Genomic DNA, 137,792 nt, shown 5'->3' with positions numbered 1-137,792 from the left:
TGTTGATTGGCATGTGGGTAGGAAGCATGGAAATCTGGTTTAGTATGTATCACTGGGTCACGAACGGTTGCAGTCATTATTTTGAAAGTGGACTTAGGATAGTGGCTGTCACTTGAGATCAGTAATCTCCAAGAAACTGCCAACTATCAATGAGCTTTGGAGAGAACCATCTCCAACCAATGTCTCTGAGTCACCTTTGCAACAGACAAGTTTCCTGACAGTCGTTCAGCTTCCTTATGGATTATTTTCACTGTATTTGTCATCAGTTTCTGTCTGCCTTAGACTCTAAGCTTGATGCACTTATTTTGGGTGAATGCATTCTTATGGTTAGCCACAGAACACAGCAAGCATACCAGTGCTGGTTACTAACATGGGAAAACATTCCAAGAGGACAAGAGCTGATGCTGAGCTGAGATATTAATGCAAATGCTACTATTGCAACATTTTCCAAGGGCCTCCTGTTACTTAGCCTATACAACAACTGTTCCATTAAACTAGATTAATAGAATGGGAAGGGTAGATTTAAGATGGTGCTGGTGAAGCACAGCAACAATTTGCTGGTAGTAAGCAAAGCTATAAATTACTATTTTAATCACACTTTTTCTCAGATACAATCAATAGCCTGGAACTTCCCTTTTGGAATATGTCCTGGCTTTCTTGCGGTGCAGACTGAAGTCTTGAAGCCATAGGACAGTTGTGGCGAGGCGGTTACGAGTCGAATCGCGACAGTGGAGTGTAGATCCATGAGTGGAGAATGAGCCAATGTTTGAGCATTGCTGGAGTGGACGGAGGCGATTCGATGTGGCAGAACCGAGGCAAAATTGAGGCAGTGCGGCTTGGGAAGACCCAAGATATGATCAATTTAAGCACCAGGTTGAAGTGGAAAGACTGGGTACAGGCCCGAGACCTATTGACCTGAGGTTTGGCTGATTCGAGTGCCAGACCAGATTGAAAAGGACAGTTTGTTTGGGCCAGAGGCGAGGAACAGGCCAGAGTTCAGCTTGCTGCTCCGTGAGGTTTACTTGTCTCTGCGCCAAACTGAACTGCGATTTAATGGCTCCTGAATCAGCTGTGGACTCACTTCCTTGAACTTCAGTTCTGAATGTTATTTGCTGGTTTGCACGATTTGTTTTTTTTTTGCACATTAGGTGTTTTCTTTTTTAAAAAAGTGGGTTCTGTTGGCTTTCTTTGTTTTGTGGCTGCCTGTAAGGAGATGAATCTCAGGGGTTGTTTATAGTATACATACTTTGATAATAATTGTAATTTGAAATTGATTCATGTATGTGTCCTGTCGAAGATGGTGCACTTTGCATACATGCTGTTGGCTCTTCTCCCCAATGGTCACTCAGGAGCTTCGTCATGATGACAGTCATCTGTGAGAAGAGTTATAGGTATGGTTTGGAAACTTTGCACTGGAATGAATGTGGCTGTTTCCTGTGGGGACACAGTGGAAAAAATAAACAAAGCGCTCAACTGTTTCTACACCAAATAATCAGGATGGAATTGAGATGTTCTATCAACTACTCTGTAGATGCAGTGTTACACATTCCACTCTTCCACAATTCGAGGGTAGACACTGCACATCACAAGAATTCGCCAGTATTAACCTCTGAGTGCAACGAAATATAATTTGGGTACAGAGATATACAAGAAAGCAACTGTTTGCTTGACTGTCCAGTTTCCTAAGAATGGCTTCTTGTCTACCAAGATATTTTCATGACCCATTTCTATTTCTTTCTGTAATGTTTCATTATGCTTAGCTTGCATTTTCAGCCCCAGAAGATTTTTAAATCTGCTGCCAGCCTACATACCTCTGCATTTGGAGTGCTAAGTCAATAAATTTGTTACTTAATTATTAACAGTAAAATGCATGAACAAGCTGCATCTTACAATGAAATGCTTTCAAGGTAAGATGGCTCACCTTGGCTTTCTTGCTTCCTGTTTTGGATCTTTGTCTCTTAACTGTATCATCAATAACTTGAAAAGAATATGTAGCAGAAATTTGCAGTGTTTAAAGGGAAAGAGAATTGGAGAGTTTGTTCAATACACGAGTGCACACATATAGTACAGCAGTGTCTGTCTTCCTTCTGTGCTTTGGAATGCTATTGTTTGCGAGTGTTGTAAGTTTTTATTTAAGCAAAGGAACATTGATATTTTTTGATGCTGAATAACGTTAGCAATTAGATGGGAGACAGTGAAGTGGTGCAGAACTTCCTTACTGCTCTGTAATACACACTGTAATATGGCAAGCCACGTGTGAAATCCTGCTTGTATGTATATTTCCTCTTGTTTCCAGGGTTACTACATCTATGCATGTAATGTCATTTTTCTTTCATCAACGGGATGATGGTGTTACTAATGTGAGTAGCTTTTATTTTCCATTTGGCATCCTGTGCCTGTAAATCCTTTTAGTTGGGTCATGTCTGTCCCGTTTTTCAGGGGCTGGTTCCAGCAGACAGCATGTTGTCGACATGTGGAAAGAACCAGCATGGAAAGTTTTCGCTCCATAATGGAGAATTGAACTTAGATTGATTTGTAGAGATACAACACAGAATAGACCCTCCTGGCCCTTCAAGTCACGCTGTCCAGCACACTCCTGATTTAATCTGAGCCTAATCATAATACAATTTACAATGACCAATTAAACTACCAACTGGTACATCTTTGGACTGAAAGAGGAAACTGGAGTGCCCGGAGGAAACCCACGCAGTCACAGGGAGAACGTACAAACTTCTAGGCGGTGGCAGGATTTGAATTGTACTGTAAAGCATTGTGCCTACTGCTATGCTACCACACCACCCCACTGGTGGTTTGTACAAAAGCTGGCATTTAGACAGCAACTTTCACGCCTAAGTAAACCCAAACATCTATCCAATTAAATTGTGTTGAAATCTGTGAACCATTAAATGCAGAGTATACACAAGAGATTTTACTGGTGCTGCAGATCCACAACAACACACACAAAATGCTGGAGGAACTCAGCGGGTCTGACAGCATCCATGGAAATGAATAAGCAGTTGACGTTTTTGTCTGAGACCCTTCATCAGAACTGGAAAGGGAAGAAGCCAAAAGAGGGGGGAGGAGGGAGGAGGACAAACTAGGCTAGGTGTTAAGTGAAGCTGAAGCATAAGATGAAAGATGTGGAAGGTAGTCTGATAGGCGAGGGGCGTGGACTATGGGAGAAAGGGAAGGAGGAAGAACACAAGTGGATACAGTAGGATGGCGTCAGCAGATTTGCAGGTTAAGTGTTGCTTCACCTGCTTGGGGCTTGAATGGAAGCAAGGAAGAAGATGAATGGGCAGATGTAGCACTTCTTCCACTTGCAGGGATAGGTGCCATAAGGGAGATTAGTGGGGTTTGATGAAAGGACAAGGATCTTTTCAGAGGGCGTGATCCTATGAATAATGGGGGGGGGGAGGTAAAGATGTGTTTGTTGCTGGGGTCTCATTGGCAGAAGTTGCGGAGAATGATGTGCTGGATGCAGAGGCTCGGGTGGTAGGCAAGGACAAAAGAAATTCCATCCCTGTTAATGGGGTGACGGTGGATGTCTGAGAAATAGAGGAGATGTGTGAGAGGGCAGCATCAATGGTGGAGGAGGAGAAATCTTGTTCTTTGAGGAAGGACATTGCTATTGTCCAGGAAAGGAAAGCCTCATCCAGGGAACAGAAATGGTGGAGACAAAGGAATGGCATTTTTATAGGAGACAGGGTGGGAAGTATAGTTAAGATAGCTGTGGGAGTCAGAGACATGAAGAAAGAGAAGTCCAAAATAGCTGAAGTAAATTTAAGGCCAAGGTGGAAGTTGGAGGCAAAGATGATGAAATAAATGAAAGTGTTTAAATTCTCTTTTAGAACCATGTGTCCCAAGCCAGCAGAGGGGCATGTTGCTGAACCAGTTGTTTGTATTGTATGATGTATTTTTGTACGTAAAGATTGGCTGAAACTAACTAAAAGTATTTCAAACTTTTAAACTCTGATTACATTGCTGATTTGGGTTTGACAAAAAAAGATAGCATGCTATTAAAGAATGTCGGCTCAGGTGTAATGTACTGTGCTTAGTTAGTTATACTAAGTCCCACCAACTAGCATAACTGAGGGGTGTGGGAGAAAGCGGAGGACCTGAGGGAAAGCCATGCTATCACAGGGAAAATGAGCCAAGGTCAGGACTGAGGTCGTCCCTATAGCTGTGACAATGCCATCCGTATTTTTTTTGCATCTTGGTAGAGATTTAATTTAGCACGGGTAAACAAATCATGTCCTTAAAAACACAAAACATTCCAAGGTACTTCAAGAGAGCCCTGCAAGCAAACCTTAACGAATTAATCTCAGTGACCATCAGGGAGCTGATAAAAGGCAGATTTTATGAGTGAATCTAGAAGAAATTTACAGATGCTGGAAATCTGAAACAAGCAGATTTTTGACTCATTTAATCAGACATACTTTCCCACACCATCAGGCCCACCTTCCCTCCATCTAAAAACATTGCTTCTCTCCCATTTTCCATGAAGGATCACAGACCTGAAACATTGACTATTTCTCTGAATTTTTCTAACACTTAAGGCTTTAAGGAAGTTCTTAACTGGGGGAATAGGAGCAATGAGGGGATTCCTAATGGCTTTGATGTCTGAAGGTATGACAGCCAACTGCTACAATCACACCAAACAAAGGCTGGCACTGCAGAGTACAGAAATCCTGAGTATAGAGATTTGTTGATACCATCCCAAATGTTTCTTCACCACTGTGAATGTTCAGAGGCCAGAAATTCCCAGGAGTGAGAAGAGATGTTTAAAAATTTCACTAACACTAAAGCAAGTGGGGGAGGTGGGACATTTTTGCTTTGATACATCCTCACTCTGCTTCTCTCCTGTTAAAATATGACTGACACATTTACAGAGGAAAGCTGTCGCAAGAGCACACAGAAGTTGTGTTGTTCACTGACCAACCCCTGTGACTGAAATGCCAGCTTGTGACCAATTACAGAAAAGAAAGGAGGTTGTGGCATCATCAGGTGGATGTACAGTGATGGGAAACCAAAAGAGACATTTGGGTGAATCCCCACTGGAAGTCTAAATTCACAATTGATGTGACTTCAATGGGAAGTGGGTACAGTCCTCTCCAGATGTACAAATGATATTTAGATGCCATTCAGGCACAAACAACACCAATTAACATGCCCATTTGATAGCTTCATTAAATCATGCAGCACAGAAAGAGGCCCTTCTGACCAAGATAACCCTGCCTTGTGCATCAGTCCCAGATGGTAGACGTATGACTCCCTGTCTTGATGTGGATGGACTTGCAGTCACTGTATTCTCCAGCAGGTGGCAGTGAGCTGCATCAGCATGATGGCTCATTCAGCTCCGACAAGCTCTGCTCCCCAGTAAAGCTGACTTAAAGGTAAAACCCATCCCTCCTGCAGGTCACTGACTTTTCTTGAAATAAATAAAGGCCACAACTGGTGTAACCTGATTGTTTTAATCTATTCTTAAATTTGTCTATTTATACACTCAGTGGCACTTTATTAGGTATGCCTATACATATCATACTGGCAAATATCTAAGCAGCCAATCACTTGGCAACAACTCAATGCATAAAAGCATGCAGGGATGGTCAAGAGGTTCAGCTGTTGTTCTGACCAAGCATCCAAATGGAGAAGAAATGTGATCTAAGTGACTTTGACCATGGAGTGATTGTTAGTGTCAGACTGGGTGGTTTGTATAACCAAGAAACTCCTGGGATTTCCATACATAACAGTCTGTAGAGTTTACAGAGAATGGTGTGGGGAAAGAAACAGTGAACAACAGTTCTGTGGGCAAAAAATGCCTTGTTAATGAGAGAAGTGAGAGGAGGATGGCCAGATTGGTTCAAGTTGACAGGAAGGTGACAGTAACTCAAATAACCATGTGTTACAACAGTGGTGTGCAGGAAAGTTTCTTTAAATGCACAACATATTGAATCTTGAAGAGGATGGGTACAGCAGCAGAAGGCTACAAAGATACTCTCAATGACCACTGAAGTATGTAATAAAGTGACTACTGAGTGTAGATAAAGGATGTTCACAAGTTAGACTAGTGGGCAAACCTTGGACTGTAAAATGGAGCTGTGGCTTTAATTCAGTTCAGGGGAGAGCAGAATACACTTTTGACATCTCCCTCTACCCTACCATTTCATCAGTTTCCAGTTCCCTGATTCTAAGTGGCTCAGCTTTAACATGGACATTCCATTTCACGACAGCTCCACCCTACATTTTTCCCTTGAACAAGATTCCCTCCTCCAGCATACCCTTTCCCCTGGCTGAATTCATCTTCACTTTGAGCAACTTCTGCCTCAATTCCCTTTACTTTCTACAGATTAAAAGTGTGGCACTGGGAACTCACGTGGGAAGTGATCTGTCTCAGTCTCACTTAAGCCTTCTCTTCATCTCCTCTGGTACATCGGCAACTGTGCTGGTGTTGTTTCTTGCATTTGTGCAGAACTTTATCACTGCTGCCAATTTCTGCCCTGCTCTCACTCTCCTCTGGTCTGTCTCTGGCTCTTCCCTTTCTGAATCTCTCCATCTCCTGGACAGCACAGTAGTGCAGTGGTTAGCACAATGCTTTACAGTACAGATGACTCACTACTGCCTGTAAGGAGCTTGTACCATTTCCATGTAACAGCATGGGTTTCCTCCCGCAATCCAGCAACATACCAGTTGGTAGGTTAATTGGTCATTGTAAATTGCCCCGTGATTAGGCTAGGATTGACTCAGGAGTTGCTGAACAGTGCAGCGTGAAGGGCCAGCAGGCCTGTTCTGCGCTGTGTCAATAATTCAATGTCTCCTTTCTTAAATGGTGGTTTCCCTTTTACCATCGTCGATCTATTTCTCACCCTTGACTCTCATCCCGTCACCCAGAGGGAACAAAGAGAAGGTTTCCCTGGCATTCAGCTTCCGCCCCACTATCATCGGAATTTGGCGATCATCCCTACATCTGCAAGTTTGGTGTGGGCCCCCAGATCCTAAGAACTTTCTACAGGGGCACAATTGAGAGCATCCTGACTAGCTGCATCACTGCCTGGTATGGGAACTGCATCTCCCTCAATCGTAGGACTCTGCAGAGAGTGGTGCGGACAACCCAGTGCATCTGTAGTTGTGAACTTCCCATGATTCAGGACATTTACAGAGACAGGTATGCAAAAAAGATCACTGGGACCCGAGACACCCCAATCACAAACTATTCCAGCTGCTACCATCCAGGAAATGGTACTACAGCATAAAAGCCAGGACCAACAGGCTCCAGGACAGCTTCTTCCATCAGGCCATCAGACTGATTAAATCACACCGATTTGAGTGTACTTCTATGTTACATTGACTGTTCTATTATAAATTACTATGATCACACATTGCACACTTAGATGGAGACGTAAAGATTTTTACTCCTCATGTATGTGAAGAATATGAGAAATAAAGTCAATTCACTCATTCATTCATCTTCAACAAGATTCTACACCAGATGTAGCTTCCTCCTCCCTTCCTTTTCGGTATTTTGGAGGGGTCATGTTCCTCTGTCCCCACCAGATGCTTGCTTTACAGAAGACATGGGAGATGCAATATTTGCTGTTTTACCTTGTCTTTTCCCAATGCACAGTCCTACCAGGTGAAGCAGTGATTCATTAGCACTTCTTCCAGTCTGTGTTCTGCACTCGTGATTCACGCTGTGTTCTGCTCTACAGTGGCGAAACCAAATGCAGATCAAGTGGCTGTTTGCAGAGTATCTGAGTCTGATTCATGGGATGACTTGTTTCTCCCACTCTGACCCTTGCCTCCTACCCTGTTACAACAAGATCCAAACGTAAACTTGACGAACATTCCCTCATCTTCCTTTGGGGTACTTTACAGCTTTCTAGGTTGACAATTGAATTCTACCACCTCGGGTGATACATTTTTACTGCCTGTATCAGAAATGGCTGCTGTAAGTCATCTATCGGAGATGTCAGCTCAGTTTGACTCTCCTTGAGCATAGCCAACCTTGAATCTCAAGATAGTATATATGTATATACTTTGATAATGCGTTTATTATCTTTGACTTACCTGGTGGAGTGTACTACAAGCCTGCATTTTGTAACATTTTGTGTTCATGGCTTGCATTCCTTCTTGTTAACTGCCTCCATTTCCTAGCTTTACTTCATTTTTCTTTCTCTAGCAGCCCCCAACAGCCCATCACTAAACGATCTCTACACCTTATCCCAATGGGCACCATGGCTTCAACTTCTCAGAGGTTCTCTCTTCAACCCCTCCATCCCTCCTTCATCTTCCCTGCAACTTCAAACTAACTTGCCATCTTTTTCCCAGTTCAAAACTGAAATAGTAACTCTGTGTCCTCTCTCCACAGATGCTGCCTGACCAGCCGGGTGTTCCCGATATTTCCTGTTTTTATCATGGAATACAGACCACTGGTTTGTCCTCTTATCCTTCCAGCTCGTTTAGTGGTTATAAGAGAACGTGGTTCTTGATCTCTGTCATCTCACTCTGATGTCCATGATTCTGCATGTTGTCTTTGATCAGCATCCATCTTGCTCTGCTGATGGGACTGAATACTTCTGAGGCTAGTTCACAGAGAGGTTAAGAATGTGGGTCTCTGAGATTCAAGTCTGATATAAACCCTGACACAGACAAGGGCAAGGGGTCGCAAGTAACCCAGGCTGGTTGTGGCTCACTGTACCTGCCGCAGGAGTTTCTGTAACTCACCCAGGACTTGGGAGAAGTTTTGTGAAGGATGAATGTGCCGAAGTGGCTGTGTAACTCAGCAAAACTTTTGTTGCATCTAAAGCAGAGTCCAAGTGTGCCAACATTGTGTCAGCTTTTGAGCCTGTAACTGCCTCAGGGTGAAGCAGTTTGTCAATTTCACCACTCACCATTTAATTAAAGAGAAATTATTGTGGGTTGTGGAGCATAAATTTAGAGCTTGGTTTTGCCAAAATTCCTCAGTGACGTCAAAGTGTGAAGGCAGCGGCATGTCAGGGGATGCTAGTGATGATGGGAACAGGGAAACGCATAGGTGCTGGAAAGGACTCAGTGGGTCAGGCAGGAAGGAAATGGACAATCAACGCTTCAGGTTAAGCCACCTCATATTGGGCTGTTTGCTTCCTTCCATAGACGCAGTCTGGCTTGGTGTGTGTTGCTACAGATTCCAGCATTGGGAGGCTTGTGTGTACAGGCCTCTGGGTGCTGCTGCTTTCATGGCATTTTTGTGGAGCAGTGAGATTGAAGTGGGATGCATTTTGGCATAGAACTTCCACTGTGAATGGTAGCACATTAGGGAGAGTGATGGAACAAGAGGACTTAATGATACAAGCACATACTGTAGTTTTTTGAAAGTGGCATCACGATAGACACAGGCATAAAGGACATTTAGCATGCTGACATTCATTAGTCAGGGGATAGAATGTAGGAGCTGGGACATTATGATGCAGTTGTAAAGGTCATCGATGAGGTCACACAGAGTACTGTGTACAGTTTCAGTCACCCTGTTTAATGAAAGATGTGGTTGAACTGGAAAGTGTGCAGAAAAGATCTATGAGGACTACTAGCCTTGGACTATAGGGAGAGGTCTTTATTCCTTGGAATGTAGGAGAATGAGGGGCAACAATACAGAAATGTTTAAAATTATGAGGGGCATAAGTAAGCTGGATGGTTGCAGTTTTTTCCCCCAGGGTAGAGGAGACCAAAACTAGAAGCCATAGGTTTAGGGTGAGAGGGGCAAGATTTACAAGGGGCCTGAGAGGCAAAGTCTCCTCATAGAGGCTGGTGAGTGTATGGAATAAACTGCCAAAGGAAGTGTTGTATTGTAGGTAGGCACTGTAGTATAATTTAAGAAACACTTGGATAGGTATATGGACAAGCGGGGTTTGTAAGGATATGGGCACAATGTGGGAAATTGGGATGGCTGGGGCCAGCATGGAATGTCGGGCTGAAGGGTGGCACTGGTGCTATAATGCTCTATGATTCAAAGGTCATTGGCACTGTGGAGCTCTGACCTGGCACAGCAGAAAAGCTGTCATTTATGTGCGTTGTCTTGGAGCTCACGTGGTAACCACGGCAGCGGGCGACCGTGGGACCTGCGGTAGCAACAGCTCATGGACCGCAGGAAAGAAGGCCACATTCGGTAATCTGTGGGGACTGTGCTGTCGGCTCTGGGACCGACGCCCAGGCTGGGACTGCCAAGTGGGAGGCGTTCAAATCCCACCACATAGCAGCTGGGGAGTTTACATTCAGTGATCAAGTAAATTTGAATGAAAACCGAGTGGAAGTACCGTAATCCTGAAGTGAGCAGCCTGGCCACTAAGATCCATCAGGAAGGCAGAGCTGCCATCCTTCCAATAAGTGCCTTCTCCATCGGTGACACCTAGACTTGCGAATGGATAAGTAAGGGGAGGCCTCTGGACCAGTGTGTGGGGTTGGGAGGAGGGCCAACACTGGCAGTGTGTGGGAGCAGAAGATGCTGAAGTTACTGAGGATTCTCCTTTCTGAGAATTCTTCCTGAGGAATCTGAGGATTCTTCCTCGAGGATTCCACCACTCCATCCCTCAGTACACATACAGCAAACCGGATTTCTGCTGAGCTTGTGGGCTGCCTCCTGTGTTGGTTGTTAACTCACACAGCGCATTTCACACTGTTTCAATGTATTTGTGGTTAGTAAATAAACCTCATCTTATTGAGTTTTCTCCTGCAATGCCAACTGTCAAGAGAACCTGCGGCTCAGGTGTATGGCTCTGCCCAGCAGCTCACAGGTAAGGGACCTCAGCTCCAGAACATCCCCCCCCCCCCCCCCACAACAGGGTTCCACTCCATTTAGATATACCCACAGTGTTCCTCCAGCAGTCTGTTGCTTTCTGAATACAGGGGCACCTTGATGCAGATGAGCTGATGTTTCCTGAAGATCCAGCCAGGCTTTCTGCAGCAACTCTGGTGTGCACCTTAACCAGGAGTAACGTGCACGACACAGGGCTCCAAGGAAGGATAGGGAGGAGGAGACGGAGGCAGACATCTGAACACTTCTCACTTAGAACACCTCCCATTTCCCCCAACGCCTCCCCATACCTCTCACTAAGTACTCCTCCCCAATACCTGCAATATCTTCCTGACCCCTCCCCACCACTTCCCCCCCAGTAAATGCCCCACCCAACCACTCTCCAGCACTCCTCCTCAATACCCCCAACACCACCTTAATTTCTCCCATCTCCTCCCTAATAGCTCACAGCCAGAACATACTGCTAACACAACCCCTAACAACCCCCACCCAGAACCCTCCCTTAACACACCTCCCCACCCTCCCAACAACACCTAACCCCTTCGCAAACAGCCCTCACCCAGAACATTCCCCCAAACCCCTCCCTTAATACACCTTCACACCCTCCCAACATCACTGCCCACACTTAACCCCTTCACCGCAACCCCCACCCGGAACACCTTTCCAACACTCCCAACAGCTCGAAATCTTCCTAATCCAGAACACCTCACCCAACCCCTCTCCACAGCTTCCAGCCAGAAGATCTTTCTGTCACCCTGAGCATCTCCCTCACCCTTCCCTAGCCGCTCCCTCCCAGTTTCTAGTCTCGGGGATATCAATGGGACTCCAGAATTCCATTCAGTAACCAGACCAGGAACCTGGCAGAGTGCCTTGCGGTTCCTTGCAACTCAGACAAAAACCCTTGCACTTCCTTACCACAGTGCAAGCTAATCCACCCATGGTATCCAGGCCAACCTTTAGGGAAGTTACGTCAAATCCCCTGTGACCTTCTCTTTCCAATATGCCCATCAACCTCCTACCACTCACCCAGGGGGAGCTGACCACACTCCACGTTGGCCGTTGGATTTGTGGGGAAACCAGAGCACTTGGTGAGACCCACACCATTGCACAGTGCAAGCTGCACCCGGACAAGACCAGAGATCAGGATTGAACTTGAGTCTGAGAGGAAGGACTACTGCTCTGACACTGTGCCCCCAGTGTGTGTGTTGGTACCACAAACTTTCATAGAGATGTTGAGTCCCAATTTTTTTTGAGTCATTCAGCCTGTACGGTCAGTTCCATCCTTCCTTGCTGAGATTTCACAGGCACGGTTTTGAAGCACCCTGGAGTGGGGATGAGTGTGTCAGTGCTGGGTTCAGCAGTCCATTCAGGCAGTCCTGACACATGCACTGACCTCTCAATCACTGGGCGTTGCTGAAAGAAGGCACGGCAGGAAGCTGTCAGCGACAGCTGGGCAATAGCACTGGGAGCCGTTTTCTCGCACGAAGTGGGACGAACCCTTCCTCCTGCGGCCCCCCCTCGACATCCGAACACTCACTGAGGGACAAGGGTGGGAATGGATGGATGGGGAGAGGGCACAGCGTACCTGATCATCAAGGGGTTGAGATTTAGACAGCAGATGGAGCTTAACATCATTCCTTGTGTGACCTGGCTGCGGAAGAGATGATCCTGTGCACAGATGGAGTGGGGGAGGAGGGACTCAGCACGAAGGCAGTAATCCAGTGTGGCAGGCACTGCAGTAACTCGGCATTACTCACAGCTGACTGACTTTACCAAAGGCTCTCTGACTTTTCAGGAATGGTTGAGCTGCTTCCTGCAGGACCCTTCCAGAGGCTCCAGGTTCCCTGACACGGTCCTCAGGACACTGTGCAATCTGCTTATTGGACAGGCTGATGCACCAGCTCAGAGTATGAACTTACTCTCTCCATAGTTATATACTCCTCATGGTATTCCACACACTGACACACTTACTTCAGCCCTTGAACGCAACGACAAATTCACCGGAACCCTGCTACACATTGAAACATTCCAAAGATCCTGCACACTGACACATAACCCAGACACACTGACACTCTCCCGAGAACCCTGACACTCTCCCCAAAACCCAGACACATCGACAGTCTCCCCACAACCCTGACACACCGACAGTCTCCCAAGAACCCTGACAAACCGACAGTCTCCCAAGAACCCTGACACACCGACAATCTCCCCAGAACCCAGACACAGTGACACTCTCCCCAGAACCCAGACACAGTGACACTCTCCCCAGAACCCTGACACACCGACAGTCTCCCCAGAACCCTGACACACCGACTCTCCCCAGAACCCAGACACAGTGACACTCTCCCCAAAACCCAGACACACCGACACTCTCCCCAGAACCCAGACACAGTGACTCTCTCCCCAAAACCCAGACACACCGCCACTCTCCCCAGAACCCTGACACACTGACACTTTCCCCAGAACCCAGCCACACTGACACTCTCCGCAAAACCCCGACACACTGACACTTCCCCCAAAACCCAGCATACACTCCCTTGGACATTTGTACACACTGACATACTCCCTCAGATGCTTGTACATTCTGACACACTTGCTTGGATACTTTTACACACTGAAACACTCTCTCGGATTCTTTTTACATATTGACACACTCCGTCAGATACTTGTACTCACTGACACACTCACTTGGATTCTTTTACGCACTGACACACTCTGTCGGATACTTTTCCACACTGACACACTCCCTCGGATATTCATACACACTGATACATTCTCTCGGATACTCATACACACTGACACTCTACTTCAGATACTTTTACACACTGACACATTCCCTCAGATGCTCTTACACACTCCCTTGGATACTTTCACACATTGATACACTCCCTCAGATACTTTTACACACTGACACACTCCCTCAGATACTTTTACTCACTGAAACACTCCCTAGGTGTTTGTACAGTGATGGTTGTCATTTTGCATTGGGGTAGTGAGTCCTCCTCCATGGACAGGCCATGATTCACTCAGGTGAGGCATGTGAAATGGGCAGATTTGTCCTTGTTCTAGAACCTGAGCATTAACATTTATTAAAAACTTGCCTCCCCTTAATGCCTGTTGCCTAGTGTCTTGGTTGTAATGGCAGCAAGAAGAATCCTGGGAGGCCAGAGCCAGTCTGCCTGGTACTAAACAGGTGTTTGGTTGCTTTGATTTCTAGCTCTCCCATTGTTGCCATCCCTCATTCTGCACTGCAGTGCAAGCAGACTGGTCATGGGGCTTGGATAAACAGGAACCACCTTCTGCTGTAAAAGCCATTTCCACAGCAGATGATGGGACAGAAGCTTCTGCCTCTTTGGGTGGTGTCAGCTGGTAATCTATACAAAAAAAGGAAGGAGTGCTTTTATCAACCCTGCGGTTCTGATCCGTTGCAGGTTCTGATGTAACAGTCGGAAATTATTCTTGCATGCAGTTGACAGGAAGTTGCAGGAGGCAAGAGGACAGAGCTACAGTGTTGTACAAGCCCAAACCAGGTTCTTTGGCCCATCTTGTCCATACTGGCCCTTTCCCCCAATCTATACTAATACCATTTACTCACATTAGACGTGTGTCCTTCTCTGCCTAGCTTGTTTACGTACCTGCCTAAATGCTTCTTAAACATAGTGACTGCACCTAAATCCACCATCCAGTCTGGCAGTGAGTTCTAGGTCCCAACCACACTCTGTGTAAAAATGTTTCTCCTCTGGTCTCCTTTATCAGTCTCCTCTGTTTCACCTTGAACCTGTGCCCTCAAGGAAAAAGAGTTTGACTATCTCCTTTATCTGTGTCTCTCCTAATCTTACATACTTACGTTGGGTCACTCTCAGCCTCCGTTGTCGAAGGGAAAGCAAGCACGGCCTGAAGAGGGGTCTCAGCCCCAACCATCAATTCTTTGTTCATTTCCATGGATGATGCGCTGAGTTCCTCCAGAACTTTTTGTGTGTTGCTTTGCATTCCACCATCCGCAGAATTTCTTGTGTTTATGACGGCTTCTCCAATCTCTCCCCATAGCTAAGATCTTCTTAAAGAACATCTGGAGAATCCACACTCTTTCCTTCTTTTTGAACCTATCATGAATTAGAGAGCTCCAGCTTTGCGCCGAAACAGTTTGAATTTCGCCACTTTGCCGGCCTGTAAGTTGCATTGATGGGATTCCCTCTGAAACTCAGCACCAACAGACGAGTGGACCACCAGCTCCATTGACCAGTGAGATGTGCCAGGCAGCCTCATCATTGGTAACTGCAACTGCACGTGCTGAAGGAGAAGCCTCAAATGGGAAATGACTCAGATGTTGCAATATCCAAAAGTTAGAATCGAAAACTCCAAGGGATGGGATGCTCCTGGCGATGGGTCAGATGAACTACTTGTTGGAACCTAACAGAACGGATTTCAGAGCTGAGAAGGTGCCAATGAATTAAGCAGTTTACTATAACGCAAGCCCTCACTGTGGCCTGGCTGCTAAATCTCTCCTCACCCTCCACTCAGCAGCCAGCCTAACTGTGGCTACAAGACATGAGAAGAGGTTATGGTCTGTGCTTTAGGCTGGGTCATTGAATGAAGCAAAAAGTGCATTTACATAGCACCTTTCCTAACCTCAGAAAGTTGCAAAGAGGAACATGGTTGTGGTACTGCTGGAATTCTAAGTACAACAAGCTTTCTAAAGCAATAATAATTAAAGGAGCAGGTTAATTGCTTTCAGAATTTGATTGAGGGTGAGGTACTGACCAAGAAATTCAGAGAGACATTCCCTCTCTCTATGAAAAGTACCAGTGATCTTCCATGTTTCCCCTGAAACTCTGGAACCTCATCCAGCAGACAGAAGCCAGGGTAGTGCAGTACTCCTAGGCTCAGTTTTGGAGCATAGATTATCCGAGAACGAAGCTGAACCCGCAGGCTCTGACTGAGTCATGTGAATGCTTCCAGTGAGTCATGAGTGTAGAAACTTTGCATTTAACCACAAGTTTGCCATCTTGAAAACACTTAAAAGCTCCTGAATGAATAAGATGCACTAAAAAGCTGGAACCATTTGGCAGATAATACAGCATCTCCTGAGAGGAAAACCAAGCCAGTATTGCAGGCAGATAACGTTTCATCAGAGCCGGCCACTTGTCAAGCTCTGTGTCTCCCTGAGACGCCACCTGAGATGCTGAGTGTTTCCAGCTTTCTCTTTCACTTCAGGTCAAAGAGGAAGTTGAGTTTACTGTCATATGCACAAGCAGAATTAAAAACTTACTCGCCACACCATCATGGGAATATAGCAAGTAAGCTTTTACAGAGCATGTAAGATGTCCACTAGCTACAGTGTTCTGCATCACACAGATCAAACATTAGTTTCATTTGCTCACCTGACCCCCTCTTTTAAACCTCCTCCAGAAAGATCAGATGTGATTAACAAGCCTTAGCCATCCCTTTCAGCCAGCACCTCTGTAATTTACATCATCTTCTGGTCTCTGCCCTATCACAAGCCTCCCATTTAATTCTCTCCGACAACTCTACAATTTAATACATGATCATTGTCTCCATTTTTTCCAATTTTGATGAAAGATCATTGAACTGAAACATTAATGCCTGTCTACCGATGCTGACTGGCCTGCTTTAGATTTCCAGCATCTGTAGTTGTTTTTTGCTTGGGGATTCTTCTGGAATGATCTCACTGTTAACTCTCACAGTCTGAGTTAAAGACGAGGCACCTAAGTCAAGTGCAGAATTTGGGGATTTTTTTTGTGCTAGCAAGATGTTGAGATGTTTTAACAAATGGTAAAATCATGAACAAGGAGTCATAGCAACAAAATAGAGGTGTGGTCATTTAAAACGGAGATGTGTAAAATCCTCTCTCGGAGGCTAGAGAATCTCTGCCCTGAGGCTGGTGGATCATTAAACTGGAGGTAGGAACATCTTTGGAAAGAGTGAGGAATTGTGGGATGCAGGGAACTGGCATAGGTATGCTGGACTCCAGGCCAGCATTGATCAGCTAGGACCATACTGGTTTTTTTTTTTGCATTTTTTTTGTTCCTTTAGGTCATTTGTTCAAAGTAAAGACACTGGTGTTGGGAATGGCACGTCAGTGAGATCTGGGACATTGGATGGCCGTGGCTGGAGTGGGTCCCTCACACTCCCAGCACCTGCGGCAAAGTGCATATTCTCAACCAGAATGGTGGTCAAGCCTTAACCATTGATAGTTGAAAGCTAATGAATCTTAACCCAATCTAATACAAAATAACAGGCTGACTTCCCAGCAGGGATCAAGCCAAAATAAGATCTCATTCACAATCATCACTCTGACTCCCTCCACTCCAGATTCCAACCACACCTTTCCTAGGTCCCTCTCCCCTTGCCTTTGGTCAGTCACAGGTATTGTACCAATGACCCTTCAAACCTTTGCCTGGAAGAACCAATGGCTATGCATGGGGTTCAGTCTACCACTGGAAGAGCAGTCTGCCACCTAATCAAATCCTAGCTTGTGTTCAGTGATTGCTGTACTCACCATGGTTACCCTGCCTAGTAACACCTGGGTTTAATGATATTGGAACTCCCCTCCCCCACTCTAAAGTAGTGCTGTGTCCACCTGGCAAAGCAAACGGGACTTGGAATTAGTGTATAATGTCCCTTGAATTTCTTCAATCAAACCACTATGACAGTTCGTTCAGAGGCATTTCATAGTTTGTTATGGTCAAAAGCTCTGAAAGGGGTTATATAAATGCAGTTTTTTTTCACTCTGCTTTATTCCACCTGCTCACTTGAATCTTTCACTTGCTGAGCCTTAGGGAGAGTTGGGGCAGTGGAGGGATACAGCAATCTTCCTTTGGATTAGGTTTAAAATTCATTAGTTTTAAATTAATAAAACAATACATAATTGGAATTTATCACTAATGATGTGCAAATACTTCATATAAAGATAAATGACCTCGTGCTGGGGCTATATGGCGTTGAGGTGCGTCCCCTGGGTGGTGGATGGGAGATTCCTCATGTGAGGGGTGCACTGGATGATATGGAAGAAGGTGCTGTGAACCAACATAGCCTAGGAGAAGGAACTCCGATTCCAAACCCAGGTAGATAGGACTCGTTAGCCTTGGATGGCAGCCTATCTTGGAGAGGGTAAACTCTGATTTCAAACTCGGGTAGGTGGAGCTCGTTAGCATGGAAATGCCATTGTTAGCATGGAAATGCCATCGCCTAGGGGAAGGTGACCCCGACAGAAAACCCCTGGTCCTCCAGGTTGGGGGTTGTGCAATGGGCTAACAACTCGTTCACGTAAAACAAGCAATTGTTACAGAAACCGTCAACAGATTGTCAACCACTAACCCAGATCTTGGGAAAAGCAAGGCCCCATTCAGGAGGCTGAAGACGCGCTGCAACCAAACCCATCAGGAAGTTGCAGGGCTGACAACCCTCCTTCGCCTGAGGAAAACCATAATGGAGGTTCCAAAGCTGCTCTCACAGAAGAAATCTACCCTAATCGGAACATGGAATGTGAGATCGCTTTGGGAGACAGGCAGGTGTGCCCAGGCAGTGAAGGAAATGAACTGATACCACCTCACACTCCTGGGCATGTGCAAAGCAAGGTGGAATACTTTTGGTGAGACCAAACTGCAGATGGGAGAAACTCTGTTCTATTCGGGCAAAGAAAAAGAGGAAGACCCGCATGAGGCTGGTGCGGCCCTGATGTTGTCCAAAGAAGCAGCCAGAAGTTTGATAGAATGGGAACCAGTGTCCGACCGTATCATCACAGCCAGGTTCGAGTCCAGATTCCAGAAGGTATCCATTACCCTGTGCTACGCCTCAATTAACAACGCAGAGGAAGAAGAAAGAGATCTCTTCTACACCCAGTTTCAAGCAGTAGTTGGAAAGGTACCTAAGCAAGGTATGTTGACCGTCATGTGGGAGATCTGAATGCCAAAGTAGGCAGCGATAACACTGGCAGGGAGAGAGAGATGGGCCAGAATGGTTTGGGGAATATTAATGAAAATGAAGAACTCCTTACTCACTTCTGTGCCTTCAACGAACTGACCATTGGAGGTACCCTCTTTCCCCACCGACGCTGCCACAAGATAACCTGGGTCTCACCTGACCATCAAACAGAGAACCAGATTAATCATGTCATAGTCTGCCGGTGCTGGAGAAGTTCATTGCAAGATGTGAGAGCCAAAAGAGGAGCAGATATTGGATCTGACCACCATTTGGTTGTTGCAAAGCTGAAGATGAAGCTGTCAGCCAAGAAAAAGCAACAGAACACGCAAATAAAGTTTGATGTTAGAAAACTACAGACGGAAGAGAACAAGAAAGATTTCCATATCACCTTGCAAAACTGCTTTGGGGCTCTTCAAATAGAGGAACAAGATGAGAGAACAGTGGAACACGCCCGGATTACCTTCAAGCAGGCCACTGTAGGAGCCTGCGAAGAAGTACTGGGAAGACCACCAGTCAACAGTAAACCTTGGATCAGGGACGAGATCAGGGAAGGTGGAGGAGAGGAAAAAGCTCAAACAGGAGTTGAATCAGGCCAGAAACCAGCAACAGAAACAAATCACTGCCAACAGGTACAGCGTGATGGCCAAGGAGGTGAAGAAACAGCTCAGAAAGTACAAGAGGTCATACTTCAATGAAATAGCAGAGCAAGCAGAAACAGTAGCCAGTAAAGGGGACCTCAAGGCACTCTACACGACAACTAAACTTTTGAGAGGGAAGAAAAGCAATTTTAACAGACCTGTTAAGAGACAAGACAGGCCATCTGCTCACTTCGGTTGAAGATCAGCTGGCGAGATGGAAGGAACACTTCCAGAAAGTATTGAATAGACCACCACCACAGAACCCACCTGACCTGGAGCCTGGAGACCCATTCAACATCAATGTAGGTGAAATCACCAAGCAAGAAATTCGAAAAGCCCTGAAAAGCCTGAAGGACGGCAATGCTGCTGGAGAAGACAACATTCCTGCAGAAGCATTGAAAGAGGGTGGAGAGGTTATGGTGGACTATTTGCATATACTGTTGAATTTGATATGGAGAACAGGAGAGATCCCATCAGATTGGAAGAAGGGAAACTGCCAAAATCTGGAGATCTTTCACTGTGTGGCAAGTGGAGGGGGATCACCTTGTTGTTCATTCCTAGCAAAGTTCTCACCAGGGTCATCTTGGAGTAGATGAAAGACGCCATTGACCAGAGACTTAGAGATGAGCAGGCAGGGTTCAGGAAAGAGAGATCATGCATTGACCAGATAGCTACACTTAGAGTCATTGTGGAGCAGACAGTAGAATGGCAAACTCCACTATATGTGTGTTTTATTGATTTTGAGAAGGCATTTGACAGCCTGGACAGAAAGTTAATGTAGAGCATCTTACGACACTATGGTGTACCGGAAGAGATGGTGAATATCATCAAGCAGCTTTATGATGGCTTCTCATGCAGGGTCATCCACAATGGGAGACTGTCCGAAGAATTCCTGGTCACTACTGGAGTCAGACAGGGATGCCTGCTGTCGACTCTACTTTTTCTTGTGGTACTCGACTGGGCTACAAGAACAGCCTATGCTGGCTCAGAGAGAGGAATCCAGTGGACGTTAACAGGGATATTGGAAGACCTGGCATTTGCAGATGATCTCGCTCTTCTCTCACACAGGCTTCAAGATATGCAGAAGAAAGTAGATTCCTTGGGAGAGACCTCACAGCGAGTAGGCCTTAAGATCAGTCAGGAGAAGACCAAAGTTCTATGCATTAATAACAAACAAGAGGAGCCATTACGGACTGAAGGACGAACAGTTGAAGATGTAGACAAATTCATCTACCTTGGAAGCAAAATCAGTAAATCAGGAGGTACAGATGTGGACATCGGAGCAAGGATCGGAAAAGCCCAACATGCCTTCACAACCCTGCGACCTGTATGGAGATCTACGGCCATCTCTGTCAAAACTAAGCTCCATATATTCAGCTCCAATGTGAAACCCATGCTGCTATATGGTTCCGAAACATGGAGAATCACTAACACCAACTGCAACAAGATCCAGACCTTTCTCAACAAATGCCTCCGGCAGATCCTCCGCCTCAAGTGGTACAACAGAGTGACAAACCTAGACCTATGGAAGAGAGCAAACCAAGAGCCCATTGTATTCCAGATAAGGAGGAGGAAGTGGAGATGGGTCGGCCACACCTCGAATGGAATCCACAAGGGAAGAGAAGAAGAGGTCGCCCAAAGCAAACCTGGAGGCGTAGGCTTTTGGATGAACTGAAAGCCGCCGGCCAAACTTGGGAGACTGCAAAAACATCTACTAGAGATCGTAGGAAGTGGAGGACTTTTGTTGAGGCCCTATGCTCCATAAGGAGCGAAAAAGATTAAAGAAGAAAAAGATAAATGAAGGTCAGTGCTAAAGTTTAGTTAAAGGTTGGAAATGCCTTTGGAATTACCTGATTCTTTTCTGATGTAATTTCAACTTGAAAACGTGCAGAATCTGGTTTACACTCTAATGAAAGTGCCAGGACATTTCAATTAAATTGCTGCCTTCCCCATATGCTCAGCCCCGCTCAGCCAGTTCCAGTTCTGAAGAACCTAATTAGAGGCCCTTCTACTGTGACTGCTTCGGTTGTTGACTCTTACCTTCTGGCCTAGCAGATGTTGGTGAGTGGGTATGAGGTTTATTAGGCCTGCACATTAGCCATACTGCTTTCTCTGGGTCTTCTGCTCTCAGGTGTTTATTGCTCTGTGACAAATCTTTGAGAAATACAACTGATTTCTAAGTATTAATCCAAAAAGAACAGGTCCTGCAAATTAAGCACTATATTCTTCAATTACTATTTCAGAAATAAATTGAGACAAATGAAAATAAATACTGGATAAATTTACCAAACTTATCAAATTGGAACTAATTTATATATTGTGCTCTATATGCACATGCTTATATATCAGAGTAGGATTTTGTGCATCAATACTTGCAAATTTGCTCCATTTTCAGATGTTTGATTGCAAGTGATATCTGCTTAGGTTGAGAACATTAGACGGGATCCAACAGTACCACGTAACTGGGCTATATCCTTAACTCTGAGTCCATCACACTTCTTCAGAAAGCTATTACAATTACTGCTATCATTTTCACTGCCAGCACAGAATCCTGATGATGCCTCTTCAGCTGACTTCATGTTAAAACAAATAAAATTATCACAGAGTGATGCTAGTATCAGCTCTCTATTTGAGGATGACCCAGAGACTCATAATTTGAGAATGTTTCATGTACAGGCTCCAAAACCACTCACTACCCTTGATCTCTAAGTTGTACCATGTGCCTCCATTTAAGGATCTAGATTTGGACAGCAGGATGGATGCTGAATTCCTTGCAGTTCCCCCTCCATCATCAGCAGAACAAGGGAATCATGCCAGAAACCAGTGACCACACTCGTAGAAGTAATTGTCAGATTGCCTCAGACAGCAGATTTCCCACTCTCCAAATCCTAGTGGAAATGTAACTGGAAACAATAATAATTTCACTGATATGGCACCTTGAAAGTAATTAGATCTTGCAAGGTTCCAGAGGACTTGAAAACTGCAAATGTCATTCTCCTTTTCAAGAAGGGAGAGAGGCAGAAGGAAGAGTATTATAGGCTAGTTAGTCTGATCTTATCATCTCAGCCATGATAAAATGGTGGAGTGGATTCAATGGGCCAAATGGCCTAATTCTGCTCCTATATCATATGGTCTTATAATGATATCAGTCAACAGTGCAAGGGTTTGTGTTGTCCCCGAAAGGAGTGACTTGAACAACCCATGAGACAAGGATAAACCACCCCCATTCCGCATGTCCCAGAGATCATTTAACCTTCTGCTGAAATACTGCTAATTCAGATCTATAGTTAGCTTCTCCTGCTAACATTCCTGTGGGCTTGGGGGTCTGTTGATCCTAGACTCTGCTGGTCATCACAGACATTTCCCCATCCTTGCCCTCATACCCCACAATCCAAAGGACTTTTGGGATTGAGCTCTGGGCCTACTGCCTACTAGCACCTTCCTTGATGGGATACTGAGCCAGCAGCCCTTTCACCTATACTAAAAACAGTGGAGAGATGAATGTCTATAGAGTGCTGGCTTGGACCTGCTGACATCACAACAATCACTTGGTGGCATTGCTAATCTTACTCAATACATACTGGTAAACGTACTCAGGATTACGAAACTTACTCATATACTCAAGTGCATTCAGAACTTCCAGCTTTATTCAGTACTACTAAACGGAACTGCTAAGTCTACTCAGTAACCAACAAACTCACTCTGTACAGTCACTCTAACTTAATTGATAAATGCACTCAACAAAACTAAGTTAGTACTGCTAAATATACTACTTACTTACTACCTGTTGGACTGCTGGCATTTAGGGCAGCAATGAAGTTCCTCCATCTCTGGCGGTGTTCAGGGCTTCCTTCATTATGTCAGTTTTCCTCTCAGCTTTCATTAGTGTCAGTCATGCAAGTCCCGGGTGGAGACTTAGGAATACTGTCACACTCTGATGTAGAAGGATTCTTCATTGCTGACCACAGTTCTATCTCCTTCACCATAGTGCTGGAGAGGGATAGGAGCAGACAATTTTGGAAGACATTTATTAGGGGTAGGGGAAGTATGATGCTATTAGGCAGGAACTTGGGAGCATAAATTGGGAGCAGATGTTCTCAGAGAAATGCACAGCAGAAATGTGGCAAATGTTCAGGGAACCTTTGCATAGAGTTCTGCATAGGTATGTTCCATTGAGGCAGGGAAAGGGCAGTAGGGTTAAAGAACCATGGTGTACCAAGGATGTAGCAAATCTAGTTAAGAAGAAAAGAAAAGCTTATGAAAGGTTCAAGAAACTAGGTTCTGTTAGAGCTCTAGAAAATTACAAGGTTGCTAGGAAGGAGCTTTGGAATTAGGAGAACCAGAAGGGATCATAAGAAGGCTTTGGTGAGCAGGATAAGAAAAACCCCAAGGCATTCTACAAATATGTGAAGACCAAGAGGATGAGTGGTATGAGAATAGGACCAATCAGGTGTGATAGTGGAAACGTGTGCATGGAGTCGGAGGAGGTAGTGGAGGTACTTTGCCTTAGTATTCACCAGGGAAAAAGATCTTGGCAATTGTGGGGATGACTTACAGTGGACTGAAATGCTTGAGCATATAAACATTAAGAAAGAGGATGTGCTGGAGCTTTTGAAAAGCATTAAGTTAGATAATCACTTGGACTGGATGAGGTATACAGCTACTGTGGGAAGCGAGGGAGGATATTGCTGAACCTCTTGAGAGGATTTTTGCATCATCAATAGGCATGGGAGAAGTACTGGAGGATTGGAGGGTTGAAAATGTTGTTCCCTTGATCAAGAAAGGGAGTAGAGATAACCCAGGAAACCCAGGAAGTCAGACCAGTGTGTCTGACTTCAGTGGTGGGCAAGTTGTCGGAGAAGATCACGAGAGGCAGGATTTATGAGCATTTGGAGAGACATAATCTGATTAGGAATAGTCACCGTAGCTTTGTCAAAGGCAGGTCACGCTTATGACCCTGATTGAATGCTTTGAGGATATAACAAAACAGATTGATAAAGGTAGAGCAGTAGATGTAGTGTATATGGATTTCAGTAAGGCATTTGATAGGTTTCCCATGCAAGGCTTCTTCAGAAAGTAAGGAGGCATGGGATCCAAGGAGACCTTGCTTTGTGGATCCAGAATTGGCTTGCCTACAGAAGGCAAAGGGTGGTTGTAGATGGTTTGTATTCTGCATGGAGGTCAGTGACCGCTGGTGTTCCTCTTTGTGATTTTTATAAATGACCTGGATGAAGAAGTAGAAGGGTGGGTTAGTAAGTTTGCTGATGACACAAAGATTGGGGGTGTCGTGGATATTCTGGAGGGTTGTCAGAGGTTATAGCGAGACATCAATAGGATAGAGAACTGGGCTGAGAAGTAGCAGATGGCGTTCAACCCAGATAAGTGTGCTGGTTCATTTCAGTTGGTCAAATTTGAAGACAGAATATAATATTAATGGTAAGACTCTTGGCAGTGTGGAGAATCTGAGAGATCTTGGGGTCCATGTCCATAGGACACTCAAAGCCACTCTGCAGTTTGACAGTGTTGTTAAGAAGGCATATGATGTGTTGACATTCATCAACCATGGGGCTGAGTTCAAGAGCCATGAGGTAATGTTATGGCTATATAAGACCTTGGTCAGACCCCACTTGGAGTACTGTGTTCAGTTCTGGTCACCTCACTACAGGAAGGATGTGGCTACTATAGAGAGGGTGCAGAGGAGATTTACAAGGATGTTGCCTGGATTGGGAGCATTCCTTATGAGTATAGGTTGAGTGAACTTGGCCTTTTCTCCTTGGAGTGACGGAGGATGAGAGGTGACCTGATAGAAGTGTATAAGATGATGAGGGGCATTGATTGTGTGGATAGCCAGGGGCTTTTCCCCAGGGCTGAAATGGCTAACACGAGGGGGCATAGTTTTAAGGTGCTTGGAAATAGGTACTGAGGGGATGTAGGGGTAAGTTTTTCACACAGAGAGTGGTGGGCGCATGGAATGCTCTGCCGGTGGTGATAGTGGAAGCGGATAGAGTCTTTTAAGAGCCTCTTAGATAGGTACATGGAGCTTAGAAAAATAGAGGGCAATGCGGTAGGGAAATTCTAGGCAGTTACCAGAGTAGTTTACATGGTCGGCACAACATGGTAGGCCCAAGGGCCTGTAATGTACTGTAGATTTCTATGTTCAGTGTAGTTCTATGTTCTATGATTGGTAGGGAGACTCCTATGATCCTCTCAGCTGTTCTCACTGTACTTTGTAGGGGCCTCTGGTCCAATCTTCGACTGCTCCCATACCAGATGGAGATGCAACTTATCAGGACGCTCTCAATGCTCCTGTAAAGAGCAGTTAGATGGGGAGTGAGGGGGAGCCTTGCTTGTCTCAACCTTCTTAAGAGGTGGAGGTGCTGCTGTGCCTTCTTGTTCAGGGAGGTGATATTAAGGGAGCAGGTGAGGTCAACTTCAATGTGAGCTCCCAGGAAATTGATGCACTTAACCCTCTTTAGGGAGAGTTACAATGTTCATGTATTCGCAGAGTGGGGTGGTTTGTCTGCAACTTCCTGAAGTCCACAATGACTTCCTTTGTCTTCTCCACATTCAGGCTTAGGTAGTTCTTCACACTCTAATCCACCAGCTGCTCCACTCTGTCTCAAAGTCGTTTTTGATAAGGGCAGCCACTGTTATGTCATCCACGAACTTCATGACTAAATGGACTTGGTGTTGCCAAAAACTACTATGTACCACTACTAAACATATTCAATGCCTGTATACTTACTCAGAGACATTGCTAATTAACTGGACTGCACTGGGTCTGGTTTCAGGAAGTGGGGAGGCAATATATTGTTCCTTCCCTAGAAGGAGCCATTGTGTAGCATCACCATCATGGGCATAGGGGACATCAATGGACGTAGTCTTCTAGCTTGAATAGGTAAGTCTAAAGCAAGGGGCATATATATAGAGAACAGGAAGATTTAACAGGGACCTAAGGGGCAACATTCTCCACACAAGAGAATGGTGGGTATATGGAATGAGCTGCCAGAGGAAGCTGTAGAGGCAGGTACAGTTACAAAGTTTGGACAGATACATTAATAGAAAATGTTTCTGGAGGATATATACTGAATCAATCCGAAGGAACTAGCTTAGATGTACAATTTGTTCAGTGTGAATGAGCTGGGCTGAAGGGCCAGATCTGGAGTTGTCTGTGTTATTGCTCTTTGCCCCTGGTTCAGTGGTGTGCATGGGAACTGGCAGTCAGGTATGTGGATTTGTGTGCAGTTTGTAAATGCCCCTGCAGCAATAGCACAGTCAGGACATGTAGAAACTATCCTGTGCTCTCACTGTGATGCTTCTTATCATCGCTACTTCCCTTGTGAGCTCTGAATTGGTCTGTGGGTGGTTTAGAAGGAGGCACAGGCTTACACTCTTTAAACCCAGCAGCCACCTATCACTGCAGTGAGAAGAGCTTTCAGCTGGGATTCCAACTGATTCCAAAATCAGGAGTGCCTAATCTCCAAATAGTTTAGGCATTCCACTGCCTGCCCAATAGAACTGTCATGAAACCACGCCATAGAACATAGAACAGTACAGCACAGGAACAGCCCCTTTGGCCCACAACTGCCAACTCAAACTAATCCCTTCTGCCTGCACATGGTCTATTTAATCCCCTGTCTGCTCATGTGCCTCTCTAAATGCCCCTAAACATGGCTGTTGTATCTGCTTCCACCACTTCCCCTGGCAGCACATTTATCCTTGTGGGGCACAGAAAGGAGGAGGAGTGCTGGAACTATTTAAAACCATCTTAAGGAGAAGCTTACACGCAAGAATTCCTATTCATAGAATTCAGACCGTACCTTCCTGAAAGCCAGAATACCATCGGCGAAGATTCGCTTGGGAAATGAGAACAGCAAAACGAGGACATCTCAACTACAGTCATTTCCAGTGAATTTAGAGCAAGGTTACACCAATAACTTACACTTAAACAGCACCTTGATGCAATAAGCTATCTCAAGGTCCTTCATGGGAGCATTAGATGGCAATACTGTCACTGGGTTTCTGTTAAATCTGTAAGCAAAGAACCCAGTAAAAGCAGTAGTTTGAGATACAAGAGCACAAGTAAGCTGTTGTTCAGGGAAAGAGAAACAGGGAGTGCAAGGCAGAGAGATTTAAGGCGAATTGCCCAGATTAGGTGGTGAACTTGAGGGATCTTCTTCATTGATTCACAGAATGTGAGTACAGTTGACAGGCCAGCACTTATCCACATACTCATTGCCATTGAGACACCTCTGAGAAAGCGGGGTTGGTTTACATTGACCTGCTGGGGTTTGGCAGTGCTGTGGGACCAGAGAAGTTGAACACTTCCGCCCAGAAATGATAAAAGACCAGAGATCTATTTCCAAGAAGAGATGGTGCATTGCCCAGGAATAGTATTAAACTGAATTGACTTTATTCCTTACATCTTTCATATACATGAGGAGTAAAAATCTTTATGTTACACCTGCATCTGAATGTGCAATGTGCAATTTATAATAAATAGTATGTTCAACAGGACAGTCAAGATAACATAGAAATACAATTGTATCAGCATGAATTAATCGGTCTGATGGCCTGATGGAAGAAGCTGTCCCAGAGCCTGTTGGTACTGGCTTTTATGTTGTGGTATTGTTTCCCAGATGGTAGCAGCTGGAACAGTTTGTGGTTGGGGTGACTCGGGTCCCCAATGATCCTTTGGGCCCTTTTTACACACCTGTCTTTGTAAATGTCCTGAATAGTGGGAAGTTCACATCTACAGATCCACTGGGCTGTCCGCACCACTCTCTGCAGAGCCCTGCAATTGAGGAAAGTACAGTTCCCATACCAGACAGTGATGCAGCCAGTCAGGACGCTCTCATTTGTGCCTCTGTAGAAAATTCTTAGGATTTCGGGCCCATACCAAACTTCTTCAACCGACTAAGGTGAAAGAGGTACTGTTATGCCTTTTTCACCACACAACCAGTATGTACAGACCACGTGAGATCCTCAGTGATGTGTATGCCGAGGCACTTAAAGCTGTTCACCCTTTCAACCCCAGATCCATTGATGTCAATAGGGGTTGGCCTGACCCATTCCTCCTGTAGGCCACAACCAGTTCTTTTGTTTTTGTAACATTGAGGGAAAGGTTGTTTTCTTGACACAACTGTGTCAGTGTGACGGCTTCTTTGTAGGCAGCCTCATTACTATTTGAGATTAGGCCAATTAGTGTAGTATCATCAACAAATTTAATTAGCAGATTGGAGCTATGGGTGGCAACACAGTCATGGGTATTCAGATAGTAAAGGAGGGGGCTTAGGACACAGCCCAAGGGGCACCTGTGTTGCGGGTCAGAGGTAAGGGAGCCTACTCTTAATGCCCTCCTGCAATCTGACAGGAAGTTCAGGATCCAGCGACATAAAGCAGGGTAAAGGCTGAGTGTCTCAGCTTCTTGTCAAACCTAGAGCGAATTATGGTGTTGAATGCTGAACTGTAGTCCAAGAACAGCATGAGAGAGAGAGCTGGATGGTTCTGTTACACTTGTGTTTCTAGATGGTAGATGTTATTTCAGTAACTCCAAAACTTATCAATAGAAAAACACAGGGAGCCCAGGAATAAGTGCCTGTTCTTCATTTTTCTGTACTTTAGTGAGGTGCGCACATATGTTGTGGTGGCGTGATGACGTATACCATTCACATACTTTTACAGATAGCCCGTAATTAATTATTTAAACAAAGAAAGCTTAATCAAACAATATATTAACAATATTACCCAAATATTACTGAAATATTAAATGCAAAACACTGTATGCGGCTTAGTTATAAACCCTAATTCGGTACAGAATGCATCTCAAAAACATTTTGAGTTGTCCCATACAGGCCTAAAGATTTAATCACTATGGAAGATTTTTTACTCTTGTGGAATCACACATTTCCTGACAAGGAAGGGGTGGTGGGTCACTCTGCTTGGCAGGAGAGACTTGCAGCTGTGAACCATTCTCAGATTTTGGGGCCTCTTCTGTGGTGGTTGTAGGAGTTGACTCTGGGACTGCAAGAAATGGTTCTGACTGCTCTGAACACCTTTCTTTTTTTGCAATTGACTCTGCTCCTTTCAGTTGATCGATGTGTCATCTCCAGATGACATCAGACGTAATCTCCATTGAATAGGAGGGTGGTCCAGTTCTGTCCTTAATCTTTCTAAGTACCCACTTTTGATCACTTTCACTGTCCCTGACTGGCACTGCTTGTCCATGACCGAAATATTGAACCTCCTTGTTTGGGGAGCCCTTAATTTGACTCAGCTATTTGTCCTGCATAGTACTTCTGAGACTGGGTGTGAGGAAATCCAAGTGTGAACACAATGGATGAGCGTAGCTGGTGAGTTGTGGAGTGTGCTGGATTGCGACATGCAAGGAGGAAGTTAGTGAGCTTCTGTTTCAGTGTTAGTGAGTTGTATTTTGCTGTCATTGTTTGCAGTGCATTCTTCAAATTCCGCCCAAACTGTTCTGCTAAGCCATCTGTAGCTGGGTAGCAAAGAGCAGATGTATGTCTTATTCCATTCATTTTCAGGAATGACTGAAACTGTTCTGCAACAAACCCTTGTCACTGACTAAGTGTTCTGGAACACCAGTCCTTAAGAAGAAGCTTCTCAACACATCAACAGTGTGCAAAGCTATCGTGGAGGGTATTGGTAACACTTCTCACCACTTTGTAGTTGCATCCTCTATTACCTAGAAAACTGAGCCCATGGAAGGTCTGGCAAAATTCATATGAATCCTCTGATAGGGCAATGTAGGCCATTCCCAAGGATTCCCAATGATGCTCTTGGCATCTTCTGCTGCAGTTTTTGGCATCTTGAACAGTGCATGGCAAGCTCCTCAATCTGCTGATCTATCCCAGGCCATCAAAGCCTTGAGCCAATGCTTTCATTTGTATTGGGGAGAATACATCAAGAGGAGTGTCCTCTTTTGTAAATTTTTCAAGTATTTCCTTTTTCCAAGGGTAAATGGGGCATTTCAGCATTTCCATGATTATTTGTCCTTTTAAATTTGATCTTATAATTGTGTCCTCCAAGAAACAGATCCCATCTCTGTATTTATGCTACTGTTCTTAGTGGAACACCCTTCTGCAGATTGTAAATGGACTCCAGTGGTTGATACTCGGTAATGCGGGTAAACTCTCTCCCATGCAGATATTGGTTGACACCCCAAACCAGATTCAAGGCCTCTCTGTCAACCTGTTCATAATTTTTCTCTGCTGTGGTAAGGAAACATAATACAAAGTCTATGGGGCATTCATTTCCACGACTCATAGTATGTTACATGACTGCACCATCTCATAAGGCGGGGCATCAGACAAGGTTTACTGAACGATGTGGATCATAAGTGTGAATAGAGCGCAGGTGCAGGTGTGGAGGCTGCTCCAAACAAAAAGCCTGTTATAGTGATAAGCCCCTTTGTGAATGTTTAAGGTGAGAAACGTTTTGGACTCTTCTTCCATCGCCATCTTTAAGTAGGTCTCAGCTAAGTCCACTTTGCTGAAGTGTTTTCCTCAAGAAAGGCTTGCAAAGATATCCTCAATCCTGGGCAGAGGTTGTTGATCTACTTTCAGTACTGGGTTGATTGTGATCTTAAAATTACTGCAGATCCTTACAGGCCCCTCCTTCTTAATTATTGGGACCACTGGCTCCATGGGCTCCACTCAACCTTGGAAAGAATTCCTTCAGCCTCCATGTGATCTCTCTCACTGCCTACTTTATCACAGATGGTATAAGGAACTAGACTAGTTTTGTAAAACTTGGGTGTGACATTTTAATTTAACACTATTTTTACCCTTGATACATTTTGAGTTTTACAATGCCATCTTCGTCGCCACTGCTGCTTTGTAACTCCAAAAAGCATTGAAAGAAAAACACGCAGAACCCAGGGATAAGCGTGTACTTTGTTAACTTTAGTGAGGCGCGCACATGACGTGGTGGCATAAGATGAATGTCATTCACGTACTTTAACAGATAACCTAAACAAAGAAAGCTTTTTCAAACATTATACTCACGACATTACTCAAATATTACTGAAATGTTAAATACAGAACAGTAGATGCCATAGGTCTGGAGGCACAATCCAAGAAGCCTTGAGAAGTTGTAGTGACGCAGTCTAGAGAGGTTAAATCGGTGGTCAATCGAGACAGGGGGAGTGGGGAGGAAAAGGGTAAATTCGGAGAATATGTGTGAGGGTGAAGAAGGCGGCAGCATGAAGTTGAGGGAAGTGAGCGGTCGGGGACGAGCTCCAGCGAAGGCGGGAGCGGGGCGTATCCAGTCACTCTCGCGGTTCCGCGCACGCCGCCGGCCGGAGCTACGCGCCGTTGTGGGGGGGGGGGGCTCATGAATAATTCATCAGCCGCTCTGCTCCTGCGCGTCTGATGTGATCGCGGGCCGGAGCGCATCGTCGGCTCGCTCGCTCTCTCCCTTCCTCGGCTCGCAGACAGACAGACCGCCCGCCCCGCCGTGTCCAGCGCAGCCCCGCCGGCGCGGATGTGGGGCCGGCTGCGGGCGGCCCTGCGCCCAGCGGGAGGGGAGCCCGAGGCGCCTGGAGCCGATGCAGCCTTGCTGGAAGATGAAACTGCAGGTACCGTGTTCCCTTTGTTTGCGTAGCCGGGAAGCAAGACCTGGGCTGCGTTCCCCGGGATACCCGGCTTCGGGGGTAGAGGGATGAGCGGGGACGGGGCTGAAGGGGAGTGGGTGAGTGGAGGCGAAGGAAATACCTATACACATTTTCATGGGGCTGTTAGTAACCTGTGTAGAGACAGGTCTTCTCTGCAAATGGCCCGCTCTGCTCCTGTTTGACTGGGCACTGGGTTTTGGTTTCTGCGCCCTCCGGATGGAGGGTTCTTGCCGAACATCTAGCTACTGGTGTCTGGGCCAGTTGGTTTGTCAGGGCTGCGGCTCAGCCCCGGCCGTGTCCCTGCTGGGATCCGCTGCTGTGAATATAGGATCTTTACCTCCTGCCAGGGGCGGCAGTGGGTCACCCTGGCCCCATCAGAGGGTAGGGTGTCGGGCAGTTCTGTGGCAGTAGTGTTGGAGAGGGAGAGCTCTCCGTCACTTCTGGCTGGGAATGTTGTGGGGGGAGTCAGTAAGCCTGCACTTAAGGTGTGTTTGTGTGGACCTGAGTTGAGAGTTGGGAGTCGGGTGTACCTGTGCTCTTTTGGCGAGAGAAGAGAAGTGGCTGTACACCCTTCTGAAACGTCGTATCAGCTTTCGGTGCTCGGTCTCACCATTCAGTGTGTATTGCTTCGTCTGTGTAGTGCGTGGAACGTTCCTTTCAAGTGAAAGATTGAACTGGTTCGGAGTGTATGTGGCCTGAGTTCTGAGCTCAGCCTTCTCCGTCCCGGAAAAGGACTGTGCAGTCCTTCGGATTGGAGCCGAATTCAGTTCAGAAGGAACGAAAGAGGATCAGCTTTAGCTAAAAGCACCTTTGACCTGCAGGGCATCTCCAGCGTTTTTGTTTTAGATTTCTTTACAGTTCTAATTTTCTTTATTCTATTGTTCAAAGCACTTAATAGGAGTGCTTTCTGTTATATTAGAAAATAGAGTTTACTTATGCAAAGATCATATGATCACGGGCAGGATAATTTTTGGTTATTTACTTCCTGCTGTGGATTCACCCTGGATGTCAGTCTGGGTGAGCTGGTGCTATTGAAGAAAAACAGAGTCGTTTTATTTTGGGATGATGTAGGTTGAACTCCTAACCACTATGTTGGTCTGCTGGTGTCTCGCTGTCCCAGTCAACAGCTTCTAAGCTCTTGTGTTGACACAGAGGTGGGACTGGGTAATGTTGGCATCAAAGGAACGAGGGTAGCGGCTTGATTCCAATTCTTGGGATCTTGCTTGTTCAGAGTTTTCTTGGAATGGCAGGCTGAGACTTGTGGGATGCTAATGGAATTGTCATTCATAAATCAGCTAGTACTCATCAATCACTTTACTGCTGACGTAAGTAGGTGGAATCCTTTATGGAAATAATAGGGATGATAGATGAAGGAGAGTCAGTGCATGTTGTTTACGTGGATTTTCAGAAGGCCTTTGACAAGGTGCCACACGAGACAGCTAAGCAAGAACAAGAATGGTATTAAAGAAAAAGCACTGGCTTGGATGGAAGATTTGCTGATTGGCAGGAGGCTTAGAGTGGGAATTAAGGGGGACCTTTTCTGTTTAGCTGCTAGTGACCAGTGGTGTTCTGCAAGGGGCCTCTTCTTTTTACACAGTACATACATCAGGGATTTGGATGATGAAATTGAAGGCTTTGTGGTCACGTTTGTGGACAACGCAGAGATGAAGGGGAAGGTCCTATTGAGGAAGCAGGGAGTGTGCAGAAGGACTTGGACAGATTAGGAGAATGGGTAAAGAAGTGGCAGATGGAATACAGTGTAGGGAAGTGTGCGGTCATGCACTTTGGTAGGAGGAATTATTTACTAGATGGGGAGCAAATTTAAAAATCAGAGGTGCAAATGTACTTGGGAGTCCTCATGCAGGATTCACTACAGGTTAACTTGCAGCTTGAGTTGGTAGTGAGGAAGGTAAAAGTGATGTTAGCATTCATTTTGAAAGGACTAGAGTATAGAGCATCAACATATGTAATGTTGATGCTCTATAAAGCACTGGTGAGACCTCACTTGGAGTACTGAGCGTTTTTGGGTTCTTAACTAGAAAGGATGTGCTGGCACAGAAGAGGGTTCAAAGGATGCAGATGAAAATGTTTCTGGCATTGAAAGGCTTATTATTAGAGGAGCATTTGATGGCTATGGGCCTATACTCACTGGAACTCAGAAGAATAAGGGGGAGATTTTATTGAAACTTATCAAATGTTGAAAGGGTGTTTCCTATAGTGGGGGAGTCTAGGATCAGAGGGCACAGAAGCTGAATAGAAGGATGTCCGTTTGGAACGGAGATGAGGAATTTCTTTAGCCAGAAGGTGGTGAATCTGTGGAATTCATTGCCACAAATGGCTAAGTCATTAGGTATATTTAAAACAGAGTTTTGTAGCGGTGTGCTACACGCAGCGCTAAAATTACGACACGGAGTCGGTAACTGCAGTCGAAGGAAAAAACTTTATTCGAAATCTTCAGCCTCACTTTTAAGCCTCCCTCAACCTGCCCCCTGTGGCGCAGAGGCTCCAAAGCTCTGTGCTCGCAAACCCCCGTAGGCTATCTAATTGTGAGCTGGTTCGGATGTGCCAGGAAATGGGTCGCCACAGTTTGATAGATTCTTAATTAGTAAGGAGATCAAAGTTTACAGGGAGAAGGCAGGAAAATGGGGTTGAAGGGGATAATATATCAACTGTGATGGTATGGCAGGGATGAGTCGATGGACGAAATGGCTTAATTCTGTTCCTATGCCTTTTGGTCACATGGTTTCAGCAGAATGAATAAGAACGTGACAGATATAACGGAATGTAGCAAGTGAGTTATCCACTTTGCTGTACGCTATACAAAGGAGAGGAGGAGTATTTATTCAAAGCTGAGATGCAGTCGGGGACAATGCTTTAGTTTGCCTGGGTGTCTTTTTAAACCTGTCATTGAAAGCCAGCCAGTTGCCTTTTATTGTGAGAGGATTAGAATATACAAATAAAGGTGGATTGCTGCTGCAGTTATCCAGGGCCTCAGTGAGACTGGATTATTTTGCAGGCAAGCATTCCACCTTCCTAGAAAATTGTCTATCACAATTCTCTGTAATGCAAGCCTGTTATCTTTATTGTATCAAGTTGGAAAAAAAAGTTCTTCACATAAATTTGGTGAAGGAGAATCTTATTCAGTATCTCGCATGTTTTGATAATGATTCATGACTTCTGGAAGGACAAATTTCTGTTGCCCAGATGTCTATGGATGGTGCCTGCATACAGTTTTGGTCTCCTTGCCTACAGAAAGATATACTTGCAATAAAGTTTTATTGACTTTGGTCCTGGGATGATGGGTGTGCTCTATAAAGAGAGATTGAATCAACTGAGCCTGTTCCTTCTGAAGTTTAGAAGGAAGAAAGATTTCGTTGAAACGAAGATTTTGAGCAATCAATGAACGGAGAATGTGTCCCTGGCTGTGAATTCTGGAACAAGGGGTAAAAGGGAGATTAACTTTATCTGTCAGGAATAAGTCAAAACGTAGTAAAGTGCATCGTTTATGTCAAATCATACCAGCGAGGATTGTGCTGGGCAGCCTGTAAGAGTCGCCATATTTCCAGTGCCAGTGTAGCATTCCCACAATTCACTAATCCTAACCGTATGTCTGAGGAATTTGTCCTGGAGTTGAATCTTCAGAATTCTCCACTGTGAAGGGCTGTTCAGACTTTGTCTTTGAGTTCATTCAAAGCAGATGTTGGTAGATTTTTAGATATTAAGGGAATTGAGAGATACGGGAATGGTGTTGGAAAATGGCATTGGGGTAGAAGATTGGCTAAGTTGATGAATTGTAGAGCGGGCTTGCACAGTGAAATGGCAGACCCAATTCCAAATAAACCATATTCCAGACCATGGAGTCTCTTGGGGATGATGGAGTCAGTCAGCTGGTATTTTGGGGTGCATCACCGGTTAACTTGGATTTTCTTTTAGTCCTGATCTTGCCAGAGCTGCACTAATTTAAGCCATAGCCAGTAAGTGGGAGACTTGGATTCTTATAATATTATGATAGTTCTCTGTTTTATATCTGGACTTAAGTTTTTTTTTAGAAATAGCAATGTATAGTCACAACGCCTTACAGGTCCTGCCCCAGGTTACAGCTGTTTATAATCTGAACAAGTCAGAAATGTGGCTGTGGACCGAGTTCTGACATGGCAGAAGATTCTTGCAGCAGCTGGCAAATCCGTCTTGCCAGACTCCCAAACACTGCTTCATGTATATGGGTTGTATCCAGGTTAGGTGTTTGTAAGCTGGGGAGGAACTGTATTCCCCAATAAACATTGAAAATCAACCCTCAGATATTTGTAGATATCCTAGGATGTAGATCTCATTGCTGTTGCTTGTAATTGCTGTTATGTTACTTTGATTCTAGTGTATTACTAACTGGTAGTTCTGACCATCTCTCAATTTATTGACAGTTGTGTTACAAGCACGGTGATAATTAACCTGTTTTTGCTAATATAACATTAATCAACTGTTGGTTCACCACTGATAAAGCAATATCAAGTTTTATTGTGTAGTTGCTAATATAACTCTAAACAATTTGTAGTAAAATTAGTACATTCGTTAACCTGTAGCTTGATACTCCCACTGATGAGCTATTTTAGTGAGTGCTGAGTTTGTTCCTCTGGATGGTCAGTTGTTGGGCAGTTTATCATTTCCTTCAGTTTGAAATGTTTGTGTTATTGAAGAGTGGGAGCTTGTAGTATGGAGTTGCAATTCAAATACAGATCATAATGTGGAGAAAGCCCAGTGCTACTGGATTTCTGGCACACCTTACAATGTAGTTTTTGACCAAGCTTGGCCCTCGTACTGTTTTCCCTGACTCTGGTGAATTTTGTTTGATATCCCTTCATTAATGTTTTGGGCATTTTCTCTGTGCTTCTGGTGAAATAGATAGGATTGTGCAGCACATAAACAGGCCATTCGATCCAATGGCCATTCTGATGATGAGTGGGCATATTTTTGTCTTATCTCTCTAGTCTTAAAATCTCTAGCACTTCTAGTCCACAGGTTGTAAATGCATTTCCTCACACATGAAGGCTATTAGAATTCGTGAGCTGGTGATTAATAAGGATAATAATAGGCATGCATATTCTTATGTTACCTAAAAACAATGTGGGCAGGCAATTTATGTATTTAAAAAAACTAAAAATACAGGCCAGGCAGCACCTGAGAGGAGAGAAACAAATTGATAAATCTCTACCCCTCTCCACAAATGTTGCCTGACCTCCTGGGTATTCCAAATATTACTTGTGTTTATTTCAGGTTTCTACCATTTGCAGTTTTTGTTTTTAGCCAGCTGCTTGTTGCTGAAGTTGATTTTCCTTCCCCTATCACCCATCTTCACATTTTGCCTTGCTTCTTTTTGTCTCCATCACCTTCCTCTTTTGTCCCACAAAAGTGCATCCCACTTTTGCCTTTCAGAAGTCTGATCATTTCAAAAATAAAATCTGTACATCCTTAAAATCTGGAGTAGGACAGAAGATCCTCGAAGCACTCTGCTGGTCAGACAGCATCTTGCAAAGAGGGGAACAGTTGACATGGTTCTCATTTACCACACCAGATTTACAGAAAATTTCCCAAAGCAACTTGTGGAAGGAATCACAAACAACTCCATTTGCAGTCAGGAAAGATGATAAGGAACAACACACAAACATCTCTAATCTCTTTCATTTCTAAGAAGAAATGCAAGGACAAGGAATGTATCTGATGGGGGGGGAGGCCACTGTTGCCATGGGGAGTATGTAGTGCTTGGTATTTAATGGCAGCACTTAGCAATACAGATAACATTTTACAAATGTAGGGTGCAGGGCATAGCCAACGGGCCAGGTTTAGTATTGGAGTAAGAAAAAAAAATAGAGCTGGCTGTCAGAGGTGGGTGAGATTCAGCCAAAATGGCTAATTCTGATCAGTGAAAATGCACTGCCTTATATTGTAGATTTTCATGAATACCCCACTGCCACTGCAGCTTTGTTTGAAGTGCAATCACTGTTGTAGGAAATGCAGCAGTGCACTTTTACACTGTGGGCTTCTGCACACAACAATGCAGTAGTGTCTACTGACACCACTTAAGCGGGGAAGATCTGTCAACAAGCCACACAGCAAATAGTTTATTTTCTCTTTTTAACTAGTCTACACTGAATTGAAGTTGATACAGTGGTTTCCCCAGGAAATGCAGCAACAGAGGAGAGTTATTTGGACAAAATGAATTCCCGTGGTTACAGCATGCCGTTTGACAAGATTGTCAGGGCTGTCACCATTCATCACGATTGTTGATTTGTATAGTCGTGTTCTGAGTACAGGCATGAAATCAACAGTTGGCTTGTTCTGGTTAGAGGTGTTGGGTGAGTGGTAGACCTGGGCAGGGAGTGTCTGTGCTGCTTGAAATCTTTGGCACACAGAACCTTCTGCATCCCTCTGAGAGGATATGGGCTATTTCTCATGCAAAACATGATGCCCTGAACACTTAGAAATGTTGAACCCAAGGGATTCTGCAGACGCTGGAAGTCCTCAGATCCCCCCCCCCCCCCCCCCCCCCACCAGCAAGTCGGGCAGCATCTATGGAGGGCAGTAAATGGTTAACATTTTGTTCTGAGAGCTGTCATCAGGACTGGAAAGGAAGGGGATAGAAACTAGATTAAGAAGGTGGGGGGGGAGGAGGAGGAGGAGTGTAAACTGGCAGGTGTGAGAGAGGAGATAGGTGGTGTGGTGGGGGAGGGGGGATGAAAAGAAGCTCGGAGGTGATGGGTAGAAGAGGTAGAGGGTTGAAGAGGGAGGAATCTAATTGTTGACGGTAGATCAGACCTGATGCAGGTTGGGGACTGCTTCATTGAGGACCATTGCTCTTTCTGCTACAAGGCAGGATCTCCTGGTAGCCACCCATTTCAGTTCAACTTCCCATTCTGACATGTTCGTCCATGGCCTCCTCCACTGCAATGATGATGCCCAACTCAGGTTGGAGGAGCAACACCTCATCTTCTGCCTGACTGGCCTCCAACCTGATGGCAAGAACGTTTGATGTCTCTGACTTCCAGTAGTTTCTCCCTCCCTTTGTTTTTCATTCTGGCTACCCTCTCATCCTTTCTCTTCTCAATTGCTAATCACCACCTTATGGTTTCCCTCATCCTCTTTCCACAGTCCACTGTAGTCTCCTGTTAGGTTCCTTCTTCAGCCCTTTACCTCTTCCACCTGTCCCCTTTCAACTTGTTACTTCACCTTCACCCTCCTACCCACCCATTTTACCCCTCACCTGTCCCCACTTATCACCTGCCAGCTTGTCCTCCTTTCTTTCCCCCTCCACCATCCTCTTAGTCTGGCTTCTACTCCCTTCCAGTCCTGATGAAGGGTCTTGGCTGATGATGATGATCTAGACTCTGTTTCTGTAGTGGACTCTGAATGCAGAATCCTCTGACTGGGACGTGAGAGTGTTAGTCTTATTCGGAGTAGGTGGGAGCTTGTGATCTTTCGTCTGCAGCCTTTAACCTGGCCCTTGATCTTGAGCGTTGGAGGTGAAACTTGTCAAATTGCCAAGTGCACGACTCATCTGTCATGGCTGAACTTTAGGAGTTTGCTGTTGCTCAAAGGGTACCAGTTGCACTTTCATGTCAGGGGAGGTTTGAACTCGTCTCACTGCAGGATGTCATGTCAGTGTGGTTCTGAGGTGAGCTGGGGAGGCCTCTTCAAATGCAACTTTCACTTGTAGTTCTGTCCAGATAAGAAAAAACAAAACAACCACAGTAGGTTAGAGAAGACCGGGAGTCTCTTTCCCAGTGTGCCGGGACTGATTTTTATTCATAAATCAATATATTAAAAAAACCTGATTTATATCATTTTGCTACTATATCATCTTGCTGTGCAGAAATTGAAGCTTCCCCGCTCTACACCAGACATTGTGCTTCAGTTCATTGGCTTGAAAGATCTTTGGAATGAGCACAAGTACATTAAAGGCAGGATGTTAATGGAATTGTGTCTTGCAAACTGCTGCATATATTGAATGTTGTGGGAGGGTGCCATGGTTCAGATGGAATTGATGTGCTTGTGTCAGTCAGTGCTCCTCAGCAACAATAGGCAAATCTCTGCAGGGATCCCATCTAGTCTTAAACCTACTGCTCTGTTGCCTGGAAACCATTGCTAATAACCATGGTTATGGCACCTCATCCAAATTATTATTTGCTGCCATTTCACCTGTGAGAACTTGGCCTGTAATGGTGTCAGTGTTCTGTAATCCCTTTGTGATTTCATCCACAGCCTTGCACCCTGTTTTGAATCTGTCATGGGATATTGACATCCCTGCCAGCCTGTCCCTAACAGAGCAATATGTTGGGCCACCTCAATGGCTGGTTAAGAGCCAACCATATTGGTTTAGGAGTTCACCCCACACTCAAGACAACAGATGCTCTTTCCTAGTGTAGCAGATGGCTTTACAACAATCTGGTAGTTTTGCAGTCAGCAGTCCTGGTATTAAAGTTTATTCCATTTTATTTAATTAACTTGATTACTCCACTGCCATAGTGGGATTTGAACTTGTTGTCAGGATTCTGGATTAATTGTCCAGTAATGTGACCACTGTACTAACAGGAATCAGCCTGTTATGTTGACTCTTGCCTGCAATGTGTTCCCAGAATTTTCTACTTGTATGTTAGATTCCCAATGTCTCTGGTAGTTTTGCTTCACAACCTCTTCTGCTGTGGTTTAGATTTAATCAGAACCTTAATTTACCTCGAGAATGCCTCTTGTGCACCTCCTCCTGCACTGACAGGGAGTGTGGAGGGTTGTAAAGCCGCGGGGGGTGGGGGGAATGGTTGTGGAGGGATGATGCCATAAACAATCTTGAAAGCTATGAATATTTTCACGGCATGAAAGTGATCTTCAGAGAGGGCAGCACTGTCCCAAGTTCAGTTATGATCCTGGGACTGTCTCTGAAGAGTCTTCAGATTCTCTTTGTGACTAGGTGAGCTCCCCACCCCAGACGCTCTGATTTTCACTCAGGTCCCAAAGATGTGTGGGTTGAGCAATAGAGGTGAGAGGTCCTGAGCCTGTGAGAGAATTGGTTACAAGGAGGTGAATGGGAAATGGTAGAGAATGGGGTTGCTTTGAGGGCTTGATGAACTGAATGGCTTCCTACACAGAAAGGAAGACATGTCTTTTCTTTTTCTGTTTTGAGATAACCACAATGATGAAACCCTGAATGCTTCAGTAGGTTTGTTTTGTCTATAGATGCACTAGTAGGTGAATGACTAGGTAACTTTAGGGAGGGTGAACCCAGAATAATACAAATGTGGGTGGCGACACTAATTTTGTGCTTGTTGTTATCAGTCAGTTGTGTTGTATTACCAATACTGAAAGTTAATGCACTTGCCTAGGGAACTTTGTAAAAAAAAGCTAAATTACCTGGGTTTTGCTACACATTAATAACTGAAGACAAGCAATAAAATATAACCCAGATGGTTTAAGCTTGTGTGATTCAGTTGGTCATGAAAAGGGGCGTCACATCACGGCCTTCGGCATGATCGCTTCTGGAAGTCCACAAGGAAATAAAGTAAAATGTAAACAACATTTTGGGAAATAAAACAGCATAAATAAAATGCTTCCATTAATGTATTACTCAAGAGCTGTATAAAGTGGAAAGCTTCATAAAAAGAGACAAATATGGCAAAACCATCGAACCAGTAAACAGTATTTCCTGACACTGCATCTGTTCTATGAGCTAACATGCTCACTTGAAACTGAAAACTTGTTAAGACCCCAAATAATTCATGCTGATCTATTTTGAGTTCTGCCTTGACTGGCCAGAATGTTTTGCCACTGGAGGCCTAGAGTTTGCAGCCCTGGTTAGCTCTGAGGCTCGGTTGATTCCGTGTCACCACCCTATCAACAACAGAAGGTGAGGCAACAGAGAGGGCCGTAGGGAGTTGGTGGCAGGTGGCCTCCTGATGAAATTTGCTGGCAACCAGAGTCCCCCTACTCCTGTTTTCTGCTCTTGTGCGTTGAACAACTGAGCAGCAGAGAGCCGCACGGAGAAATCAGTTGTTAGCTGAGTAAGTGCTCAAAGATTTGATGCCGAAAAGCAGAAGTAATGGAAGTGAAGTCTGATTGCCAGTATGTGATGAATGTACAAAAATGTCAAAATTTGAGTTTATTATCATATGCACAGGTGCAATGAAGAATGTCCTTGCAACAGTGTCACAGGCACATATCATCAGATACACAACATTCACAAGAAAAGTAAAAGTAAAACACATACAAAATTATATGAGAAAGAGCACAATTAGAACAAAAATGGTGCTTCTTCAAAGCTACACCACCTGCAGATACTACCGATTGTAGGGAGGAATGTGCCCATAATGTATTGGGCTGAGTCTGCCCGCCACCATCTGCCCTGCCCCCTGCCCCAATTGGTTGCTTGACCTGCTCATCTTCTTGCCTACTAGCATTCATTTAAATCTAAGCAGCCCGTAGTTCAGTTCTCCCCTTTCAGGTTAACTGCTTCTCATCTGTCTCTTTCTCTCTCCTTTTCTACTCTGGTTCTCTCACATGAGCTCTTCTTTCCAACAACTCCCTTCTCCTTTACATCTCTGTCATTATTTCCACCCTTCTTTTCCCCACCTGACTATCTGCCAATCATCTGGAGCAGCCTATCAACTCTTGTCCCACTCCTCCCTTCACCTCTTTATACTGGTTCCTCCTTAAGCCCATCACCCCTAGTGGGGCACCGGCCACCAGCAGCAGCTCGCCAGAGTCCTCTGTCCTGGGTCAGTAGAAGGACGATTGGCCCTGTGGCTGTGACTTTCACCACATGACTTCATACATCTTCCAGCTGAAGACCCTTCCTCTGCCAGGAGTGAGGTCTTTGGAGCTTCTGTTGCTGTTTCTGTAGAACTGGGTTTTTATGGCATGGGGTTCTTACCCCATGTCCAACCCTCCTCCTTTTGCAGCTGGGCTTGGGGTTGTCCATGGCAGAGTTTTTTTTTTACATTGGTTATCTTCCCTCTATTCTTTGTCCACATGAAGAGTGTTGACCCGAGACATATACTATACATTTCCCTCTGTGGATGATGCCCAACTCACTGAGTTCTTTTCATTTCATAATTCATAATTAATTTTTTTGCTCTGGATCCCAGACTTTGGTGTCTCCTGGTTCAATGACTCAGCTGTCTAACGGCTTTTGTCTCATTGACAATTTTGTGCCAGTGTGCAAAAAGAGACTGTTGTAATCTCTCTTTTTAAAATGTCTAATGATTTTCATCCTTAAGTGGTTGCTCTTTAATTCTTAGACACTCTGGGACAGCCCACGATGTTTTGAAAGGGATTGCACTAATTGCTAGAATACTTTGGATACTGAACTTTAAGATCCCCTGGTTCTTCAGAAACCCTGGTTGCACACAGGAAAAGCTAGAATTAGGCACCTGAACTGTGCAGCATTGAGACACAAATGACTGTAGCTGCTGGAATCTGGAGCAAAAAAAAACTGCTGGAGGAACTTGGCAGGTTGAGCAGTTTCAGTGTGTGAGGTGGGGATGGTGTGGAGGGTAGTCTGTTTCAAGTCAAGACTCTCAGGGATTTGTATCACCTTTGTTTGATATCTGTCTCTGATTTTATGGAACCATCTGCTGCTGGTAGATCTACTGTGGCCACTCTGATGTCTTGATATTTTCTGATATTCACAGTGGCTAGGGCTGTGTGCTGTTTCAGGAACTCTGCAGGCTGTTCTTAACATTGTTGAGATTTACCTGTTGTTTCAGCTGGGTCAGTGGTCAGGTACTAAATCTGCTCTTGGGAATTCCTGCATCCAGGCCCATTTTAAAGAGAATGTGAGGAAGCTGACTGAGAGCGATTGTATGAAAGGCCCATGGCCCCTCCTTCCCAGAACTGAGGCTTTGTGGTGGGCATGCTGATCAATAAGAAGCAGATGGGAATTCTGCTGTGTCTCACTGCTGCTTTTGGATGATTAATGGTTGCAGCTCGTTCATCCAGAATATATGGGCAAGAAGTAGAATGACAAAAGGAAAAAGCTTGCCTTCATAAAATGACCTATGGATGTCTCAAAGGGAATGGCAGCTAATGAGATGATTTTTGAAGTGCCGCATTTTGGGAGATGCAACACATCCCTGGAATGGGACATTGGCCAATTATCTGTGATAGAAGGCAACAGTTCAGTGAACAGCAAGCCAGCTTTCACTTGGTGACCATCAAGTAGTTTGCCCTGCTATGTACACACTGGGATGGGAGTTATGGAGGGTGTGTCCCAAAGACCAGAGGAATATTGTGGGACTGGACTGACTGGTGGAAGTACCTGGGCATTACTACTATGTATTTCTATCAGTGATCTTAGGTTAGAGTTTTTATTTACAACATGTAAAACTATTATACTTTATTCTATTTTAGTTCTGATATGAGTAACTTATTTAAAAAAATCTGGTCTGGTTGTCATATGGCCCAAGTTAATGGTTCCTGGAACTGTGGTAGGAGAGGTAAACCAGAACTCTCAGAGAGATCTGTGAAACAGCAACAGATATTCCCACTTCAAATGGTTGGTCAACCAAAGTCCAGATGGAAGAGTGCCAAGTTATGGCAACGATTCTCAAACGGAAGCATTTGTTGTGTATAGATGTTACTTCCAGTATTTCTTTAGCTATGTTGGCTGTGATTGCTGTGCTTACCAAGCCAAGGATAGAATACCTTTGGGTATTAGGCAAGTCACTCATTGCTCGCCACCCTTGCAGCCAGCATCCTGTGTGAAAGATTAGGTCCAGAGTAAAGCTCTCACACTATGCAATAGGAAATGGGGGAAGATTTTCCACATCACCACTTCCCTCCCCACCCATTCTTCATTAGGGACTTTCTAAGTGAAATGTCTAACTCACTGGCAGTGATGGGGCTAAAATTGTGTTGTGGTTTCACAGGGACCTGCTTTTTGTTCTTTTTGGCATCTGATTCTCATTGCAAAACACCCCCACATGTCTAAAGTAAAACCAATGATGCCTTTACAGGTTTAGGTGCAGTATGCTATAAATTCTTGGCAAAGAAGCTGCCTCTTGATGACAGCTGATAAAAGCAGCCAGGTAATTGGAGAATCCTATGGCTAGTACCACATGAGACACCCCTACCTTTGCTGTTTGATTGCAGTGAGATGTTTGCTGTTGCTTGGATTATTATCTAACTTCAAATCCAGAAGTTTGTGGTGACAACTGTTGTATTTTTGTCTGTAAGGGTAATAGCAACAGGGTTATATCTGCATCAGAAGCATTTGTAAATGGGCAGCTGTTCTGACTAGACTGATGAAAACTCGCATCCTATCTCAAATTACACCAACCACCAGCATGGAGATTGTGGAGATATTCCTCTCCTCATTCCAAGAGAGTAAGTTGTATTTTGTGGGCTTCTTCAGCGTGCAGCTGTGAAGTTCTTGCAGAGGTGTAGTCTATTTTTAAGAACGGGAAATGAGGCCACCAACAGAGGAAGAAGATGTTTTCTAGGAAAACAGAAAATTTGCTCATACTTTTCTTTGAATGAGTGCTGGGGGCTGGAGAGAGCAGCTTAACATCCCAGCTCCTAACTTGGATTATCAGCTTGCTCTCTGGAGTACAATGTGAACTTGTGACTTACTGTCCTATGGAGAAGAATGTCTTCTGTGAACCAAAGCTAAGCTAAAGCTCACACTGTCTGGTTATGATTTATGAGAATGTTGTCGGGACTCGAGAACTGAGTTATGGAGAGTGATTGGGTGGGTTAGGACTTTATTCCTTGGAGACTGAAGAGGTGGCATGGAAGGGTATGAGATCATGAGGAGCATAGCCAGGTTGAGCAAACTAGAGGGCCTAGGTTTAAGTGAGAGATAAAAGATTTGTAAGGGACCTAAGGGGTATATTCACACAAAAGTTGGTGAGTACAGTGGCTACTGGATAATTGGGCTATTGAATAATCAGGGCAGCTGCTTATGTGGGACAACTCCTAAAGAACAAAAGCTGAATGAGAAAATAGCTGGGCTTCCCTTCGTTTATTTGGGACACTATGTCACTTGATTGGGGCAGGACTATTGCTGAACAGGTTCTAACTAGTGCCAGTCATGCACACTAGTGTGCCGTTACACGCTACACTATGATTAGACTGAACTGTTAAATAGTGTCATTTGCATGATTTGTGTTTTTTTTTAAAACATGATGTTTGTAGTTGGCAAGAAATAAGGTGGTGAGCCAAGTGAGGTAAGTTGAACCTTCTCATGAGTATCTGTCAGCATAGAACAGCTGGGATGAACGTATTAGCTCCGTGTTCTGACTCTTTGCACTCAAACTGTCATAGAGTCCTTACTTCTAGTGACAGATCTACCATTCCAGGTTCTAATGCTAGCTTGTGATTATATCTGTCAGGAATGGGTTTGGCACACTGTGCACGATGTACTAGATTTGATTCTAATTTTCAGTCTGCAGGCAGCTCGGATCAAAGGTTGTGGCTTCATCAAAGGAAGTCATTGAGCAACAAGGCTGGGCTTTGAGCCCTTGTGATGGCCCTACAGTAATGGTCAGCACAGCCAACAGGACAACCACCCCCCCACCCCATGAAACATCAAGACTATTAACCCCGCCATTCTCAAGGGTTGCACACCCTGAACAGTGATCCTTCCATACAGTACTTTGTTAATGAGACATTATTGCCTCTAGTCTAGGCCTTCATGTCTGTGTTCCTCCTAGTGGCTTGTGGTAACTTTTGTCAGCTTTTCTAGAGGCAGCTGTTGCAATGGTACATCGGGTGTACTAGATCCCTTCCCACTGGATATCTGTAAGATGCCGGGTCTGTGTGGGTGATAGTGCATTGCTGATGTTGTCAGTAGTTTTGTTTCAATCTCTCATGCAGCCAGTGTATTTAAACTGTTAGTTTGATGATCAGTAAGCAGGAAATCAGTGGTGACCACAGAATGGCCAGTTATTGTAATGAGACAGCTGATTCATTACTTCCCTTTAGGAAAGGAAATCTATTGTCTATAGTACATGACTCAAGGACTACCGTTTATGGTCCTATTCTGTAAGTCCATGTCACTCAGTTAAGGGGTAGTGAGATGAGGGCTGGTGTTGTCACTGGTGTCCTTGAAATAAATTTTAAAAAGCTAACACATTGTCTAGAACTGATGCCAGATCTTTCAGCAGTGTGAGACGAAGGTCTCACTTAATGAGAAACTGAACTGGAGAGCCAGTGAGAAGGATATGCTTCCAGAGCAGATCAAAGGCTTATCAGTCTGTGACAGACATCTTCAAAGCATGTCAACTCTTAGACTGGGATACCTACGACTTGTGTGTTTTCAATTTCTAATGAACTAAACCCTTAAGAAACATGGCAGTGATTCAAGCATAATCTACACACAGGTTTCTCCTGCTATCTGAAGGTAGAGCGTTCCTATGAAACGGTTCGTAAGCCAGAATATCATAAAGTGAATAAGCAATTACCATTTATTTATATGGGAAAAATTTTTGAGCGTTCCCAGACCCAAAAAAAACCTACAAAATCATGCCAAATAACACACAAAACCTAAAATAACAGTAACATATAGTAAAAGCAGGAATGATATAATAAATACACAACCTATATAAAGTAGAAATACTTTGCTGCAATCATTGCATCACTGTCTAGCGTGGCGAAAATTTCACTATGTAGCAAAAATCTCACTACATAGCGCTACTAGCATAGTGGAAGCAGTCTCTCCAGTAACCTTTAAGCTATGAAGCTGCCAAATCATACCAAATAACACATAAAAATGCACAGCCTATATAAAGTAGAAATAATGTATGTACAATGTAGTTTCACTTACCGGAATTGGGAAGACAGTGAACAAACTGATGATCGTGTGTTAGACTGAGTCGTCGGAGGTTGGGGTGGTGGGAGATACAGGAGACTGGGGTGCCATCTCATCGTCATCTGTTTCCATCAGGGCAAGCAGGTCACTAATGTCTTCTGTGTCTGCCTGCCTCGATGTCGAAGGTCGAAGTTTGTTGTCTGATGTGGAAGGCTTGAAAAATAACAGTATTCTTGACTGCTCAGGCTTGTGCATTTTTCTATCATACAGTTCTTTGTAAGCACTCAAACCATCCTGCAACTATGCCCTAAACCTATGTACCTTTTCAAAATTAAAATCATACTTTTCTGCAATCATTGCAGCATTGTCAATCGTAGCGAAAATCTCACACAATTGCTTCACGTTCAGTTCCTGGATGACTTCACTTTGTGTTTGGTTTCAATTGTTATCCTTTCCTCTTGCAATTGCATCAGCTCTTCATCTGTCAGTTTCTTCTATTGAAATAAATGTCTTGCTCAGCAATTTTTTCTGATAAGTTGCAGTTTTGTCACAGTTAAACACTTATATATTTATATATTAATAAATATATTAAATATGTTCAATATTCAAATTTTTAATAATATATAAATAATAATATTTAATATATTTTATATTCAATATATTAAATGTTTTATAGACAATAGACAATAGGTGCAGAAGTAGACCATTCAGCCCCTCGAGTCTGCACCGCCATTCTGAGATCATGGCTGATCATTCACTATCAATACCCAGTCCCTGACTTGTCCCCATATCCCTTGATTCCCCTATCCATCAGATATCTATCTAGCTCCTTCTTGAAAGCATCTAGAGAATTGGCCTCCACCGTCTTCCGAGGCAGTGCATTCCACACCTCCACAACTCTCTGGGAGAAGAAGTTTTTCCTCAACTCTGTTTTAAATAACTGACCTCTTATTCTCAATCCATGCCCTCTGGTACTGGACTCTCCCAACATCTGGAACATATTTCCTGCCTCAATCCTATCAAATCCTTTAATTATCTTAAACGTTTCAATCAGATCCCCTCTCAATCTCCTCAATTCCAGTATGTACAAGCCCAATCTCTCCAATCTCTCTGCGTAAGACAGCACTGCCATCCCAGGAATCAACCTAGTGAATCTATGCTGCACTTCCTCAATTGCCAGAATGTCCTTCCTTAAACCTGGAGACCAAAACTGTACACAATATTCCAGGTGTGGTCTCACCAGGGCCCTGTACAAATGCAAAAGGACATCCTTGCTCTTGTACTCAATTCCCCTTGTAATAAAGGCCAACATTCCATTTGCCCTCTTCACTGCCTGTTGCACTTGCTCATTCACCTTCATTGACTGATGAACTAGGACTCCTAGGTCTCTTTGCATTTCTCCCTTACCTAACTCTACACCGTTCAGACAATACTCTGCCCTCTTGTTCCTGCTTCCAAAGTGGATAACTTCACATTTATTCACATTGAATGACATCTGCCAAGTATCTGCCCACTCACCCAGCCTATCCAAGTCTCCCTGTATTCTCCTAATGTCCTCTTCGCATGTCACATTGCCACCCAGTTTAGTATTGTCAGCAAACTTGCTGATATAGTTTTCAATGCCCTCATCTAAATTGTTGACATAAATCGTAAAGAGCTGTGGTCCCAATACAGAGCCCTGTGGTACCCCACTAGTCACCTCCAGCCAGTCGGAGAAACACCCATTCACTGCTACCCTTTGCTTTCTATCCGCCAACCTGTTTTCTATCCATGTTGAAATATTAAAATATATTTTAAACATATATGTTTATATGTTAATTACCTTCTGTAATTATTTTCTTAAGTTCTGCTGGGAACTTTTCGGTAAATGTTAAACTATGAAGCCCTTGCCTCAGAAACCGTTCAAACCATCCATGACTACCTTTAAATTCCATTTTCACAACACTTCCACTTTCATCTGCATCGTCCAGTGCTTTCTGTTTCAGCTTATTATAAAGACTGACTGATTTCTTCTTAAGTATAAGATAACTTAACTGAACAACGCACTTTGTACACCCATCAATCCACGCAAGCAATAGACTTTCCATTTTATCATTATTCGATGCCGACTAAAAGAGACCACTTTACTACTAGCAGAACCAACAGTAACATCGGCAGCTTTCAAGATTCTTTCTCTCTGCGTGTAAATAGTGCGAATGGTGGATGCAGACAAGTTCAATGCATGGACAGTGTCCTTACTTTGTTCACCACGATTGAAACGCTTAATTATGTCCAGTTTTACGCTAAGTGTAACACCCTTATGAATTCTTTTAGGCATTTCCAATACCTTAGAACTAATCTTGCTAACGAATGCACAAAATAATTCAATATAAAGCACAGATGCTCACAGGCATGTGTTTAAGCAGTGGCGGCTGGAATGCAGTTCCAGGGATGGAGCTTGGCTGCTCGGGGCACGTGCTGCCTTTTTTCATAAAAGTGAAACACTCTTCTGTTAGCGAAATTAGGTAACTAATGTAGGTCTTTCGTAACAGCGAGGTGTCGTAAAGCGAATGTTTGAAAAATGAGGGCCACCTGTATTATAGCAATGCAACATCGTGACATAAAATATGAAAGGTAAAATGTTGATTTTTGTTTTTATCTGCAGTCTGTAAAAAGAAATGTGCAGTAAAATATTGCAATATAATGTAATGTTATCAACATCTTTCTCATAATGAGTTAGACCATCACAGAATTTAAACAGTTACAGTAGTGAAATTAAAAACTAACTTAATTGCAATTTTAGTCACTTTGTTCAACAGTTGTGTAATACCAGCATTCCTGAATAGTGGAAAGGATTTTGCATGGTGGTGGGAGGGGTGATAGTGGGCAGCAGTGGAGAAGGAGGAAAAGGGGGCGGGAGGAGGGTGATCAGGAGGTTATTAGAAAGTGGGAGGTGTAACTCCAGTGGAGTGCTCACAGAGCCATACAGAACAGAATAAGTCCTTCAGCCCATCATTAAATACCTATCCACACTAATCCAGATAAACTTGGTCCATAGCTTTCTATGCTTTTTAATTCAGGATGCTCCTTAAACATTGAGAATACCTGCCATTTTATTCCAGATTGTAACCACCCTCTAGTTGGGGGAAAAAAAAATCATCTTTTGGTCCCCACTAACCCTCTTAAACTTGTGCCTGCTGGTTTAAGATGCCTCTAACATGGGATTATGTTTCTCACTATCTGCCTGGTCTGAGTCCCTCTGCTCCATGGATTGCTATCTGTTGGTGCTATGGCAAACCTTGGTCATGTAATCTGAGTGGGTGTAAAAGATCCCACAGCTCAACATCAGAGAGATCTGCTAGCTCCCTGCCGGATGTCTGCCAGCCACCATAGCTGAAGCTGATTGTCTGGTCCCTGTATTGCTGCTATTCAGAGGAATTGCTGGAATCAAATTATTTTGTTTGTTTTTCCTGTGGCACACAGTGACTAAACTTCAAATACTTCATTGGCTGCAGACTACTGTGGGATAAGCTGTGGTCATGAGAGGGGGCAGCGAAGGAGAAGTTTTTTTTGTCCCTTAATGTGGTTCAATGGACAATGCTCCACATGGGAATGAGTCATAGATCAGTTTACATTCCTGGACTTTGAGTTATGTACCCTTTTTGTACTGGGAAAAATATTGGCTTGCAGGCCTAGCAATCTAGATGGCTAGATTGGTGGTCTGATAATGACTTCAAATCCTACAGCAACTATTGAGGGTATACAAATTCAGTAAGTAAGTCTGGGCTGGGAAGGAGAAGAGTTGTGATGTGCATCCTGTAGTCATATGGCTTATTGCCTCAGTCTGTGAAACACTGCTTCTAGATCTTGATAGTAGTATCTTCAAGGGAGACAGGATATCAGTTTCAGAGGCAGGAAAAAAATGTGTAGGGTAATCAGTTTAGTGCTTTTTCTTTAAACGATATTGTACCCCCTTGGAAACTTCAAAGGAATTACTAAGCCTATTAGCAGGTTGTGGTATTCATATTGTGATCTGTGCTCCTGGGATTTACGGTCTCCTAGCAACTGTTGCATAGAGGATTTCCTTGGTGGTCTGTTCCAGATTCGGATGGTATTCACAATAACACTGTAGTGTTGAGGGTTCCTTTTGTAACTGCGTTGTACGTGCCATCTCAGGGAAAGAATGGGTTCTGATTTTTACAGGTGCCCATAGCTGATTTTGTCCATATGTCAGAAAGTACAGAGAAGTCACTTAATATGGCAACCATGCCTCCACACTTTCGTAATGAATGGCATCAAAATAAGACATAAGAGCAATTACTGAAAGGAGAGAGAGAGAGAGAAAGAATATTGGTTGTCTGCTATGCATCAGAATGAATGTATCGGATTTTTGAATTTAATATTATGGGTTTGTATGTAGGGATGCCTGTAAGTTTGAAGTTTAAAGTACATTTATTATCAAAGTGTGTGCAGTATAGAGCCCTGAAATTCAGCTTCCCACAGATGGCCAGTAAACAAAGAAACACCATGGAACCCATTCAAGGAACCCAACATGCAGAAAAAATACCGAAACGGCAGAAATTGAGTGATAAACACTGAATATAAAACATCAAACCACGGATTGCAGGCAGCTGAGCCTGTCTGCTCCAATCAAAATTGCACTAAATAGCAATATAAAAGGAGTTCCCAGAAACACATATGACATGAACTGCGGAGTCCAAGCTGAGACTCATGGCTCTGGCAGCATCACGAGAGGGAGAGAGAAACTGTCAAATGCAGACACTTTCCTTTGAGGCAGGAGAGGAGGGAGAGAGAGATCGGTCAAACACAGGCAGACGGAGCTGAATACCTGCTTTCCTTCTGCTCTCATTCCCATTGATTTTCATCTTTCTCGATGCCCTTAATTGATGAGATCGGCGAGAAATGGAGTCGATCATGGGTTCATGCCCCATCTCCAAGCTGCACACTTTGCTCCAAACCTCACTGACACCCTTGGAGACAGCAAAGTGCCAGATTGCACAATCGGCCCAAGAACACACCATCAAAATCATAGGCGTTTGTAACACGTGGTTGACCTATTTGTGTTAATTGTTGATAGCAGAAATTGTTATAAGGATTGTGCCTTGTGAATAACTGCAAAAGGGTTAATAGTTCCAGGGGGGCACACGGCAAAGAGATCTTGAATAAAGAGGGGATAACCTCATTTTGAATGTCTTGTATGAAAAGAATCCAGTGCTTTCCCGGAGTATATGAAGAAAAAGCTCTTCTCGGGCTTCTAGCCTGAAATAAGGATCGATTTTAACCTATGTTTCCATGACACACTCTGCCATTTAGTTAAATACCACTGGACTAGATGCGTCCAAGCATCATCCCTGATGAAGATGGCAGAGTTTATCATCAAAATGTCAATTAAAATCAATACCTGTACCGGGCTGGAATCCTGAGAAGAGTTTGTCTTGTGTATTTGCATATTTTGTTAAGAACTTGTACTGTTGAGTTCCTGGTATTAAATGCTAGTATGGCCTATGTAGGCAATGAGTAAAAAGTTAGCTTATTGATGAATACTTGTCTTCATTTTGACAAGTAGGTTGCTGTGTTACGACATTTTAACAGGAATTGAGGCTGTGTATATCCCTAAATGTGACCTCTTGGGAACATTTTTACCAAAATGGGGAACTGTCTGAAGAAGTAACTATCTGTACACTTTCATGACCTCTGAATGTTTCAGTAAATTGTACATTGAGCTGCATTGAAGTGTGGTCACAGATGTAGACTCTGGTATCAAGATTGCACATGACTCATCAATGCAAGGGTTAAAATTCCCAAAGAACTGGATTGAATTGTCACAAGTAGAGCTGAGGTCATGACCAGGCAATCAATATTTGAGTGTTGGTTGCACAATAACTTCTGGCCAATATACTGAGAGAACCACCTTATTCTTCTTGAAACAGTGCAGTGGGATCTTCTGAGTTTGCTTGAGGACCACTTGCGTGCCAGGAAGGCCTTTTCTGATTCCCTTGTCCATTCATCCCTCCCCACTAATCTCCCTCTTGGCACTTATCCCTACAAATGGCCAAAGTGATACATCTGCCCTTTCACCTTTTCCTTCACCTTCATTCAGGGCCCCAAACTGTCCTTCCTGGTGAGGCAGTGCTTCACCTCTGAATCTTCTGGGGTCATCTGTTTTGTCTCATGCTCCCGATGTTTCCTCTCTAGAGTGGTAAGACCCATCATAAATTGGGGAACTAGAGCTGAAAGTGGAACTTCCTGTTAACCCAACATTTTAATTCCCGTTCCAATGCATCAGCCCATGGTCTCCTCTTGTGCCACAATGAGGCCACCCTCAGCGTGGAGGAGCAACAACTTGTATTCCGTTGTTGGGCTCCAACCTGATGTCTGCTCCCCACTCCTTTTTTTTATTCACCTCCCTCGGTGCCCCTCCTTCCTTCCTCCTATGGTCTACACTCCTCTCTTATCAAATCCCTTCATCTCTAGCCCTTACCTTTCCCACCCACCTAGCTTTACCTTCTAGCTATCCTTCTTCCCTTCCCCCAACTTTTTATCCCCTTCCTTTCTAATCCTTAAGAAGGGTCTTGGCCCTAAACATCAACTGTTTGTTCATTTCCATGGATGTTCCCTGACCTGAGTTCCTCCAGCATTTTGAATATGCTGCTTTAGATTTCCAGCATGTGCAGAATTTCTTGTTCTTAGCAATATTCACAACCTTGATAGCGGGCAGTTTGAGGAAACGCCCTGAATCTGAGTGGGCAGTGTGTTAGTGTTTCAGGGTAGAGAATGGCCATTAAACATCTCTAGATAAACTAAGAGGTAGAAAACTGTCTGCTCTGCATGGGTTGTTTCATTTGGGCGATTCTGCTGCAGAAGATGAGACGAGAGTTGGGAAAGAGCCCAGCATTCACAAACCTTGTGTTTACAGCATAATTGAGTGGCATGGCTCCAGGTCAGTTGGAGTAGGGTGTTGGGCAATATGGAAGCAGTTCAAATTTCTGAAGATTTTATACAGGCAGAACTTGTATCAACCCAGTACAGAGAGAGGCAAGAATGAACAGTCATAGCAGATTTAGGAACTTTGGAGGAGGTGCCGAGTGGTGGTCCGAGAAGATTAGTGATTTTGACCATGGCAGCAGGAAAGAGAAGTAACAGAATTTACAAAACATGCAGATGATAAGTGAATTAGTAAGATGTTGAAAGCTAAAGAACTAATGTGGATATATCGTATTAGTTCAGAGATATTGAAAGGACAACATGAATGTGCTGGGTTGTTTCTAAGCTGTATGACTTCATTAGAGTCTATAGGAGTCAAGTAGAATTTAGTGTGTAGAAAATGGAGAACATTAAGAAACAATCAAAGTAGAGGATGTATGGGAGTTCATGCTATTTAATGTACCAAATATGAAAAATTATAATTAAGTGTTACCATTGTGGCAGGGGCTCACATAGACCAGACCAATGAAAATTTAAAGGCAAAGTTTGCAGAAAATGTAACAAGGTAGAAGACATACAAAGACCATGTCAGACATCCAAAAATAAATGGACTGTACAGGGAAGAGAAAAAGATTTTTAAAATATCAGTTTGCAGTTTCAAAGAGCATGCTTCATGCTGTTGATGAAAAACTTGATGATGAGACTGACACAGGACTTAGTAGCTTTGAGATTTACAGTGTGAAAACTAACAATAAACAAGCAATATGGCATGCACCAGAAGTGAATGGTAAATTAAACAAAATGGAATTGGACACTGGCTCAGCTGTTTAAGTTGTTCCACATAATAAGTTTGAGCGGCATTTCAACGATACTGAACTGAGGCCTACAGATATCCACCTTTGAAATTATAGTGGAGAAAAGATAACCCCTGTGGGAATGACGTTCATAACAGTGAAATACAAAATTGACAAGCTATATCGGGCTTGTATGTTGGAAAAACAGGAAGGCCAGCATTGTGGGGACATAATTGGCTGAGACGATTGCAACTTGATTGGAGCACCATCCACAATTTGCATACCACACCCCCTTCAACAGTCAATTGAAAGCAAATTAAGAAAGGTACTGGATGCTGCACAGTAGTATACAAGGATTGCATTGGAAAACTCAAATATATCGATGAAACATGTTAAATGAAAATGCCACAACCAAGTTTTGAAAAGCGTCCATGATGAAGTAACCAGTGAGCTAGATTACAGAGGCTGAAGGAATTCTCTCCAAGGTTGAGTGGAGTCCATGGGCAATGCATGTCTCACTAACCAAAAAGAATGGGTCTGTCAAGGTTTGTTGCAATTTAGTGTCACCGTCAACCCAGAGAAGAAAGTAAATCAATACTCTTTGCCCAGGATATATTTACAAATCTTTTTAGAGGAAAACACTTTAGCAAAGTGGACTTGGCTGAGACTTATCTACAGATGGAGATGGTGGTTTCCCCAAAGCCAAAGGACATGTCAGTTACAGTCATTTTTAGGATTTGTCAATTACTGTAATAGGTTCCTACAACTTGTCTACTGTGCTCCATCCCTTGAACTCTACTACAGAGAGAGAAGAAATAGCAATGGACAAAGTAGTGTGAGGTGATTTTCAAAAAGATAAAAGAAACATCGATGTCAGACACTGTACACTCATGATCCATTACATCCAGTGAAGCTGGCCTGTGATAGTTTGCCTTATGGAATAGGTGTAGTCATGTCACATGGAAGTGACCTCATAGCCCAGGGTTCCCCAATTATTTTTCCACAAGGGCCAAATTATGTCAAGCATGCCAAGCCAAGGGCCAAAATGCCCAGGGTTTTTTTTTCCCATTGCGCCAGTGAGTTGCTTTATGGGCAGATGTTGTTAATTTAGATGTTAATTTAGGCCTGGGATTCTGTGTTGTGGGTCACACAAGAAAAAATATGCACTCTTGAAACAAAATAAGTCCAAAACCAACCATTTAATTATGACTCTAGCTATCACAACTGTCTGCTATCACATTGAGAACTCATTTGGGATTTAAAATACATACACGCACACGCACACGTACACACACAATGGTAGTCTTCACCACTTCTCTTCCACACAGTTTTAGTAGTACTGCCTTTTCCACTGTTTCTGTTCTCTCATTTAATCTATTTGTTCTTTTTAATTAAGCTATGTAACATTTGAAGTGTAGCTGTAAATGAAATTATCAGTATTGTTGCTGTAATATTATTATAACACAATAAGATTGACAAATGGACAAAAATAAATTGATTCACTCACCAGTCAGTGAGAGAGGTGACAGCGACGGGATGAGGCAATCCTTCTGATGTTGGGCCTGTATTCTGTTGTTGCAATCCTAAGGCACTGGCCAAGATTTGCATTGGAGAGTCTGTTCCTGTCCTGGTTCTTGATAGAGTTCATTGAAGAAAGCAGTGACTCACATATGTGTGTGGAGGGGAACAGTGTAAGTAGGAGCATTGCAATAGCTCTCGTGGTTTTGAATTGAGCTTGGGGTACCACATTGATCCAAAAGTCACTCACCCCAACGTCCTTGTGTTGCACTTTGAGCAAATCAGATGTTCCCATTTCCAAGATCTCCATTTGGAGAGTTGCCTCATCTATGGAAGGTACCAGCCTCTACAGTCCACTGGCTATCAGCCGGAATGGAGAATAGCTGTCTCAGGAAGAGGAGGATGCCACCTGAGAGTTTAGGGGAGCTTTCAAGTCGTTCCCTGAAGTTTTCTGCCAGGCTCGTCAGAAAATCTTTCATCACTGGATCCTCCCGCATTTCGTTCTTCTTACAATGCTCTTGCAGACGTGGAAAGTGCAACTTTCTCCCGTGAATGTCGCTTGCTGTACAGGGGCGTAGGTCAAGTGTACGGTGTGGGCTGAGGTTAAAATAAATTAGAGCAGTGCGCGCTTTATTTACACGTTATGACAGGTGCATTCACGTAAGTGCCAATGGGTCGACGCGGTCGAGACATTTGGTTCTCGCGGTCCGGACCTGGCCCGCAGTCCACCTATTGGGGTTGTCTGCCATAGCTTTTGCATCATGCTCCCTTAAAACTGCGGAGAAAAATTATGTGCATATTGCAGAGAGGCCTTGAGTCTGGTTTGGGGTGTCGATTGGTACATGTATGGAAGAGAGAGCTTACCCTCATTTCTAATCATCACTGGATCCTCTGATTTTCAGCATTGAGAATTCCATTAATTCTGATTAGATTGCCAACTCCATTTGCAGAAATGCAGCCCCAAACCTTCAGGGAACCTCTGCCATGATTCACTGTTATCTGCAGACACGTATCCATGTAACACTCTCCAGTACTTCTGTGGACAAACTGCATCCTGTTTGAGCCAAATATTTCAAATTTTGACTTGCTGCCATTGTGCAGCACCCCAGTCTTTGTGTTTGTTGTGCATAGGTGAGTCTCTTGGCTGTGCTTCCACTTTGGAGAAATGGCTTTTTGGCAACAACTCTTCCATGAAGATCACTTTGAACAAGACTTTCCTGGATTGTAGAGGAGTGTTCTTGGGTTCCAGTTCAGAGCTGATTGCAGTGTTGAACTTCTTCCAACTTAGAAGAGAAGTCAGTTGATGTATCTCTCATCTGCAGTTTCTGTGGTCAACCACTGAGTTTCTGGTCCTCAACTTTGCCTGTTTCTTTGTCCTCCTTGAGAAGAGCTTGGACAACACATCTCAACTTCGGAATGTTGTGAAACTTCTGTTTGGGAGAGGCCTTGCTGATGTAGGATGACCACATTGCGTCTTGTTGCTATACTCTCTTGGCCTGGCGTAATTATTAAAACTGTCCTATCTGCCTCATCCTCATCTTTTAGTTTGGTCGTCCTTCACCCAGTTTACTGCTTTCTGTTTCAGTCATTCAATTTAATTCATTCAACTCCTCATGTCATTGATATTTAGCACCCATTTGTTATCTTTGATCATGCACTGGGCTATTTATATGCAAAGTAATCAAGTTTTTATTTGAAAAGTGATTGATTACTTAATATGTTACTTTCTTTAACGTAGTACAAAAAATTTAACATTTAAATTTTTGTAAAATGTATGTTTGGAAATCTAAAATTTTCTTTTTACTGACACACTAATGTCAGAATCAAAAAATAAATCTCTAAAATAAAAATAGTATTAAAAAAATCTAGAATCTGTCTATGTACATAATTTGAGATGCATTCTATACAGTATTAAATTGTAGTTTATAGCAAAGCAGGGAGGAGTACTGTGTATTTAATATTTAAGTAATAATTGTATTATCTTGTAAATGTATTGTTTGATTAAGCATTCCTTGTTTATATAATTCATTATGGTTATATGTACAAAGTAAGTGAATGACGTGCATCATCACGGCACTGCATTATACATGTGTGCCTCGCTTAAAGTAAAAATTAAGCTGCGATAAGTTATTCTCGGCTCTGTTTCTCCTTTCAGTTAGTTTAAGATTTTGGGGCTGCAAAACATAACAGTAACCACCTAGTTTTATATCTAACTTTTGACTTCTGAAGAACCCATAGATCACAGAATCACCAGGATCCAAGAATATTTAGCAAATATAAAATGCAATGTATTTCTTGTAATGTGGAGTTATGGAAATAATTATGTAAGGCTAGCGATGATAGTGCAGGATGCAAGAACAGTTTTGCGTGAAGCCTATCTGTAGAGGTGGAGATGGCAAATAGTGGCTCACAGTGCCAAGGATCAGAGTTTGAAACTGACCTCAGGTTCTGTCTATGAGAAGTTTGCACATTCTCCCTATAATTATGTATTTCCTCCTGCTATCGGAAGATCTGGTTGCTGCATCAATTGTCAACTCTCAATTAATTGGTCTCAGATAAAGATGAGTGGTGAATACAATTTGTGTGGTAACTGTGTAAACAGGTGCCTTTTGGTTAGTGTGGGCCCAAGAGTTTGTTTTCATGTAAGTGACTGACTTTAAGTGGTCAACTGAGTTGCTGATTCTTAGAAAAGAATTCTGCTGTAACAACAACTACTACTCACAGTGAAGAACTTTTAATACAGAAGAATGAATAAATATATATTTGGGGATTGGATTAAAAGCACTTATGAAATTATGAATCAATAAATCATTTACCATACATATCTGATGAGTTGATTGTACCAGTTAACTTATTGGATATGAAATTATACAATTATATATGCAAGCAATGGATAAATTCCCACATTATTTTGGCTTCTGCTTCCATCCTTCGTTTCTAATCCTAAAGGATGTTGGCCAAAATGTTGACTGTTTATTTGCCTCCATAGATGCAGCCTGACTTACTGAGCTCCTCCAATATTTTGTGTGTGTTGCAATTGATATGTTTGTATGAGTTTAGTACTTTACAGAGGGAGTAACATAGTTACTGTATGTTTAAGAATAGTGTGCCTGCTGTTACCTTGCTGTACCAACCACTGCTGATAGCTGAGAGCCAGCTGCTTTTAGTAAAGGAAGTCCAACAAAGAACATTACTTTTACTATGAAATAGTGTTCTGAAGGTTATCTTTTGAATCCTCAAACTTAAATAATGTGAAAAGAAATATTGGAATACCAGAGGATTAGGTCAAATTCCAGTCAAGATGTCGCCAGTGAACAGCGATTCTTCGTGTGACATCTTTCAGATGACAGATCTTTCCAATTATTTCACTTTTTCTACCCCTTCTGCTTGTTTGTTTGTGTTTTGGAAACTTGTAGTCTGTGATGTACATTTTGAATTTGAAGGATCCAAGGATCCAGCACTATGTCCAAAGAGCTGCCTTGTGGAGGTCATAGATGGGTGGGGGGGGGGGGGTGATGTCTTTCATCACCCATGGTCTTTCTGTAATTAGTGGCTATCTGGAGTAGACAAATATCAGAGTTGTATTGTACAAGCATACTTTGACAATAAAATGAAACGTTGAAATTCATTTAATCTCCTGAGCAGTTCCTGCATTTAGTGTTTGATTTCAGATCAAAGCAATTTGCAGTAAGCAGTTCCTGAATGATTCTGCACCGGGAAACAAGATTGCATTTATAAAATAATTCTTTAACACAGACACAACCCAAGGCCAGTTACTAAGTCCACCTAACACTCATTTGAAATGTAGAATAGTTATATTCCATATTCGGTTAGATGAGAGAAGATTTACATGAAGCATAATCATTGGCAGGAACTTGTTGGCCTGTTTCTGTGCTGCCAGTTCTTTGTAATCATTCTTTGTCGGTATGTTGGCCACAGACCATTAGAAGGATACTCAGAAACTGGAAAAACAAATCAAATATATCAGATGGTAGTCAATTCTGGAAACCAAGAACATAGTGGAAGTTTTTTTTACTGGATGCCTACGGCCAGTGGTGTGCCATAGGGATTGCTTCTGGCTTCTCTATAGTCATGTATACTAATGATCTGGATAAGATTGTACAGTAAGCTGCACGAGTAATAAGTTAGTCAATAACACCGAAGTTCCTGTGCTAGTGGACAGTGAAGAAGGTTGTCCAAGGTAATGACAAGTTATTAATCAACTGGGAAAATGGACAAATGAATGGCAGGTGGAATTTAACTTGGACAAATGTGCAGTGATGTATTTTGTGAAGTTAAACCAGGGCAAGCCATACTTAATGAGTATCAAGGTCCTGGGGGGTGTTGGTGAACGGATACAACTAGGGGTACAAGTACATGGCCGCTGGAATGTGCCAAATTAGAATCAGAATCAGGTGTATTATCACTGGCATGTGTCGTAAAATTTGTTAACTTAGCAGCAGCAGTTCAATGCAATACATAATACAGAACAAAATACAAACCTCATTTCCAGAAAAGTTGGGATATTTTCCAAAATGCAATAAAAACAAAAATCTGTGATATGTTAATTCACGTGAACCTTTATTTAACTGACAAAAGTATAAAGAAAAGATTTTCAATAGTTTTACTGACCAACTCAATTGTATTTTGTAAATATACACAAGTTTAGAATTTGATGGCTGCAACACACTCAACAAAAGTTGGGACAGAGGCATGTTTACCATTGGGTTACATCACCTTTCCTTTTAATAATACTTTTTAATCGTTTTGGAACTGAGGATACTAATTGTAGTAGATTTGCAATTGGAAATTTTGTCCATTCTTGCTTGATATAAGACTTCAGCTGCTCAACAGTCAGTGGTCTCCGTTGTCCGATTCTCCTCTTCATGATGCGCCATATATTTTCAATAGGAGATAGATCTGGACTGGCAGCAGGCCAGTCAAGCACACGCACTCTGTGTCTACAAAGCCACGCTGTTGTAGCCCGTGCAGCATGTGGTCTTGCATTGTCCTGCTGAAATAAGCATGGACGTCCCGGGAAGAAATGTCGCCTTGATGGCAACATACATCTCTCTAATATCCAAATATACACCTCGGAGTCAATGGTACCTTCACATACATGCAACTCACCCATGCCATGGGCACTGATGCACCCCCATACCATCACAGATGCTGGCTTTTGAACCTTTTGCTGATAACAATCAGGATGGTTGTTTTCATCTTTGGCACGGAAAACTCGACGCCCATTTTTTCCGAAAACTAGCAGAAATGTGGACTCATCATGTGGACTGGGATGTAATGCTAAAGTTGTACAAGGCATTGGTAAGGCCAAATTTGGAATATTGTGTGCAGTTCTGGTCACCGAATTATAGGAAAGATATCAATAAATTAGAGAGAGTGCAGAGACGATTTACTAGGATGTTACCTGGGTTTCAGCAATTAAGTTACAGAGAAAGGTTGAACAAGTTAGGTCTCTATTCATTGGAGCGTAGAAGGTTGAGGGGGGATTTGATCGAGGTATTTAAAATTTTGAGAGGGATAGATAGAGTTGACGTGAACAGGCTGTTTCCATTGAGAGTAGGGGAGATTCAAACTAGAGGACATGATTTGAGAGTTAGTGGGCAGAAGTTTAAGGGAAACACAAGGGGGTATTTCTTTACTCAAAGCGTGATAGCTGTGTGGAATGAGCTTCCTGTAGAAGTAGTAGAGGCCAGTTCAGTTGTGTCATTTAAGGTAAAATTGGATAGGTATATGGACAGGAAAGGAGTGGAGGGTTATGGGCTGAGTGCGGGTAGGTGGGACTAGGTGAGATTAAGGGTTCGGCACGGACTAGGAGGGCCAAGATGGCCTGTTTCCGTGCTGTGATTGTTATATGGTTATCTGACCCCAGCACATGGTTCCACAGTCTTTCAGTCCATCTGAGATGAGCTCGGGCCCAGAGAATTTGCTGGCATTTCTGCATAGAGTTGATGTATGGCTTCCTCCTTGTGTAATGCAGTTTGAAGTTGCATTTCTGGATGCAGCGACGGACTGTGTTAAGTGACAGTGGTTTTCCGAAGTACTCCCGAGCCCAGGTGGCTATAATTGTCACAGTAGCATGGTGGTTTCTTAGGCAGTGCCACCTGAGGGCTCGAAGATCACGCGCATTCAGCAGTGGTTTCCGACCTTGCTCTTTACACACTGAGATGTCTCTGAATTCTCTGAATCTTTTCACAATATTATGTACTGTAGATGTTGAAAGACCTAAATTCTCTGCAATCTTGCATTGGGAAATGTTCATTTTGAACTAACAATTCTCTCACGAATTTTGGCACAAAGGAGTGAGCCACGATCCATCCTTGCTTCAAAGACTGAGCCTTTGATGGACGCTACTTTCATACCCAGTCATGATACCTCACCTGCTACCAATTAGCCTGCTTAATGTGGAGTCTTCCAAACTGGTGTTACTTGAATATTCTGTGCACTTTTCAATCTTATTTTAACTCTGTCCTAACTATTGTTGAGTGTGTTGAAGCCATCAAGTTCCAAATTTGTGTATACTTACAAAATACAATTAAGTCGGTCGGTAAAACTATTGAAAATCTTTTCTTTGTACTTTTGTCAGTTAAAGTTCACGTAAATTAACATATCACAGATTTTTGTTCTTATTGCATTTTGGAAAATATCCCAACTTTTCTGGAAATGGGGTTTGTAAATAAACAAAAGCAAATGTATAGTGGAGATTAAAATTCTGCAAAACCACGAATGTAATATATTGAAAAAAGTGAGGTAGTGTTCACGGGTTCAATGTCCATTGGATGGCAGAGGGGAAGAAGCTGTTCCTGAATTGCTGAGTGTGTGCCTTCAGGCTTCTGTACCTCCTACCTGATGGTAACAGTGAGAAAAGGGCATGCCCTGGGTGCTGGAGGTCATTCCTTAAAGATGACCTGGGTATTTTGTAGGCTAGTACCCAAGATGGAGCTGACTAAATTTACAACCCCCTGCAGCTTCTTTCAGTGCTGTGCAGTAGCTCCTCCATGCCAAGCAATGATGGAGCCTGTGAGCACATCTCTAGAAGTTGGAGTGTTTTTGTTGAGATACCAAATCTCTTCAAACTCCTAATGAAATATTGTTACAGCTGCATCGATATGTTGGAGCCAGGTTAGGTCTTCAGTGATCTTGACACCCAGTAACTTGAAACTGCTCACTCTCTCCACTTCTGATCCTTCTATGAGAATTGGTATGTGTTCCTTCATCTTACCTTCCTGAAGTCCACAGTCAGCTTTTTCGTCTTACTGACATTGAGTGCAAGGTTGTTGCTACGATACCACTCCACTAATTGGTATATCTCACTCCTGTCTGCCCTCTCATCTCCATCTCAGATCCTACCAACAATGGTTGTATCGTCAGCAAATTTATAAATGGTATTTGAGCTATGTCTAGCCACACAGTTTTTGGTATAGAGAGAGTAGAGCAGTGGGCTACTCTGCTGAGGTACACCATTGTTGATTGTCAGCGAGGAGGAGATATTATCACCAATCTGCACAGATTGTGGTCTTCCAGTAAGGAAGTTGAGGATCCAGTTGCGGAGTGAGGTACAGAGGCCCAGGTTCTGTAATTTATCAATCAGGATTGTGGTGTTAAATGCTGAGCTATAGTTGATGAACAGCATCTGAACATGTTGTCCAGGTGGTCTAAGGCCATGTGAAGAGCCATTGAGATTGCGTCTGCCTATTGTGGTGATAGGCAAATTGCAGTGGATCCAGGTACTTGCTGAGGCAGGAGTTCAGTGTAGTCATGGCTTACCTCTCAAAGTGTTTCATCACTGTGGATATGAGTGCTACTGGGCGATAGTCATTAAGGCAGGTACATATGTTGGTACATACGCAACATCTACCTTCATTGGCTGAGGCATGGAGTAGAAGAGTTGGGGCGCTATGTTAACAGTTGTATACAATGTTGGTTAGGATGCAACTTGGAGTATTGTATGTAGTTCTGGCTGCAACACTATGGGACGGATGTAATTGTTGATTCATGATTAACCCTTCCCCTCCTCTGCAGCCCCTCCCCTATTCAATATCGTCGCGGCTGATGTACCCCAGGCTCACCTCTCCTTCTGAGCCTGTTTCCCACAGCTCTCGATTTTGTGAACTTTCAAAATCATGCCTACTTTCCTCTTGAGCCTGCACAGGCATCCAGGGCTGATAATTTCATGAGAAGAGATTCATACCAGCTCAGTTTTAAATGTCTGCCCCTTAAGTTATAGCTTTATCCCTTCGTTCAAGACTGTCCCACAAGTGGAAACAGTTGAACATTTACTCTTTCATGTTCCTTCAGGATTCTTTGATTCTTAAGTAAGATCACCCCTTATTCCACTAAACTCCAAAGAATACAGATCAAATTTCTGTAGCCACTTGCTCTGGACAACCTTCTCATTGCAATAATTTGCATGGTTAAACTCTTTTGGATTGCAACCAATGTCATTATATACATATTTCAAGGAGACACGTACTAAGGGGAAAAGCTGTGCACGCTACTTCAGGTGTAACCTCACCCATACCTGTATAATTGCAGCATTACTTCGTTTATAAGCTCCTATTCTTTTACAGTAAAACCAGTACCTGTACACCAATCTGAAATACTCTGATGCAAAATGAGCACATTCTGTTCTGTTAAGTATTTCCAGCAAATTTTATTTTTAGCCTAACTTTTGCATTTTGCCTCTTCCATTGTTTTCAGAAGCCATTGCTAGTCTGACTTCCAGTTTCAGCTTCATTCCTGATTTTGTAGTCTGCTGATCCCCAGCAATGGGAAGGCGTGTGCTTCTGTTAAAAAGATTAGCTTAATTTGTCATAATGTGTCGTTTGTGTTAAATCAAATCAGCAAGGATTGTGCTGAGCAGGCCACGTGTTGCCATACTTTCAGCATCAATATAGCATGCTCACAACTACAGTGCCTATAAAATGTATTCAACTCTTTCCCCCTCCCCCCCCCAAAAGAAGGTTTCATGTTTCATTGTTTTACAATATTGAATCACAGTGGGCTGTATTTGGCTTTTTTGGCACTGATCAACAGAAAGACTCTTTCGTGTCAAAGTGAAAACAGATCTTGACAAAGGTATCTGAATTAATTTCGAATATAAAACACAAAATAATTGATTGCAGAAGTATTCACCCCCTTTAATATGACACACCAAATCATCACTTGTGCAGCCAATTGGTTTTAGATGTCACATAATTAGTTAAATGGAGATCACCTGTGTGCAGTCAAGGTTTTTCAATTAATTGTAGTAAAAATATGCTTGAATCCGGAAGGTCCAACTGCTGCTGAGTCAGTAACCTGGCAAAAAATACACCATGAAGGCAAAAGAGCATTCCGAGCAACTCCATGAAAAAGTTATTGAGAAGCAAAAGTCAGGAGATGAAAAATTTCCAAGTTACTGAATATCCTTTGGAGTTAAGCCAATCATCAAGAAATGGAAAGAATAGAGCAGGCCATCCTCAAAAATTGAGTGACCGTGCAACAAGGAGACGAGTGAGGGAGGCCACTAAGAGAGTCTGGAGGAGTTACAAGCTTCAGTGACTGAGATGGGAGAGACTGCACATACTGCTGTTGCCAGCTGCTTCACTAGTTGCAGCTTTATGCGAGTGTGGCAAAGAGAAAGCCACGGTTGGGGATAAAAAAAACTTGAATGAAATCTCGGCTAGAGTTTGCCGGAAGGCATGTGGGAGATCCTGAAGTCAGCTGGAGGAAGGTTCTAAGATCTGATGAAACCAAAATTGAGCTTTTTGGCCATCAGACTAAATGCTGTGTTTGGCATAAGCTGAACACCACACATCATTAAAAACACAGTATCCCAACCATGAAGCATAGTGGTGGCTGCATCGTGCTGTGGGAATGCTTCACTGCAGCGAGCCCTGGAACGCTTGTGAAGGTAGAGTTTAAAATTAATGCAGCAAGATTCAGGGAAATCTTGGAGGAAAACCCGATGTGATCTGCAAGACAACTGCGACTTGGGAGAAGGTTTGTTTTCCAGTAATACAGTGACCCCCAGCCAAAGCTACACAAGAATGGCTTAAAAACAACAAAGTTAATGTTCTGGAGTGACGTCAGAGTCTAGATCTCAATCCAATTGAGAATTTGTAGCTGGCCTTGAAAAGGGCTGTTCACTCACAATCCCCATGCAATCTGACAGAGCTTGAGCAATTTCATAAAGGAGAATGGGGAAGATTGCAGTGTCCAGATGTGCAAAGCTGATGGACCTATCCACACCGACTTAAGGCTGTAATTGCTGCCAAAGGTGCATCTGCTAAATATTGACTTGGTGGGGGGGATGGGGGGGGTGAGTGATCATGCAATCAATTATTTTGTGTTTAATAATTGTGATAAATTTAGACCAATTTGTAGAAATTTGGTTTGGTTTGACACGAAACAGTCTTTTCTGTTGATCAGTGTCAAAAAAGCCAAATTAAATCCACTGTGATTCAATGTTGTAAAACAATAAAACATGAAAGCTTCCAAGCGAGGTGAATACTTTTTATAGGCTTTGTACAAATTGTTGTTGTGATGTGTCTGGTGTGGTAGTGTACTGTGTAGTGCTTGTTGCTCTCACTTTCTGTTTCCACCATTGGCTAGCAGTCTTGTGAATAGGAGAGCTGAAAGTGTAAGACTTTTCCTGCCAGTACACAGCTTCGACAACAGCAAGCCTTGTGTAGTGCCTCCTTGCTAATGACACACAGAAACAAAACTCCTTTTGGATTCGGGCTGAACTACAGAGGATGAGGAGGAGGTCTAGCCCCTGCACACATAGCACGTGGGCCCAGCGGTGTGTGGACACGCCCTGGTGCTTGTGAACCAGATCCCCAGCTATGGGTAAATAGCCCATCTGCATTGTGGGCAGCCTCAAGAGAAATAAAAGCTACAAAAGTAAACGCAGACAGAGGATCTGGAGTGGAGTCCCTAAGGTGGCTGGACGTCATTGAACATTCTTCTGGTCAAGCTGATGCCAAAAATATTGTTTCATAAAGCTTTCCTTTGGACTACACTGGTGAAAGGGGGGGGGGGGGGAAATCTTGAAGTAGTGATGATCATCACCCATTGTCCTTCAAGACAGATGGATGTCAACAATAACAAAAACCCCACATGATCATGGAGCGAATATACAAACTCCTTACAGGCAGTGCTGGGAATCGAATCCTAGTTGGTAATCGCTGGCACTGTTATAGCATTATGCTAGCCACTACATTATTGGGCCACCTTTCATGAGCTTGAATGTCCCAAAGGCATTTGAAGCCTGAAGGCAATTAGACATTCTGTCAGACAGGTTTGCCATTGCAACACGGATGTGTTTAAGCTAAGTAGTGGGGGGGGGGGGGGGGGATGAACTGGAAATATAAGGATGGAGTTAAAGGGAAAGTGAAAATAAGAAAAGTTAAAAAGGACAACAGGATGAATGGAGTAGAAAGCTCAAGAAGAGATCATACAGTATAGCCAAGTGAAATAGGAATTGATATGAAAGGAGAGGGGAGTAACCAATTAAAAGTATTATATATGAATGCACAAAGTATAAGGAATAAAGTAGATGATCTTGAGGCTCCGTTGGAAATTGGCAAGTACGATGTTGGGGGAATAACAGAGATATGCCTTCAAGCAGACAGGGCCTGGGAAATAAATATTCAAGGATATACGTCTTATCGAAAGGACAGACTGACTGGCAGAGGGGGTGGGATGGTTCTGTTGGTGAGGAATGATATTCAGTCCCTTGCGAGGGGGGACATAGAATCAGGAGATGTAGAGTCAGTATGGATTGAACTGAGAAATTCGAAGGGTAGAAAGACCCTAATGGGAGTTATCTACAGGCCCCCAAACAGCAGTCTGGTTGTAGGGTGTAAGTTGAATGAAGAGTTAAAATTGGAATGTCGCAAAGGTAGTGATACAGTTGTCATGGGGGATTTCAACATGCAGGTAGTCTGGGAGAATCAGAATGGTACTGGACCCCAAGAAAGGGAGTTTGTGGAGTGCCTCCGAGATGGATTCTTAGCTTGTTCTGGAGCCTACCAGGGAGAAGACAATTCTAGCTTTAGTGTTGTGCAATGAACTGGATTTGATCAGGGACCTCGAGGTAAAGGAACCATTAGGAGGTAATGACCATAATATGTTATGTTTTAACCTACAATTTGAGAAGGAGAAGGGAAAATCAGATGTGTCGGTATTACAGTTGAACAAAGGGAACTATGGAGTTATGAGGGAGGAGCTGGCCAAAGTTCAATGGAACAATACCCTAGCAGGGAAGGCAGTGGAACAACAATGGCAGGTATTTCTAGGAATAATGCAGAAGGTGCAGGATCAGTTCATTCCAAAGAGGAAGAAAGATCCTAAGGGGAGTAAAGGGAGTAAAGGTCCGTGGCTGACGAGGGAAGTAAAGGGCAGTATAAAAATCAGAGAGAAGTATAACATAACAAAAATGTGTGGGAAACCAGAGGACTGGGAAGCTTTTAAAGAGCAACAGAAGATAACAAAAAAGGCAATACGCCAAGAAAAAATGAGGTACCAAGGTAAACTAGCCAAGAATATAAAGGAGGATAGTAAAAGCTTCTTTAGGTATGTGAATAGCAAAAAAATAGTTAAAAATGGCAGATGAGTTGAACAAGTACTTTGGATCTGTCTTCACTAGGGAAGACACAAAAAATCTCCCAGATGTAATAGTGGTCAAAGGAACTAGAGTAAAGGATGAACTGAAGGAAATTTATATTAGGCAAGAAACGGTGTTGGATAGACTGTTGAGTCTGAAGGCTGATAAGTCCCCGGGACCTGATGGTCTGCATCCCAGGGTACTTAAAGAGGTGGCTCTAGAAATCATGGACTCATTGGTAATCATTTTCCAATGTTCTATAGATTCAGGAACAGTTCCTGCAGACTGGAGGGTCGCTAATGTTGTCCCACTTTTCAAGAAAGGAGGGAGAGAGAAAACAGGGAACTATAGACCGGTTAGCCCGACGTCAGTGGTTGGAAAGATGCTGGAGTCAATTATAAAAGATGAAATTACGACACATTTGGATAGCAGTAGAAGGATCAGTCTGAATCAGCATGGATTTATGAAGGGAAAATCATGCTTGACTAATCTTCTGGAGTTTTTTGAGGATGTAACTATGAAAATGGACAAGGGAGAGCCAGTGGATGTAGTGTACCTGGACTTCCAGAAAGCTTTTGATAAAGTCCCACATAGGAGATTAGTGGGCAAAATTAGGGCACATGGTATTGGGGGCAGAGTATTGACATGGATTGAAAATTGGTTGGCTGGCAGGAAACAAAGAGTAGTGATTAATGGGTCCCTTTTGGAATGGCAGGCTGTGACCAGTGGGATACCGCAAGATTCGGTGCTGGGACCGCAGCTGTTTACAATATACATTAATGATTTAGATGAAGGGAGTAAAAGTAACATTAGCAAATTTGCTGATGACACAAAGCTGGGTGGCAGTGTGAAATGTCAGGAAGATGTTATGAGAATGCAGGGTGACTTGGACAGGTTGGGTGAGTGGCCAAATGTATGGCAGATGCAGTTTACTGTGGATAAATGTGAGGTTATTCACTTCGGTGGCAAGAACAGAAAGGCAGATTACTATCTAAATGGAGTCAAGTTAGGAAAAGGGGAAGTACAACGAGATCTAGGTGTTCTTGTACAGTCAATGAAAGCAAGCATGCAGGTACAGCAGGCAGTGAAGAAAGCTAATGACATGCTGGCCTTTATAACAAGAGGAATTGAGTATAGGAGTAAAGAGGTCCTTCTGCAGCTGTACAGGGCCCTGGTGAGACCATACCTGGAGTATTGTGTACAGTTTTGGTCTCCAAATTTGAGGAAGGACATTCTTGCTATTGAGGGAGTGCAGCATAGGTTCACAAGGTTAATTCCCGGAATGGCGGGACTGTCATATGTTGAAAGATTGGAGCGACTGGGCTTATATACACTGGAATTTAGAAGGATGAGAGGGGATCTGATTGAGACATATAAGATTATTAAGGGATTGGATACGCTGGAGACAGGAAGCATGTTCCTGCTGATGGGTGAGTCCAGAACTAGAGGCCACAGTTTAAGAATAAGGGGTAGGCCATTTAGAACTGAGATGCAGAAACTCTTTTTCACCCAAAGAGTGGTGGATATGTGGAATGCTCTGCCCCAGAAGGCAGTGGAGGCCAAGTCTCTGGATGCATTCAAGAGAGAGTTAGATAGCGCTCATAGATAGTGGGGTCAAGGGATATAGGGAGAGGGCAGGAACGAGGTACTGATTGTGTATGATCAGCCATGATCACAGTGAATGACGGTGCTGGCTAGAAGGGCCGAAAGGCCTACTCCTGCACCTATTGTCTATTGACTTTTGATCTGTGGAGGCTTGTAGCACTTGAAATTCAGCAGTGACTGACTTCAGTAGGTGCAGACAAGTGTTGGTTGTGAATGAATATTGGCTGTGGACTCCTTTGCTCTTCCTTTGAGTGAGGTCTATTAGATTTTTGAAAACCAGCTCAAACATCCTATATATCATCTTCATGAATACCTCTCCAGCCTTTGATACTCTTATCTTTGCTCTGAGTCTCTTGGGAAACTCTAACCCACCATGATATTTGCAAAAAGACTTCTTGACATTATCTAACTGCAGTACCTCTTGTTTCAATTGTGTCTGTTTCCCTCATCAGGGCTTCCTTGCCATCTCTCCAACTACAACAGCAACTGCTCTGCCTGTGCCCACAAGAAACTGCAGTGTGTGTGGATACAGCTCAACACATCACAGAAACCTGTCTCCCCTCCAAGGTCTCTTGTCTATACTTGGTGCCTCAGTGAAGCAGCCCGCATAATCAAAAGTCCTAGCCACTGTGGGCATTCTCTTCTCCTTCCTCTCATCGGGCAGAAATGACAGAAGCCTGAAAGCACATACTTCCAGGCTCAAGGGCAGCTTCTTCCTCTCCGTTATAAGATTATTAAATGGTTCCCTAGTGCAATAGAATGGACCTTTGACCTCACAATCTACCACATTTTTTGACGTTGCTGCTTATTGTCACCTGCATTGCACTTTGTAGTTGTTACACTTTATTCTGCACTCCTCGAGTTCCACCTTGCTGTTTCAGTGCCCTGTGTAATGAATTGATCTGCATGAACAATGTACAAGACAAAGTTTTTATTGTACTTTGGTACTTATGACAATGATGGCAGATCAGAAATAACTTCTCTTTGCTGCCAATCTACACTGGCTCACTTTAAGGATGTCTGCATAGCCCACTGTTCTACTCTATACACCCACGACTGTGTGGGAAGGCACAGCACAAACACTATCTACAGATTATCCAATGACATTGTTGGCAGAATTCTGATGCAGATCAGGAGGTGTACAAGAGTGAGATAGATCAGCTGGTTGAGTGGTGTCACCACAATGATCCTGGACTCAACAGTGGTAAGACCAAGGAGTTGATTGTGCGCTTCAGGAAGGGCAAATCGAGAGGACATACACCAGTCTCTCTCATTGAGAGATTGGCAGTGGAAAGGGTGAGCAATTTCAAATTCCTGGGTGTCATCATCTCTGAAGATCAATCCTGGTCTCAACATATTGAGGCAATTACAAAGAAGGCACAGCAGCAACTATATTTCATTAGGGCTTTGAGGAGCTCTGGCATGGCACCAACAACTCTTGCAAGTTTCTGTTGTTGTACCATGGAAAGCATTCTGACTGGTTACATCACCATGTGGTATGAGGAGCCACTGCAAAAGATCGGGAAAAAGCTAAAGAAGGTTGTAAACTCAGCCAGCTCCATTGTGGGCACTAGCCTCCCCAGCATCAAGGGCACCTTGAAAAAGCGATGCCTCAAAAAGACAGCATCCGTCATTAATTAAGGACCCCCCCCCCCCCATCATCCAAGACATTTCCTCTTTTCATTGTCACCATCAAGGAACGTTTTTGGAATAGCTTCTTACCCACTGCCATCAGATTTCTCAGTGGACAATGAACTCTTGTACACTGTCTTACTTTTTTCTTTTTTAGTTCTTTTTTTTGTACTAATTTAATTTAATTTTTAATATATATATTTCTTATTGTAATTTAGTTTAATATATTACATGTACTGTTGCCACAAAACATATTTCATGACATATGCTAGTGATATTAAACCTGATTCTTACAAACCAATTCTATTCCTCCCCCACCCCCCACTCGCTGACTATATCTGCAAGTCATCTGAATGTAATGATTTCAATACTGCAAGCATTGTTTGCATTTGTTTTGTTGCAGACAAATGATGTGTTGCCATTGAGCCAGCTGGCAAAGGGAATCTTGGCAGTACAACCCTTCATTGGTATTGTCTTAGTGACGGTTGACGCTGTGGCCACATGGAATCCCTTCTGACATCACAGTGACTGGGATCATCAGACTCATAGACTGACGTTTGGAGATTGGGGGTTGGTAGCTGCTGGGTAGGGTTAGAACTTACTGATTTATGATTTTAAAAACAACCAAACGCTGAGGCAGTAAAATCATCAACGTTAGCAGGTCAGATTAAATTTATTCTTGTGCCAGTGCTGTGATGCCACACCTCAGCACTAATGTAGCTCTTCCTTCTGGCTGCATTTGCTGCTAATTATAATTTAGACTTGCAAAGGATGTTTCTTACAGATGCATCGAAGGCTCTCCTGTGATGGTATTGGGTTTGCTGGCCACTAAGTTCTAAATTCAAACAGACTTTAAGCCCCATCAGATATAATTTGCCATGAGGGCCCTCACTAAAGGGAGATTATATTGTAACTACCCAGCCTTCACAAACTAGTTTACTTCCCTGTTGATTCTCTGCCATGAGTTTAACTGCCAATTCCCACAATCCGAAAGCTGAATCCTCTCTCCGCATCAGGGAGAAGATACTTCCAACTAACAAACAGGTACAGAACACAGTTCATTTATTTTCAATGATACACATTTAAATCCAAACAACAGTCTTAAATGTGTCTTAAAAACACATTTAATATTCAGAGGACTTTTATCGTTAATATTTCCAAATTACAAGCTATTTCTAAAACACAAAACATCTCCAAAGCACAAAGCATTTCTTAAACATAAAACCCAAAGAATTTCTTAAATTGAAAGGATTTTCAGAAATACAGGTACAATTCTGATAAGCTAAAGAACATACATACAGATAACATTGTCAAGAAAGATTTTGTTCCTGTGTATTTTGGGGCATCATTTAAAAAAAAAAATCACCAATATTTGTTATTTCAATTCATTTAAATGTTACCCACAATGTAAGCTGCAAAGTTTTCTATCTTGTTCGGGCATGCCTGAACATGCTTAGACAGGGCAGATGCTGTTGTAAGACAGGTTTAAGAAAAACAAAACTTGGAATCTAGAGGAAGCAAATTAAAATGCCATGACGCATGAGCCAGGATCAGGGAAAACCACACTGATACTGATTACAGATTTTTGAACTCTGTGTTGAGTGAGCCTCATTTGGTAACTCAGTCTGAGTTGGATGACCTGATCAGAGACTTGGGGAATTTCAATATATGAGACAGGTATTTCCCAGAATAACTGATGCCAACGTTAAGCAAGGCATTTTTGTAATCTGCAAGTCCGACAGATAATTCGAAGAACTAGTGGGCCTGGGGATAATTGCATGGAAGGCATTTGAGGATGTTGTTGGAACATTTTCTTGGTAACTACAGAGCACCAAACTACATGCAGCTGGTTGACAGCATGCTTCAAGCATACAAAACCATGAAGTTCAACCTGTCACTAAAGATCCATTTTCTGCATTCCCATTTAGATTTCTTCCCAGCAACTCTTGGTACAGGCATCAATGAGCATGGTGAAAGGTTTCACCAGGATGTTGTGGTCATGGAGAAACGGTATCAGGGCAATTGGAATCCATCAGTGCTGGCTGACCAGTGTTGAACACTTAAGTGTGAAGCCTCAGACACTAAAAGCAAACGAAAATGATCAACAAAACCTCTTTAGCTTGAGCTATTGCAAACTGTTAGATGCAATTAAACACATTATATTCAAGTAAAGTTAATTTCTCGTTTCTGCAAATTCCTACATGATACAAGTAGTCTGGAATTATATTTGAGTCCAGCTTCATGACCTATCATAAACAAAAAAACAATTTCTGAGGGAACAACACTTTCAAAAAATTTGTTGTCCAGTTGCAAACAAATTGTCTGGTGCAGAAACTGAAGCTGGGTGAATTAATTTTCCTTCACCTTGTGTTTCTTTCATGTTTCTTCTTGATGTTCCAACCACATTCCTAATGTACCTGAACTATTTTCTACATTATATACCTGTTTTCTCCCACATAGGCGACTTCACATGCATATGATATTTCCTTAGATATCCTTTTAAACACAAATGGTCTAAAAGCATCTTTGGAGACCTAGATCTCAGCTACGTCTCTGAAAAATGTGAAGCTAACTACTTTGAGCGCATAAAACCCTTCCATGATAAACACTTCAGTTATTGATATGTCATATCCAGGCCGTGGTGCAACCAGTCGGGATATTCTCCACTTTGTGTCTACAGAGATTTGTTGAAGTTTTGGATGATGTGTCAAATTTGCACAAACTTCCAAGACTGTAGAGGATCTGTAGTGTCTTCTTTCTCACTTGCACTCTGGTCCTAGGACAGATGCACTTGTACGAATACGCCAATGAATTTAAAATTACTGACCCTCTCCACTGCCATTCCCCTAATGAGCACTAGCTCACTGACCCCTGGGTTTCTTCCTCCTGTAGTCAATAATCAGTTCATTGGTTTTTGCTGACGTTGAGTGAGACGTTTTTGTTCTGGCACCATTCAACTAGATTTTCAGTCTCCTTCCTATAAACCCATTTGTCACTACTTTTTGTTCGGCCAACAGTGTAACTGAGTACTTGGTCAGTGTAAATTGTTAGGTCTGAGTGGATGCTGGATGGCTCTGATGCTTTTCTCTCCCCTCCTCCCATTTGCTGAAATATTGCTGTGCAAATTACTTTTGCTACAGTTAATTTTGCTTTATAGCAGCTAAGGTTTTGTTAACGTCGGTGCTATTTTACATTGTGTGTTGTTGGTCAGCAAGGCTAATATGCCTCACCTTTCTGTTACAGAATGAGAAGCCTCTGGGCCATTCTACCAGCCGTTCCAGCAATATTTCTAAGGTACGTCCTGAATCAGAAAATGCAGTAAGGATGGTAATACATGCTGTTACAAGATGATCTTTATCTAAACTCAACTGATTAGCACATGGAGCTGTCTCATCATGTAAGCTGCAATTTATTTTCTGTTAAACACTGCACCCTTCATTAGAATAGAATAGACTATTAAGAGTCCAGTGGATTGATCTGTTAGGCAAGCCACAATAGTCTTTGCAGGATAAAATTACTTTCCAATTTAATACTGCCCAACTGAGGCATCTAGTTCATTAGTATAGTTAAATAAAAATGTCACTCGGGGTTGTGCAGTTTTTGAAATTTCTGAAGCTTGCTCAAGTGGCTCAAGTTTTGACATATCTCACATATTAAATACAGCTGGTGAAATATGCACAGAAGATGTATTTGGAGATCTGTTTTTCATTAGAACACACAAGAATATTCCAGTCTGTTAAGTGTGCTCTGCCAGTTAGTTGCAGTAATTTTTCAATTTACAATTGTATAGTTTACAATTTTTTGTTATTAGTCATTGAATCTTGAAACATTTGAATTACCAAACATATTTTAATATGAGGAACGGCTCTCTGAGCATAAAAATTTACAACAAAGGACCCATAATGCATTTCATTCAGCTGTTTTGATTTTTGAGGTTTTGATTAACAAACTGTTTCTCAAGAGCACGTCACTTTTTGTAAATTGAGGAAAAGGCAGATTTAATGGTTGAGATGTACTGTAAGTCCTGTTTCTTTGCCAGTGCCCATCATATGTGCATGCATCGTTCATGCTGTGAATTTGAATTCTCTATTAGTGTGCTCATTTTGGTGCTGCAAGGTTTGAATGAGAGTGCTGTATGTCACAGTGAGTGCCCCACACAAGCAGGCATGTGGAATAGGAATGTGCAAATGCTTTCTCCTCATTGGGACTGACTTCATTTAAAGCTGTTGTCGGAAAATCCACTGTCAAAGACAAATGTCGATTCTTCTAAATGTCATTCCTCCATGTTCCTTTAGGGTGTCCAAACCCTACCCTCATTCTCTGATCCTTGCCCCAGGAACCTTTCTCTGCTGCTGCATTGTTGGGACGTTAGCTGTGAAGCGGGCTAACTCCTGTGCAAGTTCTCCGTGGTACCATCGGCTACCTATTTCTCCCAGCAATTCCCAGTGAATCTCTGTATAAATTTTAAATAGCGACCTGTGTTTCTAGAATCCGACATGAGGAAACATTGTCTGCACACCCACCTAATGGACCCTGCAGGGACTAATAGAGACTGCTTGCTACAATACCACAGAGTCCTACAGTCTTTGGCCACAGGGATGTGTGTGTGTTTCAGATTGCTCACTCTTTTGAAGTGATCTGTTTCCTATAATTTGCTCCAGGTTTATCAGTATATAATGATAAGAATAAAGATGAGCTTTATTTGTCTCCTGTGCATTGAAACGTACAGTGAAATGCAAAGTTTGCATTGCCTCACATCCAATTGGTGAGGATTGTACATCTCCTAAGTGTCGCCACACTTCTGGCACCAGTTGACAGCAAGTCCTCAACTTGCTTGTCTGCACCCTAACTGTACGTCTTTGGAAAGTGGGAGGAAACCCTTGTGGTCACGGGGAGAACATACAAACTCTTTACAGACAGCAACAGGAATCAAATCTTGAATGGTGATTGTGGTCCACCATTGGAACTAGATTTAAAAATCTGGAAATCTGCAGAATGTTGTCTCACAGATTTGTACAGCATGGTAACGTGCCAACTAGTGGGCACGCATCTGTGTTAATCACACCTTCCAGCACTTGATCTGTAGCCGTTGATCCCTGGATGATTCAGTTGCATGTCCAGACACTTTGTAAGTACTATTGGTAACACTCTCCACCACTCACTTCTTGCTCTAACCTTAAGTTCATTAAAACTTGTCCGTGGCTGATTAGCCTCAGACCTGAAGCATTGTGTACTGGATTGACTTGTTTTTGAACCTCCCCAGATGGTGTGGTTGACTCTTGGGAATAGTGTTCAATGTAAGGAACCTGTTTTCCTTTCCTGTAAATTTCACACCTGCAATTCTTAAGGCTTCATTGACCTGACAACAGCTGCAAGAACTGATGAAAGTAGTTGGACTAAAACATTGTGAAGTGAAGCTAGCCACAGGAGTGTCTGTGCATAAGATGACTCTGACGAGAAATGATAATATTGTGGTGGTGGAGGTGTTGGTCAGTTTTGTGGAAAGTACCGGCTTTTGAGTCTGGTGGGGACTGGTGTTGATGCCACGTAGCATTCCCCCCCCCCCCCCCCCCCAACTGGATGGGAGTGGGGCAAATATTGCAAATATTTATGAGCAGGGTGGGTGGGACGCTTTGTGATGTTACTGGCCCTTTTCTGGCACCTTTCCCTATATATGTCCTTAATGGCAGGTCGGATGGTGCTGATGATGGGTTAAGCAGTTTTGATTACTCATTGTAGAGGCTTTCTGTTTGCTGCATTTCAGTTTCTGTACCATGCAACATGTTTGGATGCTCTCCATTGTGCAATGTAGAAGAACATGAGTATACATGTGCATAGTCCGGCTCTGTCCAGCTTCTCAGAAAGCAGAGGTGTCAGTGAGCTTTCCTGACTATGTGGAATGTGTTCCGGGACCTTGAGAGCTTGTGCGAGATGGGCATTCCCACAAGTCTGAAACGGCTTGCAGTTTCCACTGCTGTGCTGCCGATGTAAAGAAGGATGTGAGTGATGTGAGTTCTGAAGTCGAGTATCAGTGTTTCTCCTTGTTCACTCCCACTGATCTCCAGGGCAATGCTGGAGCAATGGTGACTCCTACTAAGTGTCAGTGGGTCATATCCAGATAGTTTTCCAAAGGGAGTGTGAGCTGCTTGAAAAAAAACTAGAAATTATTTTAAGACTAACATCAACTTAAAATCTGCCAGTGGCCTCCCTTACTTAATTAACTTAAACCTTAAGGAAAAGTGAGACGAAGAATAATGGAGAGATGGTTATGAAGTGAAGTGTGTGCCATTCCTCTCCCACAGTGGTAATTTGTGATTTTCTTGTGATAGACTTGCTAACATTTTGATTTACCAATGCTGACAGATCTGAATGTTGTGGCAGGATTTCACTGACAAGGGGAGATCAAGCAGTTTAAAAGCAGCCTGTTGTAATAGCTCAGTGTTTCAAGTTCCAGATCAGGCTGAAATTTTCTTTTCTGAGTGTTTGCTATAATCCCAACACAACTGTTATTTTTGATTTATCTAAAACAATTATCCAGATTGTCCTAGATTCTCTAGTGATTGAATGTTAATCTACTAGGTAAAACTTGAGAGTAAATCGCTGGGGGTGGGGTGGGGGGGAGAAGGGTTGTTAGAAACAAAGGATGCTTGACTGGCAAGCAGGGGAACATCAGCTGCTGATATCTGGTCCTCCAACCACAACCGAAAATGAATGGGAGAGAACGTGGAGCTGAGAGTCACACCAATTGTTGAAGTGTGCAGAATCCTGTAGTACAGGTAGAGAGAGGTCTGTTTTGCCTGTGTCCATGTTCACTGCATGAATGTCCAATTAATCCCACCCCCCACAGCAGCCCTCTTTATCTTGCTCTCTTTTGGAAATTACTCTAGAATCTGATTTTTAAAACAAAAATTCTTTAAATGGAAAACATTTAAAAGGTAGTTTGGTTGGATGAGTTTGAGTCAAAATGTCACATGATTGAACCTCCATGAATGTGCCCAGCTGGAGATGCCTACCTTGTCTCAGTTTAGAACATTCCAGTACCTTTAGGACTACTTGTTGATCTTCATTGACTTGATGCTAGCAGCCAAATCCCATTTGGTGAGTTGATTTGTCACTGACTTTCTAGTCAACTGTCCATTTCCCTCCACAGATGCTTCCTCCATTGTCTTGTGTGTTGCACCATCAGGATGTTGGTGATTAGACAATAGTAATGCCAGTGTTGGAGATGGTTATTTGCTGGTATCTGTGTATGAATGTTTGACTGAGGTGTGATATATTGAAAGTAATTGTTTGGCTAACGTGGCTTATGTGTTGTGCTGGCAGGTAGGCAGTCCAACGTCAGTGACAGCTCCTCACAGCTTCTCCAGGACTTCAGTCAGCCCCTCGGACCAGGATATCTGCAGGTAATCCCCACTTTGGCAAATCTTTCATTGAGGCTCTTTTGTTCACTTACTGAATTAACCACTGATAGACTGGGGCATGAAGAGGGTCCAGTAAATTGGTTGTCATACGAACTATATCTCTTCCATGCTTAGTATCAGATGGAACTTAACATTGGCAACATGAGCTCCGACGTGGGATTGGGATTCGAAGTGTTTGATAAGAGAGCAAGGCTCTTGTTCGCCTTTAATCCAGTGATGAAAATGGCACAAGGGTTCAGATTGTTGATGGTGATGTTGCATCAGTTGAATAGTTTCATAACCTCATCTCACAAGTAAAAGGAAAGCTTTAAGTTCAAATATAATTACCATTTAACCATACATGAATACTATGAATGCAGCCAAGCAAAACCCTGTTCCTCTGGGGCCAAGGCACAAGGCTCATAGAGCACAAACAAGATAGCAAGTAAACATACAGTCAGTGTTGAAATGGCAATAACTTTGGGTTCATTGATTAATTATAGTTGCATTTCTTTTCACATTTATAGCATTATTTATCTCTGTTGTCAAAAACCTAATAAAGTTCCATGACTATGAGCAACCATTCCTGTGTGGAATTGATTCATCCTGAGTTATTTTCATTTCTTTTCTTTCCCCAACTACCCTCTCCCTTTCTTCCCTCCTTGTTTGCTCTCTCTGCATGCAGTTCGGATGCAATTCCATCTGAGCATTTGTCAAGCAGTCCACTGCAGACTGTTGTTGTCCTGACTAGGCCCAAAAGCAAGTCATCTCTGGTCCACGAGGTTGCTACATGTGCCTGTCAAGACATGCCACAGAGTACAAGGAAGCAGAGTTTATTTGGAGAAGATCTGGCTCATCTCCTTTGGCCTGGGAAGCAAACCACAGACAGTGGAGAGGTGAAGCACTCCAAATCCCTCAACGATGTCCACATGAAGCCTGATCGATCAGCTAGCAGTCTGAGCTTCATTGAGAGGACTTGCTCCGATGGAAAATTAACACCAGTCCAAGCGAAGAGCTCAAAGATAAAGAAGCAACATCACATTAAGAAGAGAGAAGACTATTACAAACCATTGCAAAATATCCTAAGTTCTCAGATGCAGCCCTTTGTGTCTGGTTTCTCAGACAACCGGGGGCCTAGAGATGGCCTTGGTGTGGTTGAAGTCACTGTCACTGAAGCAGAGCAGAGCAACAGAAGATCCTACCTGTACCGACTTTTCTTCCCTTCCTTGCACACTTCGAGCTTGTGTGTTCTGAAGAGGGTTCCTGAACCAGAGGGGAGTGGTGCCCACGTTCCAGTTACCAAGTTGTCCACTGACTCCTTTTGCTCCGAGGAAATTGGAGATGATGATGTGTTTGAAAAAGATGCTGCAATCAGAGTGCCTGGGCTGGAAGTAACAGAGGAAGAGCAGCGAGCCCCTCTTTGCTCATTTGAAGGTGACAGTGACCTAGAAGGTCCCTCCCTTACATCTGTAAAATGGTGTATTTCGCCATCATGGGAGGTGTGCAGGTTGGTTCCTCAGATAATAGCTCCTCCTATAGTTAATCCTTATAGTGGTGCCAACTTGAACTGGAACCCTTCTGCCCTCACCCCTCTGCTGCACTGTTGCTTTGTAATTGCCTACAGTTCTGCGTTGTAGCTGCTTGCTTCTGCACACACCACTTTGTCTGCTGTCACTGACCTGTGAGAAAACAATGCTCTGTTAGACTAAGAATATTCTAGCTTGAGAAGGGAACCTGGTGACCAAGTAACTTTATTGGAAGATGAATCAGAAACGTGACAGGTAAATGCTTAAAACATTTCAAATGTGTTGAGACCACTACTGCTTTCTTGGTTGCAATATACTTGATGTCATTGAGCAGAGGGAAATGAGGTATTGCATTGGAATGTAGTTGGAGACTTCCCTCATGAACTGGGTTGCTTTTCTTTCTCCCCTGTTATTTCACAGGTTGTGTCCTTGCATTGTGATGACATTGGTATTTTTAACCTGTAGCCTCTTGAGTTGTATTGGATCTCACTGTGTTCTCTCTCCTGTCTCAATTCCAAGTGAAAACCAAGTAGTTTAAACCTGGCTGTTTTGGCTCAATTTTTATCTATGTACCTCGGACATTGGCCTGGGGTGAACATCATGGACTGACACATTGCCACACCAGTAAAGCTGCTGCAGTGTAGTTCCTGCACTGCAGGTTTGACCTTGGTTTGCAGTGCTGTCATTGCAGAGTCTGCATGATCTCCCTGTTTGCTTCCTCCCAGAAGTTTATAGGCTAATTGGCCCCTAGTGTGCAGATGAGTGATAGAATTTGGTTGAGGGGAATACGGGGCAAATAAAGTGGCTAGGATTAGTGTAAAGACAGGAGTTTAGATAGTGGGCTTGTAAGGGCCCCTTTCCTTGCTGTATCACTCTGGAGCAGGGGTTCCCAACCTGAGGTCCATGGATTGGTCCATGACATTTTTTTTAAAAAGTCTAGAACTTTGACCATATGCAGTGTTGCAAGGAGGGCCAGAAATATTTAGCAGCTGGGTTTTATCGTTTCTGGTTTTTATTTTCAAAGCTTTAGCTGGTCCTCATTTTCTCTTAGCCAACACCAGTGGGCTAACAGCCCGGCTGTGGTTTGAGCCCGGTACTTCAGCTTTTTTCCAGTGTCAGCAGCAGCTGAGTATTTGCATCTCTGCTGAGAAAACCATTGTCGCAGTAGATTGGGTTTGGCCTGGGCACTTGATAAAAATGGGGCCTGTCTATCTGTATGAATCTCAGTCAGAGTTTGAGACTTGTATGTGGATACAAGGAGTACACTTCCACGTAGGGAGAGACAAACTGGAGTGTACAAAGTATAGAATTATCAGTAATAAATCTAAAAGGATCTCTGGTGGAAATTCTTCCCACGGAGGAGTGTGAACGATGAAGTTGCATCGTGTGGTAATGAGGTACATTTAACTAGGTATTACACAGAGAAAGGGATGACAAAGCAGTGGCACTGAATCAGGGAGGCAGCCTGTATGTTAAGTTTTTGCGGTTCTGTTTAGTTGTAAGTGGGTTGGCAAAGTCCCAGAGGACAGAGGTGAGGTTATGGTTTTATTTTTAGTATTTGCTTTGCCAGAGGAAGGCATTGTTCACTGTAACTCTGAATAAACAACCACCAAGCACCCAACTGCGATTTGTGCCTGAGACCACAAGCATTTTGAAGCCTGGATTTTTCTTGTGGTGATATCCCACCTGACATGAGCGGGGATGGCTTGGAATGTGATTTCCAGCTGCCAAGAACAATGGGGTGTGGGTTCTAGCACAACATGCAGCCTAATTTTGAGTGTTCTGTGCAAGTGTAGTATTTCCTACCAAGTTTCAGGGTAACTCAGGACCTCATCAAATCCTTGTGCCTGCGATGTGGTAGAAATAACAGAGAAAGGTGAAGAAGTCATCTAATGTTATTGCCTGAAGTGGAACTGGCAGCATGACTCAGGAAATGGTGTTTCTAAATTGTGGGATTTGGTGAGATGCCTTCCTGTCACATTTCCTCAATGGTTCACCTCAGAGTTGCTAAAACGCTCATGTTTCCAGAGGAGAGTTCTGGCCTTGTCTCTAGTGTACAGGACAGAAATTATAATGACATCCTCATGGTCCAGACACAAGGTACAACAATATCCTCACAACGTGTAAGTGTTTGAGTGAATTTGAATCATTTGTGGAAGCTTTCCACTGTGCCTGTACCTTACCGTACGTGCGCATGGCAAAAAAATTCAACAAATTCAGGAAGCAATCCATTAAAAGACCACGAGTGAATGACCTTGAGAAATCTGTGATTTGGGAAATTATTAGGGGTTGTAACATCATTTGCAATTGGAACCTCACTTGGCATTCAAGATGATTGAAGATAATTCAGAATAATTTGGAATTGGGATCTCCTCGGAAACATTGAGAATTGTAGCTTTGGCCATTTGCAAGAATGAATGGAATGTTCTCAACAAACCCAGTGGCTGCATTTGCACATGTGCAAACTACAGAGGACTTACTTTATGCAGAAGAGGACACACCAAGAAAACAGTTGAGCAGAGGAGCCATATTCAAAGTGACACTAGCTAACGCAGAGTGACAGCTGCGGTCTCACCATTCCAACGGTCTGGGCTTGTGTCCAAATTCTGTGGTCTCTGGAGTTTCCAGTTTCTTCTGGTGACCAGTGGTGGTTCCCCGTGTCCTCTGGTACCTCATCTTTGGATGAATCAGGATGTGGGAGGGGGTAGAGATTGCTCTGAGATCTAGCATAGCCTTGATGGATGGAATAACGTATGGAATTATGAGAAGCTGTTCTCCTTGGCTTTGAGTCTCCAGCATTGAAGTTGTGAGAATCGAATGCTTTAGCAAACACTGCATCTGCCAACTGGTAGCATTAGTACTGAAACAGTCACTCTGTTAGCTTTCCCTTCCCATTTCTCAATCACTTCCACATAGTCATTTCCACTTAGGCTTGGTTTCAAAGTAAACTATCTTGAGATTCATTTTCTTGGCAGGCGTTTATAGGAGGAGAAAAGACAATACAGTAGAATTTATGAAAAACTATACATGAACAACCAATGTGTCAAAGAAACAAACTTGCAAACAAAAAATATTGAGAACCCGACTTGTAGAGTGCTTGGAAGTGAGTCTGTACATCAGGAATCAGTTCAGAGTAGTAGCGATTGAAGTTATCCAAGAAGTTCAGGGGCCTGATGGTTGTAGAGTAATAACTGTTCCTGAACCTGGTTGTGTAGGAGCTTAGGCTTCAGTACCTCCTGTCTAATGGTAGTAGTGAGAAGAAAGCATGGCCTGGATAGTGGGGGTCCTTGATGATAGATGTGGCTTTTTTGTGGCAGTGCTCCATGTAAATATATTCAGTTCTGTGGAGGATTTTGCCTGTGATGGACTTGGCTGTGTCCACCACTTTCTACAGCCTTTTCTGTTCCTGGGCATTGGTGTTTCCATACCAGGCGTTGATGCAACCAGTTAGGATATTCTCTACTATGTCAAAGTTCTGCAACATGCCTTGGCTCAGCATTCTGGGGAAACCTGGGAAATCGATTTGTAAAGTAGCAACAGGCAGTGGTCCATTAATTTGAAATGGCTGCTTCATCTAAGGGAGTTACTAGATGAAAGAGGCTGCAACATACTCCTGTGCTTGTACTGTAGCTCAAGCCTTATGCCCATGTCCTAGTGAAGATAGTTGGAGCTTTGTACTGGACTAGGAATCAAATGATTTGTTGCTTTGTTTGGGTATTGATATCAGATGGAATTCACTAGTCTGGGCAACGCAGATTATAATTAATTTGTTCTACTTTGATACAGAATATGTCACTGTGAAGGAGATGACGAAGGTCCACTCATTACGCCCTGTCGCTGCACTGGAAGCCTCCGATATGTACACCAGGCTTGTCTGCAACAGTGGATCAAGAGCTCAGACACACGGTGCTGTGAGCTCTGCAAATACGAGTTCATCATGGAGACCAAATTAAAACCACTGCGGAAAGTACGTAAGGAATAGCACGTTGCTGAGTAAATAACTGATGTTATGGAATATCCACCAGTCTTTCACGTGGTTTAAAGTTTATGGCTGTGATTATAAGACAGTCAACAATACAAGTAATGTTTAGAGGGATATAATCAAATACAAGCCAGTGGGACAAACTCAACCAGGTACTTTGGTTGGCTTGGGAGAGTTGGACTAAATGACCTATTTCTGTGCTGTCTGTATGGAGTTTTCACATTCTTCCTCTGACCATGTGGGTTACCTCTCAGTGCTCTGGTTCCTTTCACCTTCCAAAAGATCTTGATGCTTGGTAAGTTAGTTGGCTGCTATAGATCACTTTTAAGTGGCAGAGGAGTCAGAGGAGTTGATGGCCACTCAAGAGGGAATAAGTTGCAAAGTTTAGGAAAGTTGATAAAACAGGATGATGGGATTGCTCTGTTGGGAGTTGGCATGGGTCAAATGGGCTGAATGGTCTCACTTGTCATAAAAGAGACGTTGGACAGTAGAGCTTGCTACCACAGAGAATAGCAGGAGCAAATAGGGCTGATGTATCGAAGATGCCTCTCCATAAGTACCGGAGGTTGGGGGTTGGCAGGTTTAGAGGGTGGAACGGGGCTTTTGGAGACAATGGGCTGTCATAGAGAAGTTGGTCTGAATAGCTTATATACGCTGGAAATTCCTTGAGATTAGTCTGTGCAGCAATATTCATCCTGAAATATTAGTTGAAAAGAGAGGGTCAGAGGATTGTAGAAAGCCAGCAGATTCTGTGTGAAGCTTCACACTTGGGGAATTGTGTCAGAGGATAATGGGGTTCCTCTGTTGTAACTTGGCCGAGTCACAGAGTGGACGGCAGTGCCAGTGCTGCCACTGCGGGGATGGGGGATCTGGTACATGTTTTATAAAGATAAAGCTGCATTAGGTAGCGGTGGGTTCATCTGGCCAAAGACTAATGGTGCTGTAACTGGCTGTAGATGCCAGTATCATTGTCAGGGATCACATATGGACACTGTATTGGGCATCCCAAGATGTGGTGGCTACTAAACCAGAGCTCCACCTATCCCTGTTGTTTAATCTTTCTTCTGAAATAGATTCCAGAGCAGGAGGGACAGCCATTGGAGTTGATGTGTCCTTCTGAGCACCTCCCACTCCCTCCCCCACCCCTCTCCCCAATGTAGTTTGGGCCAGGGCCAGACTGGTGCCTAGACTGAACCCAGGGCAGCTTCAGTCTCGTCTGCATTTCTGTAGCACCTTCCAGACCACCCTGTGGGCTTGGTGGCCAGTGAAGGAAGGACTGCTACAATGCAATCATGGCAGCTGGTGTTGTGCACAGCGAGCTCCCAAAATTAAAAATCAGCTGAAGGAGCAGGTAAGACGGGGAGGGAGGGAGGAAGGGAACAGAATGTCAGCCCCATGAGACAGGTCTGACATTCAGAGATTGAGGCTGATCACCATGCTCAAGACCTCTCTTTGGCACCATGCCCATGTCCACTGATTCAGGTTGAATCCAAGTTGATGTTTTGGTGGAGAGAGAACCATTGCCTAGAGCAGCAGAGAGGTCTCCGATTCTAAGGATGCAGTGAAATAGAGTGTGTGTTTACCTGAGCAAGTCCTGTTCAGGAGTGGGATTCGAAGGTGTCTCCTGTTGTAGCTGAGGGGGATCAGGTCACATGTCCAGTCTGGCTCCATTTCTAGCCGGATGCATGTGAAGTTTGTGCTTTGCACTGTCTTATAATGCTCACCTTCCTTACACAGTGGGAGAAGTTGCAAATGACAGCGAGTGAGAGGAGAAAGATCCTGTGTTCAGTAACATTCCATATCATCGCGATCACCTGCGTGGTGTGGTCATTGTACGTCCTGATTGATCGGACAGCCGAAGAGATTAAGCAAGGCCAGACGAATGGTAGGTACAGCTCTCTCCTCCTCTTGTGTACATGATCCTCAAATCCATTATTCATTTAGAAATCTGTCATCCGGGATGAATTAACTTAAATATTCTTAATGGGGTGGAGATTTTCTTTCAATACCTTGGGCTTGTTTCTGGTGAATGAGTGGCTGTGTGAGATGGTCCACCTGGTCGGATTGTTAGCTGGACGAAGAAATGTATTGGTTGGAACGGAGCCCTGTGCAGCTTGTATGTTGGGAGGGATGGAATGCCTGTTGTCTGGGGAGACCTCTGCTTTCCCAAGAGGGCCCCAGCGGAGTCTCCCTCTGGCTGTGTTGTAGGGGAACATTTTTGGGCTTCCTTTGAGCCCAGCTAGACTGAGAGGGGATTTGAAGTGTGTAAAATCCTAGGTGACAGTGCAAGGTACTTGAGTGAGCAGTGAATACAAGGGGCTGTAGTTGTGGTTGACCAGCTTCTCACTGGTGGTCATGTGTGGATATAGGGAGTTTGCAGAACTGAAGTCAAAACTGTTTTTTGCTTGTTGAAGTGATTTATTTTTGTTACATTCAGGGACTTGCAAATAATTTCAATTATATTGGCCAAAAGGAGATAAGGATATTTTTTGTGTTGTGTTCAGAATTCTCTGCATTAAAGGGAGGTGGAAGCAGATTCTGCTGGAAAAGTACTCAGAAGAGTGCGAGAGGTACGAGCTAGGGAGTTAAAAGTAGTGAGTATATTAACACTGACAGCTTGCTTAAGTGGCTGCCATTGGACAGGAGGGAGGTGTAAGGGGCAGGAACAGCAAACACTGAATGATTATGTTTGCAGAGAATGGAACAGGAAGCTGAGACAGCAGTGTAGTGCAGTAGATGCCCAGACTGAATCATGCCATGGCTGATGGCTCCAGTAGTGGTTTAGGCTGTGAGGGTGCAGAAAGCTGATAATAGAGCTGGAAGCAGGTGATCTCCGTTTATGAGTGATGTGAGGTTCAAAGCTTGGGCTACAACTGAGTGACTGGCTTTGGTCTTTGCAACAAATGGGAAAGGCTGGAAGAAAAATGCAGGCAAATAGGACTAGCTCAGAAAGATCCCACCATGGATGAGTCAAGCTGAAGGGTTTGACTGTGTGCTGTTTAATCCTGACACTTAACATTTAATTACTTCAGCTAATCCTCTTTGAATGACAGATAACACCTGACAGTTTTGAACCATTGCTGCCAGTAGGGTTATAGCTGCTGTCTTGTGGTCAGTGTACCTATTGTGAAATCGATGGACTAATAGTCACCACAGTGGGAATGAGGTGAGAATTGCAACACTGAACATTATTAAAGATGTGTGTCATATACAAGAAGAAATATTCATGCTTTTTCTCTGGTACAGTGATGCTACAAAGCACAATGATGTAATGTTACTGAAATGTTCCAAACATATTTCCACAGGAATTTTAGAGTGGCCGTTTTGGACTAAGCTGGTGGTTGTGGCGATTGGTTTCATTGGGGGACTTGTGTTTATGTACGTCCAATGTAAAGTATACATACAACTATGGAAGAGACTGAAGGCATACAACAGAGTGATTTATGTACAGAACTGCCCAGAGACCAGCAGGAAGAGCATAGTGGAGAAACCACCATTGATGGAGCAAAGCTTTGAGAACAAGGAGGTTCCATCAGTTCAACGTTCAGATATCAACTCTCTGCGTTGTACAGAGCCTGAGGATCATGGGATGGGAATACTGAATGTCTGAAGTTTACATGATATGGGGTGTCTCTTGTCTCACCTCCCCCCCCCATCTCCCCGTCACCCTACCCTGCAGACCTGACAGCCGGTAGCACAGGTTGAAATGGTCTTCTGATATTTAGAAACCACTTTTGACTGAGACGTTGAGAACCAGCGATCTCTTGCTGACATCAGTGTGATCCCATACATTGACCGACTGCAAAAAACAACGAATGTTTTTGAAAATATTTAACTTCAGTAGCAAATGAGCACTTTCAACTAAACTTACTTCTAAAGTTCCATGTTTTGTGACAAAATGTTTAGCTGGGAATTAAAATGTATAAAAATCCCTTTGCTAATTATCTTTATACTGAGGAGACAAAACTAGTTTTCAAAAAAAAATAATAAGACACATGGAGCAGTGACAAATAAATAACAGGATACTAGGATTTATTATTTTTAATTATTATTTTAGAGGATTCTTATCAAATCTCCAAGGCACTCTCACACAGGCTACATCGCAAAGTGCAATTACTTCCCTGTTTTTTTTTTGGAATAAAATTATTTATTAGAAAATGTCTAAGAAGGTGCACTTGGGGAGTCTGGATCAGACCAGATTTCCTTTATCTGCATGTTTGAGCAGCAAAGAAAAGGGACAATACTACTGCTTCTAGAAGTTAATATAAATTTTATAATACCATTTATTTCTATTTATAAAACTATCAGCTTTTTGCATCTAAAGTTTCTAAATCTGTATGCTTGCTTAACACTGACTTTGGAACTATGGGCCCACTTTGACTATGTTTAATGCTGACCATTGAACCCAAGACACAGGATCTTTTCAGCAGCCAGCATTTTCCAGGTGGGTGTGTTATCAAGGGGCCAGGAAGCTGTTGTGACTGTAGCCAATTTGGTTACCAGGGGTGGGACTTGTACCTAGTACATTTTCTGGATCAATCTCTGCTCATTTTCCCACAACGTCCACAAAATTAGTGTCTCTGTTTATTAGCAAATGCTTTCATGTAATATTGGATTAATACTGTTTTTAGTCCGACTATTTGGAAAATGACCTATCAGAATCAAAAGACTTACAGTTGTATTTTTTTAACTACAATGCAGCCAGCAGAGGCTGGAGACAGAGGATACAATCCTTGATGAAACGTCACCACAAGTGGAACAAGCCTAGACTTGAACTTCGTGCTTTTACTTTTAGAAACAAAAATGTAAGTTAAATTGGAGGATTCTTTTGAACTGTTGCCTGCTGCTGTTTATGAGCAGTGTCACATGAAGTAGAAACACCACCTAGTTAACTAGTTGGGAAAGAGGGTTTTCTTGGTGCATTACTTGTATTTCAAATGTATAGTTTTGTATTTCATTGTGTTCTTTTTCCAGAGTACAGTATTAAATGTGTCATCTACATTATTGCATAGTTTCCCAATAAATGTTGACTTTGTTGTATGTGTGTAATTGATATATCTTGGAAAAGGAATTTGGGTTAAAAGGTAACACACACAAAATGTTGGTGCGACTTAGCCAGTCAGCATCTATGGAGAGAAAGAAACAGTTAACGTTTTGGGCTGAGACTCTTATTCCGGATTGGAAAGGAAGGGGGCAGAAGCCAGAATAAAATATGGGAGGGGAAGGAATAAGGACGGGGGGGGGGGGGGGAAATTGCCAAAAGTTATAAAAATCTACAGGGACAGAATATGAAGTATTGCTCTTCCAATTTTATTTTGGCCTCCTCATGGCAAAAGATGAGGCCTTGGACAGACAGGTCAGAATGGCAACGGGAAGTTGCATTCAAATGGGTAGGCACTGGGGGTATCTTGTCTCTAGCAGCGGACAGTGAGAAGCTGCTCCATCTGGGGCAATACTGTAGGTGTGGGATTGAACAGAGGCAGCACTGGAGATGCATAATGGGTCAGACAGCTTGCATGGTGAAAGAAATGAAGAGCATTTCAGGTTGATGACCCTTCACCAGAGCTGGAGAAGTGCAAAAGCAGTATGTTTAGGTTGTAGAAAGGGAGTGGGGGGGGGGCAGAGAATAGGAGAGTATCTTTGATGGGGTGCAGGCCAAGTTCGTTATTGGTGACCACAGATGCTGTAAATCTGGAGCAATACACAAAGGAAATGGAGGAAATCAGCAGGTCAGGCAGCATCTGTGGAGGAAATGGACAGTCAATGTTTTGGATCAAAACGCTTGATCAGCGCTTTAAGCTGTTGGTGCCATCTAAATGCTGCCTGGGAAAGGTGTAAATAGAGGAATAAAGGTGGGAAAGGTGTAAGTGGAGGAAGATGACCAGGGAAAGATCAATGCAGAAGCTGGGCCATCAAAAACAGCAACTACTTTAAATTAGAAATGCTCAGCCCGTCAGACAAGCATTCATGGGGAAAGCAGACTTTTGGACCCTGCATTGCCGTTTTCTGCTTCTCAACATGGGATGGAAGACTGGCATCTGTTCACACTCCCTCTGGTTTGTCCTTTGTAGAGACTGAAGCAAATGCATAGGCCTAGTTGTGGTGCAGGATTTCGACTTGAAAAGTTAACAGTTCCTTTCGTTGCGCAGATACTGCTCGACTTGCTGAGGTCTACATGCAGATTGTTGGTTGCTCAATGGTACAGGTGCTGTGGGCACCAGTACACATTCTGGCATATGCACTCAGAGTCTCACCCAATCACAATTAACTCTTGCTTTGCCCATTCCATCCTCCTCTCCCCCCACCCCCGCACTTCACATTCCACCATCCGTGCTGTCTGCTTCTGGGACTATCCTTGTAACTTTGCCCTCTACAACAGTGGTTGATTGACTGTGAAAACTCATATTAAATCTTAGCACAGGATTATTGGGTCCATTACACCCCACTAGTTCTTCGACAGTTTTCAGCTGATATTACTTTGGAGTTCCTGTGCTCTTTATTTCCCAATGTACCCATCCATTTCTCTCTTGAAGATTGCATTTAGTTCCAATGCAGACTTGCTGGATCAGAGTAGCATTACTGCACATCTTTGGTTTTGTCAACAATTGCCTGAAATAGCTGCATTCTGGATGGCTGTCCTGATGGGAGGAGTTCCTTTATCCTACCAAGCCCCTCATGATTGGGAGTTCCTCTGTATTTTCTCTGAATCTTCTCCCTACCAGCAGAAGAACTTTGGCATTTGTACAAAGTTAAGGGGGGGGGGAGTTTAGGGGAGACATCAGGGGTAAGTTTTTTACACAGAGGGTTGTGGGTGCCTGGAATGATTTGCCAGGAATGGTGGTGGAGGCCAGAACATTAGGGGTATTTAAGAGCCTCTTGGACAGGCACATGGATGAAAGAAAAAGAGGGTTATGGGGTAGTGTGGGTTTAGTACTCTTTTATTAAAGGAATATATGGGTTGACACAACATCGAGGGCCAAAGGGCCTGTACTGTGCTGTAGCATTCTAGTGTCTAGAAGCTCCAACTCTCATCCAAAGGTGGTGGAGAAAAGGACAATCACTCCAGGTCTGCAGGCTGTGTGCTACCCAGGACATTGTTGAAGACAACCAAGACCAGCCCTATCTGCTCCATGGTCAGAATGACCATTTAGCCTGACATCAGTGGTGGGGAAGATGCTGGAGTCAATTATAAAAGATGAAATAGTAGCACATTTTGATAGCAGTAACAGGATCGGTCCGAGTCAACATGGATTTACGAAGGGGAAATCATGCTTGACTAATCTTCTGGAAATTTTTTAAGGATGTAACTATGAAAATGGACAAGGGAGAGCCAGTGGATGTAGTGTATCTGGACTTTCAGAAAGCCTTTGATAAAGTCCCACATAGGAGATTAGTGGGCAAAATTAGAGCACATGGTATTAGGGGTAGGGCACTAAAATGGATAGAAAATTGGTTGACAGACAGGAAACAAAGAGTAGGGATTAATGCGTCCTTTTCAGAATGGCAGGCAGTGACTAGTGGGGTACTGCAAAGTTTGGTGTTGGGACTGCAGCTATTTACAATATATATTAATGATTTAGATGAAAGGAATAAAAGTAACATTAGCAAATTTGCAAATGACACAAAGCTGGGTGGCAGTGTGAAGTATGAGGAGAATGTTAGGAGAATGCAGGGTGACTTGGACAGGTTGGGTGAGTGGGCGGATGTATGGCAGATGCAGTTTAATGTGGATAAATATGAGGTTACCCACTTTAGTGGCAAGAACAGGAAGGCAGATTACTATCTGAATGGTGTCAAGTTAGGAGAAGGGGAAGTACAATAAGATCTAGGTGTTCTTATACATCAGTCACTGAAAGTAAGAATGCAGGTACAGCAGGCAGTGAAGAAAGCTAATGGCATGTTGGCCTTCATAACAAGGGGAGTTGAGTATAGGAGCAAAGAGGTCCTGCAGTTGTACAGGGCCCTGGTGAGACCACACCTGGAGTATTGTGTTCAGTTTTGGTCTCCAAATTTGAGGAAGGACATTCTTGCGATTGAGGGAGTGCAGCATAGGTTCACAAGGTTAATTCCCAAGATGTTGAAACATTGGAGCGACTGGGCTTCTGTACACTGGAATTTAGAAGGATGAGAGGGGACCAGATTGAAACATGTAAGATTATTAAGGGATTGGACACGCTAGAGGTAGGAAAAATGTTCCCGATGTTGGGGGAGTCCAGAACCAGAGGCCACAGTTTAAGAATAAGGGGTAGGCCATTTAGAACGGAGTTCAGGAAAAACTTTTTCACCCAGAGAGTTGTGGATCTATGGAATGCTCTGCCCAGAAGGCAGTGGAGGCCAATTCTCTGGATGCTTTCAAGAAAGTTAGATAGAGCTCTTAAAGATAGTGGAGTCAAGGGATATGGGGAGAAGGCAGGAATGGGGTGCTGATTGTGGATGATCAGCCATGATCACATTGAATGGTGGTGCTGGCTTGAAGGGCTGAAAGGCCTACTCCTGCACCTATTGTCTATCCCTCCTGCTTATAAAGAACACTTGGTTTGGTAGATTGATTAAGTATGTAAATATGGGATTAACATGGAACAGTGGGCATAAAGGTGAAATCAGCCAGTTGGTTTATTTAAAATCAGGATAGATTGGGAAATGGAGAGGCATGAAGGATCCTGTCACTTCAAAGGAAAATATACATTTTCACAGATATTGACAACTTTGCTTGTTAGTGGTACAAGGCAGGTGCAGCAAGCATTTTGGGGGGGGGGGATGGGGGGTCAAATGCTGTGTTTGACCTTCAACACCAGATTTGTACACGGGCATAAATATGTCTTGCTGCTGTTATTGTTGGAGTCTCAGTAGACTAAAGGGTATATTTGTCGGAGAGGAAGTGGAACAAATTCACCAGACAGATTCCTGTGTCCTAGGACTGCTGCATGAGGAGAGATTGGGTTGACCAGGCATATCTATATTCACTAGAGTTTAGAATAATGAAAAATTCAAAATACAAACAGAGCCATCCTTGGCATTGCCAGTAGTGCAAAGCATTCACTAAAATTCCCGTACTTGCTGGTCAGGGCTAGTGACTGTGCTGGTCTTGGAATGAGGACGTGTCGCGTTGATAAATGCAATGCCACGTGGAAACATACAAGGTGACGGGCAAAGAACTCCTGCAGTAAGTAAATACTTTATCACAAATTAAGCAAACAGTTTACAGACCCACGTTATGGAACAGGAGTTATATGTTAACCTTTGCTTCAATCTTTACCTGTTGAAGCAGCTTTATACCTGGTAATATCAGAAGCCATTCTCATTTCAAAATTAGCTGCAAGTGTAAGCAAGAAGAGGTTAAAAGTGACAACGTAATTTGTCTGAAACACACAACCTTGCTTAAAAGATCAAACTCGATAAAACTTGTGACGTTACTATGAAGTATGCATACCACCTGAAGTTGTGGGGAAGAAATTTGAATGAACCAGGGTACAATCAGGTATTGTGAGTAGTTCAGATTAAGATCCTATTGATTTATCACAGGTACATCAGAACAATGAAAATGTGTCATTTGCGCTTACGAACAGCGCAGCCGTCAACGCGGCGTAGATGTGACGCACAAGTAAGGAAGTGCAGGGGGCATCTACAAAAGTTAGCACGCATTCGGGAGCCAATATAGCATGGTCGCCTTGCTACCAGAACAACAGTGACAACAGCAAAACAAACCACGTCACTCTCAACCTCAATCTCTCGTCTTTCTGCCTCTCTTACCCTCCCTCTTTTTCACTTTCACACTGTCCCAGTCTCGCCCTCTCTCGCTCTCACTGTGACACTCTTATCACTCTCACACGTTCTCACACCGACTCTCATTTTGTCTCTCGCACTCTCACACTCACGCTTTGTCTCACTCAATTACACTGCTTCTCTCTCGTGCTCTCACTCTTGCTTTCTCACTCGCATTCCCACATTTTGTCTCTCATACACTCAGTCTCTCGCTTTCGTTCTCACTCTGCCAGTCTTTCAAGCTCTCTCGCATTCCCTCTCTCCCTCAATGTCACAGTCACGCACTCTCTCACACTCTGTCACATTCGCATACGTTCACACTCCTCTACACTCTCGCACATCTCTTACTCATTTGCACTCCCCCTCACTCTCTCTCCATCACTCTCACACACTTTTAGTCTGTCTCACTCACTCTCTCCCACTGTCTCACTCTCTCAGTCTCTTGCTTTCTCTCACTCCTCACTCTACAACTCTGTATACAACTCTCGCTCTGTTACATTCAATCTCACAATCACTCATTCACTCATGCTCTCTCTCACTCACTCTCTCAAGCTCCATCACACACTCTCTTGTACTATCTCTTACACTCTCTCACACTCCCTCTCTTACTCTCTCACTCTCATTCTCTCTCCATAACTCTACAACTCCCGCACTCTCACTCTTTCACTCAATCCCCCCCTCTGTTTCTGTCTCTCTCATACTTTATCGCTCTCATAGTTGCTCAACCTCTCTCTCACACTCTGTCTCACACCCTCACTCTCTCCAACACTCTGTCTCTCTCACTTTTGCTCTCGTATTTTCTCTTTCCCCTCTGCTTTTCACTCTCTCACTATCCTCTTTCTCACTCTTTCACACTCTATCATTCTCTCAAACTCAAGTTCTAATTCCCTCCCTCTCTCACTCTCTCTCTCTCTCTCTCATGCCCACTCTCCCTCTCTTTCACTCCACCCTCCCTCTCTCGCATTCCCACTCTCTCACTGGCTTGCTCTCTCGCTCTTCCCGCTCTCCTCCACTCCCATACTCTCCTGTGCTCTCTCCCTCACAATCTGTCACTCTCTCTTGCTCTCACATTCTCTCTGTCTGACTCACCCCCCATTCCACTCCCGCACTATCCCAAGCCCCCACTCACCCGCTTTCCAGCTCACTATCTCTCTTTCTCATGCACTCACTCTCTCTAACTATCCCTCACCCTCTCACGCACGCTCTCTCTGTCACACTCTCTCTCTCTTGACTCCCCTCTCACCTCTCTTCCCCACTCTTTCAAGTCTCCCTCCCCCATGGTCTCCATTCTCTCCCTTTCACACACTCTCTTACACTCTCTCTGTCTTTCTCACTCTCTCACATTATCCCACACTTGCTCTCTCTGTCTCTCATATTCTGTCACATGCTCTCTTGTTCTCTTACATTTTCTCTTTGACTCTCGCCTCTCCCTCTACTACCACCTATGCTCCACTCTCCCAATGTCCCATTTTACTGCTCACTGTCACACTCTCTCTTTCTCACTCTCAGTCTCTCTCATGCTCTCTCACTCTCCCACTCAGTCTTACAATCTCACACTCTATTTCTCTCACTCTTTTTCACTTACACTCTCTCTTTCTCTCACACACTCTCTCACTTTCTCTCACTCTCTCTCTCACTTACCCTTTCTGTCACTTTCTCTCTCAATTAGTCTCTCTCTCACTTTCACTCACTCACACTTTCTCTCATTGTCTCTCACACTCTGTCACACACACTCTCTCACACTATCCCTCACTCTCACATTCTGTCACACACTCTCAATCTCTCTCACAACTTCTGTCTCTCTGACTCTCCCCCTTCCCCCACTCTCCCAAGCCCTCACTCCCCACAGTCCCTCTCTCCCATTCGCCCTCTCTCACACACTCTGTCTCTCTCACTCTTGCACTCTTTCTCTCTCTTTTTCTCTCTCACTCTCGCTCATTCTCTCTCTTACTCTTTCTCTGTCACTCTCTCACTCACATTCTCTCTCCCAATCTCTCTCTGACTCTTCCCTCACTACCCCTCTGCCCCACTCTCCCCTCTGCTGCACTCTCCCAAACCCTCACTACTGCACCATACATCTTTGGTATTGACCTCAGGGCTCACTGATGCTGTTGGATGAGGACCTCAAACTCTGGTCTCACCAGGTTGCATATCTAGTGGTCACTTGCCCTCATGCCTCCTGCCCGGACAAAACTCTGATGCTGGAACCCACCGATAATTCACTGACCCAGAGGGGGGAGGTCCAGCTTTCATCCTTGCTGGGCCACCAGTCCAGCATATCCTTCAGCACATGTCCATGTTACTGGCTTTTGAAAACAGAGCATGGAGAAAAGGCCTGACCTCCAATACCAACCCCCATCACTGTCCCTAAACCTTAATCTGACCCTCACTCCCTTCTCTGTCCCTAAATCATCCCAATGAGCCTAAAAACACAATTAAATCTGAGCTATGACCTCAAAGGAGACCATAGCTCGGTGCTACATTGATTTCTTGGCATCATCTAACTCAGGGAGTCACAAAGATAATATGTTAACACGGAAACAGCAAATGCTGGCCGTGTCAGTGGAGAACAAATGTTACAGGTTGACACTCATGTCTGTGATAGTTAAAATTTTATCAAAGTCAATCAGCTCCCAGAATGGGGCTGAGTTTGATTTCTTATTTATGTGGAAAGACAGGAGGTTTCCCCATTTGTCACCTCCCTGACAGGGAGATGCCAATAACAAATTTACTCCTTCACCTCGATGCTCAGTCACCATGACTCACCCGGACACCCAGGCTTGGTTCTACTTGAATGAGAGAATCTTTACTTTGCACCCTGCCCCCAACCCCTCTCTTGCATTCCCATCATTTTTTTCTCAACAGGGAGATGCTTCATTGAGTGTGATAACAGGACTTCAACATTAATTATGCTGCTCTTTCAACAAATACTGCCTGACTTTCAGAGTGTTTGCAGCAATTTCTATGCTTTTTAAAGTCCTATTTCCAGTACTGTGATTTTAATTTTCATTTGCCAAGGTTTTGGTGTTTCTCATTCCACCACCATTTTCTCTGAGATCTTGCCTTTAGCTCCTTTTAATATGTTGGGAATGTGGCTGCAATACTCCCCTCAGGCTGCTGGTGGGGCTTTTGCACTAGTATTGCCCCAGGTTACCTTGGCATTCTTAATTCGTGGGACATTTACCACAAAGTCGATAACAGAGGCTTTAGAACATAGAACTGTGCAATACAACACAGGCCATTTGGCCCATTATGATGTGCTGACCTTTTAACCTATCCAAGATCAATCTACCCCTTCCCTCTCATATTTCATTTTACTTTAATCCATGTACATGTCTAGGAGTCTCTTAAATGTCCCTACTGTATTTTTCTCTACCACCATCTGCCCCCTCCCCCACTCAGCAGTATGGTCCATGCACTTACCACACTCTGTGTTTAATAAAAAACTACCTCTGATATCTTCCCTTCAATCATCTTAAAAGTATGCCCTCTTGTATTAATCTCTGCATCCTGGGGAAAAAGGTGCTGGCTGCCCACTCTATCTTCGCCTCTTACCATCCTACACCCTACACTCCTCTATCAAGTCTCTTCTCATCCTCTTGTGCTTCAAAGAGAAAAAAATCTAGCTTACTTAACCTTTCCTCATCAGACATGTTCTGTAATCTAAGTCACATCCTGGTAAATCTCCTCTGCACTCTCTCTAAAGCTTCCACACCCCTCCTGTAGTGAGGTGACCAGAACCTGACATAATACTCTAAGTGTGATCTAACCAGGGTTTTATAGAGCTGTAATATTACCTTGTGGCTCTTGTAGTCAATTCCCCTACTAACAAAAGCCAATTGACGTGTGTAGTAACTTTGAGGGATCTATGGACAGATTCCAAGGTTCCTTGTTCCTCCACACTGCTAAGGATCCTGCCATTAAGTTTGTACTCTGTCATCAGTTCACAATACTAACCTTCATGTCATCTGAACTTACAAACCCTCCCTTCCACTTCCTCATCCAAGTCATTCATAAAAGTCACAAAGAGCAGGCTCCCTGAACAAATTCCTGCAGAACACCACTGGACACTTATCTTCAGGCAGAATACAACCCACCTACTACAATCCATTGCTTTGGTGGCAAGCCAATTCCAACTTGACACAGCCATGATTCCCCTGATCCTATGCTTCTGACTTTCTGAATGGGCCTTGTTGAATGCTTTACTAGAATTGATATGCATCAGATTCACGGCTCTACCTTCACCAATTTGTTCTGTCACTTCTTCAAAGAATGCAATCAGGCTCATGAGGCATGAGTAGCCTTTCACAAAACTGTGTGAACTATTTCTGATTGGATTATGCTTCTCCAAATGCTCATGCATCCTGTATCTCAGAATCCTCTCACTCGGTGGTCTATAATTCTCAGGATTATGTTCTGTGGAGAGATGACATTCCTCTTCTCAGTACCTTGCTATCCTTCAAAATTTAATGCCCTTGATGACTATTGAGTGGTTGCCCCTGAATTTTTTGGGAATATCAGGTAAAATCCAAAAATATATAATAAAGGATATGATATTAAAACACTTGGAAAACCTCACTGCGTAGAGTCAAGATGGGTTTATGGCAGTTCCCCTCCACAACCACTCTCCTCTGCCTAGCAAATTGTTCTCATTCTAAATAATTTCTCCTTTGGGTCCTCTCACTTCCTTCAAACAAAAGGGGTCGCTACGGGCACTCGCATGGGTCCCAGCTAAGCCTGTTTGTTTGTTGGCTACGTGGAACAGTCTATGTTCCAAACCTACACTGGTGACTGTTCCACACTTTTCCTATGCTACATTCACAAGTGCATTGGTGCTGCTTCCTGCACCCATGCTGAACTCGTCAACTTCATCCACTTTGCCTCCAACTTCCAGCCAGCCGTCAAATTCACCCAATCCATTTCTGACACCTTTCTCCATCTTACTGGCTCAATCTCTGGAGACAGCTTGTCCACCAGTATCTATTATAACCCCACAGACTCTCACAGCTACCTGGACTATACCTCGTTCCACCTTGTTACTTGTAAAAACGCCACCCCCTTCTCTCAATTCCTCCGTCTCTGCCACACTGCTCTCAGGATGAGGCCTGACATTTTAGAATGATGGAGATATTCTCCTTTTTCAAAGAAGGAGGCTTCACTTCCTTCACCATCAACGCTGCCCTCAACTGCACCTCTTCCATTTCACGCATGTCTGCCCTTACCTCACCCTCCCACCACCCTACCAGGGATAGGATTCCTCTTGTCTTCATCTACCACCGCACCAGCCTCCACATTCAGCACATAATTCTCCGGAACTTCCACCATCTCCAATGGGAACTCACCACCAAGCACATCTTTCCCTCCCCCCACTTTCTCCCTATGTGACTCCATTGTTCATTTGTCCCGCCCTACTGATCTCCCTCCTTGCAAGAGGAACAAGTGCTACTCTTGTCCCAACACCTCCTCTCCCACTGCCATTCAGGGCCCTAAGCAGTCCTTCCAAGTGAGCGGACACTTCACCTGAGAGTCTGTTGGGGTCATATACATACTGTGTCTGGTGCTTCTGGTGTGACCTCCTGTATACTGGAGGTCCGACATAGATTAGGAGACCACTTTGCCAAGCATCTATGTCTGCCATAAAAATCAGGATCTCCAAGTGGCCACCCATTTTAATTCCACTTCCCATTCTCATTTCGATACGGCCATCCACGGCCTCCCCCACTGGCATGATGAGGCAACACTTAGGCTGGAAGAACAACACCTTATATTCCGTTTGGGTAGCCTCCAAAGTGATGGCATGAACATCGATTTCTTCAACTTCCAGTAATGGCTCCCTCCTTCGCCATTTCCCATCCCCTTTTCCCTCTCTCACCTTATCTCCTTGCCCACCCAATACCTCCCTCTGGGGCTCCTTCCACCTTTTCTTTCTTCCATGGCCTTTTGTCTCTTTCACCAATCAACTTCCCAGCTCTTTACTTCATCTCCTTCCCCTCCAGGTTTCACCTATCACCTTGTGTTTCTTTCTCCCCTCACCTCTACCTTTTAAATCTATTCCTCAGCCTTTTTTTCTCCGTTCTTGCCGAAGGATTTCGGCCTGAAACGTCGACTGTACTTTTTTCCATAGATGCTGCCTGGCCTGCTGAGTTCCTCCAGCATTTAGTGTGTGTGTTCAGATTTTGAATATTTGCAGTTTTTCTCTTGTTTGCTTATTGTAGGGATATCACATTTGACCAATTGGTTAAGTACTTTAGGAATGGATTCAGTAGAGTAGGAGAGGTGTATCCAGTCGACGTAATATATTTAGATTTACAGCAGGGTTCCAATGATGGAGTAAGGTTTGAGATAAGGTACTACTATGGATTGATTAATGGAGAGAAAAGGTAGGAATAAACTCTCCTGCAATTTGGGGCTGTGTCTAGGGGGTATTGCAGCATTCAGTGTTTAGGATCCACCTATTCAACATCTATGTCATTGATTTGGCCAAGGGCACCAAATATTGTAGTTCACTGTCGTCACCAAACTTAACTAAGTGGGCTGTGAGTGAAGAGGATTCAAATGGACACAGACAAGCTGAGTATGCGGGTAATGGAATGGCAGCTGGAGACTGGTAGGGGAAGTGGAGAGTTTATCCACTGCAATGAAATCAAAAATAGTTCTGAGTACTTTTTAAATGGAAATAGAATAGCAAATACTGACATTCAAAGGAATCTGTTTGCTCTTGTACACAGGTTACTGAAAGCTAACAGGCAGACACAGCAAGTAATTAACAAAGCCTTTATTGCTAAGGGATTTGAGTACATGATGGAAGATATCTTATCGTACTTATATAGGGCATTGCTGATACCACAGATAGAAGATTGTGTCCAAATCTGGTCTTCTCACCTAAAAGTGGGAAATCATTTTACAGAGGAAATGCTGAGAATATTCACCAGACTATTTCCTTGGGTGGTTGGTCTGTCACTTGAGGCGAGAGACTGAGCTGCAATTCTAGAGGTTGGAAAAGCAGGAGGTGACCTCATTGAAAGAAATTTCTTGGAGATCTTGAGAGGATAAGTACATGAAAGATGTCTCTCCTGGTGGAGGATGCCAGAACTAAGGCTCGTAGACTTAAAGTGAAGGGGAAATGATTTGGGATTGAAATGAGGCAAAATTATTTTCTCACCAAGGCCAATCCTCTGAATTTTCTGTCCCAGAGAGTTGGGGAGGATTGATTATTTCTGGCAATCAAATGGTGTTAGAAGATTCATAGGATCTGAAGATAGGTTAGGAAAATGCTGTTGATGCAGAGATCTGTCATGATTTTAACAATTAGCAAAACAAGCATGATGGATAGAATGGCCCAAATGTTCTATTTCTTATCTTCTCAACATTTGCTGAAAAGGCACAGATTGTCAAACAAAGCAACACAACAAGCTTAAATGAACTGATAAATCAAAAGCCCTCCATTTGAGAGCATACGCACAGCCATTAATCACAAATGCCATTGACAAAGCGAATATCTGCTGCTAAAGCCACTGTCAATGTTATGAGCTTCTATATACAATCATGAAGTAGTTCAAAGAATTTGGAAATATATGACTGGTGATTTGTTCATGGGAGAGCTGAAGTCCTATGGTGAGGTCATCAGCCCTGTGGGAGGCATAGTGCTGCTGTCTCACAACTTTGGTGACCTGGGTTCCACCTTGATGTCTGAAGTTACTTGTGAAGTTTGCACACTCCCCACCACATCTATTATAGGTGTGAGGTTTTGCACTCCAGAATATCTTTACCCAAGAAACCTTTACCTTCCTTTCCTATCAGCTTCAATCATCTGCATTCCTCTGTTACCTCAATCTGCGACCTCCAAACCTCCAGTCTTCTGTCCTCCATCTGTCCATCATCCCTCCTCAGTTGGATCCATGATTCCCTGCTCTTGTCCCAGCCTTTCCCTTCACCTGTTTATACTTCCCAGCTATTCTTTCTGTCCAGATGGAGGGCTTCAACCCAACCTAACATGTTGATTGTCCATCTCCCACCACAGATGCTGCCTGACCCACCGAGTCCCTCCAGCAGCTCAGCTTTGAATGTCCTTCCTGTGACTATGTGGGTTTCTCCCCAGGAGCCCCCGTTTCCTCCCACACCCCAAATGCATGCTGGTTACTATCAACTACCCCTGTGAAAAGGTGGGCAGAGCATCAGGGGAATGGGATTGTTCATCGTACACTCGATGGGCTGAATAGTTTCTCTCTTTTTTCAATGGAATAATGGCGATAAAGTGGCCAGGGAGAACAGCCAGATTTGTTTCGGTCCCAGACACAGGGTCCTCGGCTGGAGCATCAGACCGGGTGGCAGGGAGTTAGCTCAGAGATACTTCCTGCTCTCAGCCCAGATACCAAGGGAGCTGGGCAGAGAAACTAGGCACCATTTCTTGTCTGATGTCTGGAGCTAGATAGAGATCAATAGGTACATCTTGGGAATGACGTACAACCTACAGATTTGTAGCCCTTTACCATTCCCCTTCCCTCCCCTCCCCTCCCCTCCCCTCCCATCCAATCCCCTCCCATCCAATCCCAAACTTGGTATTCTGAGCTACGTACATCGAGGATAATGGCCCATAGTTAAACAATAACGTGACAGGTGAGTTTTGTTCACAATGGATGGTGAAATCAGATACATGGAGTGTGTGAGAGGGAAGTGAGTGTCCGAAGGCCCCTGTTGGACAGAGACACAGAGTCTGTTTGTGTAATGATCAATCTACCTCTTTCGATAACTTCAGCATCACCTATTCAGCTCAGGTCACCAAAGGACTGGCACTTCGTCAACAGTCATCTCATAACAGATTCACCTTAATTACAGATCAACGACAACAATTATAAGCAGGTAGTGAGAGACTTTTTGCAAGTTAAAATAATTGGGAGAGTAAGGTGTCGAGTCCAAGGCTCCTGAGGTATTGTAGGAGGAGAGATGTGTGTAGGGCTATGAACTGGATATGAGACATGCAGGTTAATTTGGAGATCTGCAAACATTGCTTCTATCGGCTGCTCCTGCAGATGTCTGATGCCTCTCCCTATATTCCAGGCAGAGGTATTGTTCTTCCAGGAAACGACATGGAACTCAAGCATTTTATGCACTTGTGTATCAGTTTCTTGAACTTGATGGAATGCACTGGAAGAGAAACACAGAGCAGTCAGGAAGTAAGATCCAATGCCCTCCCTCCCTGTACTGAGGCAGCAAGCCTCGGATCGTGGGACCTCTGAGAGATGACGCTGTTGCTGTCTCTGGGCAGCCCATCCACATGTGACCTACTGCAGTTTCCCGCTTCCCCAGTGGCTCAGGGCCCTATAAATCAAGCCTTGGCTGTCCCGTCCCCTTGCTGATTCCATCCCCTCTCCTCCTCTACCCTGTGCCTAGTTCTGTTCGGAATTTGCTAACTGGTAAATGGTTTATTATTATTGGGAGTCAGTGACCAGCGTAGTTTGGAATGACATCCAGACAGAGTATTCCATACACAAATACAGAAAGAAAGCAGTGCATTACAGTTACAGTGAAATCGCAGTGTGGGTAGGCCATATGGTGCAAGGGCCACAATGACATAGTTTGAGAGATCAAGAATTTATCTTCATTGCATAAGACATCTGTTTATGGGTCTTATAACAGTGGGATAGAAACTGTCCTTGGGCTTAATGCTACCTTGGCTTTGTAAGTTCTGTATCTTGTACTTGATAGGAGAAGGGAGAAAAGAGAACATCTGGGGAGGAAAGTCTCATTAATTGTGTTCACTGCCTTCCTGGGGCAGAGGCAAGTGATCTGTGACAAACTGCCCGTGCTGGTAGGGTTGGACCAGGATCTCTTTAAACCTCTGTTTGACTGAAGAGCCAAAGTATAAACTTCAGCCACAACAATCTGTTTCAAAATAGAGATTGATAGATTTCTGGGTGTTGGAGGGAGCAAGGATGGGGTTATAGGTTAGGAAAGTAGTGTTAATGTAGTGATCAGCCATGATTTTAATGTATTTTTTTAGCGTGTCGCACCAGACAGTCAGCCATTCTTGTCAGGCGTGTGGTGTCAGGATTGGTCTCCTTTTGGATTAACCGGGTCATGATATGAACGTTCCTGACTCGACCCTTGTTTTTTTTTACGAGGCCAAGTGGCTAGCTCGATGCTCAACCCAGCAGGGATGGAAAGCGTGCTCGGGCGTGGGGGGACTTGGATTCGAACTCGGGAGCCTTCGCTCCGGAGTCTGGCGCTGATGCCGCTGTGCCACCAACCAGCCAATTTTAATGAACGACAGCATTGGTTCAAGGGGCTGAGTTGCCGGCTCCTTATGCTCTGATGATATTGGGTTCTGGCTCTCAGTCATGTCAGAAGCATTTGTAATACAGTCTATCATGAGCTAGACGCCAGCTACTGCATGGCAAGGAGAGGCTGCTGAGGAGAGTCAACCCAATCCTTCCCCTTAGAACAGAGATGAGGAGGAGTTTCTTTAGCCAGAGGGTGGTGAATCTGTGCAATTTATTACACAGATGACTGTGGAGGCCAAGTCAAAGTAGAATTTGATAGGTTCTTGATTAGTAATGGCATCAAAGATTGCGGGAAGAAGGCAGGCGAATGGGGTTGTGAGAAATAATAAGTCAGCCATGATGGAATGGCAGATCAGACTTGATGGGCTGAATGGCCTAATTCTGCTCCTGTGTCTTGTGGACCTGGGAGGAAGAAATTCATTTCCTGGAGAAGCTGAGTTGCTCCTCCTAGAGCAAAGTGGTTCAGATTTAATCGAAGCATACACAACGATGTGATGTTCAGAAGGCGTAAATAAAGAGGCAGTACTTTAGAAAACAGATGCTACAAATTTGAAATCAAAATAGAAGTTGTTGAAAATGCTTTGCAGGTCATCTGTGGAGATTTCACATCAGTGCATCAAACAATACTGAATAACTGATTGGACACTTTAGGAGAGGGAAACCACCGGTTCATGAGTCAGTCCTCATCAGATCAGAGAGTGAGAGAGTTAGCAACTGGTTTCCCTAGTTTTACTCTCCTCCGAATTCAGTACTGAGAGGCTCGCTCAAAGACCCACATCTTCAGGGCCAAGCAACCTGACTGAAGGTGGTCTCCTCTGAATGTGCCTTCTATATTCTGCCCCTGTCGCTGAGGCTTCGTTATCTCCCTCTGTCCCAGTCCCCCGGGCAGCCCCCGGATGTGATCACCTGTTTTGAAATGATGACCTTCTTTAGTTTTGTCAAGCAGGAAGTAGGGACACCGCAGGCACTGCTTGAACTTGTTGCAGCATCGTATCTTCTTTCCTAAAACAGGTGGACAGTCACTAAAGGATGTAACACATTGGCCTGACCAAGCCTAATCAAATCCCTGGACACCAGTATACTGTATTATAATAATAACTTTATTTGTATAGCACCTTTCATACACTAAAATGCAGACTCAAAGCACTTTACACAGATTATAAAGATAAATCAATATAGCCGTAACAATAATAAACAAAATTAAAATCATAAGACAAACATTATATAGAAAACAATGTAAATGAATATACCAAATTATATACTATAAATATAATCACCATCAACTGCATAACGTAATCCTATAAGTAGGTCAAATTTAAGAAGTAGGTTTTTAGAAATACTTTGAAACGTTCCACAGTACTAGCCTGGTGTATCCAAATTGTTGGTGCATAAGAGCAAAAGGCTACATCATCAGTTCTTATACGCTTGGCTCTAGGGACATTAGGAAACCAGTATTTGCAGATCTAAGATTATAATTATGGACATAAGGGGATAGACACTCAAAGTATATGGATGAGCTAAGTTATTCAGAGCCTTATGTACAATATTTAAAACTTGATCCTAAAGGACACAGGCTGCTAGTGTAATGATGCCAAAGCTGGTGAAGTGTGCTCTGAGTTTTGTTTGTTTTGTTTAGATTCTTTCTGCAGCACTTTGAATAAGCTGCAGCTGATTTATATCATTCTTAGGCATTCCTGAAAAGAGTGCATTCAGTAATCTAATCGGCTAAAAACAAAAGCGTGCATAATTTTTTCTGCATCTTGAGATGTTCTAAGAAATCAAATTCTTGCAATGTTTCTTAAATGAAACACACACACACACACACACACACACATATGTGTGCATACATGCACATGCAAACACTTGTGCACATACATGCTCATTCTAGTTGTAAGTCGTTGCTCCAGATGTCTTTCCCCTCACCTGGAGAAATCAGCCCTCTCCCTAAACTTAGGTTCTGAAGACAAGTATAGATGATCAGACTGTAGTCACAAGTAGGCTGGACCAGCTCCCTCCGTGGAAGGTTGGTCTCGGGAAGACCCAGCTTGCACACTGACCCAGGCCACACTCTAAGTTCTTTCATGGTGACTGTGATTTCTGCAGTTCAGCTACAAGTGAATCACAGAGGCTTGGATGGAGGATTTATCAACATCTGGTGTTCCGCTCCTCCAAATACCCTGCACCCTGCTTCTCTGTACAATGCAATGACCATCCTGCTGGTCATGATACAGGAGGAGGCCATTCAGCCCTCTGCCCCATGTTGGCCCCAACATCCCATCAGTCCCATTCTGCTATATTTTTTCTCATAGCCTAACAACACCACTTTGTTTCCTCTGTCATTTAAGTACACTAAGGGTATTTAAGGGTAGGGTAGCCAGTGAATGGAAAAAACAAGTCTCTGATGTAGACGGAATCCGGACCATTGGGAGCAAACCCATGTGGTCAGAGAGTGTGCAAAATCCACACAGGCAGCATGAGAGGTCAAGATCAAACCAGAGTGCCTGCAACTGTAAAAGATCATTACGAAGCTCTGAGCCACTGTCCTTTCCTGCTAAAGAAGGCACTATGGCCATATCAGTACCAGCTCTTGTAAGTGCCTCCGATTCCCTTTTAGAGCTTATAACAAATTTACTTACACAATGCACCACACCCCCTTATCATAAAAGGACAAAGGCTAAAAGTGACCTTGTCACATTGGAATGCATTCTTCAAACAATTGTGGGTGATTCAGCCCTCGTCCAAAATCCAGACAGCATATGATTGTGTCACTCTGTACTGGGCATTGCAAACAATGGCTATGTTTGCTAGCTTTATAATCAACCTAGATCTGGATTAAAAGATACAACTGTGCGTTGGGTGGTGAGGCTGGTTTAAACCTCAAGTTAAATCACGGTTGTTGTACTAACTGAGAATTCTCTCTGTGCAGTGTGTTCCTATATAGTAATGAGCTGTGACACACAGGCTGGGAATATTTAAAAGGTTTTGGGTTCAGTACTGGTTTTTCTAAATAGCATGCTGCAATAAGAAATCAGTGTGCATTGTTGAAGTCCCCTACTATCCAGGCCATGTTCTCTTCTTGCTACTACCATCAGGTAGGAGGTACAGAAGCCTGGAGTCCTACATCACCAGGTTCACAATTACACTACAACCATTAGGCTCCTGAACCAGTGTGAATAACTTCAGTCACCACTACTCTGAACTGATTCAATGTCCTACAGATTCACCTTCAAGACTCTTTCCAACTCCTGTTATCAGTATTATTTTTAAATGCAGTTTGTCTTTGTTTGCAAATTACCATGAGTCTTGATGAAGGGTCTTGGCCTGAAACATCAATTCCCCTTCATAGGTGCTGCCTAACTTGCTCCTGTGTTTTATGTGTGTTGCTCTAGATTTCCATTATCTACAAAATATCTTGAGTTTATGCATAGTTTTTCATAAAATTCCACTGTGTTTCTTTTTTCCCCTGTAAATGCTTGCAAGAAAATGAATCTCAAGGTAACATACAGTGTATGTACAGTGTTTTGATGATAAGTTCACTTTGAAATTTGGACATCACAGGTTTAAACCCCATCCACTTTCTTGGCATTAATGCTTCCTGTCCTCTAGAGGAAGGGTTCCTTTATAACTCTGCAGAACTGCTAGCTTCTGGAACACAGATGCATGAAGTTAAAATTATAGTCGCAATGGGTCAATTATAACTCACCTTGTCTACCGTGATCTTGACTGCAGTTTACATACCGCTCAAGGCAGATGTCAAGCAAGCACTTGATAGATTGTGTGCCATAATTAATAAACAAGAAACAGCCTGTCCTGATGCCTTTCATATTCTTGCCAGAGATGTCAGTCAGGCTGGCTTAAAAAAATTGCTGTCCTGTTACCTGCAGCATTGGTGGATCTAAAACACTAGACCACTGAAACACTACCATCAAGAACGCCTACCAACCCATCCCTAGACCGCACTTCATGAAATCTGGCCGTCTTGTTGTCCTCCTACCTGGATATATACAGAAACCAAAGATCAAGGCTTCAGAGGTAAGGACAACAAAGAGGTGGCCATGGGAGGCAGAGGACCAGCTCTGGGACTGTGTTGAGTCAGGAGGCTGGGTCAAATTCAAGGACTCACTGGGGAGCTGAATAAACACACCACAATGGTCATGGTATTTATACAGAGATTTGTGGATGAGTGTGTCGCCACAAAATCATTCAAATTCTTCCCAAACCAGAAGACCTGGATGAACCAAGAGACTTGAACGCTTCTGTGGCTAGATCAGTGGTGTTGAGGACGAGAGGTCCAGGTATGACCTTATATTCAAAGTTGCAATCTTGGACTAAACCTGAAGCGCAGAAGGGATGGATGGTCAAGAGCTGCAGCAGGCCTTGGAGCCATCGATCCCTATAAAGCTCAACCAAGCAGCATAAATAACAACAAGGTTTTGCTCCCAGCTGAGCTCAGTATCTTTTATGATCATCTTGACCAACAGAACATGGAGGCACCTTTGCGAATCTCCTGACCTTGTGACTTCAGTTTCTGAAGCCTAACCGGGTGCATCACAAGCTGGTATGGAAGCTCAGGAACAGAAGAGTCTACAAGACATAGTGGATACAGCCCAGACCGTCACAGGGAAATCCTCCCCACCACTGAGCACATTTATGTGGAACACTGCCACAAGTATCCATCACCAAGGACCCCTCCATCTTGACTGAGCTTTCTTCTCGCTACTACCATTGAGCAGGAGGTACAGGAGCCACATCACAAGGCTCAGGAACAGTTAATGCCCTACACTCATCAGGCTTTTGAACTTGTGTGGATAACTTCACTCACTACAACTCTGAACTGATTCCACAAGCTACAGACTCACTTTCAAGTCTCCACAGTCATGTCCTCAATATTATTTACCTTTTATTTGCACAATTTGTTTTTATTTTGCACATTTGTTGTTTGTCAGTTTTAGTTTGTGTATGGTTTTTCATAAGTTCTGTTGCATTTCCTTATTTCCCTGTAAATGCCTGGAAGAAAATGAAATTCCAGGTAGTATATAGTAACATATGCCTACTTTGATAATAAACTTACTTTGATTTAGACTTTGACTTTATCTGGCAAAATTGATGACTGAACCTGCCCACTCGCCAGGGGTTGCCTTATACCCATTCACTGCTGCCCTGCTTTCCTTGAGTGAAGGCAGGAATGGTTCTCAAGGTCTTGGCTTGTAAGAGTCAGATCTCCTCCCACTGTAAGGAGAGTGGTCTGTGCCAAGCATGAGGGCCCCACCAGCAGCAGCATCCCCTTTAAAACCCACATCGGCCTCACTTGGAAATAGACCACTGTCTCTTCACTGTCACTGCACTGTGACTTAACTCCCTTCCAGTCGTGGGAACGCTACCGTCACTGAAACTAGGCTGACTTCAGGAGCTGCGTCAGCAATACCTTCCCAAAAGCTTTGAGGAATAGGCATTAAGTGCTCAGCTTGCTCACAGCCCGAGGGAAATTGACACTAAAGACAAGTCACGCTCCGGAAAACAGCTTTGATACGGAGATGAGAGGGAGCTGGACTCTTCCTGGGCACCGGAGGCAGAGCTTGGTTTCTCATTCAGTGTCCTGGGTTTTATCCACCTTCCCTTTCCTGAATCCACTGATCCCAGCCACACCCAACTGAACCTTTCCTCGTGGGCAGCCTCTGTCAAAGTTAAGTAAGGAGGACTGCTTCAGATCAAGCAGATTAATTTTGGAAATGATCTGTCAGAGGTTTGATGGGCCACATGAGCATCCTCTCTGCTGTACGTATTAATGGTTCTAGAAAAGGTACTGACCTATGACCTGCAGTCACAGATGAAATCTGTGTGATGTGAGGCTTGACCCCAATCACCATGGTAACCATTGGAACAGTTGACTGACTGGCTTTACTTTGCCAAAAGCGTTAATTTAAAATTATAGCTCAACACAAAAGGAGCAAGTTATAACATTATTATAGCTGTATAATCTTTAACCATTAAAAACCACACCCAAAAATCCATTCCTACTTGTCATTTCTCAGTTGTACTCAGAGTTCTCATCACTACAGGGTTTGGGATTGATCCCCACTCCAAACAGCCTCCTCTTTCTACAAAGCTGCTCTCAGCCAGAGAGAAGAGGGCCCAATCCTGGATTACAAACTATTTCCTTTGAAACACAAGAGACAGCAGACACTGGAATCTGCAACTCAAGCGGAGTCTGAGTGAAGGTAGCCCTGATGCAGGGTTTTGACCGGAAGCTATGACTGTTCCTTTCCTCCCACAGACGCTGTTTGATCAGTTCGCACACTGCCTCTCTGTAGAGATGGCTAAGCTGATGATCAGATCAGTTTTATGCAGCTTGAAAGGGTTTGGTGTTGGCATCAGGGAAGAAATCTACAGGAGTGCATACCACTGCCTCCAGATATGCTGAAGTCCTTTACATCAGGTGTGGTCAGTACACCTCATCTGCCGGAGATCCCAGTGGTGTCCATCCGACTTTGAAATTAGAGCTCCAGTTCCATTCACTGGGTTGAGTGGTGTGGGATCATTGCTCCTCACCCTTGTCCCTCACCACTTGTCCCACCATTGACCTTCATCACTGAACATCACCATTGGTTTCACCAATAGTTTCCATCACTGACCCTTACCGTTGACTCCCATCCTTTGTTTTAAAACGCTACAAAGCCCTGTTACCTCTAATCTCAAGAATTCTTGTCAACCACCCCTACTACTCCAATTCTGTCTCCTTAGAAAGCCCCAGTTTTACTCACTACACTACTGCCAGGATACAAAGCTCTGAGCTTCACTCTACATCCATCAGTCTCTGCAGCACTCTCTCCTCCTTACATATCCAGAGAGAAACCTATTCTCCTAGTAAACTGCTCTAATATGTTAGGGTTCCTTACATTTTAAATAGTTATGCTCCAGAGAATTGCCTTAGATTTTTTGGAAACTGATTTAACCACTTCCTTGTCAGTGTAAGTCAGAGGATCAGTGAGTCAGATGGGATGGAGTCAGAGATTCTGCAGATGTTGGAAATCCAGAATAACACGTGAAAAATGCTGGAAGAACTCAGCAGGTTAGGTAGCATCTCTGGAGAGGAATAAACAGTTGGTGTTATAGGCTGAGACCCTTCATTAGTCAACTGTTTATTTTTCTCCATAGATGCTGTCTGACATGCAGGGTAGAAACATGGGCCACCTACCTACATCCAGTCAAGACTAATCATATTTTATTCTCCACACAGGTCCATTACTCCCACCCAATGATTCCACTCACCCACATATCAGAGGAAACTTACAGCAGCTAATTAATACCGAACTGCATGTCTTTGGGGTTTGAGAAGAAGTGAGAGCACCTGAAGGAAGTCCACATGGTCACAGGGAGAACATGCGAACTCCACACAGGCTGCTCCCCAGATTAGAAATTAACCTGGGTCGCTGGAGCAGTGAGGCAGAGGGTCTACCAGCTGTGCTGCAAGTCGCTGGCAATGTGTCCCAGAGGAGTGCTAGTGAGCCAGTGCTCCTTGTAGACTTGCCCAGCCTTCCCTTCTATTGCTCTTTGCTGATCCTGTTCTGAGAACAGGACACCAAACCTGGCATTGTCAAATTCACCCAGAGCTGATCAATGAACAGAAGCTCTGCGTGACCCTTCTGGTGAATGTAAACCATTCTGGTGCTTGCCGACGTGGTGTGGATGAAATTACCCAGTATTTTTTTCAGAGCAGAAATAAGCCATTTAGCCCACCTAGCCTTCTCCACCATTCCATCATGGCTGATATATTATCCCTCTCAACCCAATTCCCTTGTCTTCTCCCCGTAACCTTTCATGCCCTAACTAATCAAGAACCTATCAACCTCCACTTCAAATTTACTCAGTGATTTGGCCTCCACAGCCAGCTGCGGTACAAAGATTTACCACCATCTGGCTGTAGAAATGACTCCTCATCTCTGTTCGAAATGGACGTCCCTCTATTTTGAGGTTGTGCCCTCTGGTCCTAAACTCCCACACTATAGGATACATCCTCTCCTCGTCCACTCTATCGAGGTTTTTCAATTTTCAATAGGTTTTAATGAGATCCCACCCCCCATTCTTTTAAATTCTAGCAAGTCTGGGCTCAGAACCATCAAATGCTCCTCATATGTTAATCCTTTCATCCCCGAGATCATCCGCATGAGCCTCGTCTGGAACCTTCCTAATGCAAATCTCTTTTTAGATAAGAGGCCCAAAACTGCTTACAATACTCCAAGTGAGATCTGACTAATACCTTATAAAGCCTCAGCATTACCCCTTTGCTTTCACTTAGTCTGATCAAAATGATTGCAAACATTGCATTTGCTTTCCTTATCACTGATTCAACCTGCAAGTTAACTTTTAGGAAATGCTGCATGAGAACTCCCAAGTCCCTCTGTACCTCCGGTTTTTGAATTTGCTCCCCATTCAGTTGCTTGACCATTATTCATTGCTCAGAAAATGCCTTAAAAGCCATCATCACGGGGTGTCTGTGGGAGCTCACTGCTTCCTAGACAATTCATCGGATGAGCAACGTGCTTTTGAGTTGTGAAAGTGCGAAAGGCTGCCGTCGAAGAGCAAAGCTCTTCCAAAAGGAACAAGAAGTCGTGAAGGGAAGACAGCCGTTGAGTCTTGGAACACATTGGGTGCTTAAGTGAGTCCCACACTCCCACTCACGTTGCACACAAATAAAGGAATTGGACAACTCAGCAACCCCTGATGCTGTCCTCACAGAAGCTCAATCAAATTTATGATTTACCTTGGATATATTCAAAGTCAAGAATTAGTTCACTACCTGCAGGGTATTTACTAATGTGCTGCTTGTAATGTACTGAGCTGCTGCTGCCAAAAAGCTCATTTTCAAGTGATTTAAACCCTGGGTACATATGCCCACGGCAACAAACTTGAACAGGAGCCCTCTCCCTCTGTCTGACTTGACAGATGTTGGTACAGAGTAATGTAAATTGTACTCACCTTTCACTTGCTCAACACTGGCCTCATTCAGGGTGGAAATGCAGAGAACAATCATTGCCACGCAGCAGAGAAGAGGGAGAGCCTTCATCCTGGCAGCTGACTGAGCCCTCTGCACGCACGCTGCCCTTATATAAAGCAGCCAGGGTATTTGGCATGTCCATCAGTCGCCAGTAGGGGGAGCGGAATTCCTGGGAAATCCACCAGAGCAAGTCACTCGGAGACCGGACTGGAAAAATAATAAAGGAGATGTGATTAAAATCTAAACACGGTAAATAGTCAGCAGGTCATACAGCATCTCAGACCTAGAAGGAATGCTATTGACTGAATTTATTGTTTATTTATGCCCACTGCAGGCTCTGGGAAAATTCTTTGATTCCACTGCGATCGCTGAGTGTCCTGGTGTGAGTTTCTCCCCTAGTAACAGTTCAGGTTTCCTTTCAGTTGTTTATTGTGGTGGGAAAAATGTCAGAGAGTATGGTCATTTCTCCTCTGTCATCATGCAAGCACGTAGCAGTTCGAATTAGGAAGGGAAGTAGGCCATTCAGCCCCTCGAGTCTGCTTCAGATTCAGATTCAGTTTATTGTCATTTAGAAATCACAAATGCAATGCAGTTAAAAAATGAGACAACGTTGCTCCAGAATGATATCACAAAAGCATATGACAAAACAGACTACACCAGAAAATCCACATAACGTTTGGCAATCCCCAATCCAGAGTCCGGAGAGGCTGCTGCATATTAATATCGTGCTACCATCTTAGCGCGTTCCCCGGAAAGGAGCTTCAAAGCTACCAGACAAAACAAGACCAAAAACTAAAGCTACAAGACCTGCACAAAACCACATAGTTACAACAGTGCAAACAATAGCATAATTGATTAAAAAACAGACCATGGGCACAGTAAAAATAGTCCAAAGATGTTAAAAGACTATAAGTTCGAAAGAAACCACCACACGGTTTCCACAGTTTTCACCGCCTCCTTTCCCATGACATTGCCCACTAATCCCATCTCCTATTTGATCACTTCTCCTCTCTCCTTCCCTTCGCAAAACACCCCCAACCTTCATTCTGACTCCTTCTCACTTACCCCCTTTTCTCTTGCTCTCCCTCACTTCAATCCTCTGCTCAGTGACCCCCCCTGCCCCTTCTCCTCCCTAAGCAGAATGTCAATTTCCATTCCCCAATCACTGGATTTGTATGGACATTATTTCCTGTATGTAAGCTCTTTTCTTCTATCATTTTCTACGCTGGTTAGTTCTTTTCTATATGAGGCTGACAGTGGAAAGCCACCCATCTCCACCTACTCTTTATTTCCTCTTGAATCAGCAATATCTGAGAGTCTTAAGTTTTGTTAATATTAGTAAACATTTAGTAGATATATTTTGTAGCAAGTATTATGCTTGTTGTTTATCATTATTAAGATATTGTAACACCATGAGTTTACTCTTGTTTATGCACTGTAATTATGGAGTATTGTGTATGTGTATTCCTCGTGCTGGGGCTATACGGCATTGAGGCGCGTCCCCTGGGTGGTGGATGGGGGATCCCTCGTGTGAGGGGTGCACCGGATAATATGGAAGAAGGTGCTGTGAACCAACATAGCCTAGGAGAAGGAACTCCGATTCCAAACCTGGGTAGATAGGACTCATTAGCCTTGGATGGCAGCCTATCTTGGAGAGGGTAAACTCTGATTTCAAACCCGGGCAGGTGGAGCTCATTAGCATGGAAATGTTGTCGCCTAGGGGAAGGTGAACCCGACAGAAAACCCCTGGTCCTCCAGGTTGGGGGTTGTGCAATGGGCTAACAACCTATTCACGTAAAACAAGCAACTGTTACAGAAACCATCAACAGATTGTCAACCACTAACCCAGATCTCAGGAAAAGCAGGGCCCCATTCAAGAGGCTGATGACGCTCTGCAACCAAACCCATCAGGAAGCTGCAGGGCTGACAACCCTCCTTCACCCGAGGAAAACCATAATGGAGGTTCCAAAGCTGCTCTCACAGAAGAAATCTACCCTAATCGGAACATGGAATGTGAGATCGCTTTGGGAGACAGGCAGGTGCGCACAGGCAGTGAAGGAAATGAACCGATACCACCTCACACTCCTGGGCATGTGTGAAGCAAGGTGGAATACTTTTGGTGAGACCAAACTGCAGACGGGAGAAACTCTGCTCTATTCCATCAAAGAAAAGAAGAAGACCCACGTGAGGCTGGTGTGGCCCTGATGTTGTCCAAAGAAGCAGCCAGAAGTTTGATAGAATGGGAACCATCACAGCCAGGTTCGAGTCCAGATTCCAGAAGGTATCCATTACCCTGTGCTACGCTTCAACTAACAACGCAGAGGAAGAAGAAAAAGATCTCTTCTACACCCAGCTTCAAGCAGTAGTTGGAAAGGTACCTAAGCAAGGTATGTTGACCGTCATGTGGGAGATCTGAATGCCAAAGTAGGCAGCGATAACACTGGCAGGGAGAGAGAGATGGGCCAGAATGGTTTGGGGAATATTAATGAAAATGAAGAACTCCTTACTGACTTCTGTGCCTTCAACGAACTGACCATTGGAGGTACCCTCTTTCCCCACCGATGCTGCCACAAGATAACCTGGGTCTCGCCTGACCATCAAACAAAGAACCAGATTAATCATGTCATAGTCCGCCTGCGCTGGAGAAGTTCATTGCAAGATGTGAGAGCCAAAAGAGGAGCAGATATTGGATCTGACCACCATTTGGTTGTTGCAAAGCTGAAGATGAAGCTGTCAGCCAAGAAGAAGCAACAGAACACGTAAATAAAGTTTGATGTTAGAAAACTACAGATGGAAGAGAACAAGAAAGATTTCCACATCGCCTTGCAAAACCGCTTTGGGGCTCTTCAAATAGAGGAACAAGATGAGAGAACAGCGGAACACGCCTGGTTTACCTTCAAGCAGGCCGCTGTAGGAGCCTGCGAAGAAGTACTGGGAAGACCACCAGTCAACAGTAAACCTTGGATCAGGGATGAGATCAGGGAAGGTGGAGGAGAGGAAAAAGCTCAAACAGGAGTTGAATCAGGCCAGAAACCGGCAACAGAAACAAATCACTGCCAACAGGTACAGCGTGATGGCCAAGGAGGTGAAGAAACAGCTCAGAAAGGACAAGAGGTCATACTTCAATGAAATAGCAGAGCAAGCAGAAACAGCGGCCAGTAAAGGGGACCTCAAGGCACTCTACATGACAACTAAACTTTTGAGAGAGAAGAAAAGCAATTTCAACAGACCTGTTAGAGACAAGACAGGCCATCTGCTCACTTCGGTTGAAGATCAGCTGGCGAGATGGAAGGAACACTTCCAGAAAGTATTGAATAGACCACCACCACAGAACCCACCTGACCTGGAGCCTGGAGACCCACTCAACATCAATATAGGTGAAATCACCAAGCAAGAAATTTGAAAAGCCCTGAAAGGCTTGAAGAACGGCAAGGCTGCTGGAGAAGACATCATTCCTGCAGAAGCATTGAAAGAGGGTAGAGAGGTTATGGTGGACCATTTGCATATACTGCTGAATTTGATATGGAGAACAGGAGAGATCCCATCAGATTGGAAGAAGGGAAGCTGCCAAAATCGGGAGATCTTTCACTGTGTGGCAAGTGGAGGGGGATCACCTTGTTGTCCATTCCCAGCAATGTTCTCACCAGGGTCATCTTGGAGTAGATGAAAGACGCCATTGACCAGAGACTTAGAGATGAGCAGGCAGGGTTCAGGAAAGAGAGATCATGCATTGACCAGATAGCTACACTTAGAGTCATAGAATGGCAAACTCCACTATATGTGTGTTTTATTGATTTTGAGAAGGCATTTGACAGCCTGGACAGGAAGTCAATGTGGAGCATCTTATGACACTATGGTGTACCGGAAGAGATGGTGAATATCATCAAGCAGCTTTATGATGGCTTCTCATGCAGGGTCATCCACGCTAGGAGACTGTCCGAAGAGTTCCTGTTCACTACTGGAGTCAGACAGGGATGCCTGCTGTCGCCTCTACTTTTTCTTGTGGTACTTGACTGGGCTACAAGAACAGCCTATGCTGGCTCAGAGAGAGGCATCCAGTGGACGTTAACAGGGAAATTGGAAGACCTGGCATTTGCAGATGATCTCGCTCTTCTCTCACACTGGCTTCAAGATATGCAAAAGAAAGTAGATTCCTTGGGAGAGACCTCACAGTGAGTAGGCCTTAAGATCAGTCAGGAGAAAACCAAAGTTCTACGCATTAATAACAAACAAGAGGAGCCATTACAGATTGAAGGACAAATAGTTGAAGATGTAGACAAATTCATCTACCTCGGAAACAAAATCAGTAAATCAGGAGGTACAGATGAGGACATCAGAGCAAGGATCGGAAAAGCCCAACATGCCTTCACAACCCTGCGACCTGTTTGGAGATCTACGGCCATCTCTGTCAAAACTAAGCTCCGTATATTCAACTCCAATGTGAAAGCCATCCTGCTATATGGATCTGAAACATGGATAATCACTAGCACCAGCTGCAACAAGATCCAGACCTTTCTCAACAAATGCCTCCGGCAGATCCTCCACCTCAAGTGGTACGACAGAGTTTCAAAGCTAGACCTATTGAAGAGAGCAAACCAAGAGGCCATTTTATTCCAGATAAGGAGGACGAAGTGGAGATGGGTCGGACACACCTTGAGGAAGTCAGTCAATGTCACTCGACAATCACTCGAATGGAATCCACAAGGGAAGAGAAGAAGAGGTCGCCCAAAGCAAACCTGGAGGCGTAGGCTTTTGGATGAACTGAAAGCCGCCGGCCAAACTTGGGAGACTGCAAAAACATCTGCTAGAGATCGCAGGAAGTGGAGGACTTTTGTTGAGGCCCTATGCTCCATAAGGAGCAAAAAGAATTAAAGTGCCTGTGTATTATCTTGGTTAACACCAATTGTGAGAAGAATCGACAGTATTAGTAATGTATAGGTGCGCGATGATTCTGTATTGAATTTAATATTGTACTTCCTTAACTTCTTGAACTTTCACACCTTCTCAATATAAATCCTGAAGAAAGCTTCCATCTTGGGTGACTTTTGAGAAGGTGTTCAACTCACTGCATAGCTTTGTATGTACCTACTGTGAGGGCAGTAGAGTGAAAAGATAACTCCTCTTCAAAGACTTCACCAACAGATGGAGACACGTCTGAATGCTATAGCTGACAAGGTCAGCTTCTGACCTGAGCCATCTGGATCATGCAAATCAGGTGAGAATGTGGCACGTCTATTGCGTCTTGGTGATGCTTGAGCGAAACCACATTCGCACAGCTGCAGCATGAGCTCACGCGGGAGCTGAAGCGGCAAGAATGAGAGTGGTTTATACTGAGTACGATGTTGAGATGCAACTGGAGTAATAGTCATATAGTGATGGAGGAAGCAAGTATAGGCATAGAGAGAGCACGTGCAGAGGCTATGTTAAGTACACTCAAGGAAGAGCGTGAAGTTGAAGCTGCCTCAGCAGAGACACAGGTGTATGAAACAGGAACCGACTTAGATAGTGATGAGCTTATAATCAGAATCACTTATGCTTTGCCGTCACAACAGCCAGTGCAGTTTACTAAAGAACATGTTCAAATGCAATCTGCTAACAAAAAAGACAGTGCTCCAAATCTACGAGGAGAAGCTGTCCCCATCATGCAGCCAACATGCCTTTTGCATAGTGCAGGTATCGACAGTCAAGGTCTACAACTGCAAAGACCCACACACCCCCTCTGCAGTTCCACCGTAGCAAAGATCTCACTCAAGAGTTGCTACTGATGCCAATCCCGTCTGAGTGGACAGACTGGACTTCCATCCATCGCAGGAAGCACGTCTAGCAAACCAGTCTCCATATTGCCCTGTCAGGAGCTGCAGGGGTATTAGATTTGGCTTGATCTCTGGCTCATCGAGACCTTGTACAGCACGACTAAAAGTATTTGACAACTAGTGTGGCAGTTATAAGTCCTGAAGTCAGAGTTTTGCTATGCTGTGGAAGGACTAAGTCTCAAACCTAGCAAAGAACTTGACCTTCTCTGTAAGTGGCTTAGCGGGGAGTCACTGCAACATGCAGGAAGGGTGAGAGCAGTTCATATTAATAATCCAGCTACAGCTTTACATATACTATGACAGGGGCTAGACAAATGCTGTGGCTCTGCAGAGGCAATTGAAGAAACTCTCTTCAGTACACTTGATAATTTTCCAAAGCTCCCACACAACGAACCATACAGAAGCTATAAGAGCTTTCAGACCTGTTGTCAGAGCTTCAAATCACAAAAAAATGAGGGTTACCTACTAGGGCTAAGTTTCTTTCACTCAGCGGGAGGAATAAACCCTATAATGGAGAAACAACCGAACAATATCCAGGAACAGTGTGTGACTGAGAGTTTCAGCTATAAAATGAGGTATCATATCCTCTATCCTCCATTTTCATTCTTTGTGGACTTCATCTGCTGCTACACAGGAATGCAAAATGATGCTAGTTTTATGCTTCAACTTCCAGCAACACCTCACTTATCGAGAGGTCTCTATCAAAACCTCTATCACAGTCAACAAAACTGAAGTAGAAGACTCTATCATGAACCCTGACAGACAATCCCCAATGCATAAGAAATCTCATTCCCTTAAGGAAATGCAGAGGATTATGAGAGAAGCTCCTTGTAGACTGGAGATACTTTCTGAAAGAGCACACAATATTTTTCAAATGTTGTGTTTCAGCAGTACACCAAGCAAAAATCTGTAAAGCTATCATACACTGTACTGAGTGCAACAGTGACCAGCACATATCAGAACTTCATTCAGGGTATGGACTGACCACAGGAACCATCCTACATCTGTGACACCAGGAGTCTCAACTCCTGTCAAGTCCGTTCGGCACTCTTCTTCACCTGGTTTAATTTCACCTCTCACCTACCTTCCTGGCAGTAAGGATACTAATGATGCTCCCTCCCATCAGTTTGACATCGCTGAGGGCAACAGCAATCTGGAGCCCATCCTTCCTCACTCTCGTACGGCTGCCCCAGTGATTTGGGGAATAGAAGCAGAGGGCTGCCCAACGGTTGGAACTAGACTCAGGTGAGGGACCTCCCCACTGGCTGTTTGTCCCAGTGACCCTGTCCACCATAATTCTGAAGTGGAGTCACTCTTCCTGTCTGGTTGGCCATCTAGGGACTCAATGGAGCCTGGAATTTTTAAAGAGATGATTTTGGTGGGGTAGTGGAGGTATAATTTGTCCATCAGTGCTGATCACCCCATCCTTGACTAAACTGTTCCACCGTGAACACGATCTGTTATGGGTCAACATGATGCTTTCAGATCAGGTCATGCATAGCACATACCTCCACCGCAGTGCTCAGCTGTGTTTCTAGCTGAGCAGCAGTGAACCGTCTGATTGGCTGTCAGAGTTCTCTTTGCAAACTAGTTGACTTGATCAGCATTTCTGATCTAGTTATTGTTCACGATTGCACTTAATAAAAGAAAATAATCTATGTCCTAGCATGTCCGTGACTTCACCTCTGCCTATCCCTATTGTGCCCAGAACAAGATATCATGTCAGCTCTCTACTGGCTGTTCTGCCCACTGCCTGTGCCTTACCTCCCATGATCCTACCTCTCAGTGAATTTCATCACTGGTCTACCCCTGTCAGATGGAAACACTACCATTCTGGTAGTGGTGGACCAGTTCTCCAAAGCTGGCCACTTCATTGCTCTCCCCAAGCTCCAGTCGGCTTGTGAAACTGCCATCTTCATGTTCAGGGCTGCATGGCTTCCCTCAGGACATAGTGTCTGATCGAGTTCACGTCCCACTTTTGGAAGGCTTTCTGTTCTCTTGTGGGAGCCACAGACAGAATCTCATCTGGTTTCCACCCCCAATCTAACAGCCAGACTGGGAGGGTATTCAGGAGCTGGAGACAACCCTGCACTGCCTTGTCTCATCCAACCCCATGACCTGGAGCTCCCAACTGGTTTGGGCAGTGATTGCCAACAATAACCTCCAGTTGTCCTCCACTGGCATGTCCCCGTTTGAATGCCAACAGGGATTCCAGCCACTGCTCTTACCTAACCAAGAGTTGGACGAGTGAGTTCCTGCTGCTGACTGTTTGGTTCAAAGTGATAAGCACACATGGAGACAGGCCTGGGCTTCTGTGCTGTGCTCAGAGACAATTTGTCCAGTAGGCTGGTTAGCTCCATCGAAAGGTGAGAACTCTTACTCCAAGGGAGAAAGTCTGGCTGCCACCTAGAGATCTTCCTTTGAAAGTTGAGTCACAAGTTGGCCCCATGCCATGCGGGACCATTTGAAGTGGAGAAGGCTATTAACAGCGCCTCCTATAGACTATGCCTACCATCGTTAATGAAAATTCTTCCGGCATTCCATATTTCCCAGCTCACGATAATGACTTCTTTCTCCCACACTCTATTTAACCGCCCCCCCCCCCCACCACAGTGGATGGATTCCTGGTCTACTTTGTGGGCTGACTTCTGGCAGCTTGCCAGGTGCAGGGTAGCGTCCAGTACCTCCTGGATTGGGAGGGGTATGGCCCTGAGGAACGTTCTTGGGCTCCTGCACATGACATCTTGGACAAGTCTCTCATCCTGGACTTCCAGTGGGCACAAGTCTCTGGTGCCTCAGGGGCTACGATTAGGGAGGGGGGGCCCATCACATTCACAGCAGACTGCCAGGGAGACTGGGTGCCCTCGCAGGTGGGTAAGTGAACAGAGTTGCCGACCACCCTTGTGAGTAGGCACATATCAGCCAGTTAGTGTTTCATTGTGGTTGTATTTAACACCCTTCCTTTCATTTCAGTCTTGTTGAGTCTTGACCAAAGCAGACGGATGGCTAAGCTCCCTGCTTATCTTAGTCCTCGTTCTAGGAAAGCAGACTACAGCTTAGATTGACGCAGTAAAGCAGTGGAATTAATTCAGTATTAAGTTACTGCTTCTGAGCTGCACTGTTGGTGTTATCTTTAGTTTGAGAGTTCTAGTTAATGTCCTTGTTGGCCTAACGTTGACTATTTTTCCTTTTGTTCTGCACAGTTCTTACTACAATTCAGTGAACTGTTAAATCCACCAGTGTCTATCCCTCTGCATTTGGGCAACACCATACAACCGGTAATTTAAGACTCATGTCTTGGAGAATGGGTACTCACGCTACTTCAGGCCCTGTGAGAGTAGAATCTGAATGAAAGAGATGATTGTAAGTAGGCAAACCAAGCATCCTGATATACTTAACTCTGCTCAGTCAGATTTAGGCAGGCTCGCCCTCTGTCACTCAGAAGCTGATTATAAACTGGCACCTTCCATTGAAGAGAAGGTCTTCCTTTGAATCCTGGACAAACAGTTAGGCAAAATTGAGTCAAACATTTGGATAGCTCCTCTTGCTGTCTGCTCTCCATGACAACTCCTACCAAACAACAGAGAGCAGGTTCTGAGTCGACCGATCTCCCTCAGTTGCACATTGACAAGGAAACTGGAAATGAAAGTTCACCACGTGCAGTCCATGGAGAGAATTTTCAGAAGCTATCAGGCTGAGCTAGTTCCTTCACCAGATCCCAACCACGAAAACTGGTATTTGCCCAGCATTGGTGTTTACGATCTCCAGAAACCTGCACAGATATGAATTGTCCTTGACTCAAGAGTGCAGTTCGATGGTGCATCACAGAGCAATGTGCTATTCTGAGTTCCAGACCTCAATAACAGTCTGCATGGGGTCCTCATGCACTTCAGTGATGGCAGACATCAAACAGATGTTCCACAGCTTCCTAGTGAAAGTCCACCTCAGGTTTTTGTGATTTTGTGACCACCAACTGGGCAATGGGGTTCTGGAGTACCACATGAGAGTTCATGCTTTTGGTAGCTGACCAGCAGTGACAATGTATAGGCTTAAAAGACAGCTATTCAGGGAGAGGAGGAATTCAGGACTGAAGCACACAGGTATCTAGAGAGGCATTTCTATGTTGATGATGGTTTAAAGTAATTTTCTTGTGCAGAAGAAGCAGTCATTAGACACGTTGGTGCAATCTAATCTCAGAATACATAAGATCCTACCCGACAGTGTTGAAGTCATGCTCTACCAAGGTTTGAGCATGGTGTTGCTGTTACAGTAGTTGAGATGGCAGAGGTGATAACTGAAGAGTGGGCACAGAACTAGATGGTATCATGTTCTTTACCGACAGCAATGCTGAGCCAGTTATATATTCAATGAAACAAGGAGATTCTGTGTTCATGTACAGTACGTAATAATATCCAATGTATACTTGGCTGATCATGCCACAAGGGGGCTCCAAGCTAGTCAGCTCACCCTCTCCTCATGGTTAACTGGCCAGCATTTCTTGCTGATCCCCAACGGGAACATAGTCAGGAGGAATTTGACAGTAATTGCCTGGCTCTCACGTGTTGCTCTTTCCTTTCCAGGAGTAGCCAAAGGCAGCCTTTGCAATGGTTGGCACAATTGCATGCAGCCTCTCAGCACAGAGCAACTGAACAGGGTAAAGGTTCGAATCATTTTTGTTGTTCAAAGACAGATTTACGCGGAAGTGCAGTGCATTACAAAGCAGGAACCTCTCCCAAAACAAAGTCCCCTTCATAAACTCTGTTCCTTTCTTGACTCAGAGAGGTTACCGTGAGTTGGAGGATGTATAAAGAAGGCTCAACTCACCTGATCTTCATTCTGAGTAAATAATACATCACCTCTGCTCATTAGATATTATCAATGAACAAGTATGTCAACAAGGCTGGCATTTTACTGAAGGAGCCATAAGAACAGAGGTTAATGGATTGTTGGAGGAAAGCAAAAATCAGTAGCCCGATCTACAGTTGTGTGACATGGTGCAAGAGGCAGGGTGGACTGCAGGGTACAGAAGATGACAAACTTGCCAGCAGGTCACTTGTGCACTGACCCTGCATTTCCATATGTTTGAATGTGTTTGGCCCTTGGTTCACGTTGCAAGGAAAACATGTGGGGGCCACGCAATTTGTAAACAATACAAACACCTATGACAGGATGGTGTTCATTGACAATAACTCAGCATTTAACATCATTATTCCTACAGTCCTGATCAATAAGCTATGGAACCTGAGCCTCTGTACCTCCCTCTACAATTGGATCCTTGACTTCCTAACTGGAAGACCACAATATGTGTGGATTGGTGATAATAGCTCCTCCTCGCTGACAATCGACACTTGTGCACCTCAGGGGTGTGTGCTTAACCCACTGCTCTACTCCCTCTATACCTATGACCTCTATACCTATACCTATGTAGCTAGGTTGCTCAAATACCATCAATAAATTTGCTAATTGTACAACCATTGTTGGTAGAATCTCATTGGAGCTGAGAAGGCATACAGGAAAGAGATTTACCAGCTAATTGAATGATGTTGCAGAGACAACCTTGCACTCAATGTCAGTAATATGAAAGTAATATTTTACTTACCTTTATTTACCTTTTTGTGGTTTCGCAAATAAGATCTCATTAAAAACCCTGAAGAAAGCTTTCATCTCCAGTGATTTTTGAGAAATTGTTTAATTCACTACATAGCTTTCTACAAACACACTGCGAAGGCAGAGAACAGATATTTGAATGCACTGGGTTTCTTTAGTGTACAAGTCAAGGTTCAGTGATATGTCGATAGATATACAGTGGGATCATTGCAATGGAGCCTGACAAATGAGAAGAACAATTCAGCACACCATGTGTTATTCTGATCTGGACTCAACGTCCGAGTGAATGATGAAACACACTTAGGTGGGGAATTGGTTAAAACTTGAAAGGGAACAATTTGCAAGGCCGATATTCTGGAGCCACAATCTCACTGTCACTGAACATTAGCTTCAGCAGAAGGTGAATTCCATCATTCCCACACCATCATTCCCACAATCCTGATTGAGAAGTTGCAGAACCTGGGCCTCAGTACCTCCCTCTGCCATTGGAACCTCAACTTCCTAACTGGAAGACCACAATCTGTGTGGATTGGTGATAACATCTTTACCTCACTGACGATCAACACTGGTGCACCTCAGGGGCACGTGCTTAGCCCACTGTTTTACTCTCTCTTTACCCATGACTATGTGCCTAGGCATAGCTCAAATACCATCTATAAATTTGCTGATGATACAACCATTGTTGGTAGAATCTCAGGTGGTGATGAGAGGGTGTACAGGAGTGAGATATGCCAGCTAGTGGAGTGGTGCTTCAGCAGCAACTACCCGGCGCTCAACGTCAGTAAGATGAAAGAGCCGATTGTGGAATTCAGGAAGGGTAGGACGAAGGAACACATAACAATCCTCATAGAGGGATCAGAATTGGAGAGAATGAGCAGTTTCAAGTTCCTGGGTGTCAAGATTTCTGAGGACCTAATCTGGTCCCAACATATCGATGCAGTTATAAAGAAGGCAAGACAGCGGCTATACTTCATTAGGAGTTTAAAGAGATTTGGTATGTCAACAAATACACTCAAAAACTTCTATAGATGTACCATGGAGAGCATTCTGACAGGCTGCATCACTGTCTGGTATGTGGGGGAGGGGGCTACTGCACAGGACTGAAAGAAGCTGCAGAGGATTGTAAATTTAGTTGGCCCCATTTTGGGCACTAGCCTACAAAGTACCCAGGACATCTTCAGGGAGCAGTGTCTTAGAAAGGCAGCATCTGTTATTAAGGATCCCCAGCACCCAGGGCTTGCCCTTTTCTCACTGTTACCATCAGGTAGGAGGTACAGAAGCCTGAAGGCGCTCACTCAGTGATTCAGGAACAGCTTCTTCCCCTCAGCCATCTGATTCCTAAATGGATCTTGAACCCGTGAACACTACCTCACTTTTAAAATATATACTATTTCTGTTTTGGACGATTTTTAATCTATTCAATATACGTATACTATAATATATTTGCTTATTTATTTATTTTTTGTATATTATTATGTATTGCATTGAACTGCTGCTGCTAAGTTAACAAATTTCATGACACATGCCGGTGATAATAAACTTGATTCTGATTCTGATTCTCAAACTCAAATATTAATGGGCATATCATTAGGACCTTATTCCCTTGGGAATAATAAAGTGTGTCTGTCTGTCTGTCTGTCTGTTATTAGCAGAAAGCACAGGCAAGAGGAAATTATTTTGATACGATTAGTTAGAAGTGTGCTGAAAACTGAGACTACACTATTCCACAGCTGACCCTTATTTTCATTCATTCGTTCGAGGGATGTGGACTTGGTAGGCAGAGCCAGAACTTAATTGCCCATTCCTAGCTGTCCAAGAGTGGTAGTGAGTCGCCTTCTGAAGTCCTTGTGGAGTGGTTATTTCCACAGTGCTGTCAGGGATAGAGTTCCAGGAGTTTGACCCGGCAACAGTGAAGGAACAGCGATACATTTGTAAGTCAGGGTAGTGAGTGGTTTGGAGACCAACTTCCATGTGATGTTCTCTATGTTTTTGCTGCCAGACTGAAAATCATCCTCATCAGCCTCATACCCTCCTGGTCCAACAGCGGAAGGAGCCCAGACTGTGGTCTTCCCCACAGAGCCTTTACATTGGTTGCACCAAGCTTTAGTGTGTCCCTCAGCACGCACTCTGCAGTCCGGAATGTCCTAATTGTCAGCATTCCCTTACGAGCATCTCACTAAGCTGGGAGGCAAACAAGCTTTGGCCAAAGACCAAAGGGTACCTTTCACTGAATTGATGAACCTTCCAGCACTTGACCTCCATCTCAGCGTGTGTATTTGGAAACAGCCTCCCAGATCAGAGAGCCCTGTGTTATACAGATGCTGAGAATGGACCGCAACAAGTACCCCCGCTTCCTCCTCCACACCCTCTTAGCAAATCCATGGTCTGCAAAGAAATGGGTGGAGCATATCCTTCCCACAACAGCTAACCCAATGGCAGCATGAATTGGGAATGTGATTCCAATCACACAAGAAGGGCCCCTCTCACTGCTGGCCAAGCCAGGTCTTGCTGAGTGTTGGTGAGTTCGAGTGATGAGGTATTCTATGAAGTGGTGTCCCATAGAATCCTTGTCTCTCAGCATCAGCAGGAAGTTTCTTGCTGACCACTACCTGATGGACTTATGGTCACCAGGAAGCGTTTAGTACAAGGAACTTGTCTGGAAGGACAGAATTTTGTCTGGAAGAACTTTTCCATGAAGGATAGGTAGTGCGGCAGCGTCCAGCCATCTGGGACATTGCAAAGCAATGGGATCATACCCAATTTTGCAAACCAGGGGATAGGTAGGACCTCAACAAGTAGTGGCACAGTGCCTGGGTGCTTTGGTTCCAAAAAGCGGTAACTGATATCTCTCCTCGTTTATCAGCAAAGAGGAAAGAGAAAAGGTTTGCACTTTTAAGACCTGTGACCAAAAGACATTTATGGTGATGGTGCAACACTCTTGGTATTAGGGGTGTTGCATGGTAATGTGGAGAAGTACAGGATATTTACCGCTTGATCATTGGTGGCCTTGTTGCCCATAGCAATGAGGATGGTCTCCTCCAACCTGGTGAGGGACTGATGTCTCGAGGGGCCACTCCTGTGTGTGAGATCTCTCTTTTCTTCCTCGGTGGAGGAGATGACCTTTTCATTATGTTTGGAGATTTGACCTGTGAAGGGATGGGGGGTGGGGGAGAGTATGTGTGGTGAAGTCTAAATGATGGGAATGGAGGAGCAACTGTCTTACTGTTTGAGAACATAAATGTCTGTGAGAAAGTGTGAGTGTGTGTGAGAAATACTATGTGTTTGCATGAGTGTGCAGAGTGAATGTGTGTGAGAGAATGTGGAAGAGTATGATTGCTTTCATCCAGGAACTGTCTACTCCTGTATGGTCCAGTTACAGCCTCAATGTGCATCAATGAGGTGTGAGCACCACTCCTTGAGTCCTGTTTGTGTTGGTACAGTGCCAGCTTATTATGGCATGTAGCATGGCTGCGTGTGAAGGTGCTTGTTACTTATTTCCAATCTCACACCGTGAGGTCACAGAATTATACAACAAGGAAACAAAGCCTTCGGCTCAACTTGTCCTTTCCAACTAAAATGCCTTCTGAGTTAATCCCATTTGCCTGTATCCCTCTAAATCTTTCCTATCCACTAGTCTGTCCAAATGTCTTTGAAACCACTTGCCTCTACCACTCTCTCTGGCAGCTCCTTCAATGCAGGATATTCACCACACTCCAATGAAAAAAATTGCCCCCCCATCTTAAGTCTGTGCCCTCTGCTTCCAGACTCCCCTACTTTGTGGGCATCCACAGTATCCATGCCACTCATAACCTTATAAACCTCTATATGGTCAGTCCTCAGCTCCTTTGCTTCAGACAAAACAGCCCCAGCCTATCCAATCTCTCCTTATGTTTCAAGCCCTCAAGTCTAGGCAATGTCCTTGTGAATCTTTTCTGCACTCGCTCTAGTTGAAAGTCATCCTTCCCATAGCAGAGCCACCAGAGCTACAGACAATATTCCAGCTGCAGTCTCACCAATGCTTTGTACAACTGTCACTGTGACTCAGTGATACAACACAGAAACAGACCTTTGGCCTACCAAGTCCACGCTGATCATTAAACACCCAACTTTACCTTAACCCATAATATTCCATCATTCATCTCACTTAAAGTTCCCGATTAATAAACCTACCTTCCCTGAGATGTGGGGATAAACTGGAACACCAAGGGGAAGCTAGGGTCAGGGAGAGAATGTGCAGACTCCTCACCAACAAGAGGAGCAAACCTTGGTTTCTGGAGCAGTGAGGCACCATGCCGCCCAGAAAGTGAAGAAACATCAGAGAGGACCCAGACTTACTTACCAGTCTGCACTGAACAACGAGCTCCCAGGCAGCTGTATACTCCAATATCAGAGCCCAGTGATGTAAGATCAAGAGCTGGTAATGTGGAAAGTAAAGGCAAGAGAAAGAAGTTTTCAGGAAGTGTAAGTCTGTGCAAGCAACTCATTAGCAACTGTTGATATATGAAACAGAGTTTGGAAAGGATAGATGTGCAGAGCAGAGGAGGTGAGAATCTAGAAATCACTGTTCAAGACAGATATGTAATTTTATCTTTTCTCTCTGAGGCCGATAAGAATTTGGAACTTTCTTCCTCAAAAGAGGTGGAAGCAGAGTATTTTTCTGGTGTAAGTAGAGAGGTTGCTTGACCATCAAAGGGGTGAAAGCTTTAACCAATTTCCTGCTTGGAGTCGTTACTGGGTCGTTTCATCGGCTTCGGCGTCTTTGTCTTGATTGTAGCCACTCAAGGGGCAGAATGGCCTCTCTGGCAACCCGGACTGGATAGTGATATGCACCGATCCTGGCTTTCCATTCCAGCAAATGCTGTGAGAGAGGTTTACGTCAATGAGTCCTGATTGTAACAACTCAATGTGTGTACCATCAGACCTGAAACGTTGACCACACTTTTTCTTCCACTGATGCTGCAAGAACTGCTAAGTCTGTCCAGCAGATTGTTTAATGCTCACTGTGTGCAAAGTTGTTCTGCTCATTCCCCTGGATGCCATACAGATGGTTCCAATATTATGTCTATAAACATGTCACAGAACACTATGCACTAAAGGAGCCCAGTGCATTAACTGTCCGAATCGCAGATAATTGAACTTGGTTCCCTGTGAAACCGGATGCTTAGTGGGTCTGAACAGCTTTGTACTGGGTGCCTCCATGGTGGATCTGAACAGTTTTCTGTGTCCTTGGGCAGGGTGGGAGTTGCCTCCCAGGAGGGTGCGACCACTGGTGGTTATGTCAGAGGCAACCGAAACAAAACTTGACCACGGCAACAGATGGGAGAAGCGCCTCCCTGCTTAAGCTTGTCATTTTTATCACCAGTTGCTAATCTTGTTCAATCTCTGAGAAGGATTTTGGAAAGTGGAAACCGTACTGGTCGAGTTGGAAGGAGAGAAGCCAGTGGTCCCGACAGTTCACCTCAGTTATTGATGCCAGTTCTTGAGAACAGTCTCGGTAAATATACCAACCCTACCACTCCCCACCCCCTCTGACACTCCACATGGTTCAGTCATAATCAGCTTATATTCTAGGGATTTACTCTGTGTCCCATCGCCATGGAGATGCCCCTCCCAGCTGCTGTGAGACTGGGACTCTCTTGGTGTTGATAATGCCAGATGGTGGGGTGGACAGGATATCTGGGCTGTAGGGCTGTAAGACCCTAAGACCATAAGATGTAGGAGCAGTATTAGGCTATTTGGCCCAATGAGTCTGCTCCATCATGGCTGATTTATTATCCCTCTCATCCACATTCTCCTGCCTTCTCTAACCTCTTAATCTCAACTTTAAATATCCAATGACGGCCTCCACGGCCATCTGTGGCAGTGAATTCCACAGATTCACTACCCTCTGGCTAAAGAAATTTCTCCTCATCTTTGTTCTAAATGGATGCCCCTCTATGCTGAGGTTGTGCCCTCTGGTTCTAAACTCCCCCTCTATACGTTCTCTCCACATCCACTCTATGCCTTTCAATACTGTATTCGATAGATTTCAATGAGATCCTTCCTTGTTCTTTTAAACTCCAGTGAGTACAGGCCTAGAGCCATCAAATGGTCCTCAAATGTTAACCCTTTCATTCCCGGAATAATTCTTGTGAACCTCCTCTGGACCCCCTCCAATGCCAGCACATCTTTTCTTAGACAAGGGGGCGAAAACTGCTCACAAGACTGTAAATGTGATCTGACCGTGTCTTACAAAACCTCAGCATTACATCTGTTGCACACACACACACACACACACACACACACACACACACACACACACACACACACACACACACACACACACACACACACACACACACACACACACACACACTCACACACACACACACACTTCACCCTGTTACTCAGTGCCACCACCGGATGTGGGCAGATTGCTCAACATTGGTTAACAAAAGTTGAACTTGGCTGGGAGCTGTTGATGGGAGGGAGGGAGGATGGGAAGGAAGCAGGGAGGGGTGTAGGGACCAGAATAAATAGGAATAGGGCAAAGAAATGAGGCTCTGGATGGGGAGGAGAATTGGGGTCAGTGAGAGAGGAATTGAAGGGAGGCAGATTGAGTCAAATTTTAGCGAGTGACAAGGAGTCAGATTGAGAGTTGGGAGAGAGTCAGGGCTGTTTTGGGGAAGGGAATAATGGGCAAAGGCAAGGGGACGTCAAGCAGAAGGAGACTGATTTAAAAGTATGGAGAATGGAGGAAGTGGGCAGTGTCATGAAGTGAGGTTGCCAGGTGTTGGAGGAGGATAGAGAAGACTGAAGCAGAGTGGAAGTGGGAATGTGGGGAATGGGGATCGGGAAGCCTGCAGTTCCACAATAAGACAGTGAGTGGGAGCAGCTCAGGGAAGGCAGCAGTTGGTAGAAGTTCTGGCAGTGGCACTGAGAGAGAGAGCAGTTGGAAAGCGATGAGGGAGACTCCTGGAGCTCAGTGGGATGAAGAGAGAAGGTTGTTTACCCGGTTCTTCAATATGCAATGAACTCTCACTGGTTCAATCAAATGGGCAGGAACGAGCCTTCGTGGCATGGATGTTGCGCAGATGCTAGAAAATAATTTAAATGGAATGGAATAAACCTTTGGGGTGGATTACAGGAGGCAGCACAAGGACCAAAGGCTCAATAGCCTCCTCCGAAGTTGTGTATTTCATTCACAAACAACCTGCTGAAGGAGCTCAACAAGTCTATAATGCCAGAAGGCCATGAAACAAAGGAGCAGAGTGAGGCCATTTTGCCCATCATGTCTGCTCTACTATTTGATCATGGCTGATTTCCTTCTCTCTCAGCCCCATTCTCTTGCCTTCACCCAATAACCTTTGATGCCCCTACTAATCAAGAGCACATTGATTAGTAGAGAGGGAGATGGGAGGAGGAGTAAAAGTTTTCCTTTCTCATTTTTTTCTGTTTTCTATTCATGGTCTTGAGAGCTGCCCCTCGGCCTTTGTCCATTTAACTGGTCGTGCCCTCTGACTTGTAAACCATTGGGCCAATGTGGCAATATTTTTTCTTCCTGAATCCATCCTCTTCAATATACAGTATTGATGCACCATCAATAACACTCTGAGACGTGAGGCGAGATATCGGCTTTTATTGACTGGAAGAAAGAACAAGCTGCAATTGACCACCATACTACATCCTGGAGACTGAGGCAGGGCTCAGGCCTCAATCGCCTTTATCCCGGGGTCCGTGGGAGGAGCCACAGGAGCAGTCAGTGGTGGTGGGGGGGGGGGGGGGGCGTGTTCAGACAGGTATATGTAGTTCACCACATTCACCCCTCCTTTGTTTTAAAAGAGAATCCCCATGGGGCGAAGTTTCTTACAAGTATATTTACAGGTTAAGTCTATCAGGTGGTCGAATCTGTCACTGTGATCTACGTAGCACCGGCTGTGATTGCACAGGTGCCGGTGGTGATTGCACCGGAGACGGTGGTTGTGCTGGTTCCGGCCTAACTGGAGGTGTCAGCCCACTAGGCATCAGTGATCCCTCATGTGTGTGCGAGGCGTCTGGTATAGGCGCATGCGAGACACCCGGTATAGGAGTGTTGTGAGGAGTCTGTGTAGGGCTCTGTGTGCACGGTGTCACCTCGGGTACAGGGTTCATAGTTACCGTGGAGTGTTCGGGGTAGTGGTCTGCTGCTTCTGCGGGTGCCAGGTCGCGGATGGAGACCATGTCCTCCTGCCCATCAGGTAAGACCACGTAAGCATGCTGGGGGTTCGCATGTAGAAGGTGAACCCTCTCGACTACAAGTATATTGAAGAGAAGGTGTATAACCTGCAGGACTGAAGGTTAATTTCACTGCAGAATTCTCGCCTTCCATCCCTGTTCTGGGTGTAGTTAGATTTCCCCATGTAACAACATCCTCAGGTTCTCTTCCTTCTCAAACCCATCTGAGGAGCAGACGTGCTAAGTTACACTTAAGGCATTTCATTTTTGGATTTCCAGAAATGACCTACCTACAAACAATTTATGTTTTGCACTGGTGATTAGTCCCATATTTAAGAGACATAATTCCACTGTACCATCTTCTCAGCAATGTCTACCTTGACTATTTTGCAATAAGGCTTTCAGTGTTGTACCTGGTGAACTGACAGTGCTAATTTTAAACCCAGACCTTGTCACATTATTATAACTGGTTTTGTAAAGCTATGTCCTTTCAAAATCCCTTGGGCATGTCCTGGTCTGAGTTACTATGAACCTCATTATGCTCAATAATCTTCAGTGTGAATTTGTGTGCATGGCTATTTAAATTCCTGCGTTCCCTCTGTGAGATTACCTCAGGGTTCATTGGAACATTCCATGTACTTTCCCTACAGTCAGTCTGTTGAAAGGTTTCTCAGAAATGTGCCCTTTTCCAAGCAACGATATGCGTTCTCTTACAAAGGGAGGGTGGTTTTATTTGTTTTTCTTGTAGGTAGTAGCATAATGTTAAATCTCCACACCCACGTCATGTTGACTTGGGTGCGACCTTTCTGCCTTGCAGAATCTCATTGCTCACCTGATCAGCTTCATCGTTTGCACTAATTCTTTTCTCTAATTCTCAGAATTTATTTCATTTTGTCTTTCACTAACTTTCCCTCTCTTGTTCTTTCAAATTCACCTTTTTATATTTATTTCCCTCTTTTACTCCCACACCACTCTCTGTCCCTCTCTGTATTTCTTCTCCCACTTTCTCCGCCTTCCTCCCATCTCTCTTCTTCTCTATAACCCCCTTCTCTCCGGCCCTCATCCTCTCCTTTCTCCTTCTCCTCCCTCACCACATCATTCCATCTCTCTGCTCTCTCTGTCCCGCACTTTTTCTCACCTTCACCCTTTCTCTCTCATTCTCTCTCTCTCTCTCTCTCTCTCTCTCCCTTTACTCAGCTCTCCGTCCCCAGCCCCTCCCTTTTCATTTCCTCTTTTTGACTCATTCCCTCCTTCTCTTCTCCCTCAATCCTCTCCTCTCATTCCGTTTCTCTTTCTTCTCCCCCTCTCCCTCCCTCTCTCTCCTCTCTTCTTCCTTCACCCTCTCCGCCACCTCACCAATCACCATTTGGATTTCATTGCCAGTGTCACAGCCTGCCCTCTGGCAGACTCTCTCAGCCCCAGTGAGCAATGACCAAGAGTCAAACACACGTCTGAAGGCCGAAGGGTGAGGGGATAGCAGGTTAGCAGCATTTGAAGATTAGGAGTGTCATAAGTTTCCTCAGCAGCAGGTTTGTGTGAAGCGTAGGCGCCAGATGAGATTTGTTGGGGAAAACGATTGGTTCCTGTGAGACGTTCTGTGTTGTGTATGGGGAGGAACTGGAGCTGTCAGCCCTGGGGCAGCAGTGCTCCAGCCCTGACCAAAGCAGCTGGGGAACTGAAGCAAGTTTCTGCAGAGAAGGGGTGGGTACAGTTGATATAAATTTTACTCCACAACATTCAGGAGGAAGTCGTCAAAAAGACTGTGCTGAGAAGGAAGAAAACCATGGAAGCTAGTTATGGATTCCCTCCCACAGATGCTTCCTGACCCATTGAGTTCCTTCAGCAATTTTTTTTTCTTGATTCTAGCATCTGCAGTCTTCTGTGTCTCTGTGCAATATTTAGTACGTTTCTTTCTAAACTGAGTCCTGGGATGGCAGGTTTATCCTTGGAGGAGAGATTAGGCCGATAGGGAAGATGCAAAGCTAATGTTTGCCCTGGTTGGGGTACCTAGAACCCAGGGTTCACAGTCTGAAAATGAGTGGTCAGCCTTTCAGGATTGAGAGGCGCAGACATTTCTTCATTGAGGAAGTCATGAATCTTTGGATTTTGCCTCATGAATGGGCTCGGTGACTCATTTGCTGGATATATTCAAGAAAGTGATCAATAGATTCCTGATATTAAGAGAAACAAAGGATAGAGAATTAGTGCGGAAAGTGGCAAAGAGATTAATATCTTTTTGAATGGCAGAACAAGTACGAGGGGATGAATGGCCTACTGCTGCTTAGAATTAGGTTGTTATCACCAGCATGTCGTGAAATTTGTCGTCTTTGTGGCAGCAGTATAATGCAATATATGAGGGGTGACTGATAAGTTCATGGCCTAAGGTAGGAGGAGTCAATTTTAGAAAACCTAGCACATTTATTTTTCAACATAGTCCCCTCCTACATGTAGACACTTAGTCCAGCCGTCATGGAGCATATGGAACACTTCTTTATAGAAGTGGCCCACAGCAGGGGTGATTGATAAGTTTGTGGCCTAAGGTAGAAGGGGTGAGTTATTAACTTCAAACTTTCTGCATTATCACTCAAAGAGTTGAACTGCACGTGCGTGTAACGAGAACATCTTGGACCTCCAGGTGGTCCACAGCAGGGGTGATTGATAAGTTCATGGCCTAAGGTAGAAGGAGATGAGTTATACAGCTCTCGTTATATGCACATGCAGTTCAACTCTTTGAGTGAAAATGCAGTAAGTTTGAAGTTAATAACTCATCTCCTTCTACCTTAGGCCACAAACTTATCAATTGCCCCTGCTGTGGACCACTTCTGGAGGTCCAAGGCGTCGACCCTACAAAGAAGGATCCGTATGCTCCACCACCGCTGGACTAAGTGTGTAAATGTAGGAAAAATAAATGTACTAGGTTTTCTAAAATTGACTCCTTCTACTTTAGGCCATAAACTTATCAATCACCCCTCATATAATAATAGTAGAGAAAACTATGAATGACTATAAATATATATATAAAATCCTTAAATTAAATAAGTAGTACAAAAATAAAAATTGAAAAAGAGAGGTAGTTTTCATGGGTTCAATGTCCATTGAGAAATCGGATGGCAGAAGGCAAGAAGCTGTCCCTGAATCATTGGGAGTGTGCCTTCAGGCTCCTGTACCTCACCCCTCCACCCCGATGGGAGGAATGAGAACAGGGCATGTTCTGGGTGATAGGTGTCCTTAATGATGCTTTTTTGAGGTTTCGCTCCTTGAAGGTACATTGGATACTACGGAGGCTAGTGCCCACGATGGAGTTGACTAAGTTTACAAATCCCTGCAGCTTTTTCCAATCCTGCTTGCCCCACCCCCAGCCC

The 137,792-nt window shown here is 44.0% G+C and overlaps 1 protein-coding gene across 2 annotated transcripts; it reads left to right on the top strand.

Moving 5' to 3' along the window:
- Nucleotides 1–31,745: 31,745 nt before the first annotated feature.
- On the top strand, nucleotides 31,746–90,820 carry marchf8 (membrane-associated ring finger (C3HC4) 8). 2 transcript variants are annotated; one of them, XM_059946287.1, is made up of 7 exons: nucleotides 31,746–31,966; nucleotides 76,116–76,166; nucleotides 80,196–80,275; nucleotides 80,958–81,779; nucleotides 85,585–85,765; nucleotides 87,518–87,665; nucleotides 89,086–90,820. In XM_059946287.1, the coding sequence occupies exons 1-7, from the start codon at nucleotides 31,937–31,939 to the stop codon at nucleotides 89,388–89,390; spliced, it is 1,617 nt and encodes a 538-aa protein (XP_059802270.1). In that variant the 5' UTR covers nucleotides 31,746–31,936; the 3' UTR covers nucleotides 89,391–90,820. The 2 variants fall into 2 exon arrangements, with proteins under 2 accessions (XP_059802270.1, XP_059802271.1); XM_059946288.1 differs by lacking the exon at nucleotides 80,958–81,779.
- The last annotated feature ends 46,972 nt before the right edge of the window (nucleotides 90,821–137,792 follow it).

This window comes from Hypanus sabinus, chromosome 21 (genome assembly GCF_030144855.1).
Source record: "Hypanus sabinus isolate sHypSab1 chromosome 21, sHypSab1.hap1, whole genome shotgun sequence".
Lineage (NCBI taxonomy): Eukaryota > Metazoa > Chordata > Chondrichthyes > Myliobatiformes > Dasyatidae > Hypanus > Hypanus sabinus.
The sequence above is the reverse complement of the archived record's forward strand: the minus strand, read 5'-3'. Positions and strand labels throughout refer to the sequence as shown.

Bases quoted from the DNA above. Each gene is read 5' to 3' on its own strand.
- marchf8 (XM_059946287.1), top strand. From the start codon at position 31,937: ATGCAGCCTTGCTGGAAGATGAAACTGCAG. The intron at 81,780-85,584 runs GTTGGTTCCTCA...ACTTTGATACAG, and splicing joins CCATCATGGGAGGTGTGCAG to AATATGTCACTGTGAAGGAG. The intron at 87,666-89,085 runs GTAGGTACAGCT...ATATTTCCACAG, and splicing joins TAAGCAAGGCCAGACGAATG to GAATTTTAGAGTGGCCGTTT.